Genomic DNA, 127469 nt, shown 5'->3' with positions numbered 1-127469 from the left:
GTAGAGAGGGGTCCTGGGACGAGAGCAGAGAGGGGGTCCTGGGACGACAGCAGAGAGGGGGTCCTGGGACGAGAGCAGAGAGGGGGTCCTGGGACGAGAGCAGAGAGGGGGTCCTGGGACGACAGCAGAGAGGGGGTCCTGGGACGAGAGCAGAGAGGGGGTCCTGGGACGACAGCAGAGAGGGGGTCCTGGGACGAGAGTAGAGAGGGGGTCCTGGGACAAGAGCAGAGAGGGTTCCTGGGATGCGAACAGAAAGGGGGCCCTGGGATGACAGCAGAGGGGGGCCCTGGGATGACAGCAGAGGGGGGCCCTGGATGAGAGCAGAGAGGGGGGCCCTGGGTGACAGCAGAGGGGGGGTCCTGGATGAGAGCAGAGGGGGGGTCCTGGGACAAGAGGCAAGCAGCATCTCTTTGGTTTGGGGGGTGTAACAGGATATGTGCTGCGGGATACTTTTGGATTGGGATTGGGTAAAGGACTTGTCCTAATAGGGGGATCGGATTTGTAATCTCCCCACACCACCCCACCTTGCAGCACAAGTTTGCTGCTCTCCAAAAGCAACCCCCACCCCCACCATCACTTCTCAGTGTATGCATCCTGACCCCCCCCTTCTTGGTTACTGGGACGGTCACAGTGTGTCCCCCTCCCCCATCACACTATATACACACCCCAGATGACCAGCACAGCTCTTGCAGTGGACGTCTTTCCTCCCCGGCTCCTCCCACCTCCTGTCTGTGTACACCGGAGCCAATGAGGAGGATCCTCTGCCAGCTCTCTGTGTGATGTGTGGGCTCAGTGGGGAGAGATGCCGGTGTCGGCTGTTAGTGCTGGAGAGGAACGATCGCTGTGTGGGGAACCCGGGCACCCTGAAACACATGTGGGGGAGGTGTCCTGACTCTCAGAGCTCACGCTAGCGTGCCCCTGCCGGAACAGATACCGGAGCTCAGTGCTGGAACTTGTTACAGGACTGGGCTCCATGATCAACACAGACTACCAGGAGCCTCTCATGGGGCCCCCTGCTGGCCCCGGGCCCTCGGGCAGTGCCCGAGTGCCCTAATGGTCAGTCCGCCCCTGGATGGAGGCTTACCAGATCCCCAGTGACCCCTCAATCAGGGGAGGTCAGACTGCGTGAATTCGATCTCAGGTCCCATAGACGTCAGGTACCCAGATGCCGGAGACTTTAATAGGGTTCTAAAGTTCGCATGAAGTATTCTATATACGAGCTCCACCGAATCTTCTGTATACATTCAACAGACACCATAAGCCTTCAAAGACAGATTCGACCGTAATTCATGTGGATTTTCGGACAAATGCAATTTTTGAACGAAAAACTAAATAAATAAAAACAAATTTCGAGAGTAACTAAATAAATTAATTTTTCAGACGAAAACGAAATTCTGAAACAAAATATTTTACTCTACACATGTCTACAGGATATATGTGGATTATGAGGCCGGGCGGATCTCCTTTTATGATCTGTGTGACCCGATCCGACACCTCCACACCTTCACCACCACCTTCACTGAGCCCCTCCATGCTGGGATAGGTGTATGGGGAGGTTGTATAAAGATATGTGGGGGGAGGCGGGACATGTGAGAACTCCGCCCACAGTCTGGTGATGTCAGAAGAAGGAGGGGAATTCATTTAATATTCATCCAATAGTATATAGCAGTGGGCGGGGCTTCCTGCAAGTTTTTCTGCTATAAATAAATGTGAGATTTCTTACTGATCGCTGTGATTGGGTAGAATATCTGTCCAATTATTGGAGTAACAATAACATGTTCCTATTGGTCAGTGAGAAATCTAATCTATCTATCTATCTATCTATCTATCTATCTATCTATCTATCTATCTATCTATCTATCTATCTATCTATCTATCTATCTATCTATCTATCTCTCCCATGACAATCTGACATAATACTTGTATACATGTATTTTATCACAGTATTTAACATCATCCATCTCCTCCCCCTCTCCTCCCCCTGCCCCTCCCCCACATGTGGTCCCTCTGTATGGGGGAGGGGCAGCCATGATCAGACATAGAGGGGGGTGGGGTCACTGTGATGGGATAGGATGGGGTCACCTCTCCTCTCTGCCCCTCCCCCTCCATACAATCTATACTACAAAGAGATGGAAATAAATGGAACAATCTGAGAGGAAATCTATGAAGACGTCATCTAGAGATTTATTAATGGAAGAAGAAATGTGATCAGAGAGCCCAGACTGTTTTTAGGCAGAGTGGGTCAGGATTAGATCCCCTGTCAGGTTTTTTTCTTCTATCCGGGGCTCCATTACAGAGATTTCCCCTCACTTCCTGTCCCGGTGACAACATTTATCTAGACAGGAAATGAGGGGAACTCTCCAACAAAATAAGAATGATATGTTTAGTATAATAAGAAAGGGGAAGGATTAGAGCCCCTGTCAGATGTTTATATGTCGGTGTCCCTGTACAGATTTCTCTCCCTCCTTGTATTGGTGTCACCAGGACAGGAAGTGAGAGGAAATCTCTCTAAGGCTGGGATCACATTGCTGTGCAGATCACATGTCATGTCTGTTTGATGTGAATTCAGCCGTACAAACTGTGTGACAGAAATCACATTCACACCAGAATGGTGCCGGACCCTTTTTTTGGTCCTCACTGGAATCGGATCACATTGGGTGTCACATCTATACAATCCGATTCCTGCACCATTTCAGGGTTTGCACTGCGATCTGCGAAGCGATCTGGGGGTGTCATTAACTTTCCATTGACCCCCCCGCAGCGGTTCTCAGATGTCAGTGTGACCGTCCGGTGATTGAGGTGTGATGAGGGAACCCGCACAGGAATCGCACTGGTTCCCGCATCCCACAAGTCTCAAGTCTTTTATACCGTGATTTGCGTTTTGTGTGTTTTTTATGCATTTTTTTTGGGGGGGGGGGGTTTGTTGGTGAGCAGATTTAACCACTTGGTGCCCACACTATAGCCAAAAGACGGCTACAGTGCTGTCTTAAAATGCCGGGAGGGAGTCCATGTACATCCTCCCATTCTCACACTGCCCACCCCCCTTGGGATTTGGCTGATCAGGTAAAGGGCCAATCACAGCGAGCCCTTTAACATGTGATCAGATGTCAGCCAATAACAGCTGATCATGGAACTAAACAGGAGTCGGTCAACAGCTTTTTTCCCCTCACACTGTCAGCATTAAGAAAAGAAGAAAGCTGATAACCGGCTTCTGTTAGAGGGACATCGTCCCCTTACTGCCCACCAGTGCTGCTAATCAGTGCCCCTCAGTGCCATCTATCAGTGCCCAGCAGTGTCATCCATCAGTGCCCCTCAGTGTCATCTATCAGTGTCCCTCAGTGTCATCTATCATCTGTCACTTTATCTTTCTGAAAGTATCTGAGGAAAGCCGGGGGCACATATGTCACATGGCCTGGGGCCCCATAGTAGGTGGCATTGTCTGGGGCCCACAAATAGGTCACATTGCCAGGAATACTGGATAGTATAACATTGTCTGGGTGCACCAAATGTTTTGAAAGGTCTGGGTGACGGGGCCAGGCTAAGGGTTTGTAAAAGAGACGGCCACCTTGGGGGCTTCATCAGGAGGGAGAACAGAAATGGGCGGGACCTACAATCTATGGTGCTGAAGTAGTTCACAGTTCATGGGGGGCTCATGTTGGACTTTTTTATGTCCTATCACTGCCTGGGGGCCCCAAGTATGCCATATTACTTATGGACCCTTTATGTGTCACGCTACTTTAGGATTCCAAATTACATTAATAAGTCTCTTTGTCATTTGCTCACTTAGGGCAGTCATAGCCCCCCGGCCCACTTCTACCCCTTTTATAGCCCCCATCAATCCATGTCAGAGCCCTGAGTCCTCACCCATGTAAGATACATGGTGGGTTATGTCGGAGCTTACATGGGATTGATGACATCACCCCTCCATCATGTGACAGTATGTAAGTCCTGTGATTGGCCACTCAGGCCTGAACACTGCATGCTGGGAGAAGGTCACATGATCCCTCAATTCCTGGGAAACTGGGAAGGATTTTGATGGAGGAAAGTATAAGTGGGTGTGTACGGCTCTTGGGTCACCTACAGAAGGGGGTGGGGCGTTCATTCTAATGGCTCCTCCCAGTATATGAGCACTGTGTATAGTGAGATGGGACAGTGAAGAATTGTATAGAGTGCCGGAGCTGAGAGAGAGCACAGAGTGTAATATGACTTATTGTCTGTGTCCGAGCTGTGATGTCATAGTAGGGAAATGGCTACCGAGGGACCCAATGTGGAAAGTACAGATAGAGGCGTACTGCCCCTTTAAGAACATATCTATCTCTATCTATCTATGTATCTATAGGAATATAATGTGTAGACAGCATAATTCCTTATTATTAATACATTTACAATGAGTTTATTCTATTGATTATTTTATTGTGTGAAGAAATAGAAATAAATAATAGATCTACAAATAGAAAGAGATGAAAATCGATGGAAAAATCTCAGAGGAAATATATGAAGAAATGATCCCGAGATTTACTAATGAAAGAAATAATGGGATTTATCACTAATATAATGATATCACTATAATAATGTATGATTACTAGAACTGGAATGTGTCCCCAATATAATGTGTCCCCATAGAATGGATCACCAATAGAATTCTATGGGATCTCTTTTATAATGGATCCTAATATAATGTATCATGTGATGGTGTATTATAATCACTAGATGTGTCCTGGTGATGGGGGAGAATTAGGAAATGAAATGTTAATGTGAAATAAAGATTCTTTATGAAATCATTGTTATTATTATTAATAATATTATTATACTGGGTTTATATAGAGCCTATATTTTATACATGGCTTTACAACATGAAGACAGACATTATGAAGGCAGGCATTACAATTACAGTGTAATAGAGGAGGAATCAGAGGGCCCTGCTCCTTTAGAGTTTACAATCTAGAAGGGAGGGTCAAGAGATACAAAAGGTAATAACTGTGGGGGATGGGCTGATGCAGAAAATAAATGTCCAGTTATTAGGTGGGGGTAGGATAGGCTTCTCTGAAGAGATGAGTTTTCAGGGATCATCTGAAAGTGGACAGAGTAGGAGATAGTCGGACAGATTGGGGTAGCGAGTTCCAGAGGATGGGAGAGGCTCGGGAGAAGTCCCGGAGGTCAGTATGGGGTGAGGTGATGAGGGAGTTAGAGAGCGGGAGGTCTTGGGAGGAATGAAGAGAGCGGATTGGTTGGTATTTTGAGACTAGCTTAGTGATGTAGCTGGGGCCAAGTTGTGGATGGTTTTGTAAGTTATTGTTAGTATTTTTAATTTGATTTACTAGATGAGTGGAATCCAGTGAGGGATTGGCAGAGAGGGGTGGCAGACACTGAGCGGTTGGTAAGGTGGATGAGCCTGGCAGCAGCATTCATGATGGACTAAAGGGGGATTTTTTGCTAAAATATTGTGCTTGTAATGCCGCGTACACATGATTTGGAATTGCGCTCAAGCTTGTGTTGCCTACATATGGTCACACCAAATCCCGACAGTCAAGAACACGGTGATGTACAACACTATGACAAGCCGAGAAAATGAAGTTCAATGCTTCTGAGCATGCCTTGAATTGTTTCAGAGCATGTGTAGGAATTTTGAGCTCTGGAATTGCATACAGACCAACAAGAATTTCCGTCTGAAAAATTGGGAAAATGCTCTCAATCTTCCGCTGGCTGAAATTCCGCCAGCAAAAGTCCGATGGAGCATACACGCGGTCGCATTTTCCGATGAAAAGCTCTCATCGATCTTTTGCTGGCCGAATTTTCGATCAGGTGAATGCGGCATTAGACCGCTGCGCAAATACGATGTAACAAAGTATTGCAATGACCAACATTTTGTTCTTTAGGGTGTCTGAATTTTTTTTTTTTGAGAATATATATATATATATATATATATATATATATATATATATATATATAAAAATGTTTGGGGGTTCTATGTAATTTTCCAGAAAAAAATAGATTTTAACTTATAAACAACAAATCTCATAAAGAGGCTCGGGGGGGGGGGGGGGGGCTGAAGTGGGTAAAGATCAGGTGACAACCCTATATACATAACATAATGACATCAAATATAAGAGACAAATAAGATAAGTAAATAAAAGGTAAACTGTGTGAAATAATAAATAGCACTAGAATCCAGAGATCTCCAACGTTTGCTGGACACCCCCAAACATCTTCTGGAAATATAATCTACACAAAAGGGTTTGAAGCGCGTTAGTAATGAATTTTATGGATTTTATGCTCATAGCTGTAAAGCTGTAATTGTGACAAGTAACTCACCTTTCCAAGTTTATGGACTTGACCATCAAACAATCCAGTGGAAACCACGGCACAAATGTGGCCAACAGATTCCTGTTTAGAATGAAATGACAAATTATCAGGCAAAACAACAAAATCAGCAAACATGTAACAGAAGCATACACATAGTTCCCATAGAATTCACACTTACCTGCTGGTGTGTAATTAGGTGATGTAGGTACGCATCACTTACCTGCATTGTAAGAAAATATGAAATTTTAATAACAATAACACAATCTTACAGGATTGATTTGGATACATTTTGTGTAGTCTCTTACCTCATCTACCAACCACTTTGTTCCACGCAGTGTTATGAAGGAAGAGACATGGAGCTTGTAAGGCCCTCCAACCACCTCCAATGACTCCTCATCTTCCTTACTCCATAACATTTCAACTGGAGAGGGAAAAAAAAAAAAAGGTTTGTTTGGTAGAATATCAAACCTATAAGGTTAATGAAACAAGAACTGGATAAAACGTAATGCCAAACAGTGGCAACTTAATAACGGCCATAAGATTGAAAAGGCCAGACCAACAGGGCACAGCCAAACATATGACCAACGGGGTCAAACTAAAAAAAGAATCCACTAAAACATTATGCCAAACAGTGGAAACCTTCCATAAAAATAAAAAAATGTCCAGACCAACAGGGCACAGCCAAACATATGACCAACAGGGTCAAACTATCATGACCTATGCATTCGGTAATTACCCCTTCCGTAACTATTCCCTTTTACTACCCAAACCTATTACCATTCCCATTTTACCTTCCCCATTCCCAATAAATAGACCACACCGGAGTTTGGAGTATAAATTGGCCATAGCAGCCTTTTATTTAACCAAAACTTTAACCAAAATAAAATAAATAACTTTAATGTTATAATAGAAACATACTTATATATATATTGCAACAGCAATTACAACTCCCAGTCGTTTGGTCTTTGACGGTACCTCGGTTCCATTTAACGTTACCTTTTTCCCAAAACCACTGCGGGACCAAACTTTTACCATACCAGGCCTCCGGCCGTTTAACAGCCCGGAGACAACCCCACCTTCCCGCAGTGTCACCAAACCCGTATCCCAGCCTACCCTTCCGCTGGGATACACCAAAAGGGGCAAATACCACCTATGAGCCCCCCCACACACTTCCATCACCTAATTTCCTTTACCCCGTCAAAGACCAAAGACACCGCCACTGCCCGCAAGGATGACCCCCTTAGCCTTAAGGGCCCCTCCACACCCGCAGAGCCCGTTCAATCCCGTCCTGCACCCCCAGGGTCCAAAGGTCAGTTCCCACCGCCGTGAGATGCACGCCATCCCCCCTAAGGTACATGCCCACATTCACCTCCAACTCCGTGTGCCGTATCATCAATCCCCCATTCCGTGACACAAACCTCCCCAGGGCCTTATTAACCTTAATCCTAGCTTTATTGAGCCGAACCACAGAGCGAGCCATACGCCACGCGGTCCGTGCAACGATGTCCGACCAGATCACCACCATACTCGGAAAATCCCTCCGAAGCATGAGAAAATCCCGTTTGACATCTGCAACGAGGTCCCTAGTGGACCGGACCCCTAAGTCGTTACCCCCCACATGCAACACCAACACATCCGGGGGCCTATCCAGACCGGCGTACCGATGAAATTCCGGCACCACCCTGTTCCACTTTAGCCCAGGGATTCCCAACCACCTTATGCTCGCCTCCCCAGCTGCCTTCCTTCTGGCCTGACATCTGCTCTCCTGGCACCCCAAAAAACGTAGGAGTGCCCAATATCCAGACGAGGCGTTCGCGACCTCCATCTGAAAGGAAAAAACAAAATACTAAAGCAACTATGCAACACCCGTCCGCGTCCCCCCAAGACATCCGCCCCCCCCCCACCTGTAACATGAAGCAAAACCCCGAACTCCACCTACACCAAATGTGGCCGCACGTACGACCGAAACCTCCGTGATTCCCAGCGCCCAATCCTCTTGACCACAGCCTCGTCCAACCCGCACCTGGCCGCCTCAGTGGCTGCCCCGATGCGGAAGGAGTGGGAGGCGAACTGAGAGCAATCCAAACCCCCCGCCCGCAAACACCTCCGAAACACTGCCACAAATTGAAATCGGGATAAAAAGGTCCCGTTCCTATGCACCAGCAAAGGGCCCACCCCGTGAGGCCTAACACTCAGAAACTCCAAGACCACCCGCACTGGGCACAACCTCGATCCCGGCAAAGCAAACAACCATATGCCCTTCTTGTACCCCTTGACCGCCTGCTTGACCCAAAAACCTTTTGTGTGATCCACCTCCCCCCGCAACTTAAACCAAAAGGCAAGCGCCGCAAGCTTACGCTCAATCGAGGACACCGACCCCGCGCGTTCCATGACCTTAGAAACAAAGCACAACACCAACAGCCCCTGATCACCACCCCCACCCAGCTCAGCGTCCGCTAGCCGTGTAAAATCCATCCAGTCCTTCCACACCTTACTGTATGCCGCCCAGGTCGCACTGCTCACCGACCTCCTGATCCTTTCCTTGGCGATTCCAACGCAACCTCCCAGAGCCACCCCGGGCAGGGGATCCCCTCTCTCGCCGCCTCCGGAGCCAACGCCCGAAACCTCTCCCACTGGAATCGAGATAAGGCATCAGCCACGTTATTGTCCACCCCCGGAATATGGACGGCATACAAAAATATGTTCGCCTGCAAACACCGCAGCACCAGGTGGTGCAGCAGCTGGATCACCGGCTGCGAAGACGCCGACATCCGATTGATCACCTGCACCACTCCCATGTTGTCGCAGTGCAACCTGATCTTCAGATCCCGGCACGTCCCACCCCAGAGCTCCATTGCCAGCACCACCGGAAACAATTCCAGCAGCACCAGGTTCTTTGTATACCCCGCCTCCACCCATGACTGGGGCCAGGCCTCCGCGCTCCATTGTCCCTGAGAAAAGGCCCCATAGCCCGTGGACCCTGCTGCATCCGTCACCAATTCCACGTCAAAATTACTCACCGGCCCCTTCATCCAGACCGACCGTCCATTGAAGCCTTCCAAAAACGTCTACCAAATCCGCAAGTCCTCCCTAAGTTCCCTCGTTAACCGAATGAAGTGGGTCGGAACCTGCGCACCTGCCGTAGCCGCCGACAGCCGGCGGCAAAAGACCCGACCCATCGGAATGATCCGGCAAGCAAAATTTAACTTACCCAGGACCGACTGCAACTTCCTCAGTTGCACCTTCCGCACGCCGACCAACTCCCGCAGTTCTCGTTTCAGTCCCTCGACTTTGTCTGCCGGCAAGCGGCATTCCATTACATCCGTGTCTATCTCAATGCCCAAAAAACTCAAAACCGTGGCAGGCCCCTCCGTTTTGTCGGCCGCCAACGGCACACCAAAGCGATCTGCAATGTGCTGCAACGTTGCCAAAAGGATCGCACACACATTGGAGGACGGGGGGCCCACGACGAGAAAGTCATCCAGGTAGTGAATCACAGACGCCCAGCCCGACACATCGTGCACCACCCATTCCAAGAATGAACTAAACAGTTCAAAAAAGGCACAGGACACGGAACAGCCCATGGGCAAACACTGATCCACGTAAAACCGGTCCTGCCAATAACACCCCAAGAGCCAAAAGCTCTCCGGGTGCACTGGCAACAGCCGAAATGCCGCCTCGATGTCAGACTTCGCCATAAGGGCCCCCTTTCCGTAATGCCGCACCCAGCCCACCGCTGCGTCAAACGACGTGTAAGACACCGTGCAGGCCTCTGGGTCTATGGCGTCGTTCACGGAACCTCCTTTTGGGAAGGACAGATGATGGATAAGCCGGAACTTGTTAGGCTCCTTCTTAGGCACCACCCCTAACGGAGACACCACCAGAACCGGCAACGGTTGTTCCACGAACGGGCCACACGTCCTCCCCAAGGAAACCTCTTTAGCCAATTTTTCGCTGACCACCCCCGGATGCCGCAAGGCGGACCTCAAGTTCTTGGCCACCGGAGGAACTACCTCCAAGGAACACGGAATCCGCAAACCCCTCCCCCAGTACCCACGCAGCCCCCTTGTCCGGGTACCTATTTAGAAAAGGCCGCATCCTTCCCACCCTCACCGGGGTTGTCCCTCTTGAACGCAGGTTCCCCGGCACGCTTGCCCTTTTTAAAACAACGGGAGAGGGAGTGAGTGCCACCGCAACCGGAACACTCATGTTTAAATCGACAGGACCTCCCGAACTTGCAGGCCCCTTCGTTAAACTGCCAGCACACGCCCATTTTTTTCCCGGCCAGAAGTCCAGAGGCGGGGGTTCCCCCGGCCCCCCCCTGAAAAAACTGCGAAGGCGTCCGCGCCGACGCCATTAACCGCATCCAAAGGCTGATATCCTTGTGATCCCACCGAATATCAGGCAGCACCGCCCTCCGCTGCCTAAACTGCTCGTCGTAACGCAGCCAAGCCGTACCCCCATACACCCTATGCACTTCCCCGATGGTGTCCATGTAACAAAACAGGGCCGAGCAATGCTCCGGCGCCGTCTCGCCAATCACGCTGGCCAGAATGGCAAATGCCTGCAGCCAGTTAGGAAAAGTCCACGGTATCAGCCGATACCGCCTCTTCTCCTCATCATCTTTCTTAGAGCTATCAGGCTTGACCCTATCCAAATTGAACTTCTCCAAGGGGAGCAACAAAAAGATCTCCACATACTCACCCTTCTTGATCTTGTCCCGTACCTCCTGCTTGAGATGCGCTCCCAATGGCCCTTCGTAACAGACATAAACCTCACACCTAGCCGTGTCAGCCAGCCGAACCAAATCGACCCGCGCCGCAGCCTCCTTCGCCGCCATTTCGTCCCCCGTACTTACCGAGGACGCTCCAGCCACCGGCGCCTCCTGTTGCGAACTTACCTCCACCGCCACACTCCCGGACGCCTGCACCTGAAACCCCGATTGGGAGCCCAAACCCGGCGACCCGAATGCCGCCTGCCCCGGGCCCGCCCCAAACCCTGGCCCTTGTGAGGTCCCACCCCCACGGGACACCCCGCCCCCTGGAAGGGAACCCAAACCCGACCCCGCCCCCAGGCCTCCTACCCAAGGCGCAACCTGCGGGGGTCCCCCGGAAGCCCCGTCAGCAAAACTCTGCAGCAGATCCTTCAAACCCCCCAACAACGCCTGCAACGATTCCTGGGTCCCGCCGGAGGCAGGCAGACCGCCCGCCTCCCGTGGTACCTCCCCCGCGCCCGCGCGGCCCCACGCCGCGCCCCCAACCACCCCCCCTGACACACACCCCAAAGCATCAGGTAAAACATTAGCAGTAAAATGAAGCCCCTTACCTGGCTGCGTGGGCCCCCTCCCGTCAGCCGTCCCTCCGGATGCTCCTGCAGCCTCCACCCGACCAAGGACCTCCTCTTCGGAACCCGACAGCTCTCCTTCGGAACGCACATCTGCCGCAGATAGCATAGGCGTAGCAGACCCTCCGGTCGCAGGGCGGCCCGGGGGTGTGTCAGCGGTGCTGGTAGATGCTCTGTCGCCACCATAGGCCTGACCTCCCGTCCTGCCGAGCAAGGCGCCCGCACTGCGTCCCCGTGCGGGCCCCGTAGGCCTGTCCCCGTCCACCCTCACGGCTCCACTTCCGCTCCACTCCGACCTGCCCGCCGTGTCTGGTAGTGGGCGCGCAGGTGTGGCACTGGGTCTCCTCCGCCGGGTCTCCCCCTGCGGCGGCAGCACCGCGGCAGCAAGGGGAACCTTGCTCCGTCCGTCTCCTGACCACGCCGGTGGGGAGGGGGTGACCTCCGGCTCCAACCTCCCGCTCCCCGAGCCCCGCCCACGAAGAGGATTCCACCCGGACCTCCCCCCGAGCCCCCGCTGAAGGCCGTTTTGCGGGGGGGGGGCGGCGGGTCCGCTATCGGGCTCCTGTTAGGGCGCTGGACTCTGGTGGAGGGGCCAGGCGAGAAGCGCTCCGGCGGCCTGGACCGCCGAGCGCGCGGTGAGACATCCCCCGTCTACAGGCCCCCCCGCCGCTGCTCGCGTAATGGCCGCCACCTGTGCTTGCAGCCAGTCCGTCCCACGTGCTCCTGCCGCCGCCCGGAGCCGCTCCATCAGTTCAGCCACGTCCCCCATGGCGCCCCAAGTCCAGCAATAACCCACCCGTGGAAACAAAAAACAAACCCACCCGTTCCGCCCGCGATCCCCGCCGCACGGACCTGCGCCTGCCTCAGCGTCCTCACAGCAGGCCAACTTCCAGCTTGTGACCCCACGCTTGCTGCCGTAGCTCCTCCCCCTTCTTTTATGGTGCTCCGCCCTCTCCTCTTCCTCTCCTGCCGCTCCACCCCTTCCCAGTTCTTCTCTAAACTTAACCCTATAGGTGCTACCTCGCATCTGTCATGCCAGCCCTGCACCTCCATCCAGCCTACGTTTCCGGGCCTCCCTATAATACATTAACTGATTCCTCTCTCCTCTATGGTTTGCACGATGTTCCATGAAGTATCTAGCGAGGGCTTAAAATGCAAGATTTATGTATTGAATTACATCTATAATAAATATTATACTTGATATAGTACATAGGAGGTAAAACAGACTGACTAAACGCATGAAAAATAAATATAGGTATAAAAAAGTACAATAAATATATATCTATATATCTATATATCGTATATACCTGAGTATAAGCCGAGTTTTTCAGCACATTGTTTTTGTGCTAAAAATGCCCTCCTCGGCTTATACTCGAGTCAAGCACTTTTCTGCAGCAGAGAATGACATTTTCTGAATGGACTTTGGGGCCCCCGTATCTCGAAGCCACTTGGTGCTAGGAACCCCAAATTTGGTGTGCAAACCCAGTGGAACTTGCACTACAACATATCCTAGCACTAAGTGGCCCTGAGATACGGCCCCAAAGTCAGTTTTGGAAAATGTCATTCTCTGCTGCAGAAAAGTGCTTGACATTTTCCGAACCAACTTTGGGGCCCTTTATCTTGGGGCCACTTGGTGCTAGGAACCCCTGCTTGGATATGTTGTAGTGTTAGTTCCACTGGGTTTGCACGCTACATTTGGGGTCCCTAGCACAAAGTGGCCCCGAGATACGGGACCTCAAATTCGGTCAACTGTGTCCATCTGCAGCAATGTCATTTCGGGACCCTTTGGGTCCAGAGACCCCAAATTTTGGCTGCAGCTAGGGGGCATCTAGGAACCCTTAACTACTGAGTTTGAAGTTCGAGGGACCTATGACTGAAAATGGGCACAGTGAGGCATGCAAATATGAATTGTCGGTTCGCAATACACATAAAAGTTTATTGATAAAAACGGCATGGGATTTCCCCACAGGGGAACCCCGAACCAAAATAAAGAAAAAAGCGTGGGGTCCCCCTGAATTATATACCAGGCCCTTCAGGTCTAGTATGGATTTTAAGGGGAACCCTGCACCAAAATTAAAAAAAATGGCGTGGGGTCCCCCCAAAAATCCATACCAGACCCTTATCCGAGCACATAACCTGTCAGGCTGCAGGAAAAGAGGGGGGGCGAGAGAGCGCCCGGTGACCCCGCCCTCCTCTGATGCACGGGGACTTCCTTATGGCTTTACCCGTGATGTCAGAGGGGGGCGGGGTCACTGAGCAAGATGCGGGACGAGAAGAGCGGAGGAAGAAGAAGATGAAGAAGAAGATGGAGAAGAAGTAGTTGGAGGAACAAGAAAAACACCGAAGGATGACCAGTAGAAAGAAGATGACAGAAGAAGCGGAAAGAAGAAAAAATTAATAAAGGACTTGTCAAAAACTGTCTCACATATCTTGATAAAACCAAAAAAATAAAAAATAGTTTCATAGTTTTATAGAGGTAAGGAAATTTACAGTCTTACTATGTTTTGCAGTTGTCTGTAACTGTCTACTTTGGTAATATACTGAACATTCAAAACTACCCTTATTACAATATATAAGCATTAAAGGGGTTGTAAACCCTCGCCGTTTTTCACCTTAATGCATTCTATGTATTAAGGGGGAAAACGTTCTTTAATGCAGCAGCGCCCCTGAGCCCCCTTATACTTACCTGAGCCCCGCAATTCACACAACGGTAATGAGCACACCAGCTCCGTGTCGTGATTGGATAGATTGATAGAAGCATAGCCATTGGCTCCTGCTGCTCTCAATCAAATCCAATGATGTGGGTTTCGGGGGGTGGGGCCAAGTCCAGCATTCGTGTCTAAGGAATCGCAAATGCTGGACTCAGGAGCACTCGCTGAATTTAAATTTTTGACCAGCCCATTTGTGGAATTTTGTGTGACATTATGTCCAATTTGCTTTTTTCTCACGTTTTTTGTTTTGTTCCAATACACACAAAGGGAATAAACATGTGTATAGCAAAACATGTGCTACTGCAATACTTTTCTGTGAGAAATACTTGATTTTCTGGAAAAATTTCTGGGGTCCCAACAATTTCGGCCATGACTGTAATAGGTTTCTCCCAAGGCAGACAGAAACGATTGAACAATGGGATACAGCCACTTAGAAATAAACACATAACAAACTCCACCTCACACTATCTGCAACAGTCTATGAGACACTCCAGTAGCCTGATAGGTGGAATCAATTTATCTTCATATATTTCACCAGATATTGTTGATAACTATTACTGTCCCAAGTGAAGGAGCCTCTCCAATTTTCAACACAAACCACACATATAAGATGTGGTTGTACTATGAGTCTGGTTAGTGAAAATCAGACTGGGCCTTTCGGTCACCATGCGCCCCTAATAGACACAGGGTAACTTACACATAGCAGGGGCCTAGGGAGCTGAACAAGGGGTTTACCCAGTGCTGTATCCTACCCTAGGCCAACAAGGCCCAGGCCTAGGGCAGAACTTTGTGAGGGGAGTCAAAGAAGCCACATCCACTTGCTAGCGTGACGGCAAAAAAGCCGCCCCTGCTATGTCCCGCAATTAAACAGACACAGAGCATTCTGACAATGCAGGCAACAGGGGCAGACAGAGCCGCCATAGAGCTGGCTCCACCCCTACCTGAGACTGGTCACTAGTTGCTAGAGCCGCTTGGCGTATAGCAACCAGTGACGTCACAGCCGTGACTCCCTGGCCTTACCCAGCATTCAAAGCAGAGGAGCTACTCCTCTGTGCCTGGTGCTGGTGGGGCCCAAAGCAAATGCCAAGTTGAGCTCTTGTCATGGAGAGTTCCAGCGGTGAGTTGCAGGGCAGCGGAACTAAGTCGGCAAATCAGAGTGTTCACATAGCGAGCAGGCAGCCCTGGAGTCTGCGGGAAAGGCGAGCAGCACTAGCACGAGGCTGTCTAGAACCGAGGGCCGGAAGGGAGAAGGCATTCACTGCCACCCTGACCTGAGCATCTGCGGTTGCAGCATCCCTAGCGCCTCTCAGAGCCTGCATGCCTTCTCTAACCTCCTCTCTGCTCCCCACTGTGACATCAGTAGGAAGACAGGCTGACCGAGGGCCCAGAGGATGAGGATGGGCAGGAGGTAGGTTCATCACACACCTACCCACAGACAGGGGGCACAGGAGGGACTGCAGGCAGGGCTAGGGGGTCTCTTCCTCATTTTTATTGCATTTTTTTACTAGTAATGGTGGTGATTAGCGACTTATAGCTGAACTGCGACATTGCAGCAGACAAATCGGACACTTAGCTCACACTTCTTGGGGACCAGTGACACGAGTACAGTGATCAATGCTAAAAAAATGCACTTTCACTGCACTAATGACACCAGCAGGGAAGGGGTTAACATCCGGGGGTTAAATGTGTGCCTAGGGAGTGTTTACTAACCGTGGGGGAGGTGCTTTCACTGCATGAAGACATGGATCGGTGTTCCTGCTTCACAGAAACACAGGATCCATGTCTTCTGTACTCATGGAACGACAGTCTGCCTTGTTTACATAGGTAGATTGTTATTCTTCCAGAGTACCAAATGATCAATGGATCCCGGCAAACATCAGGTCTGCGAGACCCGCTGATCAATTCCCACTGTGTAAAGTCACAGCCAGAATGAACTGGCGGCGGTGCGCGCCCGACACCCGGAAGAGCAGAATCACGTATTCTTTGTACAGCGGCCGCCCTGTTGTAAAGCGGTTAAACAGGAAGGGGTGGAGCAAATTTACATGGGGATGCCCAATTTTAGACTTGCCTAGGGCAGCACAAAACCAGAATACACCACTGGGGTCACCTATCCAAGGTAAGTTGGGTTCCAAGGGCCCCTCACCCAAAGTGACTCCTGTCACATAGGGCTCTATTTTATGGAGTGATTTTAAGAATGAATAATGATATGAAGTGCAGCAGCCATTTGACAGTGAAGGGGGGCACAACCATTACTGGTGTAAGTAGGGGGTCTTGGAAAAGGGGTACAATCAATGGCTTCTCACTTGCTGTCTCCCATTATATTGAGCCAGAGAGAGCATATATGTTTATACATAATGGCCTGTATGGGGGGTGCCGTGTGTGTGAGTATATATATATATATATATATATATATATATATATATATATATATATATATATATATATATATATATATATATATTGATCTGCATGAGGGGGGCCTGATATATGTGTGTATATAATAAGCTGTACGGGGGTCCCCTATGTATACATAATTATATGTATGGGGGTTCACTATAAAAATAAACCACACAGAGCTATACACAGTCCTTTATACATACAACACATCCCCTATAGAATTGTACAGAGCTCTGTACTCCTATACTGAACTCTCCATACAACGACCACACTGCTCTTTTTTTTTTTTATATTCTTTATTTATGGATTGCAGGTAATACAGAAACATACTGAGCAAAACATGTTACTCTTCTTTCCCTGATACCGATTAAGACACATATTACAATAAACAGGTCAAGTAGTAAAATATTATGTAATAGTCCTATCTACTGTGAGTACCTTACAGCCACGACTCTGGCTTTCCCACCCAGCTGGCTGCCTAGCGGCATACAGGCACCTGGACCTCTCCCCGAGACAGGTCCCTTTCAGTCCGTCCCGGAGAGATCCCCTACGGCGCTGCACCTTGCCGCCAGTGGTGAGAATCCTGGGCCATACCATCCTAAGAGTCGCCATTCTTCGGTAAGGAAGATGAGGAAATATTGAGACAAAGCCCTGACAATCACTAGATTTTTGCTAAGGATAGGGGAAGGGGGAGAGTGGGGGAGGGGGGAGGGGAAGGGGAAGAGTGGGGGGAGGGGTCGGAGCGGGCAAGAGCAGGGCATGAGGAGGAAATACAGTGGGGGAGGGAAGGGGGAGGGTAATGTGGAGCAGCGCGGTCCAAGTGGGGTGAGATAGAGGGGGAGACTCCAGTGGTTCCCGCGAGCCGGGCCCGCCCTTCCCTTCCCACCATGGGACTCACAGATAAGTCTTATATTCGTCAGAAAACCTGAAAATGTTCCAGGGCATCCAACGGGCATCGTGTTCCTCCTCCCTATCCCCCATTGCCGCCGTCAGCTGTTCCATGCGATAGATGTCGCTGATCCTCGCAAACCATTGTGTTACTGCCGGTGAGGACTGTTGCTTCCACATACTAGGTATGCATGCCCTGGCCGTATTCAAAAGGTGTTTCAGTAGAGATTTACGGTATCGTTTCCCAGACATAGGAGTTAGGTTAAGGAAAATCACGGCTGGGTTATCTCGGAGGTCAACCGTGGTGAGGTCATGAGTGATCTTAAGGACTTGGCTCCAAAACTGGGTTAACTGCGGGCATTCCCAAAAGATATGAATCAACGTACCTGCTTGCGTACCACAACGCCAGCACATGGGGCTGTGTCCCGGAAACATGGCCGCTAGGACCGTAGGGGTCCTGTACCAGCGGGTCAAAATTTTGTAAGTGATTTCTTGATACTTGCTACACAAGGAAGATTTGTGAGCAAAAAGGAGTGCTCGGTTCTTTTGGTCCGTCGAAAATTTAACACAGAGGTCTCTCTCCCACTTTCCAAGGAACGGAGGGTCCCCCTGTGAGGAATGGTCCAATAGGACGCCATATGATTGTGATAGTGATCCGCGGATCGGTCCCTCTCCCACGCACATCTCCTCGAACGGGGTCAAAGATCTGCGGAAGCAGTCACTGTGTGGCAATGATTTGAGGAAGTGGGAAAGTTGGGCCAGTTTCCACCTGCCTAATGCGGTATTCCCTAGCGTCCCATATAAAACTGAGGGATCCCTCCAGTCCCCTGTTCCCAGAAATTGGGAGGCCCGAGCTAGGTCTCTGTCTTGATGAAGTCGGAAGGATTTGTCGGACGTGCCTGGCACAAAGTGAGGGTGTCCCACTATGGGGGTCAAGGGAGAGGGAAATCCAGGCACTCCTGCCAGTTTGAAGTACCTATCTAGTTCCCGTAGCGTGGGTTCAATAAGGGGATGCACCCGAGCCCTCTCGGGCAGGCTAGTCCCACTCCAAGGCAATCCCTCAACCGGGCACAAGACCGTTTCGCGCTCTAGTCGGACCCAGAGTTTACCTTCCACGTGTCTGCACCAGTCTACCGTCCTACTCATGTGAACCGCCATATAGTATAATGCAGGGTCCGGGAGCCCTACCCCCCCCCCTGTGCTTCGGTCGTTGGAGCAGTGTCCGGCTAAGTCTCGACGGCCTATTCCGCCACACGTACTTAATAAACATGGAACGCAGCGCTCTAAAAAATGATTGGGGGATCTTTATGGGTAGGGCTTGCATAAGGTATAGCAGCCTTGGCATTACGTTCATTTTGAGAACATTACACCTACCAAACCAGGAGGTTGCCAAATTTGACCACCTTTCCAGGTCAGCGGAGAACGTCTACAAAAGGGGTTGAAAATTCAGCCGAAAAATAAGGTTTGGGTCCGGGGGGATCATGGTGCCTAAATATTGGATTGCTTGGGTCGCCCAGTGGAAGGGGAAATTTTTGCTCATTTGGGCCTGGGTGTTGGAGGATAGGGAGACGTTAAGTGCCTCCGATTTCTGCAGATTAATCTTGAAATCTGAAAGCTTTCATTTTCAACAAAAATTTGGAATTGAAGGTCGAAATCGCTCTATTAAATGGCGGTGTGTGGCCGGCCCCGGGGCCCATTCATGAGGTTCAGCAGGTGGAGTCATTTGAGGACCAGACGCCCATCTTGGACACTGCGGCCAAAGTCAGGACTGTGGGGCTGCCACCGCTGTTTGACTGTCATTATGATCCTAGGGGTGGCCACCTTTTCTTCAAACCCGAACACTTCAGCATCGCACAGCAATTTTTAAAATAGTATGCGTAGAAAAATTGTGCACAGATGTTGGTATTAAATAACATTTCTAATCATATGAAGTTAATAGCAAGAGCCCCCTTTACATCAGAGTCCACAGAGTTCCCCTTTTATCAGATCAAGCCCTCTCTTCTCTCCTGTCTGTGTGGGGGGAGGGGGGATTGTTAGTGCCAGCTTTGGGCAGTGTGAAAGAGAGTGTAACAGACCCTCTCGGCGCATCCCTGCTGGGAATCCATTGTCCGGCCTGAATAACGTGTCCAGGTTTCAGACGGTCTGAAACCCGGACGCATGATTCCAAACCCAAACTGTCCAGATAAATCCCGAACAGGTGGCAACCCTAAAGCTTCAATATTCTCAATCAAAGACCCAGAATGTCATCATGATCCCCCAGCTTCAATACTCCCCAGAATATCATCATGATCCCCCAGCTTCAATACTCCCCAGAATATCATCATGATCCCCCAGCTTCAATACTCGCAGTCAATGACCCAGAACGTCATCATGATCCCCCAGCTTCAATACTCACAGTCAATGACTTAGAACATCATCATGATCCCCCAGCTTCAATACTCCCCAGAACGTCATCATGATCCCCCAGCTTCAATACTCACGGTCAGAACCTCAGAACGTCATCATTATCTCCCAGCTTCAATACTCACAGTCAATTACCCAGAACATCATCATGATCCCCCAGCTTCAATACTCGCAGTCAATGACCCAGAACATCATCATGATCCCCCAGCTTTAATACTCACAGTCAGAGCCTCAGAACCTCATAATGATCTCCCAGCTTCAATACTCGCAATCAATTACCCAGAACATCATCATGATACCCCAGCTTCAATACTCGCAGTCAATGACCCAGAACATCATCATGATCCCCCAGCTTCAATACTTGCAGTCAATGACCCAGAATATCATCATGATCCCCCAGCTTCAATACTCACAGTCAGAGCCTCAGAACCTCATAATGATCCCCCAGCTTCAATACTCACAGTCAATTACCCAGAACATCATCATGATCCCCCAGATTCAATACTCGCAGTCAATGACCCAGAACATCATCATGATCCCCCAGCTTCAATACTCGCAGTCAATGGCCCAGAACATCATCATGATCCCCCAGCTTCAATACTCACAGTCAGAGCTTCAGAACCTCATAATGATCCCTCAGCTTTAATACTCGCAGTCAATGACCCAGAACATCATGATCCCCCAGATTCAATACTCACAATCAATTGCTCAGAACATCATCATGATCCCCCAGCTTCAATACTCTAAGTCAATGACTCAGAACGTCATCATGATACCCCATCTTCAATACTCACAGTCAGAGCCTCAGAACCTCATAATGATCCCCCAGCTTCAATACTCGCAGTCAATGACCCTGAACATTATCATGATCCCCCAGATTCAATACTCACAGTCAATTACCCAGAACATCATCATGATCCCCCAGCTTCAATACTCGCAGTCAATGACCCAGAACCTCTCTGTTCTGAAGGGGGGGCGTCAACCTGTCACAACACAATATTTCAGCAGGGGGAGATTGCTGTACTAACATCAAATTATTAGTACAAGATCTCATTCAAAGCTCTTCAGTTTTTTTCGTCCTTACTGATGGGTTGAACAAACAACAAAAATTTTTTAAAAAAAGTGTGTCCTAGGCTTAAATCTGGCCATAGTCAGATATCTCCACAAAAAGAATGAGGAGGGACATACTCTATCTAATCCAATACAACAATCACCTCTATTGGCACTCCTGAGCATCTAGAGACTCTTTGACCCCTGTGCACTCATGTGACCCCTGTGCACCCATGTGACCCCAGTGACCCCTGTGCACTCATGTTAAACCTTGTGCATTCATGTGACCCCAGTGACCCCTGTGCACTCATGTGACCCCTGTGCACCCATGTGCACTCATGTGACCCCTGTGCACTCATGTTAAACCTTGTGCATTCATGTGACCCCAGTGACTCCTGTACACTCATGTGACCCCAGTGACCCCTGTGCACTCATGTGACCCCAGTGACCCCTGTGCACTCATGTGACCCCTGTGCACTCATGTGACCCCAGTGACCCCTGTGCATTCATGTGACCCCAGTGCCCCTGTGCACTCCTGTGACCCCAGTGACCCCTGTGCACTCATGTGACCCCAGTGACCCCTGTGCATTCATGTGACCCCAGTGCCCCCGTGCACTCCTGTGACCCCAGTGACCCCTGTGCACTCATGTGACCCCAGCGACCCCTGTGCACTCATGTGACCCCTGTGCTCTCATGTGACCCCTGTGACACCAGTGACCCCTGTGCACTCATGTGACCCCAGTGTCACCAGTGAATGTTATGTCTCCTGATACCTTTGTGTCCCCAATGGACCCTTTGCCCCATAGGCTTAAGGTTCTCTGTGACCCTTGTGCACTCCATAGGTGAGACTTTTTTTTTCTGCCTAGATACATAGAGGGACCCGAATCCAAGGAGCACTTTGAGGACTGGGTCATACCAGGAATCCCACAGGAATGCTCTGCGTGTTCCTGTGCAATTTGATTCCATTCATTCTTAATAGGCTGAATCGCACTGGACCACACCAAAAGTAGTGCATGCATTACTTTAATAAATGCACGGCAACTGGATCTCACGGCACCAGTGCCAGCAAACACACTACATTTCTGACCGGCGTTTGGGGTTAACTTAACATTGATATCTGCTGCAGATCACAACTGCAGTGTGTTCTGAGTGTGGTGCTGGAAACACGCATGGGGTGCTGCATTGTGGTGTGAAGGAGCCCTCAGGCTTCCAATGGACATACATGACCCATCTGATGTCCTGATCTCTGTAGTAGAGGGTCTGGCGGATAGAATGGAAAAATCCTGTTCGGGATTTACACATCTCCCAGGCTCCTTTCTGCCCTCTGATCCTCTGTACACTCCGGGTTTTGCTCTCTCCCTTTTGGGCAGGTTAGGGTCACCTGGGACACCCGGGCAGATCTCTGTAGTCTGGGGAGCAGACAGGAGGCATCTGCTGGAGCTGAGGTTGGTGATCCTGGGAAGAGTTTGTATTGTGAAGATGACAAGTGTTAGGACTGTGCAGCTGGTGAACTAGGACTGCTATTGTGTAGTTAGTGATGGGACACGGCTAGGGGTTTGGTTGGAAGGTTGGAACTGGTTATTTCTGGAGATCTGTACACCATCTGTATATAACCTGGAAATATCTCCAATAGATGAACCACTGCTGGTCAGGGGATGGTGGAACTGGTTATATCTGGAGATCTGTACACCATCTGTATATAACCTGGAAATATCTCCAATAGATGGACCTCTGCTGGTCAGGAGATGGTGGAACTGGTTATTTCTGGAGATCTGTACACCATCTGTATATATAACCTGGAAATATCTCCAATAGATGGACCACTGCTGGTCAGGGGATGGCGGAACTGGTTATTTCTGGAGATCTGTACACCATCTGTATATATAACCTGGAAATATCTCCAATAAATGGACCTCTGCTGGTCAGGAGATGGTGGGACTGGTTTGTGTATATGATTTGTATTAATATTTAATGCCAATATAATATGTTAGGTAAATAATTTTTCTAGAGGTTTACACTCCAGACCAGGCTTTCTCAACCTTTTAACCCCAGAGGAATTTTCAGGTCTTGAGGAACCCTTACTAAAACCAAATCATCAGGGGTCAATAGAACAATGCCCGTTTACTGGTGGTGGTCAATAGGAAGAATGTTCCCCTTAAAATGGTGCTTAGAATGCCACCCTTAAAGAGGAAGTAAAGGCAATATAAAAATAAAAAACACACCCTGTAGGGCAAAGGCATAATGAGCTAGTATGCATAGTATACGAAGCGGTCCTCCCGTCTTTCTCTTCGCCGCTGCCATGTATCCCGGAGTGACTTCCGGGTCTCGCGGCTCCGGCGCTTTGATTCGCCAGAGCCGCGATGACGTCACTCCCGCGCATGCGCACGGGAGCCAACACTCACGGCATAGCGCTGCGGCCTGCCCCAGGCCTACCCCAATGCGCCGTAGACAGCGGTGGCTGTATTCGGGTAAATATCTCCTAAACCGTACAGTCTGTCTAGAGATCAGGGGAGGTGAGAGATACGGGGCTGAGGTGACACTGACAGGTGAGCTGATCATGTGATTTGAACTGCAGGGATTGAGTTGTTTAGCAAAAGACAGCTAGACAGGGCTGACACCCACCACATGGTCTACAAGAATGCTGAGCTTCATCACCCCACGACAAGAATTAGGAGCTGAGTGCATCTGTGGCAGATCCATAGATATTTGTCTGAACTTTCTGGGACTTTAACGAAATAAAATACAGAAATGTGCATTTATTATAGAGATGTGATCCATCCCCCTCTCTTTTCTTTTTTTTTATTATTGTGATATAAGATTTTATATGCATATAACATATTATATTCATGTGATTTACCTGTAAAAGCCTCCGTTGTGTAGACATCCAAGTGTCCTGAGACTGCTGCTCTCTGCCACCATTTTGGATGTGATGTCAGCAGTCCCAGCAGACTCCGAGCCGTCACTCAAGTGATACTCTGTAATTTCCCCCACCCCCAGCAGCTGCATATCCAGATATCTAAAGAAAAGGGGGGTGAAGGAGCTGGACCAGCACACACAATAATTTGGCAAATGGAACTTCCGCATTTGTGTCCGCGTGCCCCCCCCTCCCCCCTCCTCCTCCGGTGTCACATTTGGCACCTTTCAGGGGGAAGCAGATGCCTGTCTATTTGCTCCCACTTCCGGGTGCAGATCGCCGCAGTATCCAGGGCCGTCTTTAAGGCAGGGCAAAAGGGGCAGCTGCCCTGGGCCCTGTCATTGTTGTGGGGCCCAAAGCAGCTGCCTGATACTTGCCAACTATCCCAGTTTAAATTTCCTTGTCCCTTGAAGTTTTAGTCCTGTCATGTGTCCCGATATCTGTGTGAAGTGCTGCTACTAATGCTGCCCAGCTCTGCCCTATTATTGTGTAGAGGTGACTCACCTGCAGACCCTGTGTTTACATGTAAATAACCGGCATTCATATGTAAATAGCGGCGGCATTACTAAGGAAATAGCTGCGGCCGACAGCATTGATATGTAAATAAAGGCGGCATTCATATGTATATCATGTTCCCCTGCAGTGAGGAGATGATGTGCTATAATTTCTAGCAACCAATCTGTGAGCAGTATTACTGTACAGTAATCTCTAGCAACCATTTAACAAGCAGAAATCATTTGCTGTAACCTCTAGCAACTAATCAGTGAGCTGTAACCTCTAGCAACCAGTCATTAAGAAGTAATGATATGCTGTAACCACTGGCAACCAATCGCAATTGCTGCCTGATCTGATACAGTAAACTGATTTTAAGTCTAGCTGCTATTTATTGTATGTCTCAGAGCAGATGGGGAGTGAAATTTCATGGGAGGGGGGCCCCCCCAAGAAACTTTTTGCCCAGGGTCCAATCAATATTAAAGACGGCTCTGGCAGTATCCGCGGCGATCTACGCCATGTCCGTCCACTCCCCCACCCAAGAGTCGAGGGACAGATCAGCTTCGGGTGAGGACTCTGCGAGCGCGCCCGGGACAGGTAAGTGTCCATATATTAAAAGTCAGCAGCTGCAGTATTTCTAGCTGCTGACTTTTTAATTTTTTTATTTTTTTTGGCGGAACTCCGCTTTTAAGATCAGATGGGTAGGGCGTGTAAAGAGGGAGGGGCCGGGCAAGGGAGTTTTGTCTCTTCCTAAAGGCATGTTGCAAATAAATACAAAATCATTATGGGATGGAAAATGCTGCAGGTTTCAGGCGGCCTCTAGTGGAATCTTTAGATATTCTGGGAATTTCAGTGAAGCTTTCTGAAGGGTGTTGGGCAATAAGTTACGTATAGATACCACATTAAGTGGCGGTGCATCCATAAGGGGCGCACAGGCACTGCCCCCTCTCCTGCCACCTGTCTATCACCATAGATAGATTCATGCATTGCATCAATCTATCTATGGTCGCCACTGCCACCCCCTATTCAGGTGCCTGTCCCCTTTTTGGGCGGCGTGCACCTGAATTACAGCGGTGGAGTATTTTTTTGGAAGCACCTGACCAGATCCATAGGCTCTAATAGGCGTCAAAAAAGGTGAACAGCGGGCGCCATGCTGGGCGCTCGCAGTTCGCTCAGCGTGTTTTAGGAAAGTGAATATTCACTCACTTTCCTAACACTGAACCACCTCTCAGCCAATCAGATGCTCGGGTCTGTTGCCTGTCACCTGATTGGCTGAAATGACAGGCGCTGTGATTGGACGCCTATCGGGCGTGCAATCATAACAGAGGATGGGAAGAGAGGACGGAAGAAGACATCGAGGAGCGTGGAGGACATCACCACCATGACCCGCTGCCCCACCGAGACAGGTAAGTGCCGGGTGGGGGATGCACAGTGGCTGCGTTTTCGTTTTTTTTTTTGTTTGCCCTCCCCAAAAAAAAATTGAGCACCAGCCACCACTGACCACAGTCCTCACAATAGCCATATAGATCGCTCCTCTATCCTGATTCCTGGTTGGCAGTCATTGTCTGTGTTGACTAGGGATGAGCCGAACACCCCCCTGTTCGGTTCGCACCAGAACCTGCGAACAGACCTAAACTTCGTGTGAACTTTAGAACCCTATTAAAGTCTATGGGACTCGAATGTTCACAATCTAAAGTGCTCATTTTAAAGGGTAATATGCAAGTTACTGTCCTAAAAAGTGTTTGGGGACCTGGGTCCTGCCCCAGGGGACATGGATCAATGCAAAAAGAAGTTTTAAAAAACGGCCGTTTTTTTCAGGAGCAGTGATTTTAATAATGATTAAAGTGAAACAATAAAAGTGTAATATTCCTTTAAATTTCGTAGCTGGGGGGTGTCTATAGTATGCCTGTGAAGGGGCGCATGTTTCTGGTGCTTAGAACTGTCCCTGCACAAAGTGTCATTTGTGCAGGAAAAAAAGTCTTTTAAAATCACTCGCGGCTATATTGTCGGCTCCCCGTAATACAGAGAACACTCAATGAGTGTTCTCTGTATTAGCCGACAATTCATTCATTCATTCATTCATTCATTCATTGATAAAAAAAAAGCGTGGGGGTTCCCCTAAATTCAATTACCAGGCCCTTCAGGTCTGACATGGATATTAAGGGGAACCCCGTGTCAAATTAAAAAAAAAATTGACGTGGGGGTCCCCCTAAATATCCATACCAGACCCTTCAGGTCTGATATTAAGGGGAACCCCGCATCAAATTAAATTAAAAAAATTGATGTGGGGGTCCCCCTAAAATTCATATCAGACCCTTTATCCGAGCACGCAACCTGGCAGGCCGCAGGAAAAGAGGGGGGGGGGACGAGAGAGTGGCCCCCCTCCCTCCTGAACTGTACCAGGCCACATACCCTCAACATTGGGAGGATGCTTTGGGGGTCTGTGACCCCTCAAAGCACCTTGTCCCCATGTTGATGAGGACAAGGGCCTCATCCTCACAACCCTGGCCGTTGGTTGTGAGGGTCTGCTGGTGGGGGGCTTATCAGACTCTGGAAGCCCCCTTTAACAAGGGGACCCCCAGATCCCCCCCCTGTTTGAAATGGTAAGGGGGTACAAAAGTACCCCTACCATTTCATAAAGTGTCAAAATGGTTAAATAAGACAAACACACTTTTGAAAAAAAAATGAAAAAAAATGAAAAAAATAAAAAAAAGATTCCAGCGGTGCTAATCCACTCTTGCTATCCAGCGACGGATCTCCGGGGTCCAGCGATGGATGATCATATCCAGCGACGGGGGATGTCTCAGTCCAGCGCTGTCCATACATCCTTCTTCTGTCTCCACTGCAGAGAGCCCAGTGCTGATGTTTCTTATATTAGGAGGGCGGGGCCACCCGTCACCTGACCCCGCCCCTCTGACGCTGGAGAGGGAAGCCAGGGGTTCCCCAGTGACGTGTGGGTGACCCTGCCCCCTCTGATGTAACGCAGGTTTCCGTTACATCAGAGGGGGCGGGGTCACCCATACGTCACTGGGGAACCCCTGGCTCCCTTCACCAGCGTCAGAGGGGCGGGGTCAGGTGACGGGGGGCCCCGCCCTCCTAATATAAGAAACGTCAGCGCTGGGCTCTCTGCAGTGTCTCCGCAATGGAGACAGAAGAAGGATGTATGGACAGCGCTGGACTGAGAGATCCCCCGTCGCTGGATATGATCATCCATCGCTGGACCCCGGAGATCCGTCGCTGGATAGCAAGAGTGGATTAGCACCGCTGGAATCTTTTTTTTTTTTTTTTTTTTTTTTTTTTTTTTTTTTAATAAAGGAATTTTTCAAAAGTGTGTTTGTCTTATTTAACCATTTTGACACTTTCTTTGTGAAATGGTAGGGGTACTTTTGTACCCCCTTACCATTTCAAACAGGGGGCAGCCGGGATCTGGGGGTCCCCTTGTTAAAGGGGGCTTCCAGATTCTGATAAGCCTCCCGCCCGCAGACCCTCACAACCAACGGCCAGGGTTGTGAGGATGAGGCCCTTGTCCTCATCAAAATGGGGACAAGGTGCTTTGAGGGGTCACAGACCCCCAAAGCATCCTCCCAATGTTGAGGGCATGTGGCCTGGTACGGTTCAGGAGGGAGGGGGGGCACTCTCTCGTCCCCCCCCTCTTTTCCTGCGGCCTGCCAGGTTGCGTGCTCGGATAAAGGGTCTGATATGGATTTTTAGGATTTTTTAAAAAAATTTGATGAGGGGTTCCCCTTAATATCCATATCAGACTTGAAGGGTCTGATTTGGATTTTTAGGGGGACCCCCACATCAATTTTTTTTTTTTTTAATTTGACACGGGGTTCCCCTTAATATCCATGTCAGACCTGAAGGGCCTGGTAATTGAATTTAGGGGAACCCCCACGCTTTATATATTTTTTTTAACCAGTTGCCGACCGCCGCACGACGATGTACGTCGACAGCATGGCACGGGCAGGCATAAGGGCGTACATGTACGTCCCTGCCTTCCCGCGGGTCGGGGGCCCGATCGGGCCCCCGCCCGGTGCCTGCGGCGGTCGGTTTTCGTGCGGGAGCGATCCCGGACGAGGGGACGGCCATTCATTCATGGCCACCCCCTCGCGATCGCTCCCGACGAATGAAAATCCTTCGTGACATCACTTCCTCTCCTGTGAGGAGAGGAAGTGATGTATTCTCTCCTCCGTGTCGGTATTTTTCGTTCCGACACGGAGGAGAACGGATCGGTGAGTTGCACCAACACTCTACACAAACAGTAGAACATGCCAGGCACACTCACACCCCCCCTTTACCCCCCGATCACCCCCCCAATTACCCCTGCCCCCCAGTCACAGTGACACCAATGTCATTTTTTTTTTTTTTTTTTTTTTTTTTTTTTTTTTTTTTTTGCATTGGTGTCATTTGTGACTGTAATAACTGTTAGGGCAGTTAGGGTTAGCCCCCTTTAGTTCTAATGTACCCCCCTAACCCCCCCAATAAAGGTTTAACCCCGTGATCACCCCCCGTCGCCAGTGTCACTAAGGCTGGGTTCACATTGCAGCGGTTTATGAGAACGAATGTGATTCGCACCGCACTGCAGTGCAAATCACATCCGATCTCTGTGCGATTCGAGTTCAGCCATTCGCCGCACCCGCCACACCCGCCGCACCCGCCGCAAATTCGCACGGGACCCTTTTTTTGGCCCGCAGCAGAATCGGATCGCATGGGTGTTCACGCCATGCGATCCGAGTTTGCAGATCGCACTGCGATATGCAAACTGATCTGGGGGTGTCAGTAACATTTCACTGACACTCCCAGCAGTTCGCATAGGGCAGTGTGAACTGCCGCCGGGAGGCATGCGATGCGGGAACCCGCCGCGCATTCGTGGCGTTCCCGCATCGCTCCAGTGTGAACCCAGCCTAATAAGCGATCATTTTTCTGATCGCCGTATTAGTGTCACAGGTGACGCTAGTTAGGCAGGTAGGTATTTAGGTTCGCCGCAGCTTTTTATAGCACCAGGGACCCCCATATACTACCGCATAAAGCCCCCTGATTGCCCCCTAGTTAACCCTTTCACCAGTGATCACCATATAACTGTTACAGGTGACGCTGGTTGGTTAGTTATTTTTTTATAGTTTCAGGGCACCCGCCATTTATTACCTAATAAAGGTTTAACCCCCTGATCACCCGGCGGGTGTCATTTGTGACTAATAACTGTTAGGGCAGTTAGGGTTAGCCCCCTTTAGTTCTAAGGTACCCCCCTAACCCCCCCAATAAAGGTTTAACCCCGTGATCACCCCCCGTCGCCAGTGTCACTAAGGCTGGGTTCACATTGCAGCGGTTTATGAGAACGGATGTGATTTGCACCGCACTGCAGTGCAAATCACATCCGATCTCTGTGCGATTCGAGTTCAGCTATACAGATAGTATGGCTGAATTCGTGTCGCACCCGCCGCACCCGCCGCAAACTCGCACGGGACCCTTTTTTTGGTCCGCAGCAGAATCGGATCGCATGGGTGTTCACACCATGCGATCCAAGTTTGCAGATCGCACTGCGATATGCGAACTGATCTGGGGGTGTCATTAACATTTCACTGACACTCCCAGCAGTTCGCATAGGGCAGTGTGAACTGCCGCCGGGAGGCATGCGATGCGGGAACCCGCCGCGCATTCGTGGCGTTCCCGCATCGCTCCAGTGTGAACCCAGCCTAATAAGCGATCGTTTTTCTGATCGCTGTATTAGTGTCACAGGTGACGGCAGTTAGGTATTTAGGTTCGCCACAGCTTTTTATAGCGCCAGGGACCCCCATATACTACCGCATAAAGCCCCCTGATTGCCCCCTAGTTAACCCTTTCACCAGTGATCACCATATAACTGTTACAGGTGACGCTGGTTGGTTAGTTATTTTTTTATAGTTTCAGGGCACCCGCCATTTATTACCTAGTCTCACTAGTGTACCCCTAAATTTAGGGGTGTCTACTTTCCAAAATGGGGTCATTTGGGGGGGGGTTTGTGCCATCTTGGCATTTTATGGCCTTCAAAACTGTAACGCCCTTAGAAAGCCTGAAGGCGGTGCTTGGTTTTCGGGGCCCCGTACGCGGCTAGGCTCCCAAAAAGTCCCACATATGTGGTATCCCCGTACTCAGGAGAAGCAGCAGAATTTATTTTGGGGTGTCATTTCACATATGCCCATGGCATGCGTGAGCAATATATCATTTAGTGACAACTTTGTGAAAAAAAATAAAATAAAAAAAAAGTTTGTAATTTTCCCGCAACTTGTGGCAAAATATAAAATATTCCATGAACTCAACATGCCTCTCAGCAAATAGCTTGGGGTGTCTACTTTCTAAAATGGGGTCATTTGTGGGGGTTTTGTGCCATCTTGGCATTTTATGGCCTTCAAAACTGTAATAGGTAGTGAGGAGTGAAGTCAAATATTTACGCCCTTAGAAAGCCTGAAGGCGGTGCTTGGTTTTCGGGGCCCCGTACGCAGCTAGACTCCCAAAAAGTCCCACATATGTGGTATCCCCGTACTCAGGAGAAGCAGCAGAATTTATTTTGGGGTGTTATTTCACATATGCCCATGGCATGCATGAGCAATATATCATTTAGTGACAACTTTGTGAAAAAAAAAAAAAAAAAAAAAAAAAGTTTGTAATTTTCCCGCAACTTGTGGCAAAATATAAAATATTCCATGAACTCAACATGCCTCTCAGCAAATAGCTTGGGGTGTCTACTTTCTAAAATGGGGTCATTTGTGGGGGTTTTGTGCCATCTTGGCATTTTATGGCCTTCAAAACTGTAATAGGTAGTGAGAAGTGAACTCAAAAATTTACGACCTTAGAAAGCCTGAAGGCGGTGCTTGGTTTTCGGGGCCCCGTACGCGGCTAGGCTCCCAAAAAGTCCCACATATGTGGTATCCCCGTACTCAGGAGAAGCAGCAGAATTTTTTTTGGGGTGTCATTTCACATATGCCCATAGCATGTGTGAGCAATATATCATTTAGTGACAACTTTGTGTAAAAAAAAAAAATAAATTTTTTTTTTGTCATTATTCAATCGCTTGAGGCAAAAAAATAAAATATTCAATGGGCTCAACATGCCTCTTATCAATTTCCTTAGGGGGTCTACTTTCCAAAATGGGGTCATTTGGGGGGGTTTTGTACTGCCCTGCCATTTTAGCACCTCAAGAAATGAGATAGGCAGTCATAAAATAAAAGCTGCGTAAATTCCAGAAAACGTACCTTAGTTTGTAGATGTGACAACTTTTGCGCAAACCAATAAATATACAATTATTGACTTTTTTTTTACCAAAGACATGTGGCTGAATACATTTTGGCCTAAATGTATGACTAAAATTGAGTTTATTGGATTTTTCTAATAACAAAAAGTAGAAAATATCATTTTTTTTTCAAAATTTGCGGTCTTTTTACGTTTATATCGCAAAAAATAAAAATCGCAGAGGCAATCAAATACCATCAAAAGAAAGCTCTATTTGTGGGAAGAAAAGGACGCAAATTTTGTTTCGGTACAACATTGCATGACCGCGCAATTACCAGTTAAAGCAGCGCAGTGCCAAAGTGTAAAAAGACCTCTGGTCATTTACCAGCAAAATGGTCCGGTCTTAAAGTGGTTAAATCGATGAATGAATTGTCGGCTAATACAGAGAACACTCATTGAGTGTTCTCTGTATTACGGAGACCCGACAATAGCCGCAAGTGATTTTAAAAGACTTTTTTTTCCTGCACAAATGACACTTTGTGCAGGGACTGTTCAAAGCACCAGAAACATGCGCCCCTTCACAGGCATACTATAGATACCCCCCAGCTACGAAATTTAAAGGAATATTACACTTTTATTGTTTCACTTTAATCATTATTAAAATCACTGCTCCTGAAAAAACAGCCGTTTTTAAAACTTTTTTTTGCATTGATCCATGTCCCCTGGGGCAGGACCCGGGTCCCCAAACACTTTTTAGGACAGTAACTTGCATATTACCCTTTAAAATGAGCACTTTAGATTTCTCCCATAGACTTGTATAGGGTGTTCCGGCTTTTCGAATTTGCTGCGAACAGCCCAAATTGTTCACTGTTCGCTGAACAGGCAATGTTCGAGTAGAACATGAGTTCGACTCAAACTCAAAGCTCATCCCTAGTGGTGACCTTCTACATCTCTTTATCATGTACAGAGCTTGAAGGAAATAGAGAAATCTATACTTGAAGGCACACAATGATTAGATTGGTGTTGGATTATCATTTTTAGTGAACGGTATAAGGCCAGAGAATTAGAAACCCCAAGTCCGTATCAATTTGCATCACATGTGTTCCTGATAACGGCTGTCAGTCATCATGGCATCGATCCCCCAAATGTTCTGTAGTGTCCCAGTGCTAATGTGAACACAAAGACAAAAGCTGAATACATCTGCATCCAAGTCCATCCCAGTGATGGTCATACACAAGGTGTAAAAATTACGTACAGTATGTCTCTATCAATGTATTTTTCTGAATGTTACTGGTTAGGGTGAGCCCATTTTTGCTGCAGTTGGCTGTATTGGATCCTGCTGCTATCAGTCAACTCCTGGAAGCAGGGAGCGGGAGGTGGGGCGTGGGGCTGAGCCAATCTGTTTGTATCTGGCTCAGGAGCAAGCTTGACCATGCTCCTCCATAGCAAGCGGCATGTTATGGTGGTGCATTCAGAAGGGGAGGAGCCTGGAGCACCAGCTGAGGACCCCCAGAAGAGGTTTGTGGCTGCTTTGTGCAAAACCATTGCATAGAGCAGATAAGTTTTTATTTTTTATTTTTTGTTTAATATTTCAAGCAAAAAAAATCCCCAGTTGGACGTACCAGTAATGTGCCGTCTTGGAAGATTCCCAGGAACATACCAGAGGGATTACTGGCTCCACCCTGATGGGAAACAGACTCAAAGCAGAGGTTAAATGCCCCTTGGCCCTAGTTGTGAAAAAGTACCTTCCTATACCAGTACACAAGGGGAAAGGGCAACAGCAAAATGGGTGGGAAACAGTGGCGACTGGTGCACCCATTTTTGCCCCCAACCCCCCCCCCCCTGTAGCTCGGTCGTCCCCCCACCAGCCCCACGCTTACCCAATCTAGGTCGCGGGCAGATTCGTATCTTTCCTGTGTCTCCTCCTCAGCGGCCAATACGGTCCCTTCTCCTCACGGCTCCCTGATTTGCTGGGAGGAGAATCCAGAAGACAATGAATATTCACTATTGTCACACAACTGAGTGGGCTCAGTGCCCACCCCCTAGTCAACGTTTTTTTGAAGCCAATTAGAGCCTCCAGCTCTAATCCATGTGCTTCCGGTTAAAAAAAAAAAACATTGAAATCAATTTGTCTGGTGCCCTGCATGTACATTATAGGCTGGGCGCAAAGATTAGAGGGATGGCACCCCTTATGGATGGGCGACCACTGGTGGGAAGTAAGCCTACCATCTTGGATGATTCCCAGAAACACCATTACCGGTAAGTCTAACTTTGAATTTTTTTCAAGTCCTTTCACAAGATGGCACACCTGAGAGGAGAAACAAGTATACCGGGCTTAACTCTGGGCAGGACCACTGCTTGCAAAACCTCTGTAGTGTCTTGCAAAGGTATCCTGGCTTGCCAATGTGGCTGCATGGCAGATGTGTTCCAGCCTTTTCCACCCAGGATGCCACCAATGAGCTTGTGGAATGAGCTTTCAAGTGTGCAGGAACTGGGGAACCAGACTACTTATAGTAGTTGCGATGGCCCGCCTAACCCATCGTGATCCTGTTGCTTTAGAGGTCTGTAAACCTTTACTTGGCCTGCTGTATAGGACTAGCAAATGATTTGACCTGAATTTGTTGACTCTATCTAGGTATGCTAGGAGACATTGCCCAACAGCTAAACATTGAAAACTTTTGTTCCCTCTCAATCTTCAAATTACTGCAGAAGGAGGGGAGATCTGTCTCCTGCGACCTATGCAAATGTGTTTCAACTTTACAAGTACAGAGGGTCCTATATAACCCTATACTTTAAAACAAAAAAGCCTTGTAATTCACCTATCCTTCTGGCTATAGTAATGGCCAACAGCAAAGGTACCTTCAGCAACAAAAATGTAAAGGAAATTTGCTCAATTGGTTTAAAAGGGTGCTTAGTCATAGCTTCTATCACCTTAGATAAATACCAAGGAGGGATTATTTTTATCCTAATAAGTGTCTCCCTCTCTCTTGCTCCCAAAAATCTTTTCGTTAATGGCTACCTTGTGAGCCTTAAGTCTAGAAAAACGTATAGGGCATTGACCTGAATCCTAAGGGTGTTTTTGCCACACCCCCTATCTACCCCATCTTGGAGGAAATCTAGAATTACTGGAACCATCAGGAAGGAAACCCTTTTCCCTCTGCACCAATTGAAAAATACTTTTGAGACCTTCACATACATTTTTTTTTTTTTTTTTTCTCATTACTGGCTTCCTACTTTGCAGGAGTGTCTTTATCACCTTGTCTAAACACCCCCTCTGTTTAGGATTTCCCCACACAAGAACCAAGCCATCAAGCAAAACGAGTCCGACTTGGGGTGTTAAATTTGGTCCCTGAAGTAGAAAATCCTACCTTTCCATTAGACACTGGTGGAGATGGTGACAACCTCTGCAGTGTTAGGAACCAGACCCATCTCGGCCTCCACGATGAGATCAAGATCAGCCTGGACTCTCAGAGCACGTTGTTCTCTGCCGACCACAGGATTCAGTCTGGAGTTTCCGAGACCCAGTGCCCCCTTGGCGATTTAGATATGCTACCGCTGTAGCATTGTCTGACAAGAAACACTTTCCTGCCACAGACACTTCCTTTGACTGTCTCAGGGCCTCCCTATCACTTAAAGTTCTCTGTAATTGGGGGAAGCCATCCCTTCTAGATTGTAAACTCTAACAAACAGGGCCCTCTGATTCCTCCTGTATTGAATTGTATTGTAACTGAACCATTTGCCCTAACATTGCAAAGCTCTGCTCAAACTGTTGGTGTTATATATGCAGCGGCCATAACCCATTGCAGGGCGGCCTTGACTTAATGGGCTTACCGGTTACCTTTTCTTGGCCTGCTCCTTCACGTCTAAGGGTTCCCAGGGTTGATACCCAACGACTTGTACACTGACACAGATGAATTCCCTTTAAGATGGTTTATTTTGCAGTAGAACTTTCACAAACGCAGTCTCTTAGGGAACAGAGGGCACGGGTGAAGAACTCGGGCACCTTAAACTGCAGGTTTTGCAAAGTCTCTATTTCCACCCAGAGATTAGCCACTAGCAGCTGGGTACTTCAAGGCTGAACATATCCCTAGCCAGAGATCATGGCAGTCAGCACGTTAACTCAAAACTTGAACAATCAACTGAGGGTGAACAGGAACCTTTTTCCACCGTACCTGGAATGTTTTCCGCTTCCTCATGGTACTGGAAAAGTGTGAATTCGTCAATGTTCTTGCCAACTCAGTAACCAGGTACTTCTCAGGATGCCACTGGCCGGCCCTCCTCTGAGAACTCCCCCGGTCACTTCCACGAGCTGTGGTGTCCCTCCAAGCCGAGAGCACACCCGGACACTTTGAATCCTCCCTCAGTTACTGCACCTCAGACCAGCCGGTTCTGAGACTCGGGAACAGACGGACCCCTACCCCAGACTAGACAGGTCTATCAGGGGCCACTGACAGGAACATGTTGCGGGGTGTCGAACACCCAGTGACCGGAACCCCGAACACGTGACCCAAACCCGCTTAAGTATCCCCTCCCAGACTCCTCAGCGGGCCCCAGCACTCCTGCTGATTGGCTCCGAGAGGGCCCATACCCAAACATCCAACCAGACTTGGTTCTGGCCTGTCATGTGCCCCTCACCGTTCACATGACCAGGCAGAACCTTCAAACATAGCCTGGCCAGACTGGTGTTAAGACCTACCTACATAATTAACCCTCAGAACCTTTATTGTCCTGAAACCAAAAACTAAATTTACAATGCGTGTGGCATTTGATCCCAAATGTCATTCACTACAATAAATTCTATATAATAATAATCCCCAAGCCCAGGGTCCACAGAACCTGTACTAAATAACACTACACTATAGGGGTAAAGGGAGTTTCAGATTTTCAGTGCTCACTGTTTTACTAATGAGGGTGTGTACATCACAACAGACTCATAAAAAATATATATGTATCAGCTGCAGAGAACAGGCTGAAAAAAGTAGGAAATAAAGACACCCTTGCGTGGGGGTTGGGGGGAGTAGCAATCGATCGAGCGATGGGGAGAAGCGGTGATAAATTCGAGCGCTGGGGTTGGTTGGGGCCGCCCCCCAAAAGATTGAGCACCAGCCACCAGTGCTCCAAAGTTCTTATGGTAAAAACATTATTGCCCTTATGTGGAATGCCACAGGGCACTTGTTGACCTCCCTTTCCCCTTCTTTTAGTGAGATACTCCATTTAGATTTGTAGGGATTTTTGTAGGAGCCATTGGCTCAGGTCCTTGGGGACATGGCCTATTTTTGGTGGGAGTGAGTGTAGAACCCTCCTAGTCAGGTGCTAGGATAGATACATTTAGTTTGGGCTCATTGTAGTTAATGGGGTTAATTTGTTTGCCAAATCTAATTTTGCTCACTCTATTCATTGGAGCTGCAAAACATTTTAGGTTATAGTGTAGGTAAATTTAGTCATGGCTCTCTGTACCCAGTAGAGCTGGGTTTCATAGCTGGTCTGTGGCTGCCCCATTTTTTTCTCCCTGTTCACCTAGATGAGTTCTGGTTAAGAGGCAGGAGGCTATCAATCGACAGCTTAATATTTTTGTAGCCCCAGCCAATCCCTGGGAGGTCTGGCCCAGAAGATTCTGGGAGAATGCATTAATACCCTGGAGCTGAGAGCAGATATATCATCATCCAGAGCAAAAGATCACCAATTGGGAGGGCTTGTTTTCCCCCTCCTTGGGAACTGCTGCCATGTGCTTGTCTAGTGGAGGCCCCAGCTAGGAGGTTGGAGGGCCTAGGGTAGGGTTGCCACCTCATACCTTTTTTTTTTTTTTTTTTTTTTTTAAACCTAAACACACATGAATTACACAGGTCCTGGGGCTAATTTGATACAGATAAGTCACCAAGTGAATTTAATGACCACCTTAATCAGCCACAGAACCTGTGTAATTAATATGTGTTTGGTTTCAAGGGGATAAGGTGGCAACCCTAGCCTGGAGCCACTGAAGGTTGCTAAAGGCTGACTTGGGTCTGTTGTTTGAGGATATGGTCTGATGCTACTGGTAGGAGGCAACCAATTTGTCCAGAGGCATTCGTGAGTACAAACATGGTTGAGAGATCCTAGAGACTGAGTGCCACTGCCACTCCTCCTGTGTGCTTGGTCAGCTGTGTGTTTGCTAATACGTTTTTTTTTTTTTTTTTCCTGAAGAGCATAGTCAATCCATTACTTATGAAAGGGCTGTTGCTTGGACTGTTAACTCGAGGAAGGCTTAACCTCCTCCAATATTGTTACAGCAGAGCCTGTTGACCATCTGCTACTCAGAGACAGTGTTCAGTGTTCCAAGAAGCAAGTTTAGCATCCTCACGTTTTGTTCTAAGAAGATATTGGAGTATCCTATTTCTTCCCATACCCATCGCCAATTTCAACACTTTATTAAAACATCAAAACGCCAACCTTGTGCTGTTTCTTGAGCTGAAGGCATGAATGTGCACATATGCCTGGCTGTGGGAAAGTTGGTGAATTTTCATATGTGCTTGGCTGCGGGGTTGTGGGGAAAAGACTCAAGGACCTATAGAATTGTTGGCTCCTATGGGGGTCCAACTACACTTGAATGGTTAATTTCCCAGGAAAGGAACCGCCTCTGTTCTAGGTGGAGACACTGCCACCTTTTTTTTATTATCAAATTCACCCTTCCAGTCGGTGAAGGCTCTGGTACGTCTAGTTACCTAAAGGTTTCGTATCGCCTGTTTGGGAGGTCCACTTCCCATAACCCCACAAAAGAGGGCTACACAAGCCAAGTAAATGTCTTTTATTATACTGTTTTGTGAGCTATTGCACCGCATCCAAGAATCTGAAAGGTTAAGAAGGGTAACCTGTGATCACTAAAGTAATTCCTCATCACGATGAACCCAATATTGCAATATGATACTGGTTGAGGGTGAAAGTGAGGTTTACCTGTTGATTTGTTCTGAATGGCCAAGGGACAGGTTCCCCAGCTGCATAGTAGACCAATGAGACCAAACCTTACTACAGAAAAATGTCCGCTTTGTTATTTATGTCCTATAAAAACAACCAACCATGAGTTAAACTTTTTTTTTTTTTTCTTATTTACAGAAATGTTCAAAGGTCCATGAAACCACTTGAAGAGAGTCTCCGATAATATCCGACTTTAATTTCTCTTCTGTCATTGATGGCTTCTGCTGATCTGAGAGCTGAGCTGGAATGTTCCGTCTGTCTGAATATTTATGCCAATCCTGTAATGCTGAAATGTGGTCACAACTTCTGCCGAGACTGTATTGATCGCGTGCTGAATACACAGGAAGGGTCTGGAGATTACTTCTGTCCTGTATGCAGAAAAAGGTTCAGGAGTCGTCCCGCGCTGCACAGGAACATATCATTACATAACATAGTGGTGCACTTCCTGTCTGCTCAGCAAGATCTGGAGAAGTCCAGGGTCTTCTGCACCTACTGTGTAGACTCTCCTGTACCTGCTGTTAGATCCTGTCTGTTCTGTGAGGTTTCTCTGTGTAATAAACACTTGAGAGGCCACAAAAAGTCTCCAGAACACATCTTAACTGACCCCACCTTGTCCCTAAAGAGCAGGGAATGCTCCGTCCATAAGAAGATCCTGGAGTATTACTGCACTGAGGATGAGACCTGTATCTGTGTGTATTGTTGTGTGATTGGAGGACATAAAGGACATGAGATGGAGTCACTGGATGAGGCTTCTGAGAAGAAGAAGGAGACACTTAAGAATGTTTTGCAGAAACTTCTGACAAAGGGAGATGAGATGGAGGAAAGAGTCCACAGTCTGCAGGAACACCGGAGGAAAGTAGAAGAAAAAACAGCTGGTGACACCGAGAGAGTCACTGCCCTGTTTAAAGATCTCAGGAGACGTCTGGAAGACCTGGAGAAGAGAGTTCTGAGGGAGGTCTCCAGGCAGGCAGAGCAGGTCTCCTACTTTATGTCAGAGCTGGAAATAAAGAAGGAGGAGCTGTCCAGGAAGTTGCGTCACATTGAGGAGCTGTGTAACATGACGGATCCACTGACTGTCTTACAGGAATCAGACACGGGTGACTTGTGTGATACTGAGGATGGAGATAATGAGGACAGAGAGAGACATGAGAAGCTCCTCCATGATGGAGGGGGTCTGGATGTGGCGGGGGTCTTACACACCGGTTTATCTGATATAATAACAGAGGTAAATGTATACTTCTATATACAGAAACCTGCAGACATTTTACTGGATGTAAAGACCACTCATAATCAGATACAGATATCAGATGACGGGAAAACTGTATCCAGGTCAGATAGAGACTGTAATTACCCAAAACTACCAGAGAGATTTCAGGAGTGTCCTCAGGTGTTGAGCACTCAGAATTTTTCCTCAGGGAGACATTACTGGGAAGTGGATACCGGAGGATCAGTTGACTGGAGAGTCGGGATGTGTTATCCCAGTATAGACAGGAGCGGATTGAAGGCAGGAATTGGAAATGATGATAAATCCTGGGGTTTGTACAGGTATAATAATCAGTATTGGGTTACACATGACAGTAAATCCCTCCTCTTGAATGCCAATATCTCCAGTCACAGAGTCAGAATATATCTGAATTATGAGGCCGGGCGGATCTCCTTTTATGATCTGTGTCACCCGATCCAACACCTCCACACCTTCACCACCACCTTCACCGAGCCCCTCCATGCCGGGCTAGGTATAGGAGGAGGTTGTATAAAGATATGTGGGGGGGAATCGGGAGATGTGAGAACTCCACCCAGAGTCTGACATCACAGGGAAGAGAGGTGGGATTAGTTCATTGGTCAGCCAATGCTTGGAGGAAGTGGTGGTTCTGTAATGGGAGAAGTGTGCTATCTGTCACTGCAGGACTTCTTCTGAATATACTGGTCACTCGGCTGTGTTTTACTTAAGTCATTAACCCAGAAAAAAGCATACCGTAAATGAGACTCAACGTTTCAGAATTCCTTATCTGTATATTTATTTGCTCCGAGTCAGACATTTATTGAAGTCAAAGCATTGGCATGACAGCCAGAGCACGGGAATTTTCAAAAAAAGCATTTTGAAAGCCCTCATGATTCTCTCATGACAGATGCCCTTTAAATATAATTAATGTAATTTATTTGCTCTGACTATGCTATGATATTAATAAGTACCATTGGACATGTTAATGTGCTATATATAATGTAACCAAAGTGACAAGTGCTATAGCTATATCTTCCAATGATTATTTTTTGTAACTATTTCACGAGTCCATAAATATCACAAAAATTCATCTTCAATAAAGTGTCTTGTGAAAAGATCCAAATTCCGTGTCCATACTCCTGATCAGTGGCGTAGGGAGGGGGGGCTGGAGCCCCAAATGGGTCTCCGAAAATCCTCGGGTCTCAGGCATGCACCATTGTATTGTTAGCCCCGAGTGACATAGCAAGTCCCGCCTTCTGGAGCCTGTAGCGCCTATGATGGATGTCCCATTGGTCCAAGGCCGGGACAGTGAGACTTGTGACGTCCATCATAGGCACTGCAAGCTTCAGATGGTGGGAATTACTATGCGGCCGCCACGCCACAGCACTATGAGATCTCGGCGCTGGGGCGGGCAGCTCTCCTTTCCTCCTCTGGCTGCCTGCTGTGATGATGATGGGCACGCCGCACACTGCACACCATGGCTGAGCTGAGCTGCAGGAAACATAAAGTCTGTCTCCTGGTCAGGTAGGTTCGTGTATGTCGGGTAGGTGAGGTCAGTATAGGTATGTCGGGTAGATGAGTGTATGTAGGTCAGTGTGTCAGGTGAGTTTAGTGGTCAAAATTTGATGGGCACTGGTAAGCCAGGCAGCAACCAGCAAGTGAGCTTACCCCCACCACACAACAACCCCACGCCACTCAAATCCCCCCCCCCCCCCGGTTTAGGCTAATGGACAGACCACCATTGCCTGGAAAACATTGAAGAAGGAATCGTATTGGAAGTGATTTCTTTATAATAAATGGAGATGAAGCATTTCCTCAGATTGGGTTGTGCTCACTATGATATGGGGAGGTTCTAGAACCCCAAAAGACCCGTGACACCGGGGTTACTGTGTATATTCAGGATGAGCCCCGCCACCGCACACTGCGTGATCTGAGCCAGAGAAAGCCCCGCCCACATCCACCAATAGGGATCAGCATAGAGGCCGATAGGGGGAGGGGCTGGAGGATGACACTCCTACACAGGGACTTCTGCAGGTCACATTACAAACAAGGCAACCCCCAGATGGACATGACCTGAAATGATGGAGGTCTTCTGATGTCTTTCACTTTCTGATATACCCTCCAACTTCAAAGACTCCCACAACCACCTCATCTGAGGATCCTATGAGGGGGTCACACTTGCCCATTTTAATGCAGAAAAGCAAATGCCCTTTGCTGGATGAAAATGCATTTTATGTAGAAGTGTCATTGTTTTCCTATGTGGCTGGTCACTGCTATGTGCTGAAGTTTAATCACTTAAGGACTGAGCCGCTTTCTGAGATTTGGTGTTTACAAGTTAAAAACTGGTTTTCTTTATCATACATCATAGGACACAGAGTCTCAAGTAACTACTTGGTGGGTTATAGGCCTAACTTCAGGTGTTGACACTGGTATAACCAATACAGGAAGTTGACTCCCCTATATAACCCCTCCTCCTTCCAGGAGCACTCAGTTTTTTCGCCAGTGTCCAAGGTGTTGGTCACGAGTGAAGATGTGCTCTGCGGAGCTCCAGGAGGGATCCATGCCGGATTTAAAGAAAAAAGTTTGTCGTACACACGATCGGATGTTGCTCCAAAACAGCTAATTTGCATGTTTGTTGTCAAAAAGTCTGATTGTGTGTATGGGCCTTAAGAGACACCAGAGCGCTGGGCACGTAAGGGTGTAAACGGGCTTTTCCAGACAGGAAAAACTATTGTTACTTAGTAGCAAAAGAACTGTTATTTTGTGTGTACCTCTGCTTGTGCTTTGCACTATGTCTTCCAGACCTACCATAAAGGTACCTAAGGTGTCACCCCCCCCCCCAGGCGCTGGGAAGATCAGACATGGCAAGCCAGGGTGAGTCATTGGAAGCTAGCGGTGGTGCAACTGCTTCACACACTTCAGCCCCTGTAGAGGTGACTGAAGATGCATTTCCCTCTGCCTTGCAAGGCTTAGAAGGAAGATTAGCGGCTTTAATCGCGTCCTCAATCCAGTGTATAGGAAGTGCCTTAGATCCCCCCCTCCCCCACCTTAGACTCTTTACAGTCAGTGGAGGGTCCAAGAGAATTATGGGGACAGGATGGGGTATTGCCCTCAGATGATCGGGAGGAAAGACATGCGATTATTTCTCTGCAGAGGAAACAATACTTGAAGTTCCCAAGGATCCCTACTTCACAATCTGAAGTACAGAGGCTTGCAAAGATGGTTCGCTCTACTTGCATGCTACCCCTAACAGAGTTGGCTGTAGGGCCGGTCTCTTGGGTTCTTTGAAGCCTTTACAGCCTTTACAGCCTTTGCATGCGTTTCCTGTCCACGTATTACTAAAAAAGCTTATTTATACCGAATGGGATCATCCGGATAAGCATTTTTTTTCCCTTCCAAAGAGACTCGCAAAGCTCTATCCTATGGAAGTAAGATTCACTAAAAGATGGAAAGTTCTAATTTTTTTTTTTTTTTTTTTACCCAGTGGACAATGCGCTTATGCTTAAAGAGCCAACAGATAAGAAGTTGGAAGGTCTGTTAAAATCCTTTTTTCTTAGCAGGTACTGTTGCTCAGCCTGCAATTGCAGCTATAGGCATCTGTCAGTCCTTAAAGGACCAGTTCACAGATGCTCTCAGATGAGCTCCCTGCACAGGAACTGGCCGAGCTACCTAAAGCATTATGCTTTGTTGTAGACGCTATGAAGGATTCTATTCACCAGGCATCACGCCTTGCGTTTGTACTTGTACATATGCGAAGGAGCCTTTGGTTAAAGGGTTGGTCAGCTGAGATGCCTTGTAAGAACCTTCTAACTAGTTTCCCCTTTAAGGGAGAACGATTATTTGATGATAGTTTGGATAAATACATTCAAACAATTTCCAGCGGAAATAGTACTCTTTTGCCAGTCAAAAGAAAATATAAGCGTCTTTCATTTAAACTTTTCGGCCTCTGCCATCAGACCAGGCATAAAGGAAGACCTGGGGCTACAAGTCTGCAAAGCAGAATTCAAGACCTCCTTATGAAGAGGCATCTCCCCTCACCAAGGTGGGGGGGAAGACTTCTGATGTACTCAGAAGTCTGGCAAAGGGAGATTCAGGACAAATGGACTCTCTCCAGTGTCTCTAGGATACAAGCTAGAGCTTTGAGAGTTTCCACCATCTTGTTTTCTGATTCCCAAGGATCCAGGGAAAAGGCAATCCCTGTTGCAAGCATTAGACCGATTATTGGCTCAAGGGGTGATCAGACAGATTCCCAAACAAGAGCAAGGTTTGAGGTTTTACTCAAACCTAATTATGGTGCCAAAGCCAAATGGGGATATCAGACCAAGTCTAGATCTACGTAATCTAAATCGGTTCCTGAAAATCCACTCCATTTGCATGGAGTCATTAAAGTCAGTCATTTCCATCCTGCAAGGAGAAAAACTTCTGGCGTCCATCGACATCAGAGATGCATAGCTGCTTGTCCATATATTTCCTCCTCACCAGAGGTTTCTGCGGTTCAAAGTATAACAGAAGCATTTTCAGTTAATAGCCTTGCCCTTCGGGCTTGCTACAGCACCTCGGGTATTCACTAAGTTCACTCTAGTCAGGTAAAGGGCATAACTGTCTTGGCTTACTTAGACAATCTATTGTTAATAGACCAGTCAGAGGCTTACTTGAAGCAAGGTGTAGCCATCACAAGCAGTTACCTGGAAGGTTTGGGTTGGATTCTCAACCTAAAGAAATTCTCCTTAAAGCCACTAAGAAGGCTGGAGTATCTGGGCCTGATCATAGACACAGCCCAGAAAAGGGATGTTCTTGCCTCCCGCATGGATCAGCTCCATACAGGAGCTGGTGAGGATGATCAGGTTGAAGAGAAATCCTTCAATTCGCCTTTGCATGAGGTTGTTAGGGCAGATGGTAGCTTCATTCGAAGCAGTTCCCTATGCTCAATTCCACTTGAAACTGAAAGCAGTATTCTGTCTGCTTGGAACAAAATGATTCAAGCTTTGGACTTGCCAATGTGGCTGTCCCCATGAGTGTCCCAAAGCCTCAGTTGGTGGTTACTATCTTGGAACCTGCTGAAGGGAAAGTCCTTCAGATCAATTATCTGGAAGGTAGTAACGACAGATGCCAGCCTTTCAGGCTGGGGAGTAGGAGCCCTGCCCATCGACATCCTAGAGATTCCGGCAGTGTATCTGGCTCTAGAAACCTGGACCTCCAGGTTAAAGAATTGTTCTGCCAGGATCCAGTCTGACAATGCCACGGCTGTGGCATATATCAATCACAAGGGGTCACCAAGAGTCTCTCAGCTCAGAGAGAGGTGAACCAGATTCTAACTTAGGCATGGGACATTCTCTTCTGTCCATTGGCAGTTTTCATTCCGGGAGTAGAGAATTGGCAGGTGGACTATCTAAGTCGCCGGCAGTTATTCCCAGGAGAATGGTCTCTTCACCCCAAGGGGTTTCAGGCTGTTTGCCAAAGATGGGGGACTCCGGACGTAGACCTTCTAGCGTCCAGATTCAACACTAAGCTAGTCAACTTTGCATCCAGGACAGGGGACCCACTCGCATACGGAACAGATGCATTGGCGACCCCCGTGGGATCAGTTTTTATTGATCTATGCACTTTTCCCCGATTCAGTTGCTACCTCAAGTTCTTTGCAGGATCAAGCTGGAAAGAAAATTGGTAATACTGGTAGCACCAGCATAGCCCAGAAGGTCATGAGATCGTCAGAGATCGTAAGGATGGCAGTGGAGGGTCCAGGGCTCTTCCCACTAAGGCCAGACCTGCTATCTCAGGGGCTGATATTCCATCCTACTTTACAAATGCAAAATTTACGGCTTGGCTATTGAGACCCTCATTCTGAATAAACGTGGGCTTTCCAGGTCAGTTATCTCTACTTTGATTAATGCTAGGAAGCCAGCTTCTAGAGCTATATATTATAGAGCCTGGAAAGCCTATGTTCCCTGGTGCGAGTCCAAGGGTTGGTACCCTCGGAGATATATCATAGGCAGACTTCTTACCTTTCTGGAATTAAGTGTAGAGATGAAGTTGGCCCTGAGTACTATTAAGGGCCAAGTCTCAGCCTTATCAATTTTTATTTCAAAGACTGCTTGCTATGCATTCTTTAGTCCAGGGTTTCATGCAAGGAGTGCTGTGGATTAATCTGCCAGTTAAATCACTCTTAAGCCCTTGGGACTTCAATTTAGTTTTGTCAGTGTTACAAAAACAGCCATTTGAACCGTTGCAGCATGTTCCCTTATTCCTTCTGACTAGGAAGCTGATATTTTCGTTTGCTATATCCTCAGCAAGGAGGATTTCAGAATTGGCTGTCCTTTCTTGTAAGGGGTCATATTTGATTATTCAGGAGGACAGAGTGGTGTTGCGCCCTCGTCCAGGTTTTTTGCCAAAAGTGGTTTCAGGCTTTCATCTGAGTGAAGATATTGTTATGCCAGGGTTTTTTCCCAAGACCTTGTTCCAGGGAAGAAAGGTCACTACATTCTCTTGATGTAGTGAGAGCAGTGAAAATGTATTTAAGAAAACTGCTCCGATTCATAAGACTGATGTCTTATTTCTTCTGCCAGAGGGTCCTAAGAAGGGACAGGTAGCGTCCAAAATCCACTGTCGCTAAGTGCATTTGGCAAGTTATAATTCGAACTTATGATTTAAAGGGAAAGATTCCCCCTTTTAACGTTAAGGCGCACTCTACCAGAGCGGTTGGTGCTTCTTGGGCAGTGCGTCACCAGGCCTGCAGGTCTCAAATCTGCAAAGGCTGCGACTTGGCCTTCAGTACATATATTTGTAAAATGTTATCAAGTGCATGTAAGATGGAATGAGGATATCGCCTTCGGGCGCAGTGTGCTGCAGGCAGCAGTATAAGTCCTCAGGTCTGGGGGTTACCCTACGGGTTGTGTCTCCCTCCCCTCAAGTAGCATTGCTATGGGACATCCCACCAAGTAATTACTTGAGACTCTGTGTCCTATGATGTACAATAAAGAAAATAGGATATTTAAAATAGCTTATCTGTAAAATCCTTTTCTTGGAGTACATCATAGGACACAGAGCTCCCGCCCCTCTGTTTTATGGGGTGAGAGTATATTACTTGCTTGGCTACAAAAACTGAGTGCTCCTGGAAGGAGGAGGGGTTATATAGGGGAGTCAACTTCCTGTATTGATTATACCAGTGTCAACACCTGAAGGTAGGCCTATAACCCACCAAGTAATTACTTGAGACTCTGTGTCCTGCTATGATGTACTTCAAGAAAAGGATTTTACAGGTAAGCTGTTTTAAAAATCCTATTTTTCTACCTTTTGGCTCACTTCCTTGTACACTGTACTATATGCCCATACCCTTCTGTTTGAATAGGTTGAGCGGTGTCATATATTTGGGTCCCGCAGCGAGTTGCTGGTATCAGTGCTGGTGTCGGTGCTCTCTATCGCGGTGCTGGTGTCGGTGCTCTCTATCGCGGTGCTAGTTTCAGACAGTGAGGGAGATAGCAGCGGAGAAGCCAAACGGCAGGCAGTGCCAGCACCATGGCTGAGGATCAGCACTGGACTGGCACCTCCGGGCCACCGCAGTGGAGCCCTGCATAGGTGGGGGTAAGGGCCGGGCAGCGGAAGGGGCTCAAGCACAGGTTGGGACACTGGCACAGGACTGTGCTGCCCTGACTGTGGCACTGATCATCTCCTGCACCCCTTTCATAGCCTGGTCTGACCTTGCCTCTCTTCCATGGCCTTCATGCGCTCCTGAATTGTCAAAATTTCACAGATATAAAAAGAATGCTTGTCGTTGTCGATCCCAGATTCACTTAATACTTTTGTTATGTCAGTGTCCATGTGGTGGGACTATGTGTGCACAGTTAGTAAGTATTTTGTGGCTGAAAATATGCACTGGAGGTTTTTAAGGTTCGCCTGCCATTAAAGTCAATGGGGTCTGCCGCGGTTCGCGTTCGCAAAAACGTCCCTTCGGAAGTTCGTGCATCACTATTCCCAAAATAATACAGCCATTCTAATCTTAGTCTAAACATATCTTAACAAGAAACACACATTCTAAGTCAAACTTAGATAGTAGGAACATAATAGGAATAACATGGAAATTTACAGAATACAGACAGCAGAAACATCATTAACTCTTCAACAGCCAATCAGGCACCCTCTCTTCTCCATCACTTTCATCCTCTTCCACTCTTTTAATGTTAGTTTGACATTGCCAGCGTGATCTATGCCTAAGGTTACATGGTTTGATTGGTTCAGAGTTGGGAGGCTAAGGTATTCGTATGGCATCTGAAATGGGCTGTTAGTGATTTTGGTGTCACATTTTCAGTAGGACCGTTTTCCCTTCAGGGTGGATTTCATAAACTGGCAGCCTGGGGAGTTTCTTGCATACGATATATGGTTTGGAAACAGTGAGTGACTTCAGAGCTGAGAACTAGATTTTTTTGGGCCTCCAGGTGGCTATCAAGATCACGTCTATTGTTTCTTGAATGATATTCCTGATTACGAGGGGTGGCAGGGCAATTGGAGGAAAGGCATAACCTAACTTGGAAACTCAGGAGTGTGTCTTCGCATCAGGGCTCAGGGCTATAGATTCTTTCTCCAGGGAGAAGTAAGCTTCTACCTTCTTGATTTGTTTGGATGCAAAGACATCCACTTCTGGCACTCCCCATCACAACATGATTTCTCTGATATTTCAAGGCTGAGCTCCCATTTGCTGTTTGCTTACCTGAACTCTGCTCCACCAGGGCATTCAAGCTCCCTTTGATATGAGCCACAAAAGAGTGAGAATATTGTCCTCTCTGACCACCTAATGATCTATCTGAAGAGTCAGAGATAAAAGGGTTTTGAAACATGTGCCTCCCTACCTGTTGAGATAAGCCATAAAAGTGACATTGTCTGAGAAGATTACAATATCTCTTAAATGAATTCCTTCTTCTAGGGCCCATAGCACTTTCTTTACCTCCCAGGAGTTCCCTGAAATTGAAGGTCTGTTCTGCTTCTTCTGGTAGCCAAGCCTGCTGCACCTGCCAACCCTTAAAGTGGGCTCCCCATCCCCAGAGGCTGGCGTTTGCAGTCAATTTGATGGGCAATACCTGAATCCTGGGTCTCCCTACTTTAAAATTCTGAGGGTTCTCCCACCAGGAGAGATCTATAAAATCTGGTTTGGGGAGCATTAACAAGATATTCAAGGTTCTATGTCTACGTTCCCAGGAGACAGAACATTTTGAAGACCTCTAGAGAGCATCTGAGCCTAGATCACTTCTGGGTAGGGATGAGCTTTATGTTCGAGTCGAACATAAGTTTGACTCGAACATCGGCTGTTCGGCGAATACCGAACAATATTTGCACCAAATTTGTGTGGCGCTCACGGCCCACAATGCACTGCGCCATCGCAGTGCATTGCTGGCTCATGATTGGCCAAGCATGCACTGTGACCCCGCATGCTTGGCCAATCACAGCACCGGCAGCGAGGAGAGCCATGATTGGCCACAGGAATCATAGCTCAGGCTGTGTAGTACACGCCCCACACTATATAAGGCCACCAGCGCAGCAGCCTTGTGTAGTGTGTTGGCGTCTGTAGGAGTTAGTGGGTGTTCTCTGTGTACCTTCAACACAGTATACACCGTTCGTTATCAGCCGATTTAGCCTTCTTGCTCTTCTGTAATTTAGCTTTTAGCAATCTGCAGGAGTTTGTGGGTGTCTTGTCTGCGTGCCCTGACCTCCGTATACACCATTATATCCACCTGTATCGCTAGCTATATTGCTCTTCTGTAATAGAGCTTTCAGTCAGCTGTAGGAGATTGTGGGTGTTGTCTGTGTGCCCTGACCGCAGTATACACCATTATCCACCGATATAGCTCTTCTCTAGTGATGGCCGAACAGTTCGCCCGGCGGTCGTTTCGCGGCGAATTTCGGCTGTTCGCGATTCACCCGATCGGCGGACTATCGCCGCTGTTCGCCCAGCGGACTTCCGTGTTTTTACTGTGTAAAAAAACTTTGACCTGATGACACATCCATCATGGGGTACAGGACAGCCAATTGAGACATTACAGCACATGGACACTTGGACATTCCCCCTAACTTATAAATACACTCGATCCGGCGGCCATTTTACATTCTTTCTTCTGTCACTATAGGGAGAGGTTGCTGTGTGGAGCAGGGAGACATTATAGTGACCCAAATCGCTAGCTATTCGGTACACAAAAGTTCTTTTCAGGACTGGTATAGGTGTTAGGTGTAGATCAGGATAGGCAGTGCTGTGCTAGTGATTGTTGCAGCAGCCTGATTGTCTTTTGTCACTTTAGAGAAAGGGACAGGACAGTGTGTGCTGCAGGGAGAGTGAGTTTAATCATTAGCTGTTACTATCGGGTCCACAAAAGTGCTATTCCAGTAACCAGTTATTGTTCCAGCAGCCTCTGTTTTGACAGTTTATATAGGGACAGGCAGGAAGCAGTGTGTCAGGCAGTGAGGGTCAGTTTAATCAGTAGCTGTTACTATTAGTTCCACAAAGGTTCTTTTCAGGACTGGTATCAGTGGTATGGTAATAGGCTTGTACACGTATAATATTCTTTCTTCCAAATATAGAAAGAATATTATACTTGACTGCTGCCCTTCTGCTGCAGTCTGCTAATCATTCACAACTCACTTGTTCCACAAAGGTCCTTAAGAGGACTGGTAACTTGGTCTGTCTAGGGTGCTACAGTACATAGGGTTGAGTGAGGTACAGTCTGCTATTCTATAAGGACTGGTATCGGTCCACAATACATAGGGTTGAGGTGCACTACTGCTGACCGCTGCCCTATACTGCAGCAGTCCTTCATTGGTATAGGGACTGAGAGTTTTGTCACAGGGTCATTTAAAAAATGACAGGCAGAGGAAGAGGCAGGCCCTTCCGCAGGGGTGGTAGGGGTAGGGCAGGAGCAACAGGCTTGAGCCAAAGTGGGAAGTTGCAGAAGGTGCGTTTAATTACTTTAAAGGATGCACCAGACTTGGTTGAATGGCTCGCTCAGCCTTACTCTTCTGCACCCTCCTCTTCACTCTCTGCTATGTGCACCCCCAAAGACACTACCACCAACAACACCACCACCACCACCACATACCTTCCGCTTGAGTCACAGGAATTATTTTCCGATCCATATCAAGAGGACATTTCTGATGCGCAGCCACTCTTGGTATTGGATCAGGAAGAGGAGGTAGCAACAACCGCTACTCAGCAGTCTGACGACAGTACCCAGATCAGCCCAAGGAGGAGGTTGGTCCCCGGTGTTGCTGCCTACTCCGAGATCTCTACTTATAGCGGTGGGGAAGGTGACGTTGATGATGACGTGTCTAGTGATGTCACGTGGGTGTCCACAAGAGAGGAAGAGGAGGGAAGTTCAGAGGGAGATATGGACCAGCAGATAGGGAGGAGAAGCAGGAATAACTTACATTGCAAAGGAGGGACAAAGCAGACTGCAAATGTATCAGGAGCGAGTCATCGACCATGTACGGTCACATCTGGCGCTCCCAGGACACCGGCACATGGCTCCGCAGTGTGGGCTTTTTTTAACGTGTCCGCTGCTGACAATAGCGTTGCCATCTGCAATCTTTGCAGTCAACGCATTAGTCGCGGTAAGCCCAACACTCACTTAGGGACGACCGCCTTAAGAAGGCCCATGAGCAGCCATCACCGAGCCGAGTGGGAGCAATGGAACACACAAAGCCACACTGCAGGCTCTCACCGTCCAGCCTCGTCTTCTACTTCTCCTCTCTGCTCACAATTGTCCTCCACTCCACCTTCCATCACGCCAAGCTCACGTTTTTCTGCAAAAAGGCAGGCTTCCGTGGGCCTAATGTTCGAGCGTAAAAAAATGACGCCGGATAACCCTCTTGCCCAACGGTTGACGGCTGGCTTGTCAGAACTCATAGCCCACCAACTACTGCCATATAAACTGGTGGACTCTGAGGCCTTTTGCAAATTTGTGGCCATTGGAACACCACAATGGAAGGTCCCAGGAAGGAAGTATTTCTCAGAGAAGGGAATCCCAGAGCTATATGGCCATGTTCAGCGGCAAGTGAATGTAGCTCTGGCACACAGTGTCGATGCCAAGATACATCTGACCACAGACACGTGGTCTAGCAAACACGGGCAGGGAAGGTATATCACTTTTACTGCCCACTGGGTGAACCTTATGACGGCCGTCAAGCATGTAACCCATGGCACCCGTGTAGATTTGGTTTTACCGCCACGGATTGCATGCAGGCCTTACTCTTCTTCTCCTCCTCCTCCTCCTACTCCATCCTCCTCCCTCTCCTCCTCAGTTGACTCCTCCTTTTCCGCTGCTAGCGTCTCTTCCTCTGCACCGCCCAAGCTCCCCAGAACCTATTCCACATGCCAAGTGAGACGTTGCCATGCCGTGCTGCGTCTGTTGTGCCTGGAAGCCAAGAGCCACACTGGCCCGGCACTCCTTTCAGCTTTGCGTTCACAGGCAGATCAGTGGCTGACACCGCTCAATTTGACAGTTGGTAAAGTGGTGTGTGACAATGGTGCCAATCTGCTTAGCGCATTGAAACAGGACAAATTCACACACGTGCCATTCATGGCACACGTCTTAAACTTGGTCGTGCAGCGATTCGTTGTCAAATACCCTGGGGTCCAGGACATCTTGCGGCAGGCAAGGAAAATCTCGGCCCATTTCAGAAGATCTTACATGGCCATGGCTCGCCTTGCTGACATTCAGCGGCGACACAATCTGCCGGTCAGACGTCTTATTTGCGATTTCCCGACGCGATGGAACTCAACCTTCTATATGCTTGATAGGCTGCTCCAGCAGAAACGTGCAGTTAACGTCTACCTGTATGAACTCTGCGGCAGAACCGGTTCTGGGGAGCTGGGTTTTTTTTCACCGCGCCAGTGGCTGCTCATGCGCGACGCATGCAGACTTCTGCGGCCATTTGAGGAGATCACCAAACTGGTCAGTCGCAGCCATGGCGCCATCAGTGACATGGTACCTTATGCCTTCTTTATGGAGCGTGCATTGTGTCGTGTCATTGATCAAGCTGTGGAGGAGCGGGAAGATGAGGAAGTCGCAATGCTAGATGAATTCTCAGGGGGGGCTACTCTATCTGAGACAAGTGAACAACAGGAGTCTGAAGAGGAGTCCGAGGAGGATGGTGCCGGGGCGGATGAGGAGGAGCAAGAAGAGCATGCTTTAAACCTTTCTGGGACCCCTGTTGTTGTGCGTGGATGGGGAGAGGAGAATAAAGAGGACGACATTATCCTGGATGATGAGCAGGAGCCAGGCCACCACACCGCTTCCACTTTAGTGCAAATGGGGGCCTTCATGCTCCAGTGTTTTAATAGGGACCCCCGTATAAAAAGCATAAGGGTCAAGGACCAGTACTGGGTGGCAACGTACTTAGACCCCCGGTACAAACACAAAATGGCGGAAATGTTACCGCCGTCGCAGAGGGCTGTCAGAATGCAGCACTTCCAGGCCTTGCTTCGAGAAATGCTGCATTCTGCTTTTGCGTGCGCTGGCAGAGGAGCAATTCCCACTCCCAGAGAAGGAGTTGCGGGTACCAATCCAACAGCGCCTGCAAGAAGAGGCCAGTTTGAAGATGTGTTGGTGACTTCGGATATGAGGTCATGCTTTCAGCTGACCCATCGACAGGTGTCATCCGGATCCAGCATCAGGGAACGCCTAGACCATCAGGTGTCCGACTACATTGGGTTAACGGCCGATGTGGACGCTCTGAGGAGTGATGAACCCCTGGACTACTGGGTGGGCAGGCTTAACCTCTGGCCAGAGCTTGCCCAATTTGCAATGGAACTGTTGGCTTGCCCCTCATCCAGTGTCCTGTCCGAAAGGACGTTCAGCGCAGCAGGGGGGATCGTGACTGATAAGCGAACTCGCCTAGCTCACGACAGTGTTAACTACCTCACATTTCTAAAAATGAATGAGGCATGGATCTCTGAGGAATTCAACACATGTGACCAGTAGACCATGTATATGTCTATAAACAATTTTTTTAATCAAGCACACAGACCTTCTTTCTTCATTTGGCTCACTTCCTTGTCCAAAAAAAGCACACCGTACTATATGCCCGTACCCTCCTCTTTGAAGAGGTTGAGCGGTGTCATATTTCTACTGGGGCTGCTTATTATGAAGGGCTCCCACCATCCCTGTGCTGTGCTGACATCCTCCTGGGGCTGTACCTCTGCTGTGCATATTTTGAGGTGCTCCCACCATCCCTGTGCTATGCTCATTATGAGGGGCTCCCACCATCCCTGTGCTGTGCTGACTTACTCCTTATGCTGCTCATTATGAGGGGCTCCCACCATCCCTGTGCTATGCTGACATCCTCCTGGGGCTGCTTATTATGAGGGTCTCCCACCATCCCTGTGCTATGCTCATTATGAGGGGCTCCCACCATCCCTGTGCTATGCTGACTTTCTCCTGGGGCTGCTTACGGTGCAGGTGTCAGTGCTCTCTATCACGGTGCTGATGTCAGTGCTCTCTATCACGGTGCTGCTGTCAGTGCTGTATATCACGGTGCTGGTGTCATTGCTGTATGTCACGTTGCTGCTGTCAGTGCTGTATATCACGGTGCTGGTGTGAGTGCTTTATGTCACGCTGCTGATGTCAGTGCTCTCTATCACGGTGCTGTTGTCAGATGACTCTATCACAGTGCAGGTGTCATTGCTGTATGTCACGCTGCTGGTGATCATCTCCTGCACCCTCTTCTTTGCCTACCCTGGTCCCTGGCCTTCCCTCTCCTCCATTGCCTTCATGCGTTCCACAGTCCTGAATTGTCACAACAATTTCCCATATAAAAAAAGAATGCTTGTAGTTTTCGATCCCAGATTCACCTCATACATGTGTTATGTCATTGGCCATGTGGTGGGACTATGTTTGCACAGCTAATAATTATTTTGTGGCTGCAAATTTGACCTATAGGTTTGCGAAGTTCGCCTCCCATTGAAGTCAATGGGGCCCGCCGCGAACGTTCCGGTTCGCGAACTATCGGCCGCGTTTGGGGTCCGCGTTCGCGAAACGTCCCGTCGGAAGTTCGTCCATCACTACTCTTCTCTAATTGAGCCATCTGCAGGAGTTAGTTGGTAGTGTGTGCCTCCAGCACAGCACAGTATACACCAGTATCTACCCTTTAATTCCTGTTCTATAATAAAGGCATCTGCAGGAGTTACTGGGTGTTGTGTGTGCCTCCAGCACAATATACACTACCCAATTGCTGGTTTTCGCATCTCCCTTCAGGCCATTACCATGTCTGGAAGGCCAACAAGGAGAGGCAGACATGCACGAGCCGATAAGAGGGCAAGCAGGTTCTGTGTGTAGAGACAACAGTGCTGGTCGTGGACGCGGTGCATCGTCGTCATCAGCACATGGCCATGGGACACGCTTGTCCTTATTTTCGGCAGCTGGACGTGTTGAGCCGCATCATGCCGAAGACTTAGTAGAGTGGATGACCAAGCCCTCTTCATCCTCCTCATCCTCTCACCCAGGCTCAGGGTACTAGCAAAGCAGCTGCCAAGGCATCCTCTTCCCTCGTCTCAATGTCATCATCAGTGACTCCTTCCCTAGACCCACCACATCCTCCTGAGGAGTCCCCTGAACTCTTTGAGCACATTGTTGGGTACATGCTTCAGGAGGATGCCCAGTGTTTTGTAGGCTCTGATGATGATACTTAGCTAGAGGAAGGCAGTAGTGTGAGCGCAGAGAGAGGGGATGCTCAAGAGGGACAGCAATCTGGCAGTCATGTTCCACAAGCTGCAGCATACTGCCAGGTTTGCTCCAGCGATGAAGAGGGAGGGGATGATGAGGGCACTGACTCCACGTGGGTGCCTGGTAGGAGAGAGGAGGAGACACATGTCCAACGAGGCAGGATGCCCTCCGGGGGCCAGCTTAGGGGCAGCACACTGACTGAATCACACCGCAGAGCTCCGCCTGTGCAGGGTGCTGCCTCTGCACGTTATTCTAAAAGTTCCACTTTTTCTCACGGAAGGCAATTCCGGCTCTCTACCGGCATATGGAAGGCAATGTCCTTGCCTCGCTGGACAGGGCGGTCAGTGGTAAGGTGCATATTACCACTGACTCATGGTCCAGCAGGCATGGACAGGGACGTTACCTGTCTTTCACGGCCCATTTGGTCACTCTTCTGGCAGCTGGAAAGGATGCAGGACAAGGTGCAGTAGTGTTGGAGGTTGTTCCGCCATCACGCCTCCAAAATGCTACTACTGGTTGTGACACACCCCTTTCCTCCACCCCCTCTTCTTCTTCCTCCATGGCCTCTTCCAGTGCTCTGTTCTCAGAACCAGCGGTGCTCTGTAGGCGTTCAAGGGGCTACGCAAGTACGCAGGCAAAACCATGCCGTGCTTGCGCTGGTTTGTTTGGGGGAAAGGAGCCACACTGGGGCAGATATTTTGTCAGCTCTGCAGGGGCAGGCCGAGAGGTGGTTGACGCCACACCAGCTTAAGCCAGGAATGGTGGTTTGGGACAATGGCACCAACCTCCTCTCCGCCCTCCGACAGGGACAGCTGACCCATGTGCCCTGTGTGGCTCACATCCTTAACCTGGTGGTGCAGCTGTTCTTGGGCAGTTCCCAGGCTTACAGGATGTCCTGAAGCTGACCAGGAAAGTCTGTGTGCATTTCCGCCGATTAATTTAATGCCTGTGCTTGGCTGGCTGAGCTCCAAAAGGAGTTGAACCTGCCCAAGAACCGCCTTATATGTGACATGCCCACCAGGTGTAACTCAACGTTGGCCATGCTGCAGCGGCTGCACACGCAGCAGAGGGCCATCAATGAGTACCTGTGCGACTACGGCACCAAGGCAGAGTCAGGGGAGCTCTGTTTTTTCTCACCACGCCAGTGGGGCATGATCAGGGATGCATGCACTGTCCTGTCACCGTTTGAGGAGGCCACAAGGATGGTGAGCAGTGACAGTGCATGCATCAGTGACATTGTACCTCTTGTCCACCTGTTGGAGCATACGCTGCATGGAATAATGGACAGGGCACTTGAGGCAGAACAGAGGCAGGAAGAGGAGGACTTCCTTGCCTCTCAAGGCCCCCTTTATCCAGACAGTGTTCCTGCTGTCCCACCTATCACACCCGAAGAGGAGGAGGAGGAGGATGATTGTGTCAGCATGGAGGTGGAGGCTGACAGCAGCAGCAGCAGCAGCAGCAGTCTTGTAGGGATGATTTACAGTCCCAAGAAACCCCTGGTCCTGGACAACGTGTTGCTGAGGAATCGGTCAGAAGGAGCGGTGGAGAAGGTGGCCGTCTGACCGATGCGTTTAGACAATTTTTTTAGTCCGCAGCCCCAAGGTATTATCGGTTCCAGCAACCATCGCCAGCGTCTGATTTACATGGTGCAGGAATACCTAGGGGCAAGGTCAGACTTGGACACTTTTCCCACCGAAAATCCTCTGGCTTACTGGGTCTTGAGGATGGATCACTGGCCAGAGCTTGCACAGTATGCAATTGAGCTACTGGCCTGTCCTGCATCCAGCGTTCTTTGGGAACGCACCTTCAATGCTGTTGGTGGCTTTGTTACCGATTACAGGGTGCGCCTGTCCACCGACTCGGTTGATCGACTGACCTTCATAAAGATGAATCAGTCTTGGATCACCCACAGCTAGCAAGCACATGAAGCTGATGTAACTAAATAATTTTTTTTTTTTTAAATATCACATCCCTTCAAGACTGCCTAGTGCTGAGTGACTGTCCTGTTATATTGATTGTCTATCCTCTTCCTCCTCCGCTGATATCTTGGAAGAACAATTTTTGGTTCTGGGTAATGCCACCAGCCCAATTTTTCTGCCCCTGTTTAACAGGGGCGTTTAATTACAATTTTTGATGCAATGCTTTGCAGCAGGACTCATTCCTGCACTACAACTAGAGTATATGGGAGAGGTTGCAGTGTCGTGGCACCAGTGCCTAAGGCCCAATTTTTCAGCCCCTGTTTAACAGGGGCATGTAATTACAATTCTTGATATAATATTTCACAGCAGGGCCCGTTCCTGTGCCCACTGAGAGTAACTGTGAGGACTTATAATGTTGTGGCACCAGCACCACAACCACCAAAGGCCCAATTTTTCTACCACTGTTCAACAATGGCATGTAATTACAATTCTTGATATAATCGTTCACAGCAGGGTGCTCCAGTGCCCACCAAGAGTCACTTTGAGGGCTTGCAATGTTGTGGCAACATCAACACCTTGTTCCGCCATTTCCGCAGAGCATATAGGGCAGGCCCCTACTTTCAAACATCCAACTTACAAACGTCTCCTACTTGCAAAGAGAAGGAGACAACAGGAAGTGAGATGAAAAAAGATGGACGGCAAAACAAATTATACAGGGGTGATAACCCTTCCCTATGTTTTCCAAAAAGCTTAAAAATAGATTTTTTGACTGGAGCTACACTTTAAAAATGTACCAGTTCAAAATTACAAACAGATTCTACTTAACAGAACAAACCTACACAGTCCTTGTCTTGTTTGCACCGCCTGTATACTGCTGTTCTGAGTATATAGGGCCTGGGGGCCACACATCTTTCCTTTTTTTCATATGGGTACGGGGTTCCCCTTAATATCCGTACAAGACCCAAAGGGGCTGGTAATGGGCAGGGGGGCTACCCATGCCATTTTTCTCAGATAATTTTCATTTATATATTGCTGGAACCAGATATTGCATTAAAACCGCAAGCAGTTTTAAATGACTTTTTTTCCATTAGATGTCATTTTGTGCAGGGACTGTTCTAAACACAGGAAACACGTGGCACTTCACAGGCATACTATAGACACCCCCCCCCCATGCACTTTTTTTTTTTTTCACTTTAATCATCATTAAAATCAGTGCTCCCGCCAAAACGGCCATTTTTAAAAACATTTTAGGCATTGACCCATGTCCCCTGGGGCATTAGCCAGGTCCCCAAACCCTTTTTAGGACAGTATCTTGCATATTAGCCATTAAAATTAGCAGTTTTTATTTCGAACATTCGAGTCCCATAAACTTCAGTGGGGTTCTAAAGTTCGTACGAATTTGCGGTCCGTTTAAAAGTTCTGATGCGAACCGAACCGGGGGGGTGTTCGGCTCATCCCTACTTCTGGGATAGATGCTGCCTGTCATGTGTCCCAGAACCTGCATGAATTGCCAGACTGAGAGCCTTGCCGGACTTGATACTCTGTAGTGAGGAAACCCATTTCAACACCTTTTTCTCTGTGAAAACAATTATTAGTTGGATAGTGTGAATCCTGTATCCAATCAACTGAGACTGTGTACCAGATTTGATTTGCCCTGATTGAGTCTTTAGCCCAGCCTTTCTCAACCTTTTCAACACAGAGGAACCCTTGAAATAGTTCTGCCGTCTTAAGGAACCCCTGCTAATAATTGGAACTCTCCAACTCATGATACATTAGTGTGATGGTCAGTGGGAAGAATGGTCCTCACACTTGTGGTCATTGGGAAGAATTCCCTCCTTACAGATAGCTAAAAAGATCAGTGGTGTTGGTGGGAACTTATCTGAGAGGCAGAAATTGCCCAATGCTGAAGGAACCCCTAGAAACCTCTGGAGGAACCCTAGGGTTCCACAGAACCCTGGTTGAGAATCACTGATCTAGCCTAAACTTGAAAAGGATTAAAGAACCATCTGGAAATCCTGCGACAGTTTTACTTGGTCCTGCAAAAAAAAAAGAGAAAGTCATCTAAGTAGCCAAATACAGAGATTCTTTTTAGATGAAAAAAGACCATCACTTCCAATACAACTTTTGCGAATATTCTGGGGGCTGCCGAGATACCAAAGAGAAGTGCCCTTAACTGCCAGCGTTGAAGACCCCGGTCTGTTCGGACTCAGGAATTTCTGATGTTCCTGGTAAATTGGGTACATGCAGATATCAGTCATGCAGGTACAAAGTTAGTTACATTCTAGTAAATTATATTTCTTATGGAATAACAGACTCGGCACCAGTAATAATATTACTTAAAACTCCACTGACAGCTGAGTTATCAGAAATCTTTCTATCTGGGTGGAGTGTCATCTTCTTAATTAACAAACTCCAAGCCCCAGTTACTGCACCCCACAGCATTCTTTTGTAAAATGGGTCTTACTTCTCTTGCTGTATTCTCCACAATAGAATAATAAACACCGTCTTGTAAGACTGTTGGCCACTTATAACTGCAAAGGGTGACTGAGGGCAGATAACTCAGTTTTGGCTGTAGGTTGGTATCCTTTGCAAATTCATATGTAGCTATTTTTATTGTAGGTTCCCAGCACTGGTGGGTTAAAACAATCTGCTTTGCTACATTCATCGAAATTTCACCACTTTTTGTCCTACCAGCTCCAGCACAATCTGACCCATCCACAGGGTGACCTAAGATCGGTCACATTGATTATGAAAAGGATTTTCACGGCACCAATAATGACAAAGCAGCTCATTATTATCCCCAGACCTTCTCCAGCATGCTGATAAATGACTATGGCAGAGCCAAGACATAAGCCGCGTACACACGGGCGGACTGTCTGTCCAACTTAGTCCGCCGAAACACATTTCAGCGGACAGTCCCCTCGTGTGTGGGCTTCAGCAGACTTTTTCAGCGGGCAGTCTGGCGGACTAAGTATTTCGGAATTTCCGTAATATTGTCCGTCCAACTTTGGTTTCAGCGGACAGTCCGCTCGTGAGTAGGCTAGTTGGACGGACTAAGTATGGCGCATGCCCAGAAAGGATTTACACGGCGGAAGGTTGCATTGCTGAGTATTGGACTTCCTATTTCTAGTCCCGTCGTACGCGCTGTACACGTCATCGCGCAAGCTTTCAACGGACTGTTTGTTCATCGTGTGTGGTCAAGTCCGTTCATTCGAAAGTAGGACGGACTGTCCGTCGGATTGTCTGACGGACTTAGTTGGCCAGACAGTCCGCCCCTGTGTACGCGGCTATACAGTCAGCGAGTCTACTGCAGACACCGTGAAAGATACATACCGTACATGCCAACTGTCACATGCACAGTAACTCAGGAAGGCATTAATGCCCCACTGGTGCCTCAAGTTGGTGGTTCCTACATATACAGTACTGTAGTGGGGTCAGGGAAAAACAATCCTTCAAATGGGCATGATGGGTAGTCCCAGCCTTTTTAGAGGAGAGGTCTGAGTAAGATCAGACAGTTATGAAGGGGGGTTTTTAAGTTTGACAACCTAGTAAGTTGGGAAAAGTGGTGTGCTTGTTTGGGATCCAGTGTCCCCAGCAGAGTCCCATTACCAGAAAGAGGTTTGGTTTACCCAAGCACTAGAGGCTTGTAACTTGGCCAAAACTAATCACTTCCGGACCGCCCAGCGTCCTTATATGTCGGTACTTTGAAGGATCATGTTGTTGTTATGGCTGCAGCTAGCTGCCATAACCCCGGTATCCTCCTCTTCTTCTTAAAGCGGAGGTCCACCCTAAAGTGGACCTTCCGCTCATCGGAACCCTCCCCCCCTCCGGCCCCACAATTGGCACCTTTCAGGGGGGAGGGGGGTGCAGATACCTGTACAGTACAGGTATCTGCACCCACTTTCGGGATAGCTCTCTGCGGAAAGGGGCGTTGATTACGCCCCTTTCCGCAAGTGCCCCGCTGCCTGCTGGGAAACACACAGATCCCAGAGGCAGCGGGTCCATCCTTATTGCGCAGCGCGACTCGCGCATGCGCAGTAGGGAACCGGGAAATGAAGCCGAAAGGCTCCATTTCCTGATTCCTATACCCAAGATGGCGGCGGCAGCACCCGAGAGACGATCTAGAGATCGGCTTCGGGTGCCGACATCGCGGGCGCGCTGGACAGGTAAGTGTCACTATTTTAAAAGTCAGCAGCTGCAGTATTTGTAGCTGCTGGCTTTTAAAAAAAAAACGTGGAGTCCCGGCGGACTCCCGCTTTAAGTGAGTGGTCCGGTTTAAGATCAAAGTGGTCTCTGTGGCGGCTTCGCAAGATCACTTTTATCGGCAGCGGGAGAGGCAACCCCCCCCCCCCCCCCGTCCCGCCGTGATCCGGTGCCCTCCACCGCTTACCGGAGCTGTTGGCAGCCACGTTTGTTCCCTGCCTTGGTATGGAGATGAGTGAGGGGAAGATGGCCCCCACCCGTCTCCATATCATTGCAGGGCGGAAACGACGTCAAAGCATCACTTCCGCCCATTGCTCTTAAAGGGCCATTTTTTTTTATTTTTTTTTAAATTACATTTTTTTTTTTTTATTGGATTTTAATGTAAATATGAGATGCGAGGTCTTTTTGACCCCCCCCCCCCCCCCCAGATCTCATATTTAAGATGTCCTGTTATGCTTTTTTCTATTACAAGGGATGTTTACATTCCTTGTAATAGGAATAAAAGACTCACTTTTTTTTTTTTTTTTTTAAACAGTGTAAAAATTAAAAAAAAAAGGTAAATTAAAATAAGAAAAAAATAAAAAAAATAATGTAAACGCACCCCGTCCGCCGAGCTCGCGTGCAGAACCAAACGCATATGTGACTAGCGCCCGCATATGTAAACGGTGTTCAAACCACACATGTGAGGTATCGCCGCGATCGGTAATTCTAACACTAGACCTCCTCTGTAACTCAAAACATGCAACCTGTAGAATTTTTTAAACATCGCCTATGAAGATTTTTAAGGGTAAAAGTGTGTCGCCATTCCACGAGCAGGCGCAATTTTGAAGCGTGACATGTTGGGTATAAATTTACTCGGCGTAACATCATCTTTCACAATATAAAAAAAAATGGGCTAACTTTACTGTTGTCCTACACTTTTTTTTAATAAAAAAATTATTTTTTCCCAAAAAAAGTGCTCTTGTAAGAGCGCTGCGCAAATACGGTGTAACAAAGTATTGCAACGACCACCATCTTATTCTCTAGGGTGTTAGAAAAAAAATGTATAATGTTTGATAGTTTTCGAGCAAAAAAAAAAATGTTTTTAACAACAAATCTCAGAGAGAGGCTCAGACCTTTAAGTGGTTAAAAGTGCCATATATTGCAGGTTACAGTCCTGGGATATGGTAGTAAAAGTAAGGACTTTTTTCCATATATGTTTACCTTGTGATCCTGCCACTAATTCACTTCCTGTCCTAGGGTGACGAAGCTCACTGTACTGTATCTATGGGAGAGCAGCCTTGTGACCCTGGGACTACAACTCACTCTCCTCATCGCCATTATATAGAAGGAACAGTGGTCTGTAGTCCACAGAGGATAGTTGGGAAGGCTGATAACAATGTCTGAGATTTTGGTTCAGCTCACAGGAAGACACAAGGTCACTGGATTTCTGGCAGGATCAAGTGGAGTTTTCTGTAATTGGCAAAAATGTTCTTAGTCTGAAAATAAGAAAACGAATGCAGCCACTACATCTTGGCCCTTGTACACACAAAATGTTCCGATCGGACTGTGTTGTCGGATAATCCGACTGTGTGTGGGCTTCATCTGACTTTTTCCGTCGGAATGTCCAACCAACAAAGTTTTAGAGCTGGGCTATAAAAAAAATTCTGACAACATGATCCGAATCGGACTTTGATCGTTTGTAGAGAATTCGGACGAAGTGCCACACAGACTCAGATCAAATTCCTAGACCAAAGCTATTGGCTACTAGCCTGAACGTAGTCCCGTCGTAACTAAATAACATCATCACATTACGAACGATCGGATTTTCCGACAACTTTGTCCGACCGCGTGTATGCAACACAAGTTTCGGACAAAATCCGTCAGACAAAATCCGACGGATTTTGTTGTCGGAATGTCTGACCCGTGTGTACAAGGGCTAAGGACTGGTAACCTCACACCTCCCAACATTTTGAGATGGGAATGAGGGACACCTACTAGCAAACATATGTAGGCATAGGACATGCCCCCCCGACACACCCCCTTAAAGGAGAATTAACCAAAAAAATAAAGTTTATTAAATCCACAAGTGCTTTTTTACCACTACTGTTCCTTTTTTATATTGGCTTTTAAAATTTACAAATGCAGACATTTAGAAGTTGGATGAAAGGTTTAGCGCTGGGAAACCCCTTTTGAAAGATAAAAAAATGCATTTTATATACATCTATATAGATCGGACCAAAATGAGGGACAATGGAGGAGGAATGAGGGACAGAGGAACATTGCTCCAAATCCGGGACAGTCCCGCCAAATCTGGGACGGTTGGGTGCTATGGATAACCTGCAATATATTACATTTCTGTTCTTGGGTTCAGATATTCTTTTCAGAAGCTGTGTTCACTTTGGATATCCATATATGCATGATTGGATGTTTAAACTGAACCCAGCTTCACCTTATTTACTAACATTTCCAGAGTGAAGAGTCTCTCCTGCTTTAGTGAATGGTGTGTGTGGGTGTTGGGGTGTGTCTGTGTGATTATTGTGGAGACGTTATGAAGAATCACTGGCCAGTGTGCCAGAACACGGAGCCAAGTCTGAGTACGGTACATAATGGAGGAAACGGGGGGAGGGGGAGGATCCGAGTGCAGAGCTGGGAAACGAAACTAAACTTAATGAAGAAATATTATAATTGACTTCCCTATCACACAGCGAGATATCACCGAGACCAGAGGACGCAGCGTCAGGTATGGAGGATGATAATATACTGTGTATCCCATCTTTATCTATCTGTTATAGGGAGAAATCTTTCTATTAACCACCCAATGTAAGGAGCATTCTCCACACTGACCAAAAATGTAAGGACCATTATTCCTAGTGACTACCAGTGTAACACGTATTCTTCCCATTGACTAGCAATGTAAGAAGTATTATTCCTATTGAACATCAATATAAGGGCCATTCTTTCCATTGACCAACGAAGTAAGAAATATTCCAGACACTGATTACCAATGTAAGGGGCATTCTTCTCATTGAATAACACGTAGTGTTATATTTTATATATATATATATATATATATATATATATATATATATATGAACCAAAAAAAAAGGTATATTTTAAAGCCGGCCTATCATATACCTCTCTGCGCCAAACTGGGACCTTCACACACTCCCTAAATTTATATATATATGTATATGTACCAACCTGTATGGCGCACCCACATATATAAAGAAAAAGATTTTTTCATATGCAGATGCCTGCAAAAATTATAAAACCACAGCAAACTAAATAATAACTGCTAAGTGTATTAAAACCTAGCAATACGGACAAAAATAGCAGCCGTTAAAAAGTTATCGTACAAATACATTAAAAAAGTAATACAAACAATTCATCAAGGTAAATCTGAGAATGTCCACATTAAAACAGCGCTTTGTAGAAAGTCCTTTATAGAAGTAACAATGTACGAGCAATCACTAGAAAGTTCTTAATGTGCAGATAAGGTGTCTATAGTGATCTAATCAGAGTTGCAAGGTGATCAAAGTGCTGTCAACCTTTCTTCCACCATAAACCGGAAGTGCTTCCCCACATGCGATGCGTACCCCCAAGGGGGTTAAACTCACCAGACACTGCTGAAAACACAAGCTCCTCCGATGCAGGCCTATCCAACACAAGACCCCCATTGGAGGGATCAGACGCAATGGGAGAGGAATCAAATCTATTCCCCAGACCTCAGGAGAAACGAACGAGAGGCTGCAGAGCAGGACGAAGGGTCCAGGAAAAGAAGACGCGAAAAGGACTAGGGGGGATTTTTAACTTAGCAGAAGCCTCCTTGACACATAAAGAAATCAATATATTGAATTTGGGATTAAAATGTGGCCTGAAGACACCACTAAACAAATTTAATGTATTTATAGATGTACATAAATATATGAGGAAAATTAATATGAAAAAGTATTTTTTGAATAAAAATTCCCAACCTGTCACTGCGACCGCATCAGTGCAGACTGATAGCGGGTTACGGAATAAGTCACTATTTAACCCCGCTAATAGTGCTAATCAACAAATAGACGTTTTTAAGAATCTGGTGTTACGTGATTTGGAAACTCTCATCCCCCAAAAAAAATGCTAATCCACGATATATTCATGAAGGCATTAAGAGTTTGGAAAAAAGAAAGGAGCTGATCATAAGACCCGCTGATAAAGGGGGCGGGGTTGTTTTACTGACAAAAGAATTTTATCACAACCAACTAATAGAAATGTTGATGGAAGAAGATACGTATAAGAAATTGGATAAAGACCCTACTAAACAATATGAGTATGAGCTGAAGGCTTTAGTGAATTTCGGAGTTTCAACTGGGGTCCTAACTAACAAAGAAATGAGGTATTTAACCCCTAGTAGTAGTAGGATTCCTACTATCTATACTTTGCCGAAAATCCATAAGAATATAAAATGTCCACCTGGCAGACCAATTGTTAATGGGATAGGATCCATTACTTCTAGAATGGGCCAGTATCTTGACCTATATCTACAAAAAAGTGTGATACAGACAAAAGCATATTTGCAGGATACTAAAAATCTTTTACAAATATTGGAAGAAGTGGACTTAGTTGGCAAAGAAGAGGTATACTTAGTCACAGCGGATGTTGCGTCTTTATATACTATCATCCAACACGATGATGCTATTTTGGCCCTTAATTGGGCGCTTAGTCGGAGAGATGATCTGAAACATAATCAAAAAGTCTTTTTGAGAAATGCTCTCGATTTCTGTTTAGGTCATAACTATTTCTGGTATGGCGGAAAATTCTACTCCCAAAAACGCGGCGTCGCAATGGGCGCCAAGTTCGCACCTAGCATAGCGAACCTGTTTATGGGAGAGTGGGAAGACAAGAAAATCTTTTCTGTTAAGAGACAAGAGTTATTGATATACAGACGTTATATAGATGACCTGATCTTTATTTGGTCTGGAACAAGATCTTCCCTCACTGATTTCCTTGCCGAATTGAATAATAATACTAGTCACATTAAACTGACTAGTGAAATAAGCACTGAAAGCATCAATTTTTTGGATGTTAACATCTACAGACATGGAGAAAGACTCGGTACCAAGGCTTATTTCAAACCTACAGACGCAAATAGTTATCTACCGATACAGAGTGGGCATCACCCGGTCTGGTTAAAGAATATTCCTAAAGGTCAAGTGACCAGGATCAGAAGAAACTGTTCCAACGATAATGATTTCTTCTCCCAGGCGAATAGGATTAAAGAAAAATTCCTGGAAAAGGGCTATTGTGATAAACAACTGGACAAAGTGATTGAAGGAGTAGCATCCACATCAAGAGATAATCTCTTGAGTAACAATATGGGCAATCACACTTCCAATAGTCACGAATGGAATTTTATATCAGGGTACCATTCACAATATAGGGAGGTGGAGAATATATTTTTATCACACTGGCACATCCTTTTGATGGATAAAACATTACAACCAGTGCTACCTGCAAAACCCAGGTTTATATATAGAAGAGCTCCCAACTATGCCAATAAGATAGTTAAAAAAGTGATTGACCCGCCTAAACATCCTCCCACTTTTTGGGAAAAAGATGAGTTTTTTGCTTGTAGACGTTGCAGGGCTTGTAAAGAAGTAAACACACCAATAAGAGCAATGGAACGCTTTTTAGCAGCAGGGAATAATAAAGAATTTACAATCAAAGGGTTTATTACCTGTAATACATCGTATGTTGTGTATGCTTTACAATGCCCATGTGGGTTGATCTATATAGGCCGGACCAAAAGACTTCTAAGGATAAGAATAGCGGAACATGTGGCTAATATTAAACTTGGTTTTAAGGACCATAATGTATCCCTACACTTTAAGCTTTATCATAATCAGGATCCATCTGGACTCAGATTTTGGGGTGTAGAACATATGAAACCCTCCTGGAGAGGGTCAAATATGGTACGAGAGTTATCCAAACGCGAAACGGAATGGATATATTTGATTGACACTTTAACACCAAAAGGGTTAAATGTGGACCTAGATATTAATTGTTTCATCAGTGATTATTAAATTGTATGGTTTACGTTCCCTTCCTCTTAATATTTAAATATTTTAATTTTTTAAGTAGTAATCCTTTAAGCAGTATCCAGCTAGATGCTTGGGTAGGTTATATAGTGTATGGATTAATGAAGACATTCACGGTACGGTCTTTTACGTTTGTACCATTACATATCTATACCAATTTTATATATAAATACCATGGACATATAGAGTTTTGGTAACTACAATTACTCTATGGCTGATATACAATGAATTACTAAATTTTTGACATGAGTTGACTAATATGATTACTATGGCTATTATAGAAAGATCATGTTCAAATTTGTGTTGACTCATAATATTTACGGTATTTTTGAATATTTTTAATATTTGGAATATTTTCAGGTTTTTGCGTTTGTTCCCGCCTGTGATTTTATTAATTAGTCAGTAAGAAGTTCCCTTCAACTTAAATGACACCTCATAGAGATAAAAATCTTGGAGGTGGTGGATATATATTACATATTTACCTCTCTTTGCTCACTGCAACGATAATTCCAGTGATATATGGGGTGCATCTAGTGTAGGCATTAGAGATATATACATGTATAAGTATATGTATATTTTGGATGACGCACATGACATACATACTAGTTTTTTCTAAATAGGATGTATCTTTTAGAGAGACAGCTTATGGACCTTGTATGTATATATAGGTCCTTGCTCGCATATTACACAAACAGGGGTTGGATATACATACTGCATACAGTGGTGTGAAAAAGTGTTTGCCCCCTTCCTCATTTCCTGTTCCTTTGCATGTTTGTCACACTTAAGTGTTTCGGAACATCAAACCAATTTAAACAATAGTCAAGGACAACACAAGTAAACACAAAATGCAATTTGTAAATGAAGGTGTTTATTATTAAAGGTGAAAAAGAATCCAAACCATCATGGCCCTGTGTGAAAAAGTGATTGCCCCCCCTTGTTAAAACATACTATAACTGTGGTTGTCCACACCTGAGTTCAATTTCTCTAGCCACACCCAGGCCTGATTATTGCCACACCTGTTCACAATCAAGGCATCACTTAAATAGGAGCTGCTTGACACAGTAAGGTCTACCAGAAGATCCTTAAAAGCTACACATCATGCCGAGACCCAAAGAAATTCAGGAACAATTGAGAAAGAAAGTAATTGAGATCTATCAGTCTGGAAAGGGTTATAAAGCCATTTCCAAAGCTTTGGGAATCCAGCGAACCACAGTGAGAGCCATTACCCACAAATGGCGAAGACATGGAACAGTGGTGAACCTTCCCAGGAGTGGCCGGCCGCCCAAAATTACCCCAAGAGCGCAGCGACGACTCATCCAAGAGGTCACAAAAGACCCCACAACAACGTCCAAGGAACTGCAGGCCTCACTTGCCTCAGTTAAGGTCAGCGTTCATGCCTCCACCATCAGGAAAAGACTGGGCAAAAATGGCCTGCATGGCAGAGTTCCAAGGAGAAAACCACTGCTGAGCAAAAAGAACATCAAAGCTCGTCTCAATTTCTCCACAACACATCTTGATGATCCCCAAGACTTTTGGGACAACATTCTGTGGACCGATGAGACAAAAGTGGAACTCTTTGGAAGGTGTGTGTCCAAGTATATCTGGCGTAGAAGGAATACTGCATTTCATAAAAAGAACATTATACCAACAGTAAAATATGGTGGTGGTAGTGTGATGGTCTGGGGCTGTTTTGCTGCTTCAGGACCTGGAAGACTTGCCGTGATAAAAGGAACTATGAATTCTGCTGTCTACCAAGAGATCCTGAAGGAGAATGTCCGACCATCTGTTCGTGTACTCAAGCTGAAACGAACTTGGGTTCTGCAGCAGGACAATGATCCTAAACACACCAGCAAGTCCACCACCGAATGGCTGAAGAAAAACAAAATGAAGACTTTGGAGTGGCCTAGCCAAAGTCCTGACCTGAATCCTATTGAGATGTTGTGGTATGACCTTATAAAGGCCGTTCATGCTCGAAAACCCTCTAATGTAACTGAATTAGGACAATTCTGCAAAGATGAGTGGGCCAAAATTCCTCCAGGACGCTGTAAAAGCCTCATTGCACGTTATCGCAAACGCTTGGTTGCAGTTGTTGCTGCTAAGGGTGGCCCAACCAGTTATTAGGTTTAGGGGGCAATCACTTTTTCACACAGGGCCATGATGGTTTGGATTTTTTTTCACCTTTAATAATAAACACCTTCATTTACAAATTGCATTTTGTGTTTACTTGTGTTGTCCTCGACTATTGTTTAAATTGGTTTGATGTTCCGAAACACTTAAAGAGGAGCTGCACCTAAAAAAAAAATATTAAAAGTCAGCAGATACTAATATTGCAGCTGCTGACTTTTAATAATATCACACTTACCTGTCCCAGGTTCCAGCGATGTCGGCGGCAGATGACGAGCGATCGCTCGTCTCGCTGCAGCCACCGCCGCCATCCTCTGTCAGGGAATCAGGAAGTGAAGCATGAGGGCTTCACTGCCCGGTTCCCTACTGCGCATGCGCGAGTCGCGCTGCGCTGGTTCCCCGCTGTGTCTCTGGGAACTGTGTGCTTCCCAGAACACAACGGGGGGGGCGGGGCGGAGTCATGCAGGGGTGGGCGGAGCCATGCGGTGGTCTGGCCGGAAGTGGGTGCAGTTACCTGGATTATCCAGGTAACTGCACCCCCCTCCCCCCCGAAAGGTGCCGATTGTGGCACCGGAAGGGGGAGGGATAATACTAGCGGAACATCCCCTTTAGGGTGAAGAACCGCTTTAAGTGTGACAAACATGCAAAGGAACAGGAAATGAGGAAGGGGGCAAACACTTTTTCATACCACTGTACATCACCTGGTGATACCGCTCCTTCTGATGTCACTGACTGGTGCATGCTGGGCTTGTGACGTCACAAGGGGGGGCGGGGCCACAGGGTGATGTTGCCAGGTGGCCCCACCCCTTACCTATATAAAAACTGTCAAAGCGCAGAGCAAGCATTCGGCGGGAGGCCGTCCCAGAAGGTGAATTGCTTATTTTTCTCTGGGTCGGTGATCCGGCGGGCAGCGTAATTGGCAATGGCTTTACATCTAGAGACACAATTTTTTTTAAATTTTAATAAAGGATTTGTCAAAAACTTCTCTCATGTTTTTATTCCTTTTTGGTGAATGGATAGGGGTACGATGTACCCAATAATTATTCACATGGTGGGTGCGGGATTTGGGGGGCCCCCCGTTAAAGGCGGCTTCTAGATTCCTATAAGCCCCCTGTCTGTCTAAGGTTGAAGCCATAGGGATGTCCCCGTGCATCAGAGGGGGTCGGGGTAACTCGGCGACGTCACTGTGTGGCCCTGCCCTCAGTTATAAAAAAAACAAGCTGTCACCTGAGAGGACGGTCATTACGGTGGGTGCCTTCCATGGAGGCAGGTTGTTTTTTTTTCTTTTTTTCAGTCCGTCGACGGAGCAAGAGAAGAAGACTTTGTGGGACAGTTTTTTATTTTTTTATTAAAGGACCCCAAGCCGTGTCATGTAATTTTTACAATTTTTACACTTTTTTTGTGAAATGGTAGGGGTAAATTTGTGCCCAGTTACCATTTCCCACAGGGGGGGATTCCGGGATCTGGGGGTCTCCTTGTTAAAGGGGGCTTCCAGATTCCGGTAAGCCCCCCGCCCGCAGACCCCCACAACCACCGGACAAGGGTTGTGGGGATGAGGCCCTTGTCCCCATAAACATGGGGACACGGTGCTTTGGCTACCCCAAAGCACCTTCCCCATGTTGAGGGCATGTGGCCTGGTACGGGTCAGGAGGGGGAGCACTCTCTCGCCCCCCCCCCCCCTTTTTTCTACGACCTGTCAAGTTATGTGCTCGGATAAGGGTCTGGTATGGATTTTTGGGGGGACCCTCGTGCAATTTAAAAAAAAATTGGTTCGGGGGTCCCCTTAATATACATACCAGACCCGGAGGGTCTGATAATGGACTGTGGGGGAATCTCATGCCATTTTCTTTTCAATGACTTTTATGTGTATTGCCGAGACCGACAATTCATTGTAGCCGCGAGTAGTTTTAAAAAATGTTTTCCTTTAGAAATGTAATTTTGCTCTCGGACTGTTCTAAACACGAGAAACATGCGCCACTTTACAGGCATACTATAGACACCCCCCAGGTACGAAATTTAAAGGGATATTTCACTGTTATTGTTTCACTTTAAGCATTATTAAAATCACTGCTCCCGAAAAAACAGACGCTTTTAAAACTTTTTTTTTTGCATTGACCCATGTCCCCTGGGGCAGGACCCGGGTCCCCAAACACTTTTTATGACAATAACTTGCATATAAGTCTTTAAAATTAGCACTTTTGATTTTTCACGTTCGTGTCCCATAGACTTTAATGGTGGTCGCGTGTTCGAATAAATGTTTTGCCTGTTTGCATGTTCTGCTGTGAACCGAACCTTGGGGGCTAAGAATATGCATCATACATGCTAGAGGGAGTACAACTGGGGGGATCCATAGTGGAGAAGGATCGTTGAATGGAAAAACCTCCCCAGAGAATGGGGTTTTTAGGCAGCAAGACAAAGGGTAATACAATTGAATAGAGATGTAAAAAAGATTATATTTATTCGAAAAGGGGCAGAACAAAACCCCCTTAGCATAACAGTAAAAACATGAGCTCCTATGGCAACAGAATATTAGAAACACAAAAAAGAAAAAAAAAGAGAGAAGCAGATACACATGAACATTTACATATCCACATCAACTGGTACAAATCAGGGATGTGAAATACAAGTGGCATTACATTTACATATTCACATCAAGTAGTACAGATCATAGATGTGAGGTACAGGTGGCACTGACGCGTTTCGACCCACACTTGGGTCTTCCTCAGAGGGACATGCTGTTAGGGAAATGTATAGCAATTATTTTCTACACACAATGTTTGGTATATTACCATCACATACATACATATATATATTTACCCCATAAATGTATCCAAGTAACGACACAATTTAATTCCACAAGTAATGCTTCTCACTTGGAAGAAAAGGGGAAAAAAATAAATAATGATAATAAAAGAAAAAAGAAAAAAAAAACAACAAACAACAGCCAGGGCTCTGGGCTCCTCCACAGGCGCCTCAATCCAAGACAATACCTGTGGTAATAAAGTACAAAAAATAGTAAATACTATTTTATTGACTGCCAAATATGCAGTATCGGGAAACAGGCCCAATAGGACATATTGGCTTAGCCAAAAAGTGTCAGAGGGAAGTGGAAAAGGACATGGAGATGTGGGAGGGGATGATACATACATCTAACAACTTATTGCATACATTGGTGGTATATCCATACGTACCAATCCCCACCCAGAAGCAAACAGCAAGGAGCATCACAACCAAGACGCCCATAAAGTTTTTGTTGGATAACCCATGTGACGTATGTGTGGATAAAAATAGGAGTGACACACAGCCCTATGTAAAGAGGTGAACAAATATATGTAATAAAACAACAGTGACGCACTGCCCTGTGTGAGCAAAGTGATCAAATGCAAAAAAAAAAAAGGAAAGGAGAGATGTTGTGTGTGTAAAGGCCTATGGTATGTGAACAATTCAATTACCCAAGTGCCGCAGCCCAAAAACAGGCGTACCTTGGATATCACTGAAAGTGACGGTGAAGTATAAGGAACAACACAGAAGTGACATGGAAGTGAATATATATATATATATATATATATATATATATATATATATATATATATATATGCTTGTATAAGAAAAGGGACATTTAGAGTATAAAGCTTTTTTTTTTACTTTTTTTTTTGTTGTGAGTCCCCCCCCCCCCAGGACTCCGAAGGGTCCGGCAGGGGGCGCATCCTGGATAGATCTGGCATCCACAATATGCCTTCCCAGCGGGGGGGGAGGAGATCTGTAATTTCAGTTCTCCTCCCAATGTTCCCAGCTGTGGAACAGACGGGCTGGTCCCGTTGTCCAAGCGGGGAATACTTCCTTGCCGGCGGCGTCCCAGGGCACTTTCCGGGCGCCGCTTCTCGCGGCGCATGCGTGGGGCCCCCCGCGCGTGGGCGCATGACTTGTGGACGTCATGACATTGCCACGGAATTGACGTCATTTCAGGGTCGTTGCTGACTTCCTGGAATGCCGGGGAAGCCACACAGGGCAGCCTCGTTGTAGACAGCCCTACACCGCTGGACGGGTGGGATATGGACACACCTGTGGGCAATGGCTGATCAATTTTACTAATTGATTGACATTATATATATTCCAACGTTGTTTGGCTCTCCCATTCCCAACGGCACAGCAGAGGAATCGGACACACCGATCGCCTCTTTCTGGTAGGTTTTCTGTCATTAGATTGGGACACTTCACTGCCCCATTAGCATTTCCAGGCATTAAATATACTTATAGACTACCAATGGTACTTCATACATACTATTTACTTGCAGGCGGACAGTGACTATTTCCGGGTGATATCACTCTCCATATCAATATATCTGGAGCAGTGTAAGCTAATGCAATATGTCCTTCTCTGTTAGACACCACCCATACCAACTTTTAGCACATATATTTGCTTTATACTCTAAATGTCACTTTTCTTATACAAGCATATATATATATATACATTCACTTCCATGTCACTTATGTGTTGTTCCTTATGCCGCGTACACACGAGCGGACTTTTGAACATCCAAAGTCCGACGGAATGATTCCGTCAGACTATTCGATCGTGTGTGGGCTGCAACGGACTTTTGATTCGCAAAAGTCTGACGGACTTTAGAATATGGAACATGCTTCAAATTTTTCCGCCAGAACTCCGCCGGACCCGGTCCCTCCGAAAAATTTGCTTGTGTGTATGCTATTCCGACGGACTAAAACCGACGCTAGGGCAGCTATTGGCTACTGGCTATGAACTTCCTTATTCGAGTCCAGTCATACGTCATCACGTTCGAATCCCTCGGACTTTGGTGTGATTGTGTGTGGCCAAGTCCGCTCAGTCGAAAAGTCCGTCAGAACTCTGTCGGAACTCCGGCAGAACTCCGGCAGAACTCCTTCGGAAGTCTGTCGGACATAAGTTCTCTCGTGTGTACGGGGCTTTATACTTCACCATCACTTTCAGTGATATCCAAGGTACGCCCGTTTTTGGGCTGCGGCACTTTGGTAATTGAATGGTTCACATACCATAGGCCTTTACACACACAACATCTCTCCTTTCCTTTTTTTTTTTTTTTGCATTTGCATTTGCATTTGTTCACTTTGCTCACGCAGGGCAGTGCGTCACTCTTGTTTTATTACATATATTTGTTCATCTCTTTACATAGGGCTGTGTGTCACTCCTATTTTTATCCACACATACGTCACATGGGTTATCCAACAAAAACTTTATGGGCGTTTTGGTTGTGATGCCCCTTGCTGTTTGCTTCTGGGTGGGGATTGGTACGTATGGATATACCACCAATGTATGCAATAAGTTGTTAGAGATGTGGGAGGGGATAATGCATACATCTATGTCCTTTTCCCCTTCCCCCGACACTTTTTGGCTAAGCCAATATGTCCTATTGGGCCTCTTTCCCGATACTGCATATTTGGCAGTCAATAAAATATTATTAACTATTTTTTGTACTTTATTACCACAGGTATTGTCTGCCCACCACCACACCATCGTGTGATTGTCCCTCCTTCCTCTTAGCTTAGGGGGAGGATGCGGACTCAAGTGTGACCTCTCGTGAGGTGTATTTTGTGGCCCCGGCCTGTCTTGGATTGCGGCGCCTGTGGAGGAGCCCGGAGCCCTCGCTGTTGTTTGTTGTTTTTTCTTTTATTATTATTTATTTATTTTTTTTCCCTTTTCTTCCGAGTGAGAAGCATTACTTGTGGAATTAAATTGTGTCGTTACTTGGATACATTTATGGGGTAAATATATATATGTATGTATGTGATGGTAATATGCCAAACATTGTGTGTAGAAAATAATTGCTATACATTTCCCTAACAGCATGTCCCTCTGAGGAAGACCCAAGTGTGGGTCGAAACGCGTCAGCGCCACCTGTACCTCATATCTTTGATCTGTACTACTTGATGTGAATATGTAAATGTAATGCCACTTGAATTTCAAATCCCTGATTTGTACCAGTTGATGTGGATATGTAAATGTTCATGTCTATCTGCTTCAGAGCCCACAAAAGCCTGGGAAACAGCAGAACCTAGCTTAACCCTGGGCAGCCTAGAATACTTCTCTAAAAAAACAACAACTGTAAGCACCTGGTTACAGGTTACAAATCTACTTCTCTTTTCATAACAGAGGTCCACACTGTACAAATGTGCAAATGTATGTGGGACATATATAAGCATGAATTGGTTTAAAGATGAACACACCTGGGAGTTACTTGCTTTCCTTCCTCTCATTAGACAGTAGTTTTGGTGATTGGCCTTTCAATCTTATGTGGGGGAGGGGAGTGAGCCCTTAGTCCAGAGAGTCCCGGGGCAGAAGAAAAAGGACATAGGTGGAGGGACAGCATGACAGTGCTGGGACTAGCACAGTAACCGTTTTAAAATAAAAGGTTGTTGGAACTTTAAGAGGAGGGGAGGGTTCAGGGGCTGGGTGGTATGCAGGCAAAAGGATAGTGCCAGGAAGGAGGATGTGACGCCAGTCTCAAACGCAGGAGGAAGAGATTCCCACCCATCCGCCCTGTATTTGGAGGATATTTGTTGTAAAAGGGATTATTAGGCTGTGGCAGTCCTTTGGGTCGCTGGAAGAGGAGAAGGAGAGGTACATGTATGGAACATGTAGTACCCATCCATGGGATGGGGGTGGTTATTGTACTTCCGGGTTACGAGGGGTTAACCCGGAAGGGTTAAAAAAGGGTAGGTCACTGTGACACGTTGGGTACCGCCTCCGAGTCCGGGGTTTCCGACTGGAGGCAAGAGTTCAAAGTTCAGGATAGTTGTTCACAGTGACCAGTGGTTGGTGGTTGCACTTGGTTTATGACCCATTAAAAAAGGAGTTTAACCACTTCCCGACCAGCGCACGACGATGTACGTCGACAGAATGGCACGGGCAGGCATATTGGCGTACAGGTACGTCCAATGTTCGATGCCGCCCTGCCATCGGGAGCGCGCCACCGGCGGCGCGTTCCCGCGCTGGTCGGGACCCCCGTGAGTCCGGTCGCGGGACCCGCGGACTCGATCGCCGCGGGCATCCCCGCGATCGTCTCACGGAGCGGCCGAATGGAGGAAATGCTGTATAAACAACATTTCTCCATTCTGCCTAGCAACTAGTGACGCTGATCTCTGCTCCATGTGATTGGAGTAGAGATCAGTGTACACTAAATGAAAGCCCAACCCCCCCACAGTTAGTAACACACCCCTAGGAACACTTAACCCCTACACTGCCACCCACTGGTTAACCCCTTCACTGCCAGTGTCATTTACACAGGAATCACTGCATTTATATAGCAGTGATTACTGTATAAATGACAATGGTCCCAAAAATGTCCGAAGGGTCCCCCACAATGTCGCAGTCACAATAAAAATCGCAGATCGCCGCCATTACTAGTAAAAAAAAATAATAATAAAAAATTATTAATAAAAATGCTATAAAACTATCCCTATTTTGTAAACGCTATAACTTTTGCGCAAACCAATCAATAATCGCTTATTGTGATTTTTTTTTACCAAAAATATGTAGAAGAATATGTATCGGCCTAAACTGAGGGAAAAAAATATTTTTTTTATATATTTTTGGGGGATATTTATTATAACAAAAAGTAAAAAATAATGTGTTTTTTTCAAAATTGTCGCTCTATTTTTGTTTATAGCGCAAAAAATAAAAACCGCAGGGGTGATCAAATACAACCAAAAGAAAGCTCTATTTGTGGGAAAAAAAGGACGTCAATTTTGTTTGGGAGCCACGTCGCACGACCGCGCAATTGTCAGTTAAAGCGACGCAGTGCCGAATCGCAAAAAGTGGTCTGGTCTTTGACCAGCAAAATGGTCCGGTCTGAAAGTGGTTAAAAAGTTATTTATTACATTTTATATATTATTATAATAAAAGGCCGGCTGGCCATTTACTCCATACCTTGTCGAGTCACCTGTTATTTAAGGGGTAGGAATGGGTAATGACTTAAGGTTGTCATTTACTAGGCTTATGCCCTACATATGTCATGTGTAAGTTGAAGATTACACAATGCTTTATTTTCTTAGATCCCAGCAAACAGAGAATGACAGAGGAGTAAAAGGTAAGCTACATATGTAATGCTGGGGAGGATGGAAATTAGGTTTTACTGTTGATTTGCCCCAAAGGACCCAGGACAGGTTCGCTTTGAAGTGATCAATCAGCTGTACAGTGCTGCATAGTATAGCGAGTACAACATGAGGCATAAAAAGTGTGGTCAACTGACACTTTACTATAGAAGAATGTCATGTTTATGTTACTTATGTCCTGTAAGAACAGCCAACCATGAATTTATCTTTCTGTAATTTACAGCAATGCCCAAAGGTCCATGAAGGTACTTCTAGATAAGATCAGAGAACATCAGAAACGTTCACTAAACTCTTCTGCTGTCGGCGATGATGTCTGCTGATCTGAGAACCAAGCTGAAATGTTTCATCTGTAAGAACAATTATACAGATTTTGTAATGCTGCCATGTGGAGACAAATTTTGCCGGGACTGTATTGATCAGGAGCTGGATAGACAAGGGAGAAGGTCTGATGGATATTTCTGTCCTAAATGCAGTAAAGAGTTTCAGAAACGTCCCGAACTACAGAAGAACACATCAAGTACTTGTAGAGTGCAGCCATATCAGAAGAAGTCTGAGGTCTTCCGTACTTACTGTGTGGACCCTCTTGCAGCTGCTGTTAGATCCCCTCTACACGGTGAAGACTCTCTGTATAATAAACACCCGAGAGCCCGCAACAAGGCACCACAACAGGTCTTATCTGATCCCACCACTTCTTCACAAATCAGGAAATGCTCCACTCATAACGAATGCATGAAATATTACTGCATTGAGGATGATATCTGTACATCCTGTAGATGGGCTGGAGAACATCGAGGACACCAGGTGGAAACACTGGACAAGGCTTATGGGAAGAAGAAAACAAAATTGAGAAATGTTAAGCAGAAACTTTGGACAAAGAGAAAGGAGATGGAGGAAAGAGGCCAGAGTCTGCAGGAACACCGGAGGAAAGTAGAAGAAGAAGCCGCTGGTGATACTGAGAGGGTCACTGCCCTGTTTAGAGATCTCAGGAGACGTCTGGAAGACCTGGAGAAGAGAGTCCTGAGGGACATCTCCGGGAGGGCAGAGCGGATCTCCATCTCCATCCGGGATCTGGAAATAAAGAAGGAGGAGCTGTCCAGGAAGTTGCGTCACATTGAGGAGCTGTGTAACGTGACGGATCCACTGACTGTCTTACAGGAATCAGACACAGGTGACTTGTGTGATACTGAGGATGGAGATAATGAGGACAGAGAGAGACATGAGGAGCTCCTCCATGATGGAGGGAGTCTGGATGTGGATGGGATATCACACACATTACACACATTATCTGATATAATAACACAGGTAAATGTATACTTCTATATACAGGGGGCTGCAGACATATTACTGGATGTAAACACAGCTCATAATTATCTATATATATCAGATGACAGGAAAACTGTATCCTGGTCAGATAGGATCCAGAAGCTCCCAGAAACACTAAAAAGATTTACTGAATATCCTCAGGTGTTGAGCAATCAGAGTTTCTCCTCAGGGAGACATTACTGGGATGTAGATGTCGGGGGATCTGATTTATGCAGAGTCGGGATGTGTTACCCCAGTATAGAGAGGAGAGGGGAGGAGTCAAGTATTGGAATGGATAACAAGTCTTGGGGTTTACTCAGGTGTGATGATCAGTATTCTGTGAGACATGACAGTGATAAGATCCTGTTACCCACCAATCCCTCCAGTAACAGAGTCAGGATATATCTGGATTATGAGGCCGGGCGGATCTCCTTTTATGATCTGTGTGACCCGATCCGACACCTCCACACCTTCACCACCACCTTCACTGAGCCCCTCCATGCTGGGTTAAGTGTAAAGAGAGGTTGCATAAAGATATGTGGGGGAAATTGGAAGATTTGAGAACTCCGCTCAGAGTCTGGTAACAACACGGGGAGGGAGGGTGGGATTGGTTCATTGTAGAGCCAACGATTGAAGTCAGTGATAACTTTAGCGACATTGGCCAAATATGACCATATAAAATATGACCATAAACATATGACCATGTAAGGTGACCAGATTTTCAAAATGAAATCCGGGGACATTTTTTTTTTATTGACAAAATGGTAAACTATTTTATAATTTTTCTCAAATGATATATGCAGTGTATGTGGTATGTGTTTATGGAATGATTGTATGATATATACATTGATTCTCACATTTTGTCCATGAGATAAAAAAAAATACTTCTTACCACCGTCCAGAGCACTGTGTACATTACAGGCCTCCACCGTCCAGAGCACTGTGTACATTACAGGCCTCCACCGTCCAGAGCACTGTGTACATTACAGGCCTCCACCGTCCAGAGCACTGTGTACATTACAGGCCTCCACCGTCCAGAGCACTGTGTACATTACAGGCCTCCACCGTCCAGAGCACTGTGTACATTACAGGCCTCCACCGTCCAGAGCACTGTGTACATTACAGGCCTCCACCGTCCAGAGCACTGTGTAGCCTCCCAAGTCTGCACAATTCCCCACCAGTCTGCACAATCCACCTAGCCCCGTCTGCAAAATCCCCCCCTCAGTCTGCACAATGCCCCCCCAGTCTACACAATCCCCCCCAGTCTGCACAATCCTCCCCCCCAGTCTGCACAATCCTCCCCCAAGTCTGCACAATCCTCCCCCCTAGTCTGCACGGGGAAAAATGAAATGAGAAGGGAAAGAAGCAAAGAGGTCTGGGGAGAGAGGAGAGCTGTTCATGGAGCGGATGGCTCACCCACCAATTATGCATCCCCTATCTGGCTGGTTTTCACAAGAAGGCTGAGCACAGTGCATGCATTGCTTGCAGGAGGCTGGAGTGTGGGCGGGGTTGGGCGGATACCAATTTGAGCAGATTGTCTGATTGGACAGGTGGTGGAGTGAGGAAGGATCCAAGAAGTGCTTGTGGGATGGGCAACCGGCGATACAGCCCAACTCCCGGAGCTAAAATGCGGAAGTGCCTGAGACCAAGCAGCCGAAAATAGTGTCATGGCTGCTACCGCACCAGTCTGGGGACAAAACCGGGGACATATTCCGTCCGGGGAGAGCGTCCCCGGAAATCGGGGATGTCTTGTCAGCCTACCATGTCGCCATATTAGGTCAATGATGTCATTAGTATTCATGCCTGTTTGTTACCCATGGCTGAAGGGCAGAAATATCCTTGGCCACAGCTGATTGGGCCAGAAACCTGATATCTTCTGACAGATTCCCATAGGTTTGAGCCAAACTTTACCTCTTTACTAGCTTTAAACAATGTTTTTAGTACAAGGGTGTGGCAGTACAAATGTTTTTATCCCAGCACAAATATTTTAAAGTGCATGTATACAGTGGGGATCGAAAGTTTGGGCACCCCAGGTAAAAATGTGCATAACAAAGCCAAGGAAAGATGGAAAAATCTCCAAATGGCATCAAATTACAGATTAGACATTCTTATAATATGTCAAAGAAAGTTCGATTTTATTTCCATCATTTACACTTTTAAAAATTACAGAAAACAAAAAAATGGCATCTGCAAAAGTTTGGGCACCCTGCAGAGTTAATATCTTGTACTGCCCCCTTTGGCAAGTATCACAGCTTGTAAACGCTTTTTGTAGCCAGCCAAGAGTCTTTCAATTCTTGTTTGAGGTATCTTTGCCCATTCTTCCTTACAAAAGTGTTCCAGTTCTTTGAGATTTCTGGGCTGTCTATCACGCACTGCTCTTTTAAGGTCTATCCATAGATTTTCAACAATGTTGAGGTCAGGAGATTGTGAAGGCCATTGCAAAACCTTCAGTTTACGCCTCTTGATGTAATCCCCCGTGGATTTGGAGGCGTGTTTAGGATCATTATCCATTTGTAGAAGCCATCCTCTCTTTAACTTCAGCTTTTTCACAGATGGCATCAAGTTACCAACCAAAACTTGCTGAAATTTTATTGAATCCATTTTTCCTTCTACTTGTGAAATGTTCCCTGTGCCACTGGCTGCAATACAACCCCAAAGCATGATTGATCCACCCCCATGCTTAACAGTTGGACAGAGGTTCTTTTCATTAAATTCTGTGCCCTTTCTTCTCCAAATGTACCTTTGCTCATTCCGGCCAAAAAGTTCTATTTTAACCTCATCGGTCCACAGAACTTGTTTCCAAAATGCCTCAGGCTTGTCTATATGTTCATTTGCAAAGTTCAAACGCTGATTTTTGTGGTGAGGACGTAGAAGAGGTTTTCTTCTGATGACTCTTCCATGAAGACCATATTTGTACAAGTATCTCTTTATAGTGGAATAGTGTACCACAACTCCAGTGTCTGCCAGATCTTTCTGGAGGGATCGTGCAGTCAAACGTAGGTTTTGAATTGCTTTTCTCACAATCCTGCGAGCTGTTCTGTCTGATATTTTTCTTGGTCTTCCAGATCTTGCTTTCACTTCCACTGTTCCTGATGACTGCCATTTCTTAATTACATTCCGAACAGAGGATATTGACATCTGAAAACGCTTTGCTATCTTCTTATAGCCTTCTCCAGCTTTGTGAGCGTCAACTATTTTCAGTTTCAGTTTTCTAGACAACTGCTTAGAAGAACCCAATGGTGCTGATTGTTGGGGCAAGGTCAGATGAGTCTGGCCATTTAAAACCTTTGAGATTGACATCACCTGGTCTTCCCAGACGATGATTGAGAACAATCCATGACACTGGCAGGTCTCAGCTTTGCAAAGGGGGCAGTGCATGCTATAAATTCTGCAGGGTGCCCAAACTTTTGCAGACGCCATTTTTTTTGTTTTCTGTAATTTTGAAAGTGTAAATGATGGAAATAAAATCAAACTTTTTTTGACATATTATAAGAATGTCTAATCTGTAATTTGATGCCATTTGGAGATTTTTCCATCTTTCCTTGGCTTCGTTATGCACATTAATACACATTTTTACCTGGGGTGCCCAAACTTTCGATTCCCCACTGTAAGCAAAACATGTTTGAACAGTGACATGGATATGTACTTTATAGACCCCCCAAGAATCATAACCAACTAAAAATAGATTGCGCTACCCAAGTAGGAGTTTTTGAGTTCAACACATTCTTTTCCTAAAACAGTGCAGAATTAGCCAGGCCCACAGCAATATTTCATTCATTCCAGCTCGTTGAGCAGTCTAGGGCAGGGATCTGCAATTAGTGGACCTCCAGCTGTTGCAAAACTACAAGTCCCATCATGCCTCTGCCTCTGGGTGTCATTGTTGTGGCTGTCAGAGTCTTGCTATGCCTCATGGGACTTGTAGTTCTGCAACAGCTGGAGGTCCGCTAATTGCATATCCCTGGTCTAGGGTATATCTCTTTTTAAAGATTATTTGCTTGTAGAACTTGTAACTGGAGAGGATAAAGTTGTGTGAGATGCTCCAAAACATTAAGCACAGTCTGCCGAGGACACTTCTCTCTCAGAAGCAATACCAAAAAGTACAGGTAGACTAGAATAGTCTATAGGTTCACAGCTGGAGACCATGAAACAGTATGAGCATAGGCAGAGGCGTAATTGGAACCTTCAGGGCCTGGTGCAAGAAACCATTAGGGCCCCCCCTCAGCCAGGGCCCTTCCCTCCAAGCCCAGTGGTGGAATGTCAGAGCCCTGTCAGAAGTGCAACCTTTGCGACCCTGGTTGTTCGGCCATTGGTGTCTGTAGATATTTTAAATTTTTTTTTACAATACTATTTTTTATTATTATTTTTTTTAATTCAGGAGCCCCGTTGGGGGGGGGGGGGATTTAGTGAAATGTCAGGCCTCTGATGGTTCACCTTTTGACACAGAGAAAAGAGATTGAGGACACAGCCCTCAATCTCCATCTCTGCAGCCTCAGCTGCACAGAATGGACAAGATTAGCTCTGTACAGAGCTACCTGTTCATTCACAAACTGAACAGTGGGGGCTGGTGGTAATTTTTTATTTTTTTTTTATTTTTTGGGAGGGAGATGCCACCCCCCCTGGTCGGGTCACTTGTGCACCACCCACCGGTCGTTTAGTCGGCTAGCCCCGCACTTACCCCATCCAGGTCGTAAACAGCGCTTCTCTGGGTAGCGGACGGTGGCCTCCCCTGTGTCTCCTCCTCTCCTGCATAACACCATGCATCTCCTCCCTCCTCTCCTCCATGTGCTGTGAGTCTCCTCCCTCCTCCTCCTAGGCGACCAATTGGATTGCCTCTCCGTTAGGCCAAGTAGGTGACGGGTCTCGCTTCCTGATTGGCCGGGAGGAGAATCAGGAAGACAATAGTGAATATTAATTTGCTATTGTCCCACAAGTGGTACTGCGCCCCGAGCTGATCCATTTTTGAAGCCAATTAAAGACTCTGGCTCTAATTACGTGCTTCAAAAAAAAAAAAAAAAACCTGTAAACCATGCTCCCTGCATGTAAATTAGAGGACCAAGCACATTGGATTACAGGCTGCCACTGAAACTGAAGCATAGTTTACTATGCTTTAGATATGAATGTACAGAGTCGGTGATTGGTATGGATCACTGACTCTATTCATTCAGACAAGGAAGGGGCCAATAAATGACAAATTTACTGGCCCCTTCCCCACTCTCCATCCTGAATGCAAAAATTAGCTTCCTTCCAGTCCAAATCCTCCCTCTCAGCATAAATATTTGCCCCTCAAGCCCAGTACCTAGTTCAAATCCCTCTCAATCCCCCCCCTCCTAGCACAAATCTCCCCACCCAATAAATAACACACATCCCTTTTCCCTTTGAAATTTCCTATCCTAGAACAAATTCCCAATCCCCCCTAAATCCTCTAGCCTAAGTCCCATAACCCCCTCCTACCAGCACTAATCCTCCCTTCCACCCCCCCTCCTAGCACAAATTCCCACCCCCAAATCCCCCGTTTTATTCCAATTTCCAAATGCACAAATGCTCACCCCCAAATCCTCCCTCTCTAGCATAACTCCCCCCAATCCTAGCAGCATAAATCTCTCCTTCCAGGCTCAACCCCCCCATTCCCCTTTCTAGCTCAAATAACCCCCCATCCCCATCTTAGCCCAGTCAGGAGGATGTGTGCTGGGCTGTGGTCCCCCCACAGATTTGCCCCATACAGACACAGATCGCTATCAGACCAGACTATACATGGCTTGATTACATGTGTTCACCTCCTGCAGCAGGAAATGTCAGTAGGGGGTGGGTACAGTCTGTGCACAGTGCAATCTGAGTACGAGTGATCCCATTCCATCTGCTGTTTGGAGGATCTCTGCTCTAACAGGAGTGGGGAGAGCACAGCCCAGCACAGCACCTGCCTAGATCTGACTCTGGCACAGAGAGGACAGAGGCCGGGAGAGAATTCAGAGGCCTGGGGGCAGCAGAGGGAAGCTGGATAGGAGGGACGCCAGCCTATAGAGAACATTATTGCCTCCTTTTTCCTCCTGCAGCCACTGAATGCATGTGCAGAGAATCAGGCATTCAGCGTCTCAGCAGGGGATTGGTTGCTCTATGGGCTGCCGCCCCTCTTATCCAGCTGTACAGGGCAAGGCACATGCCCCCTGGAGCATGCGGTTGGGTCGCATTTGCGACTCCTGTGACCCCTGTAGCTACACCCCTGAGCATAGGTAAAGGCAGACTGGGACAGTCCATGTTTCCCAGCTGGAGAGACAATGAAGAAACTTTAGCACAGATAAAGAGGCTTTACAGGATCCTGGCACACACTCAGTCCATAGGCACAACCTCCATTAATCACTTGCCTACTGGGCACTTTCACCCCCTACCTACCCAAGGCCTATTTTCAGCTTTCAGCACTGTCACACTTTGACTGACAATTGCACAGCCATGTAACACTGTACACATATGAAAATTGTATCATTTATCGAAAGAGATCAAATTGGTCAATTTGAGAAACTCTGGCTTCCTTGGGTTAAGTTTTTCCTTCTGATGGAATTTTCTAATGCTTTCAATGTAATACTTTATTGGTTTATTCGTTGCTCTACTTGTTACATTTTTACATATGTACCACCATCCTTGTATGTACTCGATTTGTCAATATTTGTTATATTTTAAAATTAATAAACACATTTGACGAGAAAATTGTATTGTTTTTTTACAGATAGAGCTTTCTTTTGGTGGTATTAATTCACTGCTGTTTTTTTATTTTTTTCTAAACAAATGAAAAAAAGCCAGAAAATTTAGAAAAAAAAATAGTTTTTGCTATAAAATTTTCCTTCTTCATTGATGTGCGCTGATGAGGCTGCACTGATGAGCACTGATAGGTGGCACTAATGGGCACTGATAGGCTATACCAGCTTCAACTCTTCTGGGAAGGCTGCCCACAAGGTTTAGGAATGTGTCTATGGGCATTTTTGACCATTCTCCCAGAAGTGCATTTGTGAGGTCATATATTGGATGAGAAGGTCTGGCTTGCTTTCTCTGCTTTAATTCATCCCAAAGGTGTTCTATCGAGGTGAGGTCATGACTCTGTGCAGGCCAGTCAAGTTCCTCCACTCTAAACTCGCTCATCCATATCTTCATGGACTTTGCTTTGTGCAAAATCAAAAGTCCCCCTTTTTAAAGGCTTGTATGCAAGTTATTGGCCCTTAAAAGGGTATGGGAGTGAGGGTATTACCATTGGGGGCTTGTATCAATGCAAAAAAAAAGTTTTTAAAAAGATTTTTGTTGAAGCAGTGATTTTATTGATGCTTAAAGTGAAACACTAAAAATTACATTTCCTTTAAATATATTACCTGGTGGTTCTTTTAGTCTGCCCCTAAAGTGGTGCATCTGTACCGTGTATAGAACCTGCTGCAGCAAAACCGACAATTATAAAGAAAAAAAGGACATTTAAATAGATTTTCCCTGCAAGCTTTCTTTATTTTGTAAACAACGGCTTGCAGAGTCAGTCTGTATGATGAGGCCACAATTTAGTCCACTCGGAACAAGATTAGAAATTTTTTGGATAAATTCTTTGGCAGACTTTGGATGGAAATAACAAAGCTTTGCACCACAGTGAGCAAGCCTTATGTGAAGAAGCCAAATTATGATATACTCAGGCCAAGATAAACAATTTTTTGTTTTAGATAGTCAGGTGTGGAAAAATTGGGCCTTGGTTGTTGTTGGTGCTTTCACACCATAACCCTTCACGGTTATCCTTGGTAAACCCAGGATTGGATACTGTTCTTAAAAATTATGTCAAACAGGTGTGGAAAACTTGATCCTTGGGTGTTGGTGGTGCCTGCACACTGCAACTCCCCACAGAGGGAGCAGGACTGGACTCTGCTGCAAAAACACTCAAATTATATGCACCTGGCTGTCAAACAGGTGTGGAAAAATTGGGCCTTGATTGTTGGTGGTACCTCTGCACCATAACCTTATAGAGGTACTCTTGATGAAAGCAAGAATTGGCCTTCCTGTGAAAAATGTAAATGATATGCCCCAGTCAAACAGGTGCAGAAAATTGGTCTTTAGGTGTTGGTGGTGCCTTCACACTGTAACCCTATAGAGCAGGGGTCTCCAAACTATGGCCCTCCAGTTGTTCAGGAACTACAATTCCCATCATGCCTAGTTATGTCTGTGAATGTCAGAGTTTTACAATACCTCATGGGACGCGTAGTTCCGAAACAGCTGGAGGGCCGTAGTTTGGAGATCCCTGCAATAGAAATACTCTTGATAAAAGACAAATTTGGCATTGTTGTAAAAAAAAAAAAAAATTGATGCATCTATCAAACAGCTGTGTAAAAATTGGTCCTTGGGTGATAATTGTGCCCATGAAACCTATACCAAAAAAAAATATTTCAAGACAATATCAACACCCACAAAGCCTAGCCTAGACAGTTTTGCAGAAATTCTAGATCCCAAAAACACTTAATCAGTGACATCAGGGGCTTGATGGCTGCTGCTAATCCAGGACTGATTCATTTTATTAAATGTTAGCTGGTCAACGGAGTCTGTGGACAGATGTGCTCTTTTATCTGTCACAAAACCTCCAGCAGCACTGAATGCCCATTTGGAAATCACACTGGATGCAGGGCAGCCCAGCAGCTCAACTGCATACTGGGCAACTTCTTGCCAGTGGTTTATTCTCATCACCAGGCAACCCAGTGGATAGTCTACTGCGAAGCTCTCCATGTCTGTTTTTACCCCTAGATAATATTCCACCATATGATGCAGGCGCTGCCAATGGGATGTTGGAGCAGAAAGCCCTGGGCTCCAAGGACTACATTTTTTTTAAATGCATCGCTCTTCTCCACCGCTCCTTTTCACCAACATAAGCCTCAAAACTACCTACTAACACGAGACTGTAACCTACCAGAGTCTGGAAAGGCATTAAAGGTCTTTAAGATGTCCTCAAGAAATTTCATCCTGTGCTCCCTCTGTGAGGGCAGGATGAGTTCCGAGACTTTTCCCTTGTAACGGTGGTCAAGGAGGGTTGCCAACCAATAGTGATCCCTCTCTTTGATATCACAAATTCTCGGGTCCTTTCACAGGCTTCGAAGAATAAGGGAGCCCATGCACAGCAAGTTTGCAGAGGCTGAGAAGTCCTCAAAGTCACTGAGGATTACAGTATCGGAAACTGCCTCCTCCCAGCCACATACTACTCCCAAGGTTTCTAGGGGCTGAAAACCATCTCTTAAGGTTTCCTCTGCTTCAATGCTTCCAAAATTGCCAGAATCCTCCTCCTCCCTCTCCTGTTGTGTGTTCTGTGGCGTCGCAAGAATAGTGTCTGCATAAAGTGGGCCTTAAGAGGAAAGGAAGTTGTTCTCTTCATCCCGCTGCTCTGCCTCAAGTGCCTTGTCTATAATGCCGCACAGGGGGTCATTTACTATAGTGCCAAAAAATTATCCAGCAGTGTCAAAAAATAGCGCTCAAAAAAAGACTTCAACTCTCAGAAACAGAGCACTAATGCAAATGGAAAGCAGCGCTATTGGCGGAAATAATGCCTGTCAGATCACATATGCTGGAATAGTGGAAGTCAATGGGGCTCGAACCTGCGAAATCCAAAGTTCTCACTGAAGGCTTATATGTAAGTTCTTTGCCATAAATAGTGTTTGGGGACCCTGGTCCTGCCCCAGGGGACATGTATCAATGCAAAAAAAAAGTTTGACTGTGTTTGGCCAATCCCTAGTAGCGATGCGGGAACTCTGCATATCCAGTGGGGGTTCCCGCATCGCATACAACTCGCAGGTAATTCACACTGCCATATGCCAACTGCTGGGAGTGTCAGTAGAAAGATAATGACACCCCCAATTCAAATCGCAGAGCGAACTGCAAATTCAGACAACACCCATGCAATCTGATTCTGCTGTGGAACAAAAAAAGGGTACTGTGCGAGTTTGGTCCAAAATGCGATGCAAATTCAACCATCCAATCAGTATGGCTAAGTTTGCATCACACAGACATCGCATGTGAATAACAGTGCGGGGCAAATCACATCCGATGTCGGACAGCACAGCAGTGTGAACCGACCCTAAGGCCCCTTTCCCACTTGTGCGACTTTTCCTGTGACTCCTGCATCCATAGACCTCAAGATTACACTGGCATTGCTTCAAATCGCATCAAATTTGCTGCAAAAATGCTGCAAAATCGCTGGTATTTTAGATCGCGCAAGTGTGAAAGGGGCCTTATGGACCTCAAGTTGTAGGAAAAGTCGGCCAAGTGTGAAAGAACCTAATGAGATTCATTGATAAAACCTTTGAATTAGGCTCCATGAAAGTCACACCAAAGTAGTACAGGGACTACTTTAAAGTTGTTGCAACTTGAAGTAGCACAGATATGAATGGTTATCATTGAGAATCATTGTCAAGCAACTCGGAGGTCCAAAGTTGCCCCAACTGTGACACAAGTCCTATATATTTTAATAGAAAGGAGCTTTCATTTAAAGTCACACCAATTAAAATGGTGCAATTGCCACCGATTTGACATGTCAAATAGGACCATTGTGAACCAGAGCCGACACATACAACACTGCCTATCCACCAGCTGAATTTATTACCTGCAATTCTCCCCATCTGGTATATATATATAAGATCCCACCTTTATCATTTATTTGCAGGTGAGCTGAAGCCTAGATTTACATTGGATCGATTCGAGAGATCCAATTGCATGACTAATGGCAGCAATGGCACTGTTCCAATCGGTCCAAAACCGATTTTGTGGTGCCGCACCGATTTGCTAAAGTAGTTACTGCACTACTTTTGCCGATTTCAGGTGCGACTTCAATAGACATCGATGCCAAACCGTTCCTTTTGGATGCAATAAACTGTGTCCAGCTTAGGCGTCCCTTGTAGGCAATCAAATTTTCATCCATGCTGACATCCCTTTCTGGCACGTAGGTCCGCTGGAAATTGGTCACAATAATTTGGCATACCTCCCAGATTTTTTTTAATTTGGGCGCAGGATGCGTGGCCTCATCAAATTCTTCATTGTTCGTGAAGTGGAAATACATCATGATGAGGGAAAACCGGTATTCTGACATCACGGTGCCAAAAAACAGAGTGGCCAGTAACTTATTGGTGGTCCAGTACCATCTCCCCAGGTCCTACTTTCTGCTTCTGGAAAACCTGGCATTCAGCGTAGCGGATTGCTGCTCTTGGTAGCAATTTGTCTCTGTGACAATTTTTTCAATTACCTCCTCAGTGAGGAATAATTGCAGGTATGCCAGAGGGTTGTCACGCTCAACATCTACCTTAATCCCAGGTGATCCAGTGAAGGGGAATCTTGGGGGCGCTACCTGGTCCATATCGCAGTCAATAGGGCACCAAGTGCGCACATCTCTGAGGTCAGGTGCAGGATCATCACCGTTGATGCTTGCCAGATCAGTGTCAGTGTCAGACGACCAATCTCCCCACGACTCACTATCACTCAGTTCTGCGAGCAACTCTGTGTCGCTGTCACTGTCACTCAACTGGTACAAAAGCACTTTTATCGTAAAGTGGTATGGATTTTGGGGGGGGACCTCCACGCAATTTTTTGGGGGTTTGGGGTTCCCCTTAATATTCATACCAGACCCAAAGGACCTGGGAATGTACTGGGGCGGGACCCCATGCCATTTCTTTCAATGAGTTTTATCCCGACCCGACAATTCATTACAGCCGCGATCAGTTTTTTAAATGACTTTTTTCCTTTAGAAATGTCATTTTGCTGTGGTATTGTTCTAAATACGGGAAAATGCACCACTTTACAGGCATACTATAGACACCCCCAGGCACGATATTTAAAGAAATATTTCATTTTTATTGTTTCACTTTAAGCATTATTAAAATCACTGCTCCCGAAAAATACATTTTTTAAAAATGTTTGCATTGATACATGTCCCCTGGGGCAGGACCCGGGTCCCCAAACACTTTTTATGACAATAACTTGCATATAAGCCTTTAAAATTAGCACTTTTGATTTTTCATGTTCGTGTCTCATTGACTTTAATGGTGTTCGTCCGAATTTTTTGTCTGTTAGGTTCACACCAGAACATCCGAACAGGCAAAAAATTTGGCTCATCCTTATTTACAAGCTGTTACCATTGTGAAAGCATCTGATCAAGCCAATCTCAGTCTGATTAGATGCTTTTGAGGGCAGAGGAGAGTCTAGTAGACCCCAGTTGAAGGGCAGTAGGATTGTAGTTCCTCGGGTCAGTGCTGTGTAATTTCCTCTCTCTGCTTCCTCTATCACCAATCAGACTAAAACTCCCAAGACATGTGTAAATCTGATTAGTGGCTGGGAGACACTTCCTATTACTGACAACACAGAGAGGGATCTGGGTGGAGTGGGATCTGGGTTGAGGGGCTAGAGGGTAGAGGGGGATCTGGGTGATGATGAGGTAGAGAGGAATCTGGGTGAAGATGGGGTGGAGGGGGATCTAAGTTGAGGGGCTAGAGGGGGATATGGGTGATGATGGGGAGGACAGGGATCTGGGTGAAGGAGGGTGGAGAGGGATCTGGGTGAAGGTGGGGTGGAGGGGGATCTGGGTGATGATGGGGAGGACAGAGATCTGGGTGAAGGAGGATGGAGAGGGATCTGGGTGAAGGCGGGGTGGGGGGGGGGATCTGGGTTGAGGGGCTAGAGGGTAGAGGGGGATCTGGGTGATGATGAGGTAGAGAGGGATCTGGGTGAAGGTGGGGTGGAGGGGGATCTGGGTTGAGGGGCTAGACGGGGATCTGGGTGATGATGGGGAGGACAGGGATCTGGGTGGAGGGGGTAGAGGGGGATTTAGCTGAAGACAGGGTGGAGGTGGATATGGGTGGAGAGGGTAGATGGGGTATCTGGGTGGTGATGAGGTAGAGAGGGATCTGGGTGATGATGGGGAGCACAGGGATCTGGGTGAAGGAGTGTGGAGAGGGATCTGGGTGAAGGTGGGGTGGAGGGGGATCTGAGTGGAGGGGGTAGAGGGGGATTTAGCTGAAGACAGGGTGGGGGTGGATATGGGTGGAGAGGGTAGATGGGGTATCTGGGTGGTGATGAGGTAGAGAGGGATCTGGGTGATGATGGGGAGGACAGGGATCTGGGTGAAGGAGGGTGGAGAGGGATCTGGGTAAAGGTGGGGTGGAGGGGGATCTGAGTGGAGGGGTAGAGGGGGATTTAGCTGAAGACAGGGTGGAAGTGGATATGGGTGGATAGGGTAGATGGGGTATCTGGGTGGTGATGAGGTAGAGAGGGATCTGGGTGGAGCGGGTGTAGAGGGATGTGGGAAATTGCCCAATAATTAAGATGTTTGTAAACTTAAAGTTAGAGAAGTGGCAGATCATTTCACACTGTGTGTCCCGTTGGTGTAATTTCCTGGCACATGATTGGATATTCAAACTGAATACATCTTCACCTTATTTACTAACATGTCCGGAGTGAATAGTCTCTCCCGCTTTAGTGAACGGTGTGTGTGGGTGTTGGTGTGTCTGTGTGATTATTGTGGAGATGTTTTGAAGAATCACCGACCAGCGTGCCAGGACACGGAGCCAAGTCTGAGTACTCCACACAACGGAGGAAACAGAAGGGGAGGGGGGACTGAGGACAGAACTGGGAAATAAAACTAAACTAAATGAAGACATTTCATAGCCAACTTCCGCATCACACAGCGATATATCACCGAGCACAGAGATCGCAGCATCAGGTATGAAGGATGATAATATACTGTGTACCCGATCTTTATCTATCACCAGTTAGGAGGACAACTAATGGGGCTGTTTCTATTGACCCCCAGCCGTGTAAGGAGCATTCTTCCCCTGACTAACAATGTAAGGCATTTTCTTGTCACTGACCACTAGTGATGGCCGAACGGTTCGCCCGGCGGTCGTTTCGCGGCGAATTTCCGACATTCGCGGTCCGCACGTTCGAACGCCTTTTTCCGTCGTTCGCCGCGGCGGACTTACGTGTTTAATGTATACAAGAACTTTAACCTTTGGTGACACGTTTATCATGTGATACAGGACAGCCAATTGAGACATGACAGCACATGGACACTTGTACATTCCCCCTAACCTATAAATACACCCGATCCGGTGGCCATTTTACATTCTTTCTTCTGTTAAGATAGGGACAGGTTCCTGTGTGGAGTAGGGAGAGATAAACCACTAGCTATTTGGTACACAAAAGTTCTTTTCAGGACTGGTATAGGTGTTAGGTGTTGATAGGTTTGCTGTGCTGCTGATTCTTGCAGCAGCCTGAGTGTCTTTTGTTAGTTTAGAGAAAGGGAAAGGACGGTGTATGCTACAGGGACAGCCAGATTAGTCTTTCATCATCATCATCATCATCATCATCATTAGCTGTTACTATCAAGGTCCACAAAAGAGCTGTTCCAGTAACCACTAATCGTTCTCTTTTTTTGCCAATTTGTATAGGGACAGGAAGGAAGCAGTGTTGTCAGGCAGTGAGGGTAATTTTAAAGACTTGCTGTTATTATTAGTTCCACAAAGGTTCTTTTCAGGACTGGTATCAGTGGTACAGTAATAGGCTTGTACATGTATAATATTCTTTCTTCCAAATATAGAAAGGATATTATACTTGACTGCTGCCCTTCTGCTGCAGTCTGCTAAACATTCACAACTCACTTGTTCCACAAAAGTTCTTATAAGGACTGGTAACTTGGTATAGGGTGCTACGGTACATAGGCTTGAGTGCGGTACAGTCTGCTGTTCTGTAAGGACCGCTATCGGTCCACAATAGATATGGTTGACGTGCACCACTGCTGACCGCTGCCCTATACTGCAGCAGTCCTTCAGCGGTATAGGGACTGACGTACAGTCTGCTAATCACTAACACACAACCTGCTTGTTCCACAAAAGTTCTTATAAGGACTGGTAACTTGGTATAGGGTGCTACGGTACATAGGCTTGAGTGCGGTACAGTCTGCTGTTCTGTAAGGACCGCTATCGGTCCACAATAGATAGGGTTGACGTGCACCACTGCTGACCGCTGCCCTATACTGCAGCAGTCCTTCAGCGGTATAGGGACTGACGTACAGTCTGCTAAACACTAATACACAACCTGCTTGGTCCACAAAAGTTCTTATAAGGACTGGTAACTTGGTATAGGGTGCTACGGTACATAGGCTTGAGTGCGATACAGTCTGCTGTTCTGTAAGGACCGCTATCGGTCCACAATAGATAGGGTTGACGTGCACCACTGCTGACCGCTGCCCTATACTGCAGCAGTCCTTCAGCGGTATAGGGACTGACGTACAGTCTGCTAAACACTAATACACAACCTGCTTGGTCCACAAAAGTTCTTATAAGGACTGGTAACTTGGTATAGGGTGCTACGGTACATAGGCTTGAGTGCGATACAGTCTGCTGTTCTGTAAGGACCGCTATCGGTCCACAATAGATAGGGTTGACGTGCACCACTGCTGACCGCTGCCCTATACTGCAGCAGTCCTTCAGCGGTATAGGGACTGACGTACAGTCTGCTAAACACTAATACACAACCTGCTTGGTCCACAAAAGTTCTTATAAGGACTGGTAACTTGGTATAGGGTGCTACGGTACATAGGCTTGAGTGCGGTACAGTCTGCTGTTCTGTAAGGACCGCTATAGGTCCACAATAGATAGGGTTGACGTGCACCACTGCTGACCGCTCACCTATACTGCAGCAGTCCTTCAGCGGTATAGGGACTAAGAGTTTTGTCACAGGGTCATTTAAAAAATGACATGCAGAGGAAGAGGCAGGCCCTTCCGCAGGGGTGGTAGGGGTAGGGCAGGAGCAACAGGCTTGAGCCAAAGTGGGAAGTTGCAGAAGGTGCGTTCAATTACTTTAAAGGATGCACCAGACTTGGTTGAGTGGCTCGCTCAGCCTTACTCTTCTGCACCCTCCTCATCCTCTCGATCTGCACCCTCTTCTTCACTCTCTGCTATGTGCACCCCCAAAGACACTACCACCAACAACACGACCACCACCACCACCACCACATACCTTCCGCTTGAGTCACTGGAATTATTTTCCGATCCATATCAAGAGGACATTTCTGATGCGCAGCCACTCTTGGTATTGGATCAGGAAGAGGAGGTAGCAACAAGCGCTACTCAGCAGTCTGACGCCAGTACCCAGATCAGCCCAAGGAGGAGGTTGGTCCCCGGTGTTGCTGCCTACTCCGAGATCTCTACTTATAGCGGTGGGGAAGGTGACGTTGATGATGACGTGTCTAGTGATGTCACGTGGGTGCCCACAAGAGAGGAAGAGGAGGGGAGTTCAGAGGGAGATATGGACCAGCAGATAGGGAGGAGAAGCAGCAATGACTTACATTGCACAGCAGGGACAAAGCAGACTGCAAATGTATCAGGAGCGAGTCATCGACCATGTACGGTCACATCTGGCGCTCCCAGGACACCGGCACATGGCTCCGCAGTGTGGGCTTTTTTTAACGTGTCCGCTGCTGACAATAGCGTTGCCATCTGCAATCTTTGCAGTCAACGCGTTAGTCGCGGTAAGCCCAATACTCACCTAGGGACGACCGCCTTAAGAAGGCACATGAGCAGCCATCACCGAGCCCAGTGGGAGCAACGGAACACACAAAGCCACACTGCAGGCTCTCACCGTCCAGCCTCGTCTTCTACTTCTCCTTCTCCTCTCTCCTCACAATTGTCCTCCACTCCACCTTCCATCACGCCAAGCTCACATTTTTCTGCAAAAAGGCAGGCTTCCGTGGGCCTAATGTTTGAGCGTAAAAAAATGATGATGCCGGATAACCCTCTTGCCCAACGGTTGGCGGCTGGCTTGTCAGAACTCATAGCCCGCCAACTACTGCCATATAAACTGGTGGACTCGGAGGCCTTTCGCAAATTTGTGGCCATTGGAACACCACAATGGAAGGTCCCAGGAAGGAAGTATTTCTCAGAGAAGGGCATCCCAGAGCTATATGGCCATGTTCAGCGGCAAGTGAATGTATCTCTGGCACACAGTGTCGGTGCCAAGATACATCTGACCACAGACACGTGGTCTAGCAAACACGGGCAGGGAAGGTATATCAGTTTTACTGCCCACTGGGTGAACCTTCTGACGGCCGTCAAGCATGTAACCCGTGGCACCCGTGTAGATTTGGTTTTACCGCCACGGATTGCATGCAGGCCTGACTCTTCTTCTCCTCCTCCTACTCCATCCTCCTCCCTCTCCTCCTCAGCTGCCTCCTCCTTTTCCGCTGCTAGCGTCTCTTCCACTGCACCGCCCAAGCTCCCCAGAACCTATTCCACATGCCAGGTGAGACGTTGCCATGCCGTGCTGCGTCTGTTGTGCCTGGAAGCAAAGAGCCACACTGGCCCGGCACTCCTTTCAGCTTTGCGTTCACAGGCAGATGAGTGGCTAACACCGCTCAATTTGACAGTTGGTAAAGTGGTGTGTGACAACGGTGCCAATCTGCTTAGCGCATTGAAACAGGGCAAAATCACGCACGTGCCGTGCATGGCACACGTCTTAAACTTGGTCGTGCAGCGATTCCTTGTCAAATACCCTGGGGTCCAGGACATCTTGCGGCAGGCAAGGAAAATCTCGGCCCATTTCAGAAGATCTTACACGGCCATGGCTCGCCTTGCTGACATTCAGCGGCGACACCATCTGCCGGTCAGACGTCTTATTTGCGATTGCCCGACGCGATGGAACTCAACCTTCTATATGCTTGATAGGCTGCTCCAGCAGAAACGTGCAGTTAACGTCTACCTGTATGAACTCTGCGAAAGAAACGGTTCTGGGGAGCTGGGTTTTTTTTCACCGCGCCAGTGGCTGCTCATGCGCGACACATGCAGACTTCTGCGGCCATTTGAGGAGATCACCAAACTGGTCAGTCGCAGCCATGGCGCCATCAGTGACATGGTACCTTATGCCTTCTTTCTGGAGCGTGCATTGCGTCGTGTCATTGATCAGGCTGTGGAGGAGCAGGAGCGGGAAGATGAGGAAGTCGCAATGCTGGATGAATTCCCAGGGGGGGCTACTCTATCTGAGACAAGTCAACAACAGGAGTCTGATGAGGAGTCAGAGGAGGATGGTGCCGGGGCGGATGAGCAGGAGCAAGAAGAGCATGCTTTAAACCTTTCTGGGATCCCTGTTGTGCGAGGATGGGGAGAGGAGAATGAAGAGGACGACATTATCCTGGATGATGAGCAGGAGCCAGGCCACCACACCGCTTCCACTTTAGTGCAAATGGGGGCCTTCATGCTCCAGTGTTTTAATAGGGACCCCCGTATAAAAAGCATGAGGGTCAAGGACCAGTACTGGGTGGCAACGTACTTAGACCCCCGGTACAAACACAAAATGGCGGAAATGTTACCGCCGTCGCAGAGGGCTGTCAGAATGCAGCACTTCCAGGCCTTGCTTCGAGAAATGCTGCATTCTGCTTTTGCGTGCACTGGCAGAGGAGCAATTCCCACTCCCAGAGAAGGATTTGCGGGTACCAATCCAACAGCGCCTGCAAGAAGAGGCCGGTTTGAAGATGTGTTGGTGACTTCGGATATGAGGTCATTCTTTCAGCCGACCCATCGACAGGTGTCATCCGGATCCAGCATCAGGGAACGCCTAGACCGTCAGGTGTCCGACTACATTGGGTTAACGGCCGATGTGGACGCTCTGAGGAGTGATGAACCCCTAGACTACTGGGTGGGCAGGCTTGACCTCTGGCCAGAGCTTGCCCAATTTGCAATCGAACTGTTGGCTTGCCCCTCATCCAGTGTCCTGTCCGAAAGGACGTTCAGCGCAGCAGGGGGGATTGTGACCGATAAGCGTACTCGCCTAGCTCACCACAGTGTTAACTACCTCACATTTCTAAAAATGAATGAGGCATGGATCTCGGAGGAATTCAACACATGTGACCAGTAGACCATGTATATGTCTATAAACTATTTTTTTAATCAAGCACACAGACCTTCTTAATTCATTTGGCTCACTTCCTTGACCCAAAAAAGCACACCGTACTATATGCCCCTACCCTCCTCTTTGAAGAGGTTGAGCGGTGTCATATTTCTACTGGGGCTGCTTATGATATCCCTGTGCTGTGCTGACTTCCTCCTGGGGGTTCTTATTATGAAGGGATCACACTATCCCTGTGCTGTGCTGACTTCCTCCTGGGGGTTCTTATTATGAGGGGATCACACCATCCCTGTGCTGTGCTGACTTCCTCCTGGGGCTGCTTACGGTGCTGCTGTCAGTGCTGTATGTCACGGTGCTGCTGTCAGCGCTGTATGTCACGGTGCTGCTGTCAGCGCTGTATGTCACGGTGCTGCTGTCAGCGCTGTATGTCACGGTGCTGCTGTCAGCGCTGTATGTCACGGTGCTGCTGTCAGCGCTGTATGTCACGGTGCTGCTGTCAGCGCTGTATGTCACGGTGCTGCTGTCAGCGCTGTATGTCACGGTGCTGCTGTCAGCGCTGTATGTCACGGTGCTGCTGTCAGCGCTGTATGTCACGGTGCTGCTGTCAGCGCTGTATGTCACGGTGCTGCTGTCAGCGCTGTATGTCACGGTGCTGCTGTCAGCGCTGTATGTCACGGTGCTGCTGTCAGTGCTCTGTATTACGGTGCTGCTGTCAGATGCCTCTATCACGGTGCATGTGTCATTCCGGTATGTCACGCTGCTGGTGATCATCTCCTGCACCCTCTTCTTTGCCTACCCTGGTCCCTGACCTTCCCTCTCCTCCATTGCCTTCATTAGCTCCATAGTCCTGAATTGTTAGAACAATTTCCCAAATAAAATAAAAATGCTTGTAGTTATCGATCCCAAATTCACCTCATACATGTATTATGTCATTGTCCAGATGGTGGGACTACGTTTTACCCCCTAATAATTACCACGTGGCCGCAAATTCGACATGAAGGTTTGCAAAGTTCGCCTCCCATTGAAGTCAATGGGGCCCGCGGCGAACGGTCGGTTTCGCGAACGTTTGGGTCCGTTCGCATTTCGCGTTCGCGAAACGTCCCGTCGGAAGTTCGTCCATCACTACTGACCACCAAAAAAGAGTAAGCAGACCACAGAGGACTCTTTCTGGTAACAACTAAGCCAGTAGTTCTAAGCCAGCAACTTTGGAACAGTCTATCCAAGGGTTAAATAACAGCAGTCACTAGGATCTCTCTCAGGCCTATAGTCACTGTGTCCCTGTGTACATGGATGCCTCTTTCCAATACCAGACAGACTCCGAACCTTGAGCCTCTAAGCCGTATCCTCAGTGGACCTCCTTCATACTAACTTCAGCAGCTTTAGAGATAGCCCCCCCCCCCCCCCGGCTCTCCCTAAGCTGGGACCTCTTTGAAACTCCTGAAGACTTCAGCTAACTTGCCAAGAAGGGCACAAGCTCTTCAGGTTGGGTCTTCTCTTACAGGGCAAGGACCCTACTGTTCCAGGCCCCAGCCTACAAATTCATATTCATACACTCCTCAGTCCTTACTAATTATTCCCCTCCCCCACAGGATAGACTGAGGCTGCACAAATATGCAGGTCCAGGGTCTGCCTCTTCCAAAACACTAAATTCTAGAGCTCACTAGAAATCAGGGGAAAGTAGTTGAGCCTGCAACTAGAAGAACCCAGAACAGCCAAAAGCAATCAAACTCTGCTCCATGGGCTACAGAGGAGCCAAAAACTAGATCTACCTCAAGCCTACTAGCAACCTAACTAGGAGGGTGTTGTATACACTCCCCCCCCACCCACACACACACACACACACACACACACACACACCAAAAATAGGCCCTGACCTCATAGGCCGCCCGTGCGCCCTGCATCTCGGGTCTCCACTGGTAAATAGTGTAAATATAAATTATTTTTTATTTTATTTTTTATTTTATTCCTGTCTGTAATTCACTCTCTCTATTTGTCCTGGTGACCATTCCCTACTCCATAGGGCTATCCATTAAAGATTAGCTTCTGGCCCATTCCAAAAACCATGTTCAGATGAATATTGCTTGTTCAGAGGTTTGGTGAACGGCCAAACTAATTGGGTGTTCGGCTGGGCTGGACCTCCATCTTCAGTGATAAGTGATGTATTTAGAATTGTATGAGGTCCCTTCAAAATTCATACCAGCCCCATGTTGAGGGCATTTGGCCTGGTATGGTTCAGGAGCAGGAGGAGAACCCCTGTTCCCTGCCTCCCCTAGCCAGAAAGGCTGCATGATAGAAAAGGGTCTGGTATAGACTTTGGGAGAACCACACTTTTTGTTTTTTTTGTTACATGAGGTTTCAAAGGATTTTATTATGACTTTTTATTAGTTTCTGAATAATATAGTACAAAATAGTACAAGATAAAACAAAATAAAAGTGAAAAAGGCTCAAAGTGGTTGTAAAAACGTAAGTTTTTTTTCATCTTAATGCATGCTATGTGCTGTAGCTCCACCCAGACTCCCCTTTTTCTTACCTGAGCCCATCCGATTAAGCAATGTGCACCAGCCGCTAGACATGTGCGATTCATTTCGTACGAATCTCAAATTCGTACGAATTTCCCTAAATTCATACGTTCGGGAGGATCCGAAATACGAATTGCCAATGCGTCCGAATTTTGTACGAAATACGAACTTTTGTTTTACGAATCCCCAGGAGGAAGTCAGCACAGCACAGGGATGGTGGGAGACCCTCATCTAACGAAAATTCGTATTTCGGATAGGAAATTCTTCAACGGAATTTTGTATTTCGGATAAAAACCAAACTTCCATCAGCATCGACTGTCATATTGAGGTATATTTTTGCCTTTAAATTCATCATAACGAACGTTCGTACAAGTTAACGAACCTAAACGACAATTCATATTTCCTACGAATTGAAATTTAATTTCGGACACGAAATACCAAGTACAAATTCATTTTAATACGAACCGTAACGGAACAGAACGAAACAAATTTATTGACGGCGCCCATGTCTACCAGCCGCTGTCTCTCTCCTCATTGGACAGACTGATAGCAGCAGGAGCCATAGGCTGCTATCAATCAAATCCTGTGATACGGGAGCAGGGGGACGGGAGTGAGCCCACATGGGTGCCCCCAGGACAAAGTGTGGGGGGCTGTCTTAGAAAGCCAGTACAGGAAGTTTATGTAATGAATAGATATTCCTGCACTACCATGTAGCCTGAGAGCACTAGGGGGTAGAGAGCATTGGGGGGCCGGAGAGTGCTAGGGGGAGTTGGAGAGCACAGGGGAGAGTGGAGAGCACTGGGGGAGCCTGAGAGCACTGGGAGGGGGATCGGAGAGCACTGGGGGTAGCCTGAGAGCAAGGGGGTCCTGAGAGCACTGGGGGGCTGAAGAGCACAGGGAGGGAGTGTAGATTACTGCATGGAGCTTGAGAGCACTGGGGGGGGGGGGCTGGAGAGCACAGGGGGGAGCAGAGAGCCTAGAGGGGGCCTAACAACACTGGGGGGCTTGAGAGCATAGGGGGAGCGGAGAGCACAATGAGGGGCGGAGAGCACGGGGGGCAGAGAGCACTGGAGGAAGCCTAAGAGCACTGGGAGGCTGGAGAGCACAGGGGGAGCGGAGAGCACTGGGAGGCTGGAGAGCACAGGGGAGCGGAGAGCACAGGGGGAGCGGAGAGCACTGGGAGGCTGGAGAGCACAGGGGGAACGGAGAGCACAGGGGGAACAGAGAGCACAGGGGGAACGGAGAGCACAGGGGGAACAGAGAGCACAAGGGGAACGGAGAGCACAGGGGGAGCGGAGAGCACAGGGGGAGCGGAGAGCACAGGGGGGGAGCCAAAAGCACTGGAGGGAGCAGTATCAATAAAATAAACTGATGCAGACACTGAATGTGGATCAAACCGTATCCACTACAAATGGTATTAAATTAAGAGGGTGGTGTTGCGCTGTTCTACAGAATAGTAAGATAGGATAAAAAATGATGAAAATTAGGGAGATACGTTACGATAATCCGCAGTTCTGGTAGTGAGCCAGTAGTTGCAGAATGCAACAGATATAGTACTTCAGTATAGGAAAACAAGGAATGTAGTAAAATTAGAGTATAGATTAAAGTCTAATACAACCCTGTGCACAAAGATGTTTCAGTATCTTCACCCTACTATTAAAGTGCTACGTGACATCAGAAAAAACATATCACAAAAAATGCAAAATATCATGTGTGCAAATAATACAAATGTAAGCAGTAATATATAAAAGTTTGTGCAAAAGTCCGTAATAAAGTGCAAAGTGAATAATATCAAAAAAATACAATAATATGTATATAATACAATAGGGGGGGTGTATAGATAGTGATATCATGCAAAAATGAACAAAAATCATACGTTCTATGAACCTAACCTGTGCAAATTAATGCAAGCAACAGTGTAGCAGCTAATATATAAATTAATATCACAAAAATAAATTAAATTTGTGAAAATCCAACAAAAAATATATAAAAATAAAATAAAAATTATAGTCTTTTTATCCCAAAAAATGTCTTCTATGCATAAAACGGCATATAAATATATTAACGTTCAACCATGCATTTAGTGCAAATCTTCCAAAGTGCAAGTGCTTCGCTCTGCAAATATTTTAAATGTGCAACAATTCCAAAAAAGGTGAAAACATCCAGGTATCTCTCCACTTTGTGCAAACACACACTGATAGGTAGTGGCCCCTTACCTTGCGGTAAAGAGGTAACCACATATACACAAAACACTGGACGCATTAGGTTCTTCTCCCCATATCCCTGGATAGTTATCCCAATGGGTCCTTATTTCTCTTTTACGTCTTTGTCTCTCAGTGGGAGCAAGAGTAAATCAAAAGAGGGGGAGTACCATAGTGTAGTAATTTTAATCAATCGGCATGTTTATTACAATATTATACAGGGTACTTGCATAAACAAATGAAATAATAACACTTATCTCCTACGAGCAGCGGGCTCGTGCTGTCTACGTCAATATGAAGTGCCTATCCTGTCCCTACGCGTGACGTCACGACCACGTGACTTCATCAGTGTATAGGAAGTTTACCCAGCAAGGGGTTTGTGACAAAGAGTCATAAATGGGAATTAATTTCCTAACAGGATGTTCTCACATACAGTAGGCCTCCTGATGTGATGTATGGGGGTAGAGGAGCACCAGATAAGACCTCCTGGGGAGGTTACAACAACTTCAAAGGCCAGCTTTTACTGAAAGATGACCCGGGTCATCTGATTAGGAAGTATACTCTTCCCTTGTCAATCTTCCAGGAAGCATGCTGTATTCTCCACTGGGGGCACCATTAGTCCATGAATCACTGCTTTTGACCCGGGTCATCTTTCAGTAACAGCTGGCCTTTGATGTTGGCGTAACCTCCCCAGGAGGTCTTATCTGTTGCTCTTCTACCCCCATACATCACTTTAGGAGGCCTATGCAAGAACATCCTGTTAGAAAATGAATTCCCATTTACAACTCCTTGTTACGAACACCCTGCTGGGTAAACTTCCTGTACTGGCATTCCAAGATGGCAATTCCCAACATAGGCCAAACGGCTGTATCAACCATGCAGTAAAACTGAAATATATGATATTAAACCATATTGCCTTCCAACAGCATGCTTTATAGATTGTTTTAAATGGGCACTTGCCCAGTGGGCCAGGCTGCCGGGCGGCATTTCCTGGTGGGACCCAAGGCAGCTGGGCTGCTTCTTAAACGCACGCCGCTCACTTGCCGTCTCTGTGGCTGGCCACCCGACCAGCCACCAGTTTAGTTCAGCCGATGGGTTGGGGGGGGTGGAAACAACAGGTCAGGTGTCCTGTGACAGTGAAGAGGGAGAGGATCTTGAGGAGACACTGGACCAGAGGGAAAGTAAGCTCACTGTGTGCCTGGATAGGAGGAGTGAGGGGGCGGCTTTATAGAAGTGTAGAATAACCAATCTCTCCATCTTCCTCCTGCAGCCTCTTAAAACCTGCTTCTCCTCCTCTCCCACCCGCAAGCATTCAGAGGCTGCAGGAGGAAGATGGAGAGACTGATTATTCTATATGCAGCTTCTAGCTTCTTTCTGCTGCCCCCCCAGTGCTCTCTGTCCCCCAGTACTCTCTCCCCTTTGCTCTCAGGCTCCCCCCAGTGCTCTCTGCCCCCCGTGTACTCTCCATCTCCCCCAGTGCTCCCCGCTCCCCCCTGTGATCTCCAGGCCCCCACTGCTCTTCGCTTTCCACTGTGCTCTCCTGACCCCCCAGTGCTTTTCAGCCCCCCAGTTCTCTCCATTTCCCATGCTCTCAGGCTGCCCCACAGTGCTTTGCGCTCTTCCTTGTGCTTTCAGGCTCCCCCCAGTGCTCTCGGCTCCCCCTGTGCTCTCCGTGCCTCCATGCTCTCCAGCCTCCCAGTGCTCTCCAGCCCCCCTAGTTATCTCTGTCCCCCATGCTCTCAGACTCCCCCCAGCGCTCTCTCCGCCCCAGTGCTCTCAGGCTCCCCCCAGTGCTCTCCAGTCCCCCCCCCAGTGCTCTCCAGATTCCCAGTGCTCTCCAACCCCCCAGTGCTCTCATGCTCCCTCCAGTGCTCTTGGCTCCCCCCTGTGCTCTCCGCTCCCCCTATGTCCTCCAGCCCCCCAGTGCTCTTAGGCCCCCTCTTGACTCTCTGCTCCCCTCAGTGCTCTCAAGCTCCATCCAGTGCTCTAAACTTTCCCCTGTGCTCCTCAGCCCCCCAGTGCTCTCAGACCCCCCCTTTCTCTCAGGCTACCTCCAGTGCTCTCCAACCCCCCCCCCCCCCAGTGCTCTCAGGCTACCCCAGTGCTCTCCGCTTTCCACTGTGCTCTCCAGGCCCTCTAGTTCTCATCAGCCCCCCAGTGCTCTCCACTTCCCATGCTCTCAGGCTGCCCCACAGTGCTTTCCGCTCTCCCTTGTGCTCTCCATGCCCCCATGCTTTCCAGTCCCCCCCCCCCAGTGCTCTCCAGCTTCCCAGTGCTCTCCAGCCCCCCAGTGCTCTCATGCTCCCTCCAGTGCTCTTGGCTCCCCCTTGTGCTCTCCACTCCTCCTGTGCTCTCCAGCCTGCCAGTGCTATTAGGCTTCCTCCAGTGCTCTCTGCCCCCCCCTGCTCTCCACCCCTCATTGTGCTCTCCGCTCCCCCCTATGCTCTCCAACCCCCCCAGTGCTCTTAAGCCCCCTCTAGGCTCTCTGCCCCCCCTGTGCTCTCCAGCCCCCCCCCCCCGTGCTCTCAAGCTCCATCCAGTGCTTTACACTCCCCCTGTGCTCTTCAGCCCCCAATGATCTCTGTCCTCCCATGCTCTCAGGCTCCCCCCAGTGCTCTCCAGCTCCCCCCCCAGTGCTCTCCAGCTTCTCAGTACTCTCCAGCCCCCCAGTGCTCTCATGCTCCCTCCAGTGCTCTTGGCTCCCCCCTGTGCTCTCCGCTCCCCCTGTGCTCTCCAGCCTCCCAGTGCTCTTAGGCTTCCTCCAGCGCTCTCTGCCCCCCGTGCTCTCCACCCCTGATTGTGCTCTCCGCTCCCCCCTATGTCCTCCAGCCCCCCAGTGCTCTTAGGCCCCCTCTAGGCTCTCTGCTCCCCCCAGTGCTCTCAAGCTCCATCCAGTGCTCTAAACTCTCCCCTGTGCTCGTCAGCCCCCAAGTGCTCTCAGACCCCCCCCTTTCTCTCAGGCTACCTCCAGTGCTCTCCAACCCCCCCCCCCCCCAGTGCTCTCAGGCTACCCCAGTGCTCTCCGCTTTCCACTGTGCTCTCCTGACCCTCTAGTTCTCTTCAGCCCTCCAGTGCTCTCCACTTCCCATGCTCTCAGGCTGCCCCACGGTGCTTTCCGCTCTCCCTTGTGCTCTCCATGCCCCCATGCTTTCCAGTCCCCCCCCAGTGCTCTCCAGCTTCCCAGTGCTCTCCAGCCCCCCAGTGCTCTCATGCTCCCTCCAGTGCTCTTGGCTCCCCCTTGTGCTCTCCACTCCTCATGTGCTCTCCAGCCTTCCAGTGCTATTAGGCTTCCTCCAGTGCTCTCTGCCCCCCCCTGCTCTCCACCCCTCATTGTGCTCTCCGCTCCCCCCTATGCTCTCCAACCCCCCCCCGTGCTCTTAGGCCCCCTCTAGGCTCTCTGCCCCCCCTGTGCTCTCCAGCCCCCCCCCCCCCCCCAGTGCTCTCAAGCTCCATCCAGTGCTCTACACTCCCCCTGTGCTCTTCAGCCCCCAATGATCTCTGTCCTCCCATGCTCTCAGGCTCCCCCCAGTGCTCTCCAGCTCCCCCCTCAGTGCTCTCCAGCTTCTCAGTACTCTCCAGCCCCCCAGTGCTCTCATGCTCCCTCCAGTGCTTTTGGCTCCCCCCTGTGCTCTCCGCTCCCCTTGTGCTCTCCACTCCTCCTGTGCTTTCCAGCCTTCCAGTGCTATTAGGCTTCCTCCAGTGCTCTCTGCCCCCCCCTGCTCTCCACCCCTCATTGTGCTCTCTGCTCCCCCCTATGCTCTCCAACCCCCCCAGTGCTCTTAGGCCCCCTCTAGGCTCTCTGCCCCCCCTGTGCTCTCCAGCCCCCCCCCCAGTGCTCTCAAGCTCCATCCAGTGCTCTACACTCCCCCTGTGCTCTTCAACCCCCAATGATCTCTTTCCTCCCATGCTCTCAGGCTCCCCCCAGTGCTCTCCAGCTCCCCCAAGGCTCTCCAGCTTCTCAGTACTCTTCAGTCCCCCAGTGCTCTCATGCTCCCTCCAGTGCTCTTGGCTCCCCCCTATGCTCTCCGCTCCCCTTGTGCTCTCCACTCCTTCTGTGCTCTCCAGCCTTCCAGTGCTATTAGGCTTCCTCCAGTTCTCTCTGCCCCCCTGCTCTCCACCCCTCATTGTGCTCTCCGCTCCCCCTATGCTCTCCAACCCCCCCAGTGCTCTTAGGCCCCCTCTAGGCTCTCTGTCCCCCCTGTGCTCTCCAGCCCCCCCAGTGCTCTCAAGCTCCATCCAGTGCTCTACACTCCCCCTGTGCTCTTCAGCCCCCAATAATCTCTGTCCCCCCATGCTCTCAGGCTCCCCCCAGTGCTCTCCAGCTCCCCACTCAGTACTCTCCAGCTTCTCAGTACTCTCCAGCCCCCAGTGCTCTCATGCTCACTCCAGTGCTTTTGGCTCCCCCCTGTGCTCTCCGCTCCCCTTGTGCTCTCCAGCCTCCCAGTGCTCTTAGGCTTCCTCCAGTGCTCTCCGCCCCTCATTGTGCTCTCCACTCCCCCTATGCTCTCAAGCCCCCCAGTGCTCTTAGGCCCCCTCTAGGCTCTCTGCTCCCCCTTGTGCTCTCCAGCCCCCCCAGTGCTCTCTAGCTCCATCCAGTGCTCTACACTCCCTCCCTGTGATCTTCAGCCCCCCAGTGCTCTCAGTCTACCCCCAGTGCTATCCAACCCCCCTCCCAGTGCTCTCAGGCTCCCCCAGTGCTCTCCGCTCTCCCCTGTGCTCTCCAACTCTCCCTAGCACTCTCCACCCCCCAATGCTCTCTACCCCCTCTCCTGACCCTCTAGTTCTCTTCAGCCCTCCAGTGCTCTCCACTTCCCATGCTCTCAGGCTGCCCCACGGTGCTTTCCGCTCTCCCTTGTGCTCTCCATGCCCCCATGCTTTCCAGTCCCCCCCCAGTGCTCTCCAGCTTCCCAGTGCTCTCCAGCCCCCCAGTGCTCTCATGCTCCCTCCAGTGCTCTTGGCTCCCCCTTGTGCTCTCCACTCCTCATGTGCTCTCCAGCCTTCCAGTGCTATTAGGCTTCCTCCAGTGCTCTCTGCCCCCCCCTGCTCTCCACCCCTCATTGTGCTCTCCGCTCCCCCCTATGCTCTCCAACCCCCCCCCCCGTGCTCTTAGGCCCCCTCTAGGCTCTCTGCCCCCCCTGTGCTCTCCAGCCCCCCCCCCAGTGCTCTCAAGCTCCATCCAGTGCTCTACACTCCCCCTGTGCTCTTCAGCCCCCAATGATCTCTGTCCTCCCATGCTCTCAGGCTCCCCCCAGTGCTCTCCAGCTCCCCCCTCAGTGCTCTCCAGCTTCTCAGTACTCTCCAGCCCCCCAGTGCTCTCATGCTCCCTCCAGTGCTTTTGGCTCCCCCCTGTGCTCTCCGCTCCCCTTGTGCTCTCCACTCCTCCTGTGCTTTCCAGCCTTCCAGTGCTATTAGGCTTCCTCCAGTTCTCTCTGCCCCCCTGCTCTCCACCCCTCATTGTGCTCTCCGCTCCCCCTATGCTCTCCAACCCCCCCAGTGCTCTTAGGCCCCCTCTAGGCTCTCTGTCCCCCCTGTGCTCTCCAGCCCCCCCAGTGCTCTCAAGCTCCATCCAGTGCTCTACACTCCCCCTGTGCTCTTCAGCCCCCAATAATCTCTGTCCCCCCATGCTCTCAGGCTCCCCCCAGTGCTCTCCAGCTCCCCACTCAGTACTCTCCAGCTTCTCAGTACTCTCCAGCCCCCAGTGCTCTCATGCTCACTCCAGTGCTTTTGGCTCCCCCCTGTGCTCTCCGCTCCCCTTGTGCTCTCCAGCCTCCCAGTGCTCTTAGGCTTCCTCCAGTGCTCTCCGCCCCTCATTGTGCTCTCCACTCCCCCTATGCTCTCAAGCCCCCCAGTGCTCTTAGGCCCCCTCTAGGCTCTCTGCTCCCCCTTGTGCTCTCCAGCCCCCCCAGTGCTCTCTAGCTCCATCCAGTGCTCTACACTCCCTCCCTGTGATCTTCAGCCCCCCAGTGCTCTCAGTCTACCCCCAGTGCTATCCAACCCCCCTCCCAGTGCTCTCAGGCTCCCCCAGTGCTCTCCGCTCTCCCCTGTGCTCTCCAACTCTCCCTAGCACTCTCCACCCCCCAATGCTCTCTACCCCCTAGTGCTCTCAGGCTCCCCCCAGTGCTCTCCAGCCTCCTCTAGTGCTCTCTGGCCCCCCTATGCTTTCCAGCTCCCCCAGTGCTCTCCAGCCCCCTCTGTGCTCTCCACCTCCCCCTGTTCTCTTTGCCCCCCCCATGCTCTCTGGCTCCCACATTCTCTCTCCCCCCTGTGCTCTTTCCTGACCCCCCTCACCTCCATTAGGATGAAGAGTGGGGAAGGGGCCGGTAAGTCATGGGCTGCCCAGTCTAAAATGCCCGGGGCCTATTTTTTGTCTCAGTCCAGGCCTGAGTGGGACATACACTGTATAGGCATAAGTTGATTTGTTGGCAAACTTAACTGGGAGTCACTCACTTCCCTTCCTCCCATATGACAGCAGTTTTGGTGATTGGCCTTTCGCTGTCATATGGAAGTGGGGAGAGCCCTTAGTCCTATGTAAGCTCTGACTGTATTTATTTGAAGCTTACGCAATGTTTCCCTTCTTAGTTTCCAGCAACTATGCAGAATGATAGAGGAGTAAAAGGTAAGGTACACATGTGATACTGGGGAGGGTGGAAGTTAGGTTTACCTGTTGATTTGATCTAAATGTCCCAGGACAGGTTCACTTTAAATGGATCAATTAGCTGCATAGTACAGCGATGAGTCAGTACAACATGGAGCACAAAAATGTGATCAGCTGGAACTTCATAGTAGAACATTATCATGTTTATGTTACTTATGTCCTGTAAAAACAGCCAATCATGAATTAATCTTTTTGTAATTTCAGCAATGTAAAAGGTCCATGAAACTACTTAGAGATAATCTCAGAGAATTATCAGAGACTTTCACTTTCCTCTTCTGCTGTCAGCGATGGCGTCTGGTGATCTGAGAGCTGAGTTGGAATGTTCCGTCTGTCTGAACATTTATACAGATCCTGTAAACCTGAGATGTGGTCACAACTTCTGCCGGGTCTGTATTGATGGTGTGCTGGATACACAGGAGGGGTCTGCAGGATATTCCTGTCCTGAATGCAGAGAGAAGTTTCCGGATCGGCCTGCACTGCACAGGAATAGGAAACTACGGAACATAGCAGAGACTTTCCTGTCTACTCTGTCAGATCAGAAGTCCAAAGTCATCTGTAGTTACTGTGTGGACTCTCCTGTACCTGCTGTCAGGTCCTGTCTACACTGTGAGGCTTATTTATGTGATAAACATCTGAGAGTCCACAACCAGGCACCAGATCATGTGATATCTGACCTCGCCACTTCTCTAAAGATCAGGAAATGCTCCACTCATAACGAACTTATTAAATTATACTGCACTAAGGATGGCAGCTGTATCTGTGTGACCTGCAGTTTGGCTGGAGAACATCGAGGACACCAGGTGGAAATATTGGATGAGGCTGCTGAGAAGAAGAAGGAGTCACTGAGGAATGTTCTGCAGTGTCTTCTGACAAAGAGAGAGGAGACGGAGGAAAGAGTCCAGAGTCTGCAGGAACACCGGAGGAAAGTAGAAGAAGAAGCCTCTGGTGACACCGAGAGAGTCACTGCCCTGTTTAGAGACCTCAGGAGACGTCTGGAAGACCTGGAGAAGAGAGTCCTGAGGGACATCTCTGGGAGGGCAGAGCGGATCTCCATCTCCATCCGGGATCTGGAAATAAAGAAGGAGGAGCTGTCCAGGAAGTTGCGTCACATTGAGGAGCTGTGTAACGTGACGGATCCACTGACTGTCTTACAGGAATCAGACACAGGTGACTTGTGTGATACTGAGGATGGAGATAATGAGGACAGAGAGAGACACGAGAAACTCCTCCATGATGGAGGGGGTCTGGATGTGGCGGGGGTCTTACACACAGGTTTATCTGATATAATAACAGAGGTAAATGTATACTTCTATATACAGGGAGCTGCAGACATATTACTGGATGTAAACACAGCTAGTAATGATCTACAGATATCAGATGACAGGAAAACTGCATCCAGGTCAGATATAACACATCAGCGACCAGACACACCAGAGAGGTTTGTAAATTATCCTCAGGTGATAAGCAGTCAAAGTTTCTCCTCAGGGAGACATTACTGGGATGTGGATGTTGGGGGATCAGATTTCTGGAGAGTCGGGATGTGTTTCCCCCGTATAGACAGAAAAGATTTACAGGCAGGAGTAGGAAGGAATAACAAGTCCTTGGGTTTGATCAGGTCTGGCAATCAGTATTTTGTGAGATATGATAATAAAGAGATCCTCTTACCCACCAATCTCTCCAGTAACAGAGTCAGGATATATCTGGATTATGAGGCCGGGCGGATCTCCTTTTATGATCTGTGTGACCCGATCCGACACCTCCACACCTTCACTGCCACTGCCACCTTGACTGAGCCCCTTCATGCTGTGTTATGTGTAGTGAGAGGTTTTATAAAGATATGTGAAGGAAAATCCTGAGATATGAGAACTCCACCCAGAAACTGATGACATCACAGGGAGGGAGTGTGGGATTGGTTCATTGTAGAGCCAATGCTTGGAACTAGTGGCTACTTGAAATATCACAAATGTAGTTTATTATCGGAGCACAATCATAACTGCAGAGCTTCTTTGATTTCCGGCTTTAGAGATGTGTCCCTGGAAATGTTGCTGGTGTTGGAAAAAAAGTCAATACATACACTTTAATGTTACAGGTTTATCAGAGAGATATTATTATTATTATTATTATTATTATACAGGATTTATATAGCGCCAACAGTTTACGCAGCGCTTTACAATAGTTATCCTTATACACACGACCGGACTTTTTGACAGCAAAGGTCCGACGGAACGAGTCCGTTGGACAATTCGATCATGTGTGGGCTCCATCGGACCTTTGCTTGCCAAAAATCCGGCGGACTTTAGAAATAGAACATGTTTTAAATTTTTCCACCGGAACTCTGCCGGACCAAGAAATCAGTTTTTGTGTATGCTAGTCCGACGGACAAAAACCGACGCTAGGGCAGCTATTGGCTACTGGCTATGAACTTCCTTACTCTAGTCCAGTCGTACGTCATCACGTTCGAATCCATCGGACTTTGGTGTGATTGTGTGTGGCCAAGTCCATTCATTCGGAAAGTCCATCGGAACTCTGCCGAAAGTCCGTCGGAAAGAACGTCGGAGCTAGTCCCTCGAAAAGTCCGGTCATGTGTACGCGGCATTATAGATATTTAATTCAAGTGTAGCGGTACCCCCATGGGGGCTGCTGGGTTGTTCTATTTCCCACTGGCTATCCCTTGCACTCTGGACTACCCTTCCCTCTGACACCTCGGGTTCCATACTCAAAGTAAAGATCACACTCTATTGTAATTAAAGAATATTATAAGTTTACTGGAAAAGATTTTGTTGCTCAGAGAAACTACCTCTCAGATTTAGTAATACAACAAATAATTACAGTGAAGGTATTGTCAAAGGTTGATATAAACACACTCTAAACAACTGACATATGCAGATGCATCTCCAAGTGGGACTAATGCTCAGGATGATAAGATATTGACTCTGGGCACCTTCCTACTTCCAGACACAACACAGAACTCTCCCTGAGGTATAATGCAGTCCTTTGCATGTAACTGTGACACCAAGTCCCCCAGTGAAGATATAGTCTCTGGTCTTCTTTCTTCTGCTAGCTATTGTACTGCAGTGTTTGTAATCCAAAGGTTTGATAGGTAATAAAGTGGCATAAAGTGAATGGTGACAGCAATTCTTCTAGTTATGTAATACACATGTAACTGTCTCAAGTGAAAGCACACTCAAGCCATCAGTCAGTAACTAGTGGAATATAAGCTTTGAGGCCTGGTTGGACTCAGTCCACTTAAATGAGACCCTTGCTGTGGAACTGCAGGTCTCAGAAACACTGCACAGTTAGTCTAAATGTGTAAAGTGCTGTATATAACTTCTGGGCAACAGCCCTCTCACGACACCAGGCCTGGATAACTTGATGCCTCCACTCTGGTGGTCTCCGTCCTGCTGCCAGCCAGCTCCATCACGCTGCACTGATCCGCAAGATGACTGGGACCCTCGTTTGGCTCCGTCAGGCATTCTGGATCTCAGACCCAATCACACAGCTTCTCCAGCACACTGTGGTAAGGCACTCTCAGTGGTTGCTGTTCCGCTCTGCACAATGCAGGTAACGCTCTCTAGAACACTCCCTCACAGATCCCTGTAGGCAGGCCACGCATTCAAAAGAGCCAGATAATGGCTGCACCGGGCTTTTTATAACCTACCCAACATGCAGTTTAGCCACTCAGGGTTCATGGGTAGATGAGTGGGCATTGTGGGTAAGTGAGTCCTTTCACAAAGTAAACAATTAAGTCACTTCCTGCTTAGCTGTTATTTGCAAGTTAAACAAGTCTTCTTCTATTACATACCAGTAGAGGGAGCCAAATACCAATCCAACAACATGGTTTTGCTCCATAACATTGCCTGGCAAAGAATCACAGCGCTACACAAGCAAAGCCTTTTACAGTATTAATGAGATATAGCAAACATGATTATAGCATGCTTCCTTGTCTACATACAGTTGTAGCCCTGGCTGGCAGTCCCTTTAAAGCAAAGGCCCACTGCTCAGAGCATTATCACCAGCACACCGTGAGATCTCTTTCCTTTTGATTGACATGCCAAGCGGGAGGCCAAGAATCTGTGAGTGCCTGCGTTATGATTTTGAGTCTGATAAATACCAGACTGAGTGAGAAGGAGGCAGACACGTTGCACACATTGTCAACCCCATTCCTCCAACATTCACAAGTCTGCGACAAACCATCAGATTCAAATCTTGTATTCAAGGTCCAGACAGAGGTCTGACATGTCCCATGTAATATTGCCTCACTAAAACAGCCAGCTCCAGCAGATCAGAGTTGAATAAACATTGCTTAGGGGTATGTAAACTTCAAACGTCTTCTAATTGGGCACTGTCATAAAATTGGCATCTCATAACACCTCTAGCAAAGCATTACACCTCTTGGGAAATTTAACATTAATAAATCACCAGGACCAGATGGTTTGCACCCGAGGGTACTTAAGAAACTCAGTCAGGTAATTGCCAGACCATTGTTCCTAATTTTTACTGACAGTCTACTGACTGGAATGGTACCAGCTGATTGGAGAAAAGCCAATGTAGCACCAATATTTAAAAATGGCCCAAAATACATCCCTGGGGATTACAGACCAGCTAGCCTAACATCAATAGTATGTAAACTCTTGGAAGGGATGATAAGGGACTATATACAAGATTTTAGTAATGAGAACGGTATCATTAGCAGTAATCAGCATGGATTCATGTAGAATCGTTCTTGGCAAACCAATCTATTAACCTTCTATGAGGAGGCGAGTTGCCATCCAGATAAAGGAAGGCCCATAGATGTGGTGTATCTGGATTTTGCAAAAGCATTTGATATAGTTCCCCATAAACGTTTGCTGCACAAAATAAGGTCTGTTGGCATGGACCATAGGGTGATTACATGGATTGAAAACTGGCTACAAGGGCGAGTTCAGAGGGTGGTGATAAATGGGGAGTACTCGGAATGATCAGGGGTGGGTAGTGGGGTCCCTCAGGGTTCTGTGCTGGGACCAACCCTATTTAATTTGTTCATAAATGACCTGGAGGATGGGGATGGGGTAAACAGTTCCATCTCTGTATTTGCAGACAATACTAAGCTAAGCAGGGCAATAACTTCTCCGCAGGATGTGGAAACCTTTCAAAAAGATCTGAACAAATTAATGGGGTGGCAACTACATGGCAAATGAGGTTCAATGTAGAAAAATGTAAAATAATGCATTTAGGTGGCAAAAACCTGAATGCAATCTATACACTGGTGGGGAGAACCTCTGAGGGAATCTAGGATGGAAAAGGTTCTGGGGGTCCTAGTAGATGATAGGCACAGCAATAGCAAGCTGCTGCACACAGAATATTGTCATGCATTAAAAAGGGGATCAACTCCAGAGATAAAACGATAATTCTCCGGCTCTACAAGACTCTGGTCCGGCCGCACCTGGAGTATGCTGTTCAGTTCTGGGCACCAGTCCTCAGAAAGGATGTACTGGAAATGGAGCGAGTATAAAGAAGGGCAACAAAGCTAATAAAGGGTCTGGAGGATATTAGTTATGAGGAAATGTTGTGAGCACTGAACTTATTCTCTCTGGAGAAGAGACGCTTGAGAGGGGGATAGGATTTCAATTTACAAATACCGTACTGGTGACCCCACAATATATAAATACCGTACTGGTGACCCCACAATAGGGATAAAACTTTGTTGCAGAAAGGAGTTTAACAAGACATGTACCCACTCATGAAACTTAGAAGAAAAGAGGTTTAACCTTAAACTACGTAGAGGGTTCTTTACTGTAAGAGCGACAATGATGTGGAATTTCCTTCCACAGGCGGTGGTCTCAGCGGGGGGCATCGATAGTTTCAAGAAACTATTAGATAAGCACCTGAACGACCGCAACATACAGGGATATACAATGTAATACTGACATATAATCACACACATGGGTTAGACTTGATGGACTTGTGTCTTTTTTCAACCTCACCTACTATGTAACTATATATAATATACAGAGTCTGATATGTCCTGACTATTACTGGGGGTCATAAACCTCCAGAAACTTTAATAAAGACATTTTGTGAAATAGTAAACCTTCATTAGTAGAGACTCTTAATGCATGTCTTAATTACTCTAGTAGAGCGGTTTTAAGGAATGTACGCTTGTGTCTGGCTCCACTTTACCTGAAACTGCCCTTCCATACATTTCCAGCCCTCTACTCCAGTGATTCTCAACCAGGGTTCCTCCAGAGGTTGCTGGGGGTTCCTTCAGTATTGGGCAATTTCTGCCTCTCAGATAAGTTCCCACTCAAACCATTGATCTTTTATCTATCTGTAAGGAGGTAATTCTTCCCAATGAGCACAAGTGTGAGGACCATTCTTCCCACTGACCACAAGTGTAAGGACCATTCTTCCCACTGACCACAAGTGTAAGGACCATTCTTCCCACTGACCACCAGTGTAAGGACCATTCTTCCCACTGACCACAAGTGTAAGGACCATTCTTCCCACTGACCACAAGTGTAAGGACCATTCTTCCCACTGACCACCAGTGTAAGGACCATTCTTCCCACTGACCACAAGTGTAAGGACCATTCTTCCCACTGACCACAAGTGTAAAGACCATTCTCCCCACTGACCATCACACTAATGTATCATGAGTTGTAGATTTCTAATTTTTAGAAGGGGTTCCCCGAGACCAGAAAACGATTTCAAGGATTCCGCTGTGTTGAAAAGGTTCAAAAAGGCTGCTCTACTCTATTCATATGTCAGAGCAGGGGCGTAACTATAGGGGGTGCAGCAGTAGCAACCGCAACCGGGCCCTGTGATGCAGGGGGCCCATGCAGCCCCCTCTACATATGGCCGGCAGCAGCGTAGGCAGCTAGGGGTACCAGTGCACCATGCACATGGGTGGCTGGAGGTGGAGGATGACTAGCAGAGCTCCATGCTCGACTATCGCACTGGATGCTCTTTAGTTGTGCATTCCCCGCATGACCTGTGTCCTCAGCCGGCTCCTCAGAGTACCCCTTTCCTGCTCCATGCATTGCAGCTCAGTCCGATGTCTGTTGTCCCCAGCCAGAGTCCCGCCCCCCCCCCAAGTCCGGCCCACACTGCACTGCATACTTCTCCCAGGTAAACAAACTTTAAGCACACAAATGCAGTTCAGCCCTAAGAGAGCCCCCCGGAGGACACTGTAGGCTTGTCTGCCAGCCCCCCTTCTCCCCCGTCATACACAGATGATGAAAGGTCTTTCTGGGAGATATGCTGATCGCCCGTCCAGCACACTGGATGGAGCCCAGGCCAACTTGGATGAGTGTGCAGCCTACAGCTTGGTCACTTGGTCATGGTGAGTGAGAGGACCCCATCCTCCACACACCATTACATACCCCCTCCATCTCCCCCTGGGGACAGGGACCCCTTCTCACCTGGGGGCAGTAACTTCATCTTCCCTGGAGAAAAGGACCTCATCTCTTCTGGGGATGGGGACCCCATCCTACCTAGGGACAGTCCCCCAATGGGGCACCTAAAAATAAAAACTACTGATACCAGTGGTGGAACTACAGGGCTCACAAAGGTCATACCTGTGACCACGCCCTGGAGTTCCACCGCCGGACTCGGAGGGAAGGGCCCTGGCTTGGGTTCAGGGGGGCCCTTCTTGGTTTCTTGCATCGGGGCCCTGAAGGTTCTAGTTACGCCACTGTGTCAGAGTAGGTACTGTGATGAAGATGACGTCATAACACCCGGCTATAATAATTTATAAGAAAGTAACAATCAGCAAAGCTGATGGGAAAATGAACAGTGATGATTGTAATGCATGCAAAGGCGCTAAATCTGTAGAAATCACAATATAAAGTGCTTATATATAAAAATATAAAAATCACAATAAAAGGAGCTTGCACACAACAAAAACGTATGTAATCAACATAACCTGAAGATCCAGTGAGGGGAAATCCACCACAGAAAAAAACAAAATACCAGTCAAGAGTAACCTTAAGTGAAAAAATAGTCAAGTGCAAAAAAAGTGTAAAAAAAAGTACTAAAGTGACAGTGCTAAAAGAACTATATATATTCGAAATCCAAATGGCGAAAATATTGTTCACGTAGTCCAGTGCCTAATCAAGAGCAATGAGTGAAATCCACCAGGAAGTTCAATGGCCGCTCACCTTATTCAGGAGAATATCAGGCAATAAGTCAAACACTGGCCTCCATGTAGCCTCCATCACTCTTAGCCCTTGTACACACGGTCGGAGATTCCGTCGGAATGTGTCCGATCGGAGCATTTTGTCGGATATTCCAACTGTGTGTGGTCTGCATCGGACTGTTTCCGTCGGAATATCCGTCGGACCAACTTTTCCAACTTGCCCGAAATATTTTCCGACAAAAAGCTCCGATCGGACATACTCCGATCATGTGTAGAGAATTCCGATCAGACAAAGTGCCACGCATGCTCAGATCAAATTCCTACATCAAAGCTATTGGCTACTAGCCTGAACATAGTCCCGTCATAACGAAATAACGTCATCAGGTTCTGAACGATCAGATTTTCCGACAACTTCGTCTGACCGTGTGTATACAACAGTTTCGGACAAAATCCGTCGGACAAAATACGACGGATTTGGTTGTCGGACTCTCCGACCGTGTGTACAAGGGCTTACAGGTAATGAATCGGCTCGTACATATGAAATACAATAAAACTCCTCATGGTGTAGTAAAAATTACTATTTATTCAAATCAATGCAATAACTTACATTTAAAAATCTGACATTCGGCAAGACAAAGGGGCCACAGAAGAGCTGAACACTGACAGAATCCAAACTTGGACATCACCCGGCTCCTTCGGATGCGCTGAATCACTATTGCGACTTTATCGAGGGCTGGAGAAAATGATGGGGAAATTACCCTTTCTGAGGAATCAGATCAATATCATGTTTGATGTCTATCAGATTGTGATTTTGTTCTGTGCAATAATTTGATGTGTTTCGGTCTGTGGGGAGAGCTGCCAGGGACTCCTGGAATGAGCAGGGTAGGCAAGGAGAGGCAGAGGGGTGATGCCACCGGTGGATGTGAACTGGCCTGAGACTACAGGTACTGTACAGGGGAAGACAAAGAACTCTCTGGGACATTAGTCAGTACGACAGTATCGCAGCCGGCGAGAGGCAACCCGACCCATGAGGGAACCCACTAGGCCCCAGGGAGCTAGACTACACAATCTGGAAATGAGGCCTTACAGGCAAAAAAAGGACAATTGCTCAACTCCACTCATCTCCCTGCATTAGTACTGCAGCCATGTGACCCAATAGGTAGAATTTCCATGGGAAGATATGCCAGAGATAGAGTGACCTACCTCTCATCTGCCATAATCCTACAAGAGACAGTGTGGCCTATTTCTCATCCACCAGTAAGAGTGTCCAAAGAAAAGACTGCATTCTAGAAGGACATCTTTCAAACACTGGACTGGTGAGTGGTCTTTGGCCATCATTTGCTGTGTTAAATTTTGCTTACCCCTTTTTGGGAACACCACCATCTATTGTAAAGCTTTATTAAAGGGATCCTATTCAACCTTTCATTGTTAGTTGTTTAGGACACTACACTGAGATATGTTTACCTGTGGGCAGGGCAGGACTTAGGGTGGTGGGGGCCCCTGGCCTTGAGTCATTTTCGGGCCCTACCTTCTATACATTATCGGATTTATCGACGTATAACATGCAGTGGCAAATAACACGCACCCGAAGTTTAGGAGGGGATTTTAAGGAAAATAACTTACATTTAAATGCCCATCAATGCACCCTTATCAGTGTCCATCTGCAGCCTTGCCCATCCACCTGCAGCCTTGTCCAGTGCCATTGCAGCCTTGTCAGTGTAGCCTTGTCATTTGCAGCCTTGCCCCAGTGTCATTTGCAATTGTAACCTTGTCATTGCAGTCTTGAAGTTTAAAAATGGCGTCGCCGAGATAGATCTCGGCAGGTCTCGGGTCCTCTTGGCGGCTCTCGGGTCCTGTCGCAGTCCCGAGCGGAGCAGAGAGTATCCGAGTGTACTCGGCTCAGGTTGACGCCCAGTCCCTGTGTTATGTCCATCATAGGGCGTGACTGGGCGTGACTGTGAGTGGAGCTGAGCTGAGTACACTCGGCTATGTATCTCGGTGGGGCCCCCTATTTGGCGGGGCCCATGGGCTTGAGCCCAGTCAAGCCCAATGGTAAGTCCTGCCCTGCCTGTGGGTCATAAATACCTTCTCTTGAAGGTTGAGTGTTCAACTGTGAAGTTTAAAACAGTCCTGGCAGACTTTGATAGACTTACCCACTGGTCAGTGATTATTTAGTATCTTAAGCCCATGTACACACGGTCGGAGATTTTGACAACCAAATCGTCGGATTTTGTCCGTCGGATTTTGCCCGTCGGATCTTGTCCGAAACTGTTGCATACACACGGTCGGACTAAGTTGTCGAAAAATCCGATCATTCAGAACGTGATGACGTAATTTCGTTACGATGGGACTACGTTCAGGCTAGTAGCCAATAGCTTCGATGTAGGAATTTGATCTGAGCATGCGTGGCACATGGTCCGATCAAAATTCTCTACACATGATCGGAGTATGTCCGATCGAACCAGTTGGTCGGAAAATATTTCCAAGAAGTTGGAAAATTGGGTCCGACGGATATTCCGACGGACTCAGTCCGATGCATACCACGCACAGTCGGATTATCCGACAACACGGTCCGATAGGACACATTCCGACGGATTCTCCGACCGTGTGTACAAGGGCTTAGAGTCCAGTTACGTAGTTACATAATAACATAGTTACATAGTTAGTAAGGTTGAATGAAGACACCAGTCCATCCAGTTCAACCTGAGTTAGTGTCTACCATTGTCCCTATCCCTGTAAATTGCATACTCACATCAGTCCCTACCCTCAAGGAGCCCAGTTAGGTCTCTATAGTTAGTGGAACCCTTCTATCGCCAATAGAGGACACTGGTTGCATTGATTGTTTGCTTCTATTGCTTTCAATGTCATTCTCCACCCACTGTGCATTTCAGGCAAGGCCTTTCTTTGGTGGGAAAGTACGAGTACCAACTCTCTTACCATGGATGTGATATAGAATTGTATCACTGTTATGGAAGCACTGTGTTTATTATTGTCAATCCTGGTAGTCACTTCCGCTCTTCAGGACTTATTATTTCTTTAATAAAGCCAATTTGTCACCATTGGTGTTTGGATAAGTTGTCAAGTAAAATGAAAGCAAAGCAAAATTTTCTGCCGCTCCTTTGGGGGTGAATACTACACAGCAATCAAATGACCTTTGGAAGTTACATTAAAATCTTTTAAAATCACTTTACATTGAAAAGGTCCCCAGTAGTGCCCCAGGACATTCACACCTCTGCTTCCTCCCATCTAATAGACTTCTTGGGAGGTTTTATAAGTCCATCTGTGGTGGTGGAAGTGAGCCCTAAAAAGTCCATCTATGGTGGTGGAAGTAAGCTCTCATAAGTCCATCTATGGTGGTGGAAGTAAGCCCTCATAAGTCCATCTATGGTGGTGGAAGTAAGCCCTCATAAGTCCATCTGTGGTGGTGGAAGTAAGCTCTCACAAGTCCATCTGTGGTGGTGGAAGTAAGCTCTCACAAGTCCATCTGTGGTGGTGGAAGTAAGTCCTCATAAGTCCATCTATGGTGGTGGAAGTAAGCCCTCATAAGTCCATCTATGGTGGTGGAAGTAAGCCATCATAAGTCCATCTGTGGTGGTGGAAGTAAGCCCTCACAAGTCCATCTGTGGTGGTGGAATTAAGCCCCTTACAAGTCCATCTGTGGTGGTGCAAGTAAGCCCTCACAAGTCCATCTGTGGTGGTGGAAGTAAGCCCTCACAAGTCCATCTGTGGTGGTGCAAGTAAGCCCTCACAAGTCCATCTGTGGTGGTGGAAGTAAGCCCTCACAAGTCCATCTATGGTGGTGGAAGTAAGCCCTCATAAGTCCATCTGTGGTGGTGGAAGTAAGCCCTCATAAGTCCATCTGTGGTGGTGGAAGTAAGCCCTCATAAGTCCATCTGTGGTGGTGGAAGTAAGCTCTCAGAAGTCCATCTGTGGTGGTGGAATAAGTCCTCATAAGTCCATCTATGGTGGTGGAAGTAAACCCTCATAAGTCCATCTATGGTGGTGGAAGTAAGCCATCATACGTCCATCTGTGGTGGTGGAAGTAAGCCCTCATAAGTCCATCTATGGTGGTGGAAGTAAGCCATCATAAGTCCATCTGTGGTGGTGGAAGTAAGCCCTCACAAGTCCATCTGTGGTGGTGGAAGTAAGCCCTCACAATTCCATCTGTGGTGGTGCAAGTAAGCCCTCACAAGTCCATCTGTGGTGGTGGAAGTAAGCCCTCATAAGTCCATCTATGGTGGTGGAAGTAAGCCCTCATAAGTCCATCTGTGGTGGTGGAAGTAAGCCCTCATAAATCCATCTGTGGTGGTGGAAGTAAGCCCTCACAAGTCCATCTGTGGTGGTGGAAGTAAGCCCTCACAAGTCCATCTGTGGTGGTGGAAGTAAGTCCTCATAAATCCATCTGTGGTGGTGGAAGTAAGCCCTCACAAGTCCATCTGTGGTGGTGGAAGTAAGCCCTCACAAGTCCATCTGTGCTGGTGGAAGTAAGCCCTCACAAGTCCATCTGTGGTGGTGGAAGTAAGCCCTCACAAGTCCATCTGTGGTGGTGGAAGTAAGCCCACACAAGTACATCTGTGGTGGTGGAAGTAAGCTCTCATAAGTCCATCTGTGGTGATGGAAGTAAGCCCTCACAAGTCCATCTGTGGTGGTGGAAGTAAGCCTTCATAAGTCCATCTGTGGTGGTGGAAGTAAGCCCTCATAAGTCCATCTGTGGTGGTGTAAGTAAGCCCACACAAGTACATCTGTGGTGGTGAAAGTAAGCTCTCATAAGTCCATCTGTGGTGGTGCAAGTAAGCCCTCACAAGTCCATCTGTGGTGGTGGAAGTAAGCCCTCACAAGTCCATCTATGGTGGTGGAAGTAAGCCCTCATAAGTCCATCTGTGGTGGTGGAAGTAAGCCCTCACAAGTCCATCTGTGGTGGTGGAAGTAAGTCTTCATAAATCCATCTATGGTGGTGGAAGTAAGCCATCATAAGTCCATCTGTGGTGGTGGAAGTAAGCCCTCACAAGTCCATCTGTGGTGGTGGAATTAAGCCCTCACAAGTCCATCTGTGGTGGTGCAAGTAAGCCCTCACAAGTCCATCTGTGGTGGTGGAAGTAAGCCCTCACAAGTCCATCTGTGGTGGTGCAAGTAAGCCCTCACAAGTCCATCTGTGGTGGTGGAAGTAAGCCCTCACAAGTCCATCTATGGTGGTGGAAGTAAGCCCTCATAAGTCCATCTGTGGTGGTGGAAGTAAGCCCTCATAAGTCCATCTGTAGTGGTGGAAGTAAGCTCTCACAAGTCCATCTGTGGTGGTGGAATAAGTCCTCATAAGTCCATCTATGGTGGTGGAAGTAAGCCCTCATAAGTCCATCTATGGTGGTGGAAGTAAGCCATCATAAGTCCATCTGTGGTGGTGGAAGTAAGCCCTCATAAGTCCATCTATGGTGGTGGAAGTAAGCCATCATAAGTCCATCTGTGGTGGTGGAAGTAAGCCCTCACAAGTCCATCTGTGGTGGTGGAAGTAAGCCCTCACAATTCCATCTGTGGTGGTGCAAGTAAGCCCTCACAAGTCCATCTGTGGTGGTGGAAGTAAGCCCTCATAAGTCCATCTATGGTGGTGGAAGTAAGCCCTCATAAGTCCATCTGTGGTGGTGGAAGTAAGCCCTCATAAATCCATCTGTGGTGGTGGAAGTAAGCCCTCACAAGTCCATCTGGGGTGGTGGAAGTAAGCCCTCACAAGTCCATCTGTGGTGGTGGAAGTAAGTCCTCATAAATCCATCTGTGGTGGTGGAAGTAAGCCCTCACAAGTCCATCTGTGGTGGTGGAAGTAAGCCCTCACAAGTCCATCTGTGGTGGTGGAAGTAAGCCCTCACAAGTCCATCTGTGCTGGTGGAAGTAAGCCCTCACAAGTCCATCTGTGGTGGTGGAAGTAAGCCCACACAAGTACATCTGTGGTGGTGGAAGTAAGCTCTCATAAGTCCATCTGTGGTGATGGAAGTAAGCCCTCACAAGTCCATCTGTGGTGGTGGAAGTAAGCCTTCATAAGTCCATCTGTGGTGGTGGAAGTAAGCCCTCATAAGTCCATCTGTGGTGGTGGAAGTAAGCCCACACAAGTACATCTGTGGTGGTGGAAGTAAGCTCTCATAAGTCCATTTGTGGTGATGGAAGTAAGCCCTCACAAGTCCATCTGTGGTGGTGGAAGTAAGTCCTCATAAGTCCATCTGTGGTGGTGGAAGCAAGCCCTCATAAGTCCATCTGTGGTGGTGGAAGTAAGCCCTCACAAGTCCATCTGTGGTGGTGGAAGTAAGTCCTCATAAATCCATCTGTGGTGGTGGAAGTAAGCCCTCACAAGTCCATCTGTGGTGGTGGAAGTCAGCCCTCACAAGTCCATCTGTGGTGGTGGAAGTAAGCCCTCACAAGTCCATCTGTGGTGGTGGAAGTAAGCCCTCACAAGTCCATCTGTGGTGGTGGAAGTAAGCCCACACAAGTACATCTGTGGTGGTGGAAGTAAGCTCTCATAAGTCCATCTGTGGTGATGGAAGTAAGCCCTCACAAGTCCACCTGTGGTGGTGGAAGTAAGCCTTCATAAGTCCATCTGTGGTGGTGGAAGTAAGCCCTCATAAGTCCATCTGTGGTGGTGGAAGTAAGTCCTCATAAGTCCATCTGTGGTGGTGGAAGCAAGCCCTCATAAGTCCATCTGTGGTGATGGAAGTAAGCCCTCATAAATCCATCTGTGGTGGTGGAAGTAAGCCCTCAGGTAGCCCAATCGTTCTTATTGTTTAGTGTCAACAGAATTGTCATCAAGCCTTCATCACTAGAATATTGGATAAAAAAAAACTTTGGGGGGAATTTACTAATGCTGGCAACCAATTAGTTTTTCTCTTTTGTTTTCAGCGCTTTTGGCTACTTTCACACTGGGTGCATTAGTGGTAAAGCACCGCAAGTTTTAGCGGCGCATTACCGTTGTGCTACCAATGCTTTTGGGCTGCTAGCGGCCAGAGAAATGGTTAAAAGCACCTGTGTTGCAGCGCTGCAGAAGCGCTTTCACAGGCGCTTCGACGGCGCTGCTCATTCATTTCAATGGGCAGGGTGTTTTGGGAGTGGTGTATACACCGCTCCCAAACCCCCCAAAAGACGTTGCTTGCAGGACTTTTTTTTCCTGTCCCGCAAGCGCACCGCCTCAGTGTGAAAGAACTCAGACTTTCACGCTGGAGGGGCATGAGAGGCACTTTTCAGGTGCTATCTTTTAGTGCTAAATCGCCTGCAGTGTGAAAGGGGTCTAACCAGTGGCGGATCCAGGGTCTAGTCTCGGGAGGGGCACTGCCATAAAATAAGGTGTTGCTTATCGAACTGTATTTATAGTAGCATACAGTCCGGCCACCCACGACCGCTCCCCACAGGAATAAAACAGCGGGCTGCCAATGCAAACAAGGCAGACTGCTGTTCTCTCAGAGATGAATAGAGTGATCTTAGGTTCCCGCTAACCAGGAACACGGATAACTTTGTTCATCTAATGAATCCATCCCCCACACAGTTAGCAAGCACCTCCTAGGGATACATTTAGCCCTTTGATCGTCCCTGATGTTAACCCCTTCCCAGGCAGTGTCAGTGCATATTTTTAGCACTGATCATTGTATTAGTGTCACTGGTCCCCCAAAAAGTGTCAAAAATGTCAGTTAGGTGTCCGATCTGTCCGACGCAATGTTGCAGTCCAGCTAAAAATCGCTGATCGCCGTCATTATTAAAAATAACCCACTTCTGTTTTCATTCGTGATCAGCTGTAACTGGCTCTTTTCATCAATCTGTGATCAGCAGTATCTGGAGGACACAGTGATCACAGAGCATGCCACCTTCACGCTGCAGCAGGTGCGTGGTGGGCGTGATCACGGGAGGACGTCATACGCCGGTCGTGCTGTTATTCGGCTACAGCATGGCCGGCAAGTGGTTAAAGAAAAGGACTTTTCACAAAAGGAAAAATAAAATAAAAAAATGACATAATGAAATAATTAGGAAGTATGTTCTTGATAATACACATGCAGCCAGTTAGCAGTGAAATTAATTTTGGACACAGGAACATGATGTGCAAACAATTAAGCTAGCAGAAAAATGGAAAATAAGTACTTTTAAAGACACACATGTAGCCTGGAATAACTGTAAGCAATGCACATGAAGAGGCTGCCCCCATCCACAATAGCTCAGTATTCTGTTACCTACCTACATTCGGTAAGTATTTTCATCCACTTTATCAGACCTGCCAGTGCCAACAAATCCTCCACTAACCTCTCCCTATGCGATAGTTAAGGAAGCAGCAGCTGCTGGCATCCTTAACAACAAGAAAACAACATGGTTGTTAAGGAGTGGGAGGCTGCCGTGTCCTTAACAACCGATGAGTCATCAGCTGACAGCTGAATGTAAACAACAAATTTTACGGCACTTAAACATTGTGGAAAAAAACAGCCTGCCCCCCTCCCCCCACACCAATCCATAACAGGCCCTTCGAGTCTAGTATGGATTTTGACGGGAACCCCATGCCAGATAAAAAAAAAAAAAAACGGTGTGAGCCCCCCCCAAGCCATACCTGACTCTTATCCAATCATGCAGCCCAGCAGGTCAGTAAAGGGGAGTGACGAGCAAGCGCCCCCCCTGCTCCTGGACTATATCAGGCCACATGCCCATAATGTGGGGGTGATGCTTTGGGGCAGTGGGGTTCCCCCCAAAGCGCCTTGTTGATGAGGACAAGGGCCTCTCCCTTACAACCCTGGCCGGTGCTGGTGGGGGTTTGTGGGCAAGGGGCTTATCAGAACACAACAAGGGTTTTTGACAAGTCCTTTATTTAAAACAAAATGATCCCCGGTGTAGAGCCAACATCAATCACGAAGAATTGCCGCCGACCCAAAATAGAAAGAAAAAAAGAAAAGCTCCACTCGGAATGACAGCTCCTCTGCCTCCTGCTACTAAATAAACTACCATCACCGGGTGGCCCCGCCCCTTAGTTATTTAACGGTGGTAGGTGGCGGAGCTGTCATTCGACGGGAGCCTTCACCGGGAACTGAGCTTTTTTTATTTTTCGGGTCAGCAGCTTGCATTAATCATGATTGACATTGGGTCTAAACTGGGGGGGGCATTCTTAACACTTTTTTGGTGAATGAGTAGGGTGTATTAAATTGTTGTTGTTAAAGGGGGCTTCCAGATTCGGATAAGCCTCCATAAGCACCAGCCAGGGTTGTGGGGAAGAGACCCTTGTTCTCATCAACATTGGGACAAGGTGCTTTGGGGGGGATCCTCCCCACTCCAAAGCTACCCTCCCCCATGTTGAGAGCATGGTTAGTTGGTATGGCTCAGGAGTGAGGGGGGTGCTCACTTGTCCCTGGCCTGTCAGGCTGCATGCTTGGATAAGGGTCTGGAATGGATTTTCGGGGGGTTGGACCCGAGGCCTTTTTTTATTTAGGTGTGTTATTTTTCTTAATTTTTCATTGCCAGTAATTCTTGTCTTTACATTCAGCTGTCAGCGGGGATCCCCTGACAGAAGACTCATTGGTTGTTAGGATGGGGCAACCACCAACTCCTTAACAACCATGTTGTGTACTGGTTGTTAAGGATGCCATCGGCTGCCCTCTCCTTAACAACCAGCTACTGTATTTACACTGTTTGTTAAGGATTACTGCAGGATTTTACTACTAAAAATGCGCATGACTTAATAAAATAGCACATGTGGCATTTTAGTAGTTTTTTTTGTGAATGCCAAAAAAATTCTTAAGATGGGAGTTACCTCTTAATGAATGGAACCAATTGTCCTTATGTCTGCTGGGAACCCAACCTTTTATAG

General features: G+C 47.5%; 3 protein-coding genes across 4 annotated transcripts; all 3 read left to right on the top strand.

The window, feature by feature from the left end:
- The first annotated feature begins 38797 nt into the window (after positions 1–38797).
- LOC143964316 (E3 ubiquitin-protein ligase TRIM39-like) lies at positions 38798–40968 on the top strand. The gene has a single exon (XM_077474015.1). It carries the CDS (start codon positions 38870–38872, stop codon positions 40460–40462), a length of 1593 nt encoding a protein of 530 aa, XP_077330141.1. The 5' UTR covers positions 38798–38869; the 3' UTR covers positions 40463–40968.
- Positions 40969–64297: 23329 nt separating this feature from the next.
- On the top strand, positions 64298–81329 carry LOC143962032 (E3 ubiquitin-protein ligase TRIM39-like). Of its 2 annotated transcripts, none has more exons than XM_077471373.1 (2): positions 64298–64419; positions 78213–81329. In XM_077471373.1, exon 2 carries the CDS (start codon positions 78296–78298, stop codon positions 79850–79852), a length of 1557 nt encoding a protein of 518 aa, XP_077327499.1. In that variant the 5' UTR covers positions 64298–64419; positions 78213–78295; the 3' UTR covers positions 79853–81329. The 2 variants fall into 2 exon arrangements, with proteins under 2 accessions (XP_077327499.1, XP_077327500.1); XM_077471374.1 differs by lacking the exon at positions 64298–64419 and adding an exon at positions 77917–77964.
- Positions 81330–92564: 11235 nt separating this feature from the next.
- LOC143962030 (E3 ubiquitin-protein ligase TRIM11-like) lies at positions 92565–112668 on the top strand. Its single transcript, XM_077471372.1, has 2 exons — positions 92565–92993; positions 109750–112668. The coding sequence occupies exon 2, from the start codon at positions 109833–109835 to the stop codon at positions 111399–111401; it is 1569 nt and encodes a 522-aa protein (XP_077327498.1). The 5' UTR covers positions 92565–92993; positions 109750–109832; the 3' UTR covers positions 111402–112668.
- The last annotated feature ends 14801 nt before the right edge of the window (positions 112669–127469 follow it).

This window comes from Lithobates pipiens, unplaced genomic scaffold (assembly GCF_037356315.1).
Source record: "Lithobates pipiens isolate NorthernLeopardFrog02 unplaced genomic scaffold, aLitPip1_a1.2 Scaffold_8, whole genome shotgun sequence".
Classification (NCBI taxonomy): Eukaryota; Metazoa; Chordata; class Amphibia; order Anura; family Ranidae; genus Lithobates; species Lithobates pipiens.
Note: the sequence above shows the minus strand (reverse complement) of the source record. Positions and strands in the feature narration are given on the sequence as shown.

What these genes read in the sequence shown, in the direction of transcription:
- LOC143962030 (XM_077471372.1), top strand. Translation starts at nt 109,833, where the DNA reads ATGGCGTCTGGTGATCTGAGAGCTGAGTTGGAATGTTCCGTCTGTCTG.
- LOC143964316 (XM_077474015.1), top strand. Translation starts at nt 38,870, where the DNA reads ATGGCTTCTGCTGATCTGAGAGCTGAGCTGGAATGTTCCGTCTGTCTG.
- LOC143962032 (XM_077471373.1), top strand. Translation starts at nt 78,296, where the DNA reads ATGATGTCTGCTGATCTGAGAACCAAGCTGAAATGTTTCATCTGTAAG.